General features: G+C 47.5%; 3 protein-coding genes and 1 long non-coding RNA gene across 7 annotated transcripts; 3 read left to right on the top strand and 1 right to left on the bottom strand.

The window, feature by feature from the left end:
* The first annotated feature begins 38,484 nt into the window (after positions 1 to 38,484).
* OASL (2'-5'-oligoadenylate synthetase like) lies at positions 38,485 to 57,327 on the top strand. 2 transcript variants are annotated; one of them, XM_054445170.2, is made up of 6 exons: positions 38,488 to 38,961; positions 44,018 to 44,300; positions 46,159 to 46,334; positions 49,911 to 50,152; positions 53,544 to 53,691; positions 56,562 to 57,327. In XM_054445170.2, the coding sequence occupies exons 1-6, from the start codon at positions 38,764 to 38,766 to the stop codon at positions 57,057 to 57,059; spliced, it is 1,545 nt and encodes a 514-aa protein (XP_054301145.1). In that variant the 5' UTR covers positions 38,488 to 38,763; the 3' UTR covers positions 57,060 to 57,327. The 2 variants fall into 2 exon arrangements, with proteins under 2 accessions (XP_054301146.1, XP_054301145.1); XM_054445171.2 differs by lacking the exons at positions 49,911 to 50,152; positions 56,562 to 57,327 and having other exon boundaries at positions 38,485 to 38,961; positions 53,544 to 53,685.
* Positions 57,328 to 61,577: 4,250 nt separating this feature from the next.
* On the top strand, positions 61,578 to 75,514 carry C10H12orf43 (chromosome 10 C12orf43 homolog). Of its 2 annotated transcripts, none has more exons than XM_054442725.2 (6): positions 61,578 to 61,755; positions 66,830 to 66,872; positions 67,054 to 67,152; positions 71,577 to 71,650; positions 72,858 to 72,948; positions 73,462 to 75,514. In XM_054442725.2, the coding sequence occupies exons 1-6, from the start codon at positions 61,611 to 61,613 to the stop codon at positions 73,805 to 73,807; spliced, it is 798 nt and encodes a 265-aa protein (XP_054298700.1). In that variant the 5' UTR covers positions 61,578 to 61,610; the 3' UTR covers positions 73,808 to 75,514. The 2 variants fall into 2 exon arrangements, with proteins under 2 accessions (XP_054298700.1, XP_054298699.1); XM_054442724.2 differs by having other exon boundaries at positions 61,587 to 61,755; positions 73,459 to 75,514.
* A 751-nt stretch (positions 75,515 to 76,265) lies between these two features.
* On the bottom strand, positions 76,266 to 100,016 carry HNF1A (HNF1 homeobox A). Of its 2 annotated transcripts, XM_054442722.2 has the most exons (10): positions 99,465 to 100,016; positions 89,899 to 90,098; positions 84,961 to 85,147; positions 84,262 to 84,503; positions 81,607 to 81,758; positions 81,278 to 81,479; positions 80,330 to 80,521; positions 78,622 to 78,743; positions 78,384 to 78,528; positions 76,266 to 76,915 (listed from the first exon to the last, which is right to left on the bottom strand). In XM_054442722.2, the coding sequence occupies exons 1-10, from the start codon at positions 99,788 to 99,790 to the stop codon at positions 76,788 to 76,790; spliced, it is 1,896 nt and encodes a 631-aa protein (XP_054298697.1). In that variant the 5' UTR covers positions 99,791 to 100,016; the 3' UTR covers positions 76,266 to 76,787. The 2 variants fall into 2 exon arrangements, with proteins under 2 accessions (XP_054298697.1, XP_054298696.1); XM_054442721.2 differs by having other exon boundaries at positions 76,753 to 76,915; positions 78,384 to 78,743; positions 99,465 to 99,934.
* LOC129009568 (uncharacterized) lies at positions 97,648 to 114,495 on the top strand. Its single transcript, XR_008492804.2, has 3 exons — positions 97,648 to 97,925; positions 103,935 to 104,065; positions 108,180 to 114,495. It is a non-coding gene; the product is annotated as an uncharacterized LOC129009568 (long non-coding RNA).
* The last annotated feature ends 9,199 nt before the right edge of the window (positions 114,496 to 123,694 follow it).

Genomic DNA, 123,694 nt, shown 5'->3' with positions numbered 1-123,694 from the left:
ATTTTTTGTTTTGTTTTGTATTGTTTTGTTTTGTTGTTGTTGTTGTTTTTTTTTTGAGACAGAGTCTCGCTCTGTCGCCCAGACTGGAGTGCAGGGGCGCAATCTCGGCTCACTGCAAGCTCCGCCTCCCGGGTTCACGCCATTCTCCTGCCTCAGCCTCCTGAGTAGCTGGGACTACAGGTGCCGGCCACCACGTCCGGCTAATTTTTTGTAGAGACAGGGTTTCACCGTGTTCGCCAGGATGGTCTCCATCTCCTGACCTCGTGATCCGCCGGCCTCGGCCTCCCAAAGTGCTGGGATTACAGGCGTGAGCCACCGCGCCCGGCTGTTGAGGATTTTTTGCATCTGTATTCATTAAAGATATTGGTCTGTTGTTTTCTTTTCTTGCAATGTCTTTGTCTGGTTTTGATATCAAGGTATTAACCTTATAGAATGGCTTGTTGGGAAATGACCCCTCCTCTTACATGTTTTAGAAGTTTGTGAAAGACGTAATTAAAAACTTTTGGTAGAATTCACCAGTGAATCAATCTTGCCCTGAGCTTTTCTTTATGGGGATTTTGTCCTTTTTTAAAAAAAAAAAATTAATAACTCAATCTATACCTTGCTATAGGTATATTCAGATTTCCTTTCTCTTTTTCAGTTTTGTTGGTTTGTTCCTTTCTAGATATTTCTTCATTTCATCTAGGTTATATCATTCTTTGCCATACAGTTGTTCATGGTATTATAACCTTTTTATGTTTTCGTAGGGTTGGTATTATTTGAGTCTTCTTTTTTTTCTAGGTCAGTCTAGCTAAAAGTTTGTTAATTTTTTTGATATTTTCAAAGAAATTTTGGTCGTTGATTTTCTCTATTATGTTTCTTTTCTCCACTTTATTTATTTTCATTATAATCTCTATTTATTCCTTCATTCTGCTTTCTTTGGTTTAGCTTGTGCTTCTTTTTTCAGTTTCTTAGGTGGAAGATTAAGTTACTGATTTGAGTTATTTCAAGTTTTCTAATATAGGCATTTCCTATATTAAATGTATTTAATATAGACATTTAATATAGGATATAAATTTCCCTCGATGCACAGCTTTTGTTGTATCCCTTAAGTTTTGATATTTTGTGTTATTGTATCCATCCATCTAAAATATTTTATTAATTCCTATTATGGTGCCTTTGACCCATAAGCTACATAGAAGTGGTGTTGTTTGATTAACCTATATTTGTGAATTTCCTAAATTTCTGCCTATTATTGATTTTATTACATTGTGGCCCGAGATCATAACTTGTATGATTTTAATCACTTTAAATTTATTGAGATTTGTTTTCTTGCCTATCATATGGTCTATTTTGGGGAGTATTTGATGTGTGCTTGAGAAAAATGTGTGTCTTGCTATTGCCAGATGTTGCAATCTATAGATGCCCATTAGGTTTCTTAGCTAGTATTGTTCAAGTCTTCTACTTCGTTGTTGAACTTGTCTGCCTCATTTTTTATCCACTGTTTAAGGTTAGGTATTGAATTCTCCAAATATTGTTGTTGAAGTGTCTATTTCAACTTTCAATTCTGTCAGTTTTCCTTCATGTATTTTGAAGCTCTGTTGTTAAGTGCAAAATGCAATTTTATAATTTATACATTTATAATTTTATAACAATTTTGTAATTATTATACCCTTGAAGAATGGACCCTTTGATCCTTATAAAATGTTCTTTTTTATCTCTAGGAATAATTTTGTCCTAAGTCTATTTGATCTAATATTAATAAGGCCATTCTGGCTCTCTTTTGGTTAATACTTGCTTGATGCATTTCTTCCTGTTCTATTACTTTGATCATCTTTGTGTCTTGAATTTAAAGTTTGACTGTTGTAGACAGCATATAGGTAGATCACATTTTTTATCTGTTCTACCAATCTCTGCCAGTTAACTGAAGTGTGTAATGAAACTCCATTTGATTTAATTACCAATTAGGATTTAGTAAAATACTAACAGGATTGAAATATTCTATTTTGCTATTTTTCTATATGTGGGATGTCTTTTGCTCTTGATATTCCTCCATTACCATCTTATTTTGTGTTAGGTATTTCCTATTGTGCTGATTTAATCCCTCTGCCACTTCTTTTGTCATATATATTTTTGGAATTTTTTTGTTTTAGTAGTTGCCCTGGAGACTACAATTAACATCTTAACTTATAACATTTAAGTATGATTAATTAATTTTAATAGCATATAAACATTTTTCTCGTATGTTCCATGCCCCATTCTGTATGTTGGTATTGTCATACAAAACACGCCTTTATTCATTGTGTGCTCAAGAACATAGATTTATATTTGCTTTACATAGTTGTCCTTCAAAACAGATACAGGAAAAATACATTATTTATACATGTTTACTACATACATTTTATTTATTTATTTATTTATTTATTTATTGAGACAGAGTCTCACTATGTTGCCCAGGATGGAGTGCAGTGCTGCGATCTCGATTCACTGCAACCTCTGCCTCCCAGGCTTAAGCCATCCTTCCACCTCAGCCTCTCAACATGGTAAAACCATGTTGCCAAGGCTGGTCACGAACCCCTGAGCTCAAGCAATCCACCCACCTTGGCCTCCCAAAGTGCTGGGATTACAGGCATGAGCCACCATGTCCATCCCATACATTTTATTTATTTAGACATACTATCTCATTTTTACTTAAATAACTTTACCTGTGCTCTTTATTTCTTCATGTGGTTTTGAATTACTCTCTTGTCTTCATTTCAGCTGGAAGGACTCTGTTTAGTGTTTCTGATGGGGCTAGTCTGACAGCAATGAATTCTCTCAAATGTTGTCTATCTGGGAATGCTTTAATGTCTCCATTTTTTGAAGGACACCACTGCTAGATATAAAATTCTTGGCTGACATTTATTTTTCCTTTTAGAACTTTGAATATGTCATCCCACTGCCTTTTGGCCTCCATGGATTCTTCCTTTCAGCTTTATTGTGGTATAACTAACAAACGGCATTGTTTATATTTTAAATGTACAGTTTGTTGATTTGATACACATATGCATTGTGAAATGATTACCACAATCAAGTCCGTTAAGACATTCATCACATTATAGTTACTTTTTTGAAATGAGAATTCTTAAGATCCACTCTCTTAGCAAATTTCAAGTATACAATACAGTACAATTAACTACAATCACCATGCTATACATTAGATGCTTAGAACTTATCTTAAACTGAAAGTTTGTAGTTGTTAATCTTACCAATGATCCTTTATACATGATGATTTATTTCTTGCTTATCGCTCTCATGATTCTTCTTTGCCTTTGGCTTTTGATTAATTTATTAAGATGTGAGTTTATGCTACTTGGAGTTTATTGAACTTCTTGTATATTTTGATTAATGTTTTTCATAAAATTGGAGAAGTTTTTGGCTATTATGACTTCACATATTCTTGTGTCTCCTTTCTCTCACTCATCTCCTTCTGGGACTCTCTTTATGCATATGTTGGTATTGCCTGATAGGGTTCCATAGTTCTCTGAGGCTCTTTCGTTTTATTTTTTTTAACTTACTGTTCATCAGGCTAGATAATCTCAGTTGACCAATCTACAAATTCACTGAATTTTTTGCCTGCTGAAATCTGCTGTTCAGCACTGTTGTGGGTTGAGTCATGTTCTCCAAAATGATATGTTCAAGGCTCTCTTACTTAGTCCCTGTAAATGTGGCTTTATTTGGAAATATGGTATTTGCAGATGTAATCAATTAAGATGAGGTCATCTTGTATTAGGGTGGGCCCTAATCCAGTTACTGTTTCTCTTATAAGAGCAGGGAAATTTGAACACAGGCACAGAGGAAAGAAGGTCATGTGATGACACAGGCAGAGATTGGAGTGGTGCAGCTACAAGCCAAGGAAAGCCAAGGATTTCCAGCAACCACCAGAAGCTAGAAAGAAGCAAAGAAGGATAATTCCCTAGAGCCTTTGAATAGAGCACAGCCCAACCGACACTTTAACTTTGGACTTCTATCCTCCAGCAATGTAAGCAAATAACTTTATGCTGTTTTAAGCCACTGAGATGATTTGTTTTGGCAACCCTGGGAAACAAATACAAACCCCTCCAGTAAATTTTTAGTTGTAGTTTTAGTTTTCAATTCCAGAAATTCTATTTAGTTCTCTTTTATGATTTATAACTTTATTACTATTTTCTATTTGATGAAACATAATTGTCATACTATATTTTAATTCTTTATATATAGTTTTATTTAATTCTTTGAATACATTTAAAACAGCTAATATAATCTTTGTCTAGTAAATCCAATGCCTGGACTTCCTCATGGATGGTATCTATTGGTTGCTTTTTTTCTCTAGTGTATCAATCAGCCTGTGTTGGAGAGGCCCAAGAGCACCGCAGGTTCAGTGATTCTCTAGGATAAACCACTGGATTCAGTATATAGTCATACACCTGGCTGTGATTTCTTACAGTGAAAGCACACCTAGCAAAATCAACAAGATAAAAGGTGCATGGGGCAAAATCCAGAGGAAACCAGGCACAAGCTTTCAAGAATCCTGTCCAAACAAATCACACAGGCACAGAAAATTTCTCCAACGAGTTGTGACAACATGTATGAAACATTGTCCACCAGGGAGGCTCACTAGGGAATAAGTGCCCACAGTTTTTAATGGGGACTGGTTATTTGGTGTCCTCTTCCTAGCCCATACCTAAATTCCAGTATCCCAGATAGAAAAATATCTTTGGCACGAACCATAGTGTTTGTGAAAGCATTTTAGGCACAGTGAGCTCCTCTTATCGGAGAATGGGACCCCTGAGCATTTTCTAGATACCCAGGAATGTGTCAGAACTTTTCAGAAGCCATATGGTCATCTCACTTTCCAGCTTTTCTTTTAAGCTTTTTAGTTAGTCTATTGTTTGCCCCAACTGTAATCCACCACTTCAAGCAGCCACAAAGTTAAACAATTGCCTCTCATTGTTTTTGATAGTTGTACCACAGAAAAGGCTTTTTTTGCCTTGGACAAACTTCAAGTCAGGTCAAATACAGTCTAACAAGGTGGAATCTTATAGAGACTTCAAATATGACTTCAAATAGTGATAATTCTCTGGGAACAAGGCTTTGAGGGAGCTCCAGTCCTATTCTGCTCTCTGCAATGGCTGGCAGGTTGCTGGTCATGGCAAATGTGGGCCTTAATTTTCTGGGTTACCATGGAACTGCAGAGTAGGAAATAGGACTAGAGAAAATTAAACTGCCACAAAACTCACTGCTCTTATTGAGATTCTGCTTGGTTTTTAATCAACACCCTCTGGATTACTGCAAGCTTTTGGCTAATTTCTAGAGGTCTAAAAATGTTAATGGTGATAATTTTTGCCAGTTTTCTCATTGTTTTTTTGGAGGAGAGAATTCTTGGAGGTCTTTCATCTGCTGTTTTCTCTAAAGTTATCTACTAAATCACATTTTTAAAAAGATCCTAGCACCATAATGTATGACTAGTTGTCCTTGGAAGTTTGTAATCATCACAATTCAGTGTAAATTGTATCTCAGAACTCCTCTTGTCTGGGCATGGTGACTCACACCTGTAATCCCAGCACTTTGGGAGGCCGAGGCGGGTGGATCACCTGAGGTCAGGAGTTCGAAACCAGCCTGACCAAAATGGAGAAATACCGTTTCTACTAAAAATGCAAAATTAGCCAGGTGTGGTAGTGCATGCCTGTAATTCCAGCTACTCTGGAGGCTGAGGCAGGAGAACCGCTTGAACCCAGGAGGTGGAGGATGCAGTGAGCCAAGATAACTCCATTGCACTCCAGCCTAGGCAACAAGAGCAAAACTCCATCTCAAAAACAAAAAACAAACAAAAAAAAAACACCTCTTGCAGTGGTGTTCACATGATTGAGTCAAATATATGAAATTAAACCTAAAAATAGAAGAGGTTCTCAATTTAGGGATCATTTCCCTAAAATATTATATTGAATAATATGATCTGGTTAGTCTGGTTCCTCTAGGCAGCATCCTACAATTCAGTTGAGGTTGTTAGGTGGCCTTTTGCTTAGTTGTGTTCTCTCTCTCTTTTTTTTTTTGAGATGGAGTCTCGCTGTGTTGCCCAGGCTGGAGTGCAGTGGCGTGATCTCAGCTCACTGCAAGCTCCGCCTCCCGGGTTCATGCTATTCTCCCGCCTCAGCCTCCCAAGTAGCTGGGACTACAGGTATGCGCCACCACGCCAGGCTAATTTTTTGTATTTTTAGTAGAGACGGGGTTTCACCATGTTAGCCAGGATGGTCTTGATCTCCTTACCTCATGATCCACCCACCTCGGCCTCCCAAAGTGCTGGGATTACAGGCATGAGCCACCACACCCAGCCTTTTCTTTTTCTTTTTGAGACAGGATCACGTTCTGTTGCCCATGCTGGAGTACAGTGGTGCAGTCATGGCTCACTGCAGCTTCAAACTCCCAGGCTCAAGTAATCCTACCCCCTCAGCCTCCTGAGTAGCTGGGACTACAGGTGTGCACCACCAGGCCCAGCTACTCTTTGTATTTTTTGTAGAGATGAGGTTTCACCCTATTGCCCAAGCTGGTCTCGAACTCCTGGACTCAAGCAGTCCACCTGCCTTGGCCTCCCAAAGTGCTGGGATTACAAGTGTGAGCCACCACTCCTGGCACTTGCCTATTACATCCCAGCTACATGAGAGGCTGAGGTGGGAGGATCACCTGAGCCTGGGAGGTCAAGGCGGCAGCGAGCCGTGATCGCACAACCACACTCAAGCCTGGGTGACAGAGCAAGGCCCTGTCTCAAAAAAAGAAAAATACATGTATTCCCCCAAACTGTTCACCCCCTCAGGAGATGCACTGGTGAAAACATAGTGATTTTTTTCCCCTAAAGACTCAGTGAATAGCCAGCCATTTACATACACAATGATAGATAAATTCCTCTGTGAATTCACACAGATTGGGAGATAACTAAATGCACAGTAATATATAGAGATAAGTGGAAAAATTAACTTTGATAATTATATCGTTAGAGAAATATTATTTTTATTTAATTAAAATATTAAATATTTTTTATTTTTAATAAAAAATATATTTTAAAAAGAAAAAAATACGATTTTTATTTAATATCAACTAATGCTATCTTTTATCTAATTCCAAACAGTTTGTTTATAGGTTCTAGAAATATTAGATCTCTCAGGAATGGTAGAAATATGACTTTTTAGGGAAATACGACTTTTAGAAATATAACTTTTAGAGAAATATGACTTTTATAACTGAATATCTATTTATGCTGTCTTTTATCTAATTCTGAACAGTTTGCTTATTGCTTCTAGAAGTATTAGATCACTTAGGAATGGTAGAAATATCTGGTGACGGAATTTCAAGAATGGAACCTCTGGCCGGGCATGTTGGAGACAGAGTCTCACTCTGCACCACGCCGGCCAGATTTTGGTCTTTCTTACGGGGAACGTGAGTTCCTGCATTAGAGGTATGTTCACACTGGCCTGTTGAAAGCTGTCCTCTTAAATGTATTTAAAAATTATCCTCTGTATTTTTCGTATGCAGTTATAAATGTGTTTTCGGGTTCTATTTTATTCCTTAATTTGTGTATTTGATTCTAGTATCAAGCAGGTTCCCTTTGAATTTTTCCTTTAAAGAACGTGTGTTATTTCCTATTACATCCTGCACCCCTCAAACCGCCCAATTAGGTATACTCCTGGGGAAAATATGGCAAAGTTTGTTGTAATGCAGTTTTTTACCTAATGAAATAGCTACTAAAATAATTAATTTCAAAAATTTGGAGCAAACCTAAAAAGATGCAGATGTCTTTGTGGCTTTTCACACAACAAAGTTTACCTATCTTTGCTTTTAATATGTCTTTCCTCTTGATGAAATGTTTATTTAGTTTAGTAAACTTGGGATACGTCATTTATATTCATAAATTAACTTTTTAAAAAAGAAATAATAAGAATGTGTATTGTCTATGTGTTAGTGTGTAAAACAAGACCCACTTTTATTTTTTATTATTTATTTTATGATTTGAGTTTATTTTATAAATGAGTTTATGCAGAATCATAGAGGTATCAACTACAGTCAATCACCCAACCTACTTACCTTTCCAAAGGTAAATATACTCAAGTACAATCATTTTTTTCTCATCCAAAGAGTAGCCCATATTTAATAAAGATAGTGAAATGAAATGAATCCGTAGATACTATTAACCAAGAATATACAGATTTATTCACACAAAGAAACAAGTAAGTCATACGGATATATATATATAAAGATAAATTTAAAAATAATAAAGTGATAATTGTACAAGTTTGCATATAGAGCTGCAGCTCTGAAAAACTGTTAATATTGTTTTGATATATTGTGTGACTTGTTCCCCTAACCCATCGTCCAGAGTTCTTCCCAAGAGCTAAGATATTGTTGGTTCCGTGACTCGGAAGCAATCTAAGGTTAGAGGCACTTACATTTGTTAGGAATAAATAAGGCAAGATGATATTTTTCACTGGCTTTAGCACAGCAGACTTGTTAGTAGATAAGCGGCTCCACCCAGGGCACTGGTATTCATCTCATTCGCTCATCTTATCTGTTGACCATGACTCAAGCAACTAGACCACTCTGGAGGACCATAGTGCCCTTTTTTTGTTTTGTTTTGTTTTTGAGACAGGGTCTCGCTCTGTTGCCCAGGCTGGAGTGCAGTGGTGTGGTCTCGGCTCACTGCAACCTGCACCTCCCAGGTTCAAGTGATCCTCCTGCCTCAGCCTCCCTAGTAGCTGGGACTACAGGCACGTGCCACCATACCCAGCTAATATTTTTTTGTATTTTTAGTAGAGACGGGGTTTCCCCATGTTAACGAGGCTGGTCTCGAACTCCTGATCTCAGGTGATCCACCTGCCTTGGCATCCCAAAGTGCTGGGATTACAGGCATGAGCCACCGTGCCTGGCCTCCCGATGTGCCCTTTTATGTGGAGTGGCCATTGAGTGTGCACTCAGCCAGACACAGACAGCACTTTTGAAAGCTTTATCTGAGTATTTCAAAATTGAGTATGAATTGGGATAAAGTGGTTGGTTGTAGACCAAGCAGGAAGATGTCATAGGAAGAACAATGGCTTGGGAGTTCGGAATCCCGGGCTTGCATGAATCTTTGAGCTTGTTAAGTTGTGCAATCTAAAGCAAGGCATTTCACTGATAATTAAGCTTCATGAGCATTTGCACTGATAACATTATACACATTGAACCATTCAGAAGTCACCCACATACATATGGCATGGTTAACTTACTCTCACCTTTCACCATATGGAGAAAAAGAGACAGAGATGAATGTGATCAAGTTTATGAGCTCCTAAGTAAAAGAGCCAAGATGGGAACCTAAGCATGTGGCCCCAGCGCCGAGGCTCTGAGCAACTGATACACCATCATCACTCAGCTGTGGGCCACTAGTCACTGTGCAAAAGAGTTCCATCATCTGTATGTACTGACATGTCTGGAATTATCTGAGCCTATAGAGTTCCTACACACTATCCACAATATATGCTACTGTCAGTGGTCACGTAGTCCAGCACAGGTATTAGTGCATAAATACCGCAGGTTTATCACAGTCATTATGTGAAACCCACTTAGAAAGCCCAAATGCTTTCGGACAGCTTGTAGATTTTGAGAGCTCGGGGACACCACTTGGGACAGCCAGTAAAATTCTTTCAGTGCTTGGCCACTCCTCAGCACCTGTCCCAAACTGATAAATAATGAGAAGACTATTTTTCCTAAACGGAATTTGGCTCTTGTTGCCCAGGCTGGAGTGCAATGGCACCATCTCAGCTTACTGCAACCTCTGCCTCCCGGGTTCAAGCCATTCTCCTGCCTCAGCCTCCCAAGTAGCTCAGATTACAGGTGCATGCCACCATGCTCAGCTAATTTTTTGTATTTTTAGTAGAGAAGGGGTTTCACTGTGTTGGCCAGGCTGTTCTCAAACTCCTGACCTCAGGTGATCCGCCTGCCTCGGCCTCCCAAATCCTGGGATTACAGGCATGAGCCACCGCACCCAGCCAGCAATTCTTTGTTTCACAAATTTTTCCTATTATTTTCCTATTTTGAATTTCATTGATTTCTGTTATTCTGTTTAATATGTCCATCCTTATGCTTGCTTTTTTGTTTATTTTGCTCTTTAACTTCTAGGATCTTGAGATAAGACCTTATATTACTGATTTGAATTTTTTTTTCATCATTACCGTATGCATTTGGGGCGATCAGATTTATTCTCAGCACTGTTTTAGTTGTGTCATACCATTTTTAATTGGATAATTATACAGCATGGACAGTGGGACAGTCATTTATCTCAGGACTCTACCTGTGTGTTCTCATTCATTCTTCATTTACTGTGGTGAGTCGGGTGGTAGCTGGAGGGAAAGTGCTCAGCATCATTACCAATGTTCCCCAAATGGGAACTTTGAACTGCTCTTCATCATTGCCTTTCAAGTGCTGCTCTTCTAAAAGGATGAGGACATTTTCTCACTATCTTTCCTACTTCTTTTTAAATTTTCCCCTCCAATTGGGCATTCAAACCTGTGAATCTGTTTTTTTTTTAAATTTTGCTGCATTTCTGAGTATACACACCCACACACACATATAACTATATTATCAGTGTGCATGTATATGTATAAATATAAAATTTGTATATCCATATATTTGTTGAATCTGGAAGCCATTGAAATTTTCTGTTTATAACAATTCAGAATGACCTGTTCTTTCAGCAACTACCCCGTTACACCCTCTGTTGTGTAATCAATGGACAAAATATGGCATCCTCTATATTAATGCAGGTTGTATACATCATTCATGACCTGTTTATTTGTACTTAGCAATGATGGACATTTGTACTGTGATATTTATATCATGAAAGGTACCTATTCTCTTTGGGGTTTGTGTGTGTGTGTGTTTCTGTGTTGTTGGAGTGTAGTGGTGTGATCTTGGCTCAGTACAACCTCCACCTCCCGGGTTCAAGCAATTCTCCTGCCTCAGCCTCCCGAGTAGCTGGAATTACAGGCACGTGCCACCATGCCTGGCTAATTTTTGTATTTTTAGTAGAGATGGTGTTTCGCCATGTTGGCCAGGCTAGTCTCGAATTCCTGACCTCAGGTGATCTGCCTACCTCGGCCTTCCAAAGTGCTGGGATTATAGGCATCAGCCACCGCTGCCAGCCAGTACCTATTTTCTTTGAAACATAACAACTCTCTCATCTTCATCCTAAAATGTTCAAAGCATACTTAAGGGCAAAAACCACAGTTTGAAGAGACAGAGCATGCATCAGAGCCAGACTGCAATATACAGAGATTTGATGATTATCAGACTGATAACTATGATTAATATGCTAAAGGCTCTAATGGAAAAATGAATGAGATGCGAGAACCAATGGGATGTAAATAGAGAAGTGAAAACTCTGAGAAAGAATCAAAAGGGAATGCTAGAGATAAAAAATGCCGTAAAAGAAACGGAGAAGGCCTTTGATGGGCCCATCAATGGACTGCACGTGGTTGAGGAAGGAATCAGTGAGCCTCAGGAAATGTCAATAGAACTTCCCAAACTGAAAAGCAAGAGAAAAAAAGACTGAGGAAAACAGAAAAAAATATGAAAAAATGGCAGGACAATTACAAAAGGCATAACATCTTTGTAAAGGGAATTCTAAAAGGAGAAAAATGAAAGGAGCAGAAGAAATATTTTAACTAATAATGGCTGAGAACTCGCCAAAATTATTGAGACACCAGGCCACAGATCCAGGAATTTCAGAACACCAAACAGGATAGATACAAAGAAGTCAATATTTCATCATATCACATTCAAATTTTGTAAAATCAAAGATAAAAACTTTGAAAGAAGCAGGGCACGGTGGCTCAGGCCTGTAATCTCAGCACTTTGGGAGGCCGAGGTGGGCTGATCACTTGAGGTCAGGAGTTCGAGACCAACCTGGCCAACATGGTGAAACAGAGTCTCTACTAAAAATACAAAAATTAGCTGGGCGAGATGATGGGTGCCTGTAATCCCAGCTACTCAGGAGGCTGAAGCAGGAGAATTGCTTAAACCTAGGAGACGGAGGTTGCAATGAGCCGAGATCATGCCACTGCACTCCAGCCTGGGCAACAGAGCAAGACTCCATCTCAAAAAAAAAAAAGAAAAAGAAGAAAAGAAAAAAAACTTTGAAAGAAGCCAAAGAATAATATACATATTACTCACAGAAGAACTAATATAAGAATTACACTGGGCAGGGTGCAGCGGTTCATACTTATAATCCTAGCACTTTGGAGGCCAAGGCAGTAGGACTGCTTGAGCTCAGGAGTTTGAGACTAGCCTGGGCAACATAGAGAAACCCCATCTCTACAAAAAATACAAAATATTAGCCAGGCTTGACAGTGTTTGCCTGTGGTTCCAGCTACTCGGGAGGCTGAGGCAGAAGGATCACTTGAGCCTGGGAGGTTGAGGCTACAGTAAGTCAAGATTATGGCACTGTACTCCAGCTTGGGCACCAGAGTGAAACCCTGTCTCAGGAAAAAAAAAAAGAATTACATTGAACTTCTTCTCAGGAACCACATAAGAAGGAAGAGAGTGGAGTAAAATACCTCGTGTTGAAAGAAAAAGCCCCCACACCTAGAATTCTGTACCTATCAAAATTATCCTTCAAAAGTGAAAGAGAAATAAAGAACTTTCAGGTAAGCAAAAAAATGGTGGGGCATTTTGGAAGAATATAGATTTCCATTTCATAAATGCAGAAAGAATGAGGGAAATGGAGAATCGCATTTAGGCAAAATTCATCAGTAATTTATTGCCAGTAGATCTGTCTTGTAAGAAATGTTAAAACAAACAAACAAACAAACAAACAAAAAACAACCTTGTTCAGAGACAAGGAAAATAGGTCAGAAATTTTTATTCACTATTTTATGTGATTTTTCTTTAAAGGGATGTAGAAAATTTTAGAAGCTCCACAAATCCTGGATAGGCTTTTGCAGCCAGCCATGAGCTTATCCCGCCCCTCTCACTCCACCTTAACCACCTACATTTCCAAAAACCCAGTCTTATTTTGTGACCCAGAGTCACAAGTTCCCCAAATGTGCTCAATACGTATGATCCCAACAAATGGCAAAATCTTATTTTTACCATTAATGAAAAGAAGAAAATCATTCTGGCGTTTTGTTGATGATTGTTGGGATGAGGGCAACTTCGAACTTAGAACCCTGAGTAGAACTGCTTTTTGTACTTCCTGGGAATACCTGAGAATACAAGAATTAAAGAATGTGGTTACAGCCAGGTGCGGTGGCTCACACCTGCAATCCCACTACTTTGGGAGTCCAAGGCAGGCGGATCACCTGAGGTCAGGAGTTCAAGACCAGCCTGGTCAACATGGCGAAACCCTGTCTCTACAAAAAATACAAAAATTAGCCAAGGGTGGTGGCTTGTGCCTGTAATCCCAGCTTCTCAGGAGTCTGGGGCAGGAGAATCATTTGAACCTGGGAGGCAGAGGTTGCAGTGAGCCAAGATCCCACCACTGCACTCCAGCCTGGGCAATGAGAGCGAGACTCTGTCTCAAAAAATAAAAAAAATAAAAAAATAAAAAGAATGTGGTTATTAGAGGCAATTCAGGATTATCCAGCCTTCCCTTGGAGAAACATGCAAGGCTCTAAAATGGGAGCCAGATGGAAGAAAAAGTTGCAGGCTTACTGGGGAGGTGGGAAACACCCGGATCCCAGGCCCACATGTGACTTGAGAGCTGAGAGGCTGATGACTAGATGCCCTGCTGCCCCAGGGCTCCCTTCTGACTGATATGAAGGCTGCAGATTTTCCCTACACTATCCCTTAGCACCCAGCATGATGCACAAAAAACAGGAATTCAATAAAAAGGTTTGAGATGTGACTCTTGTTTAGGATGTCTTTTGGTCCTCAAGAATCTTCCACAGAAGAAGCCAAGCATGGTGGCATGCACTGTAATCCCAGCTATTCAGGAGGCTGAATGAAGCAGGAAGATCCTTTGAGCCCAGGAATTTGACTCCAGCCTGGGTAACATAGCAAGACGCCCCTCCATCTCTAATAAAAATTTTGAAAAATAAAAAAATAAGCATCTTCCACAGCAGAGATTCTTTTTTTATTTTTTTATTTTTTTGAGACAGAGTCTGACGCCCAGGCTGAAGAGCAGTGGCGCAATCTTGGCTCACCGCAACCTCTGCCTCCCCAGTTCAAGTGATTCTCCTGCCTCAGCCTCCTGAGCAGCTTGGATTGCAGGCGCCCACCACCACACCTGGCTAATTCTTTTGTATTTTTAGTAGAGATGGGGTTTCACCATATTGGCCAGGCTGGTCTCAAACTCCTGACCTCAAGTGATCCACCCGCCTCAACCTCCCAAAGTGCTGGGATTACAGACATGAGCCACCGTGTCCGGCCCCACAGCAGAGACTCTTAACTTGGGGTCCAGGAAGCCCCTGAAATTGCATGCAAAATATAAGCATAAACATGTTTTTTTAGACGGAGGGCCCCTTGCATTCATCATTTTCTCTGGTGCGCACAAGACTCCAAAATGTTAAGAAACACTGGGGTAAATGAAGAAGCAAGCACCTCCAGGAAAGAGGTCCCGCACCACCATGCACAGAGTGCCTGCGATGCAGAACCAGAGGGGACCTTTGGGATGGTCCACTGTGGTTGAGCCACCATACTCAAAGATGGGGACCCTTGATAGACGCTTTGATGGAGCAAGCAGAAGGTCACCAGGAAATTCTCTGTCCTCCACCATCTATCCCTTTTATGGACTAAAAAAGATAGTCACAAGATTGAAGTGCTTTTGCTTCCTAGGAAACATGGTGTCATTCATTCATTTATTCAGCCAACATTAACTGAGGCCCCACTGTGTGCCAAGATCTGTGCTAGACCCTGGGACCACGTGCCTCTCACCCTGAAGATTCCCAGTAGAAAAGACACATAACAAACTGCCCGTAGAATGGGGCTGCCTTATCCATTTATGTATCCTCCAAGCCTCGCCCAGTGCCCAGCACGTAGTAGGAGCTCAATAAATAAGAAGCGCCTTGGGCAGTAAGATAATGTCGTGGGTAAACCTCTGGCATTTAGAATCAGAGAACCTAGGTTTGAATCACAGCTTGTCCACTTCTTTGGTGTGTGACTCTGGGCAGGTCACATCATCTTTCTGAGACTCCATTTCTTCATAATGTAACATGGTGTGAACTTGCATCACAGAGTCTTGTGGGGATTATGGGAACTAAACTGTGAAAAGAGGCTGGGTGTGGAGGCTCACGACTCTAATCCCAGCACTTTGGGAGGTCAAGGCAGGCGGATCACTGGAGCCCAGGAGTTTGAGACCAGCCTGGGCAGCATAGCAAAACCCCATCTCTACAAAAAAAAAAAAAAAAAAAATTAGCCAGGCGTAGTGGTGCATACTTGTAGTCTCAGCTACTCAGGAGGCTGAGGTGGGAGAATCACTTGAGCCTGGGAGGCGAGGTTGCAGTGAGCCCAGATCGTGCCACGCACTCCAGCCTGGGTGACAGAGCCAGACCCCATCTCAAAAAAATAAAAGAATAAAATAAACTGTGTAGAGAGCCTGGTATACACAAAGTGCTTGATAAGTATAGCTATTGGAGTTAATATCAATACCATAATGTCAAAGAGCCCTGGTAAACACTCTGGGCTCCTGTCTGCCTTCTGAAAAACAAGGATTCAGCAGATCCCCTCTGTCTCTTCTGTACTAGGATCCTAGGAACTAGAAATGGTGATTGTTTTAGGTGGGTGTGGAGCATCATCTGGTGGAAGAGAGGAAAATTGACAAAAATGTCGCAGTTTCCTATTAAGAATATATATTGGAATCCACAGTTTTTAAAATATAAGTACATATACCAAAAATGTCCTAATGCAAGGTGATCCCCAAATCCAATCAATTTTTCCAATGGACTAATAACAAATATTTACCAGGGAGAAAATAAAAACGTGTTTCAGAATCACATGGACCAATGGGGAAAAACATAAAAATAAATAAATGAAAAATAAAAATATATTGGCGTAGCCCTAATTACATAAGCTTAAAGGAAATCAAATATGCACTTCCAATATTTTGTTAATTTATTTGGATACAACTATACATTTGTATATGTTATGGGGTAATATATAAATATTATTTTCCACTTTCAGTTTTCAAAAAGATTTAACTCAAGCTCTTCACAGGCATCTCCCACTCGGTGGTTTTCCCTCTCCAAGGCAATTTTTGAATCTTCTAAGCCCGTGTTTCAGGGCTCATATTTTTTACTTCATTAAGCAGAATGAGAGACAGGCTGTCATGAATCTGGACATTTTTATTTTTAATTTTTTTTAGACAGGGTCTCATTCTGTTGGCCAGGCTGGAGTGCAGTGATTTGATCACAGCTTACTGCAGCCTCGACTTCCCAGGCTCAGGTGATCCTCCCACCTCAGCCTCCCTAGTAGCTGGGACTACAGGCACAAGCCACCATGCCCTTAATTTTTTTGTATATTTTGTAGAGATGGAGTTTTACTATGCTGCCCAGGCTGGAAATCTGGACATTCTTAACAAACCTCAGTGATATATTTATGCGTTGTTAGGGCATTTTTAAAATGCATCCTATAGGTTCATACTTATGGCCTCCACAGTATCAATGTGGGATTTATTGTCTTTCCTTTTTTTTTTTTTGAGACAGAGTCTGGCTGGAGTGCAGTGGTGCCATCTTGGCTTACTGCAACCTCCGCCTCTGGGGTCAAGTGATTCTCCTGCCTAAGCCTCCCAAGTAGCTGGGATTACAGGTGCCTGCCACCACGCCTGGCTAATTTTTTTGTATTTTTAGTAGAGACGGGGTTTCACCATGTTAGCCAGGCTGGTCTCAAACTCCTGGCCTCAAGCGATCCTCCCGCCTCGGCCTCCCAAAGTGCTGGATTACAGGGGTGAGCCACCGCGCCTGGTCGCTAGTTGAGATCTTTAAAGGCCAATGTGTCTACCACAAACTGTCAGTTTGCTCTTCAAAATGAAGTTCTTGAGAGAACAGCGCCCCCTAAAGACAATTTTTTAAAAGATTACCTCCTTCCTGTGGATTATTGGTGGGGGGATAAGGGAGACCTAAATATACGCAACAAAACAAGTAGTATAGGGGTGAGTATGTCTTTGCTTTTAGAAAATAAAGAGTCAATCCCAGGCCCCAGGACTCCCCGGGCTCAGCCCAAGCCCCCATCCCCTCACCCCAAGGAGCCAGCACCTCCTGATCCCGGGGCAGACGCTACTGAGTTCCTATAGGGAGACAAGGTCTCCTCCTGCAGCAGGAAATAGGGGATGGAGAGGTGGGGGCAGTCCAGCTCCAGGACACCCTGGGAAATTCCCAGCCTGAGAACCTTCCTCTCAAGGAAGCCCAAGGGGCACTTGGCTCCATCTCCAGCCTTTTTTCCTGGCAACCTCAAATGGAAAGAGAAAATTCCTCTTTCAAAGCTCAGCAAAGTTTCTGTTTCCAATTAAAACAAAACAAAACAAACAAACAAAAAAACCCCAAACAAACAAAACAAAGCTCAGTTTCAGTTTCCATTCTCAGCCGGCAGGAGAGATGGCTGCTGAACTAAGGCAGTTTAGCAGAGGGAGGCTCAGCTGATGCCTGGAGGGCCCCCTAGCCCTCTCTGCACCCTAAAAAGAGGAAAATAAGCTTAGTGATTCTTCCATCGGTGGCTCACGCCTGTAATCCCAGTACTTTGGGAGCCCAAGGCGGGCAGATCACCTGAGGTCAGGAGTTTGAGACCAGCCTGGCCAACATGGTGAAACCCCGTTTCTACTAAAAATACCAAAAATACCAAAAATTAGCCAGGCGTGGTGGCAGGTGCCTGTAATCCCAGCTACACAGGAGGCTGAGGTGGGAGAATTGCTTGAACCCAGGAGGCGGAGGTTGCGGTGAGCTGAGATCACGCCATGGGTGACGGAGCAAGACTCTGTATCAAAAAAAAGAAAAAAAAAGGGCAGCTAACTCTCTCTCTAACCCACACCATCTCCCTGCCCTTCTGCAGTTCTGTGGCCTGCTGGACAAAGGCTGGGAGTTGCCCCTTACAGGGCTGGGCAGAGGCAGAGACGATTCATTCCTGGTCCCACAGAGATGGCAGGCTTCCAGGAGCTGTATGACACCCCCAGGGACAGGCTGGATGTCTTCGTAAAACATCCTTCCAGTCTGCCTTCATAAAACAGCCTCCAGCCCCAGGGAGACTGGAAGGATGAAGTGAAGGATGCCAGGCATAGAATTGAGCAGTTCTTGAGGGATCAGTGCTTCTATAATGAGCTGATTCTGGACCAAGAAGTCAGGGTGCTGAAGATGGCAAAGGTGAGCACTAAGGAACCCCCGGGGTTCAAATCCCAGCTCTGCCCTGTGGGACTGTGGGGCTGTGGGATAGGTAAGGGATGAGTTATTTTGTCTCTCTGAGCATCAGTCTCTTCCTCTCTATAACTGGTTTCTAATGAACAATAAATGGGATAAAGCATAGAAAAGTGCTCTTAAGCAGTAAACTATTCTACAAATCTGGATGATGATGATGATGATGATTTGGGATCCAGCTGTCTAAGTGCCAGGGAATCAAGTGGACTATGGATAGCAGGTTTGTATAAAATGTATGCCTTTTGGCCAGGTACAGTGGCTCACACCTGTAATCCCAGCACTTTGGGAGGCTGAGTGGGGAGGATCACTTGAGCCCAGGAGTTCAAGGCCAGGCTGGGCAACATAGCAAGACCTCATCTCAATTATTTAAAATTTTAAAATATTTTATATATTATTTTTTAAAAATTTTTAAAGAAATTAAAATAAAATTTACGTCTTTTGTTTCCTCTTTAACAAGCCCCACTTTACCCCTAAAGTCGTAAAGATCATCTATATTTTCCTTCTAAAATGGCACTGACTGGCCGGGCGCGGTGGCTCATGCCTGTAATCCCGGCACTTTGGGAGGCTGAGGCAGGTGGAACACGAGGTCAGGAGATCGAGACCATCCTGGCTAACATGGTGAAACCCCGTCTCTACTAAAAAAAATACAAAAAAAAAAATTAGCCAGGCGTGGTGGCGGGCGCCTGTAGTCCCAGCTACTCGGGAGGCTGAGGGAGGAGAATGGTGTGAACCCAGGAGGCAGAGCTTGCAGTGAGCTGAGATCACACTACTCCACTCCAGCCTGGGTGACAGAGTGAGACTCGATCTCAAAAAAAAAAAAAAAAAAAAAAAATTAAAGTGAAAAAATAAAATGGCACTGACTGATTTTGTTAGAAACTACCCAGCAATTAGGTAATATCAGAGGGTACTCTCTGGGTTCAGAGGATTTGTTAGAGGCTGACCATGGACTCAAATACGTATTTATAGCATGGTTTCCCCTGGGAAAGTACTAAACTATAGTTCAACTTTTAACATATCACCCTAAATCAAAAATGCCTTAACCATAAATCTAGATTTGGTTTATTTTGCTAGAATGAAAGACATCTAACATTATCTTAAGCAAATCAGACTTCACCTGGGAGTGGCAATGGCTGCCGAGAATAAGACTGAAAAGGAAGGAAATGCAGCTTTAATGAATCTCAGGCCAGGCACAGTGGTTCTTGCCTGTAATCCCGGCACTTTGAGAAGCCAATGTAGGCAGATTGCTTGAGCCCAGGAGCTCAAGACCAGCCTGGGCAACATAACAAAAACTTGTCTCTACAAAAAATACAAAAAAATTAGCCAGGTATGGTAGCATCCACCTGTGGTCCCAGCTACTCGGGAGGCTGAGGTGGGAGGATCACTTGAGGCCAGGAGGTCAAGGCTGCAGTGAGCTGTGATCATGCCACTGCACTGTTGCCTGGGTGATAGTGTCTCAAAAAAAAGAATCTTTAAATACGGAGTTGAAGGCAAATAATCAGGAGTGTTACTAGCAAATCCTGAGCTTCAAAACAGAAATTCAAGCTTCCATGGTTGCTTAAAAAGATACAACTTTGCTCTTCTGGCTTTTGACTCGTCCACACATCTGAAGGTGCCCTAAGGTCCCTCTGCTGTAGAGCTCTGGCAGCATCTTTGCTTTCCAGATCCAAAACAAAAACACAAAGAAAAGGGGAATCCCGATCAGAACCAGAAATGGAATGCATATTCTCTTAAGAATGGGTTTGAGGGTGTTCAAGTATTTTAACATATGTTATAATAAAGTTCTTCTACTGATTGAAATGCACTGTCTTGATGGGAGGTGCGCCATTCATATGACCTCAAATACTCACATCGTGAAGTTCCTCTTCCCACCTCTGCAGGGATGTGTTTCAAATGGAGACTATTTGTCTGTATAAGAAAAAAAATGTATTTTACCTTTCCTCTTGCTGTCTCAACCATCTCTATTTCCAGAGGTGGAAACGCCCCTAGAATACCTATTTCCACCGGTTCTGACCAGCACAGAAAATGCCTACAACAAAGTTATCTATAGAGCTAGAGATCCTATTTGAATAAACATCAGAAAACAAGCAACAAGAAGGACTTTGTTTCTGTATTAGGAAGATGGAAGCACATTGCACATAATTCAACATTTGCTTGAGCTGTTTAAGCACTAAGTTTTCTTCCTTTCAGTTTTTTTTTTTTTCTATTTTTTTTTAATACAGTCTTGCTCTGTTGCCCAGGCTGGAATTCAGTGGTGGCACAATTTTGGCTTACTGCAACTTCCACCTCCCAGGTTCAAGCAATTCTCGTGCCTCAGCCTCAGCCTCCCAAGTAGCTGGGATTACAAGCACGTGACACCATGCTTAGTTAATTTTTTTTCCTTTTTGTATTTTAGTAGAGATGGGGTTTCACCATGTTGCCCAGGCTGATCTTGAACTCCTGAGCTCAGGCAATCTGCTCGCCTTGGCCTCCCAAAGGGCTGGGATTATAGGTGTCAGCTACCATGTTCGGCCTTTAAGTTTTCTTTTCTTTCTTTTTTTTTTTCCTTGAGACAGAGTCTCACTCTGTCGCCCAGGCTGGAGGGCACTGGTACAATCTCGGCTCACTGCAACCTCCTTCTCCCATGTTCAAGCAGTTCTCCTACCTCAGCCTCCTGAGTAGCTGGGATTACAGGCATGCGCCACCACGCCTGGGTAATTTTTTGTATTTTTAGTAGAGACGGGGTTTCACCATGTCGGCCAGGCTGGTCTCAAACTCCTGACCTCAGGTGATCCGCCTGCCTCGGCCTCCCAAAGTGCTGGGATTACAGGCGTGAGCCACCGTGCCCGGCCCTAAGTTTTCTTAATTGCATTTTAGTCTTCTGGCTTTCATTCATCCTTATTAAGACAAGAGTGCTGTATTTTTCTAGAGTCAAATATAGTGGTTCCATTTGATTTCCTACTATGAGTATCTTGGAGAGTCTTCTGGGACCAGGGACAACGTTTGCAAGGACATCTCTTGCAGTACTTAGTCACTAACTCCACCTGACACCGATATTCTTCCTTTTCTACTATTCTGTGTCCTCTGGTCAAGGAATCCAATGTCTAAATTAAGGTTACAGAGGAATCTGAAGTCAAAATTGCTTCATAATGTTTTTAATTACAAAAATAATACATTGAGTCACAAAAATATGGGAAAATACCAAAAAACACTCAAATGAATGCCCTTACTATTCATAGATAAGCACTATTTATATTTTAGTGCACTATGATCACATTTTCAATGTTTATAAAGAACTAGAAAATATTTTATTTCATGTGTAACTATAAATATACTTATTTCAAAAGTGATTATAAACTTCCGGTGCCAGCCAAGATGTAGTAAACATCTCATGAATTACAACTAAAACTCTGGACAGACAGTAGAAAGCAAGTACTTGAGGACTCCAAAAACTAAACAATAGCAGGCAGGCAGATTAGGGACTGAAGTCAAATCTTGAATAATCTGTAACAAGAGTGATGGCTGGGCGCGGTGGCTCACGCCTGTAATCCCAGTACTTTGGGAGGCCGAGCCAGGTGGATCACTTGAGGACAGGAGTTGGAGACCAGCCTGGCCAACACACTGAAACCCCATCTCTACCAAAAATTACAAAAATTAGCCAGGTGTGGTGGCCCATGCCTGTAGTCCCAGCTACTCGGGAGGCTGAGGCATGGGAATTGCTTGAACCCAGGAGGTGGAGGTTGCAGTGAGCCAAGATCGTGCCACTGCACTCCAGCCTGGGCAGCAGAGTGAGACCCTGCCTCAAAAAAATAAATAAACAAAAGAAAACACACACACAAAAAACATGCAACACCAGTGGATATCAAAAGCATTTTGCTTAGTTGGGGGGGAAAAGCCAATTTCAAAAGGTCACATACCATATAGTTCCACTTATATAATATTCTCAAAATGGTAAGACAACAGAGATGGAAAAGAGGTTAATAGTTTCCCTGATTTCAGGATGGAGGAGGGGAGGGAGGTGGGTGTGACTATGAAGAAGCTGCATGAGGCCCATCTTGACAGTAATGGAATAGTTCTCTATCTTGATTGCAGTGGTGGTTACAGGAATCCCTGCATGTGATGAAATGTCACAAAACGAATACAAACATTGTGTTGATGTCAATTTGCTCGGTTTGACATTCCACTATAGTTGTGTAAGATGTGACCAATGAGGGGGACTGAGTAAAGGACACACCAGACCCTTCTGTCCTATCTTTACAACTTCCTGTGAATCTGTAATTACTTCCAAATTAAAAGTCTCAAAAATGATTATACATACACACGCCTCTACAATACAAAATAGATGTATACAAAATATATGCCCAACAATATGCTTCAGTCAGAAGTGTTCATAGAATTTTCTATGATGATAGGAAGGTTCTTTTTTGTAGACAGGGTCTTGCTCTGTTGCCCAGGCTGGAGTACCATGACACAGTCTCGGCTCACTGCAGCCTCAACCTCCCTGGCTCAAGCGATCCTCCCACCTGAGCTTCCCGAGAAGCTGGGACTACAGGCATGCAACGCTACCCCTGGCTGATTTTTTGTTGACACAGGGTTTCGCCCTGTTGCCCAGGCTGATCTCGAACTCCTTGGCACAAAGCAACCTTCCCGCTTTGGCCTCCCAAAGTGCTGGGATTACAGGTGTGAGCCACCACACCCTGTGGGAAGGTTCTACGTATTCACCGTCGAATACAATAGCCACTATTTCTAGGCAGCTCTTGAGCACTTCAAATGAGGTCAGTAGGACAAAAGTACTGAATGTTTTATTTCATTTCATTTTAATTCATTTAAATTTATTTATTTATCTATTAGAGACAGTGTCTCTGTCACCCAGGCTGCAGTACCAGTGGGGTGATCATGGCTCACTGCAGCCTCAAACTCCTGGCCTCAAGCAATCCTCCCACCTCAGCCTCCCAAAGTGCTGGCAATACAGGCGTGAGCCACGGCTCCCAGCATCATTAATTTAAATTTAAATAGCCACGTGTGTTTCTTGGCTGCCATGTTGGGTGATACAGGTCTTGCTGTACATTTATGGAGCGATATACAAGAAGCTTGTAACTGTGGTTGTCTCTGGAAAACAAGTTTAGGGCTTTAAGAGGAGTGGAGTTTTACATTTTACTTACATCCTTTGAAGTGTTTACCAGGTATTTAACTTTTTTGAATCAATGAAAAAAGTAGTAAAGTAGTACTCAGCAAAGACCATAATGCATGATGGAGACCAAGGGCTCCTTTAGGACCTGGGTGAACAGCCTAACCCGGGTGCCTCTGGCTTCACTCCTAACCCCAAAGCATCAGATCTCAGCAGGGGTGACACTCACCCATGTCATCCTCCACAGAGCGTCTCCACAGGGAAGGGGACGACGCTGAACTACAGCTCCGACCTGGACCTGATTCTCTTCTTGAGCTGCTTCTCCAGCATCCAAGACCAGGCACAGCTGCAAGACCGTATCATCAGCTTCACTGAAGAGAATTGGTTCACTGCAGCAAGAGCCTGGCCTACAACATCACTGTGGTCCGGCACAGGGAGGGGACCAGGGCCCCTGACTTCCTGTCCCTCCAGGTCCAGTCCAGGAAGAGCAGCGGAGTCATTTGGATGGATAAGGTCCCGGCTTTCTATGCTCTGGGTAAAGACGACAGGTCGGGTCCAGAGAAACTAGTCAGGGCCCCTTAGCCAACCTGGCCTCAGGAGGCTTGAGAAAATGGAATCCAGTGGGAGAGACTGGAGGTTGCCCTTTTACGGGGAGACAGGACTGGAGCGATACCTTGGAGATTAAGTCCTCCCATAAATGTGTGTGTTACCATATTCCATCATGGCCTGGGGAAATAAATGGGACTTCCAAATGATGGATTCCCACCCAACCCAAGCAGGTGATTTCTGTCTAATCCTTTGGGATTAGAAAGGTTGCTTGCAGGGTGTTGGGCACTGTTTAATTTTTGTTTTTATTTATTTTTTATTTTTTGAGGCAAGATCTCGCTCTGTTGCCCAGGCTGGAGTGCAGTGGCACAGTCCCTGCTCATTGCAACCTTCGTCTCCCAGGTTCAAGTGATTCATCTGCCTCAGCCTCCCGAGTAGCTGGGACTACAGGCGTGCGCCACCACGCCTGGCGAATTTTTGTATTTTTAGTAGAGACGAAGTTTCACCACGTTGGTCAGGTTGGTCTCAAACTCCTGACCTCAGGTGATCTGCCCACCTCGGCCTCCCAGAGTGCTGGGATTACAAGTGTGAGCCACCGCGCTCAGCCTCCAGCATTTTTTAAGAGAAAAAAATGGAAATAACCTCATTGTCTAAGGATACCTTACAATGTTAAAGATAGCCATTTTGTTTGTTTGTTGTTGCCATACTGTGCTATACTATCATCTTTTTTGTTTTTTTGAGACAGGATCTCCCTCTGTCCCCCAGGCTGGAGTGGTGCAGTGGTGCCATCACGGCTCATTGCAGCCTTGACCTGGGCTCAAGTAATCCTCCTGCCTCAGCTTTCTGTGTGGCTGGAACCACAGGCATGTGCCACCACATCGAGCTAATTTTTTTATGGTTTGTAGAGATGGGATGCAGGAGGTATCACTCTGTTGCTCAGGCTGGTCTTGAACTCCTGGGCTCAAGCAATCCTACCAACTCGGTCTCCCAAAGTGCTGGGATTACAGGCGTGAGCCACTGCGCCTAGCCTCTCCTGCCTCTCTTGAAATCTATATGCGTACGGTGCACACAGAGCTTACATAAGTGGAGTCATATCACGCATACTGGTTTTGTAGTCTACCTTTCAAAAAAAATGCATTTGTTTATTGACTTTTCAACTTGAACTTTTGGGAGCTATCTATTAATGTAATTTGCACATTTTCCCATTGAACTGTCTGTCTTCCTTATCAGTTTTAAGAACTCGTTGTAACTTGTAGATATTTATTATTTTTTTTCTTTTTTCTTTTTCTTTTTTTTTTTGAGACGGAGTCTCGCTCTGTCGCCCAGGCTAGAGTGCAGTGGCTGGAGTGCAGTGGCACAATCTCAGCTCACTGAAACCTCTGTCTCCCGGTTTCAAGCAACCCTCCCTCTGTGGCCTCCCAAAGTGCTGGAATAACAGGCACACCTGGCCTGAAGACATGATCTTGAGTGAAGCAACCTCCCATTGTCTGAGGGCAATGCTCTGGCAGGGACTCAACTAGGAGCTGTTAGCAGCAACACTCCCAACAGCTGGGAAATGAGTGCCCCAGTCCTGAAGGGGCATCTGGTGGCAAGTGCCATCATCCTCATCCACTGCACTTCAAACCTGTGTGCTCTATTGTGTGTGAGTTATATCTCAACTGAATAATCTGGGAAAAAGAATGACTCAGCCAGGCTCGGTGGCTCACGCCTGTAATCCCAGCACTTTGGGAGGCTGAGGCGGGTGGATCACTTGAGGTCAGGAGTTTGAGACCAGCCTAGCCAATGTGGCAAAAACCCACACCTACTAAAAGTATGAAAAAAAAAATAGGCCGTGGTGGCATGCACCTCTAGTCCTAGCTACTAGGGAAACTGAGGCAGGAGAATCGCTTGAACCGGGGAGGCAGAGGTTGCAGTGAGCTGAGATCGTACCACTGCACTCCAGCCTGGGCAACAGAGCAAGACTCCATCTCAAAAAAAAAAAAAAAAAAAGAATGACTCCCAGATTTCTAGCCACTGCTAACAGTGAACCCTGCTCTTCTTTCTGTTCACACTCATCTCATTAAAATTCCAATTTGAGATTTGTCTTCTCATTAGAATAATAGCTCACATTTATTGAGCACCAACTATGTGTCAGGTACTGGGCTGAGTACTTTTCATCCATCACTTCTTTGGAGCACTACAGTAGCCTTAGGATGTAGGTACTATTATCATCCTCATTTTCCAGGTGGGGAAATTGAGACACAAATAGTTTAGATGACTTCCACATTCACACAATGAATACACTTGGATTTGAATCCAGACACTTTGGCTCCAAAGCTCATGCTGCGACTACTTTGCTTTGCTGTAAACTCACCAGGAATGGAGGACCGTCTTATTCACCACTGTCTCCCAGTGCCTGGCACAGTGGCTAACACATAATAGGAGCTCAGTAAATACATGTTGAATGAATGGATGAATTTAAGGAGGACTGAATGAAGTATTGGATGAGGTCTGGAACAACACGACACAGGTGAAATTCTTCACCCAGTGCCTAACACACAAGTGCTCACTAAATGCAACAGCTACCAGCTGTTATTAGCTCCTGCCACTGCCCCCTCCAAATTCTCCCTTCACATCCTCGTGTTGGAGTAGAGGGAATTCTAAAGAGCTGTATTCTTTCCAGTCCTGGAAGTTCCCTAACTCTTAGTTCTATACCAGGGCCAAGATGGCAAAAACAGAATGCATGTTGTGGCAGAAATTGCTTTTTTCCCTCAATATCCTTTCTCCCTTCCTTCCATAGCAATAGAATTTTTAGTTAGGCATATTGCTAAAGGCTAAAGACTACCTTTCCCAGCCTCCCTTGCAGCTGAGTGTGACCATGTGATTAAGTTCTGACCGTTGGCGTTTTTCATATTTTATGCATAAATTTGCATGTTTATCCCTGACAACATTTGCCATTTGCCATTTGCCTGTTGGTTTCAGAATCCCCAGGAGCTATCTCCCTCCTGCTTTGGAGTTAGGAAGGAGGATGGAGAAAACGTTGTGATATTAGGCATTGAGACAATTTTTGTGCAAGTTTCTGTCCTTTGGGTAGGTTGAAAACTGGATGCAGCTTTATTCCGTGGTGCTCCAGATATCACAATGAGAAAATCCCTAAGACCCAGAAGTCCAACTGAGCTGTTTTGCCAGAATACAAGGAGATAAATTATGGTAATGATCAGGAACGGGGCTCCACAGTTTTCCTACCTTTAAACAGGGAGGCGGTCACAATTCTGTGGAATTCCAGGGGCCTATAGAAAGCAGGCTGATATGAATTAGCAAGAGCCCAGTATCACTGGGGAGACCAGGAGGCTCCCAGTGAATTTCATTCAGCTCCAAGAAGAGATTCAGAGAAGGAAGTCTTAAGGTTTCAAGGAGGAAGGACCTTGGGCTACTGACCCATTTCTTCTACACCCTGGTTTACTTGCCTTTCTATCCAGCCCAGACCCCATGGTCAAGCCTGCCAGTCACTCCCTAGTGGATGCCTTCAATTTTCTGCCCATTTATCCTTCCAGTCCATTCATTCCTGGAACATAAGGACATTTTGGGTTGCAAGTGACAGACACCCAATTCAAAATAGTTTAAGCAAAAATAAGTTGAATGGGCTGGGTGCGGTGGCTCACACATACAATCCCAGCAATTCGGGAGGCCAAGGCAGGAAAATCACTTGAGGCCAGGAGTTTGAGACCAGCCTGGGCAACACAGAGATCTCATATCTACAAAAAATATAAAAGTAAGGTAGGTGTGGTAAGCGCACATCTATAGTCCTAGCCACTCGGGAGGCTGAGGTAGGAGGATCACATAAGCCCAGGTATTTGAGGTTACAGTGAGCTATGATTGTGCCACTACACCCCAGCCTGGGTGAAAGAGTGAGACCCTGACTCTAAAAATACAAATACAAATACAAATACAAAATAAATAGCATATAATGGCCCGTAAGAGTCCAGGGGAAGCTAACATTAGGTAAAACTGGACCGTATTAGTTAGGATTCTCCATGGAAACAGAACCAATAGGGTATACGTGTAGATAAAGAAGAGGGGATTTATTAGGGGAATTGGCTGCATTAGTCTGGTCTCACACTGTTATAAAGAAATACCTGAGACTGGGTAATTTACAAAGAAAAGAAGTTTAATTGGCTCACACTTTTGCAGCCTGTACAGGAAGCATTGCAACTTCTGCTTCTGGGGAATCCTCAGGAAACTTACAATTATGGCTGGAGCAGGAGCAAGAGAGAGAAGGGGGAGGTCCTTCATACTTTTTTTTTTTTTTTTTTGATACAGATCCTTGCTCTGTCACCCAGGCTGGAGTGCAGTGGCGTGATCTTTGCTCACTGCAACCTCCACCACCTGGGTTCAAGCAATTCTGCCTCAGCCTCCCTAGTAGCTGGGATTACAGGTGCCCACCACCAAGCCCAGCTAACTTTTGTATTTTAGTGGAGACAAGGTTTCACCATGTTGGCCAGGCTGGTCTTGAACTTCTGACCTCAAGCAATTCACCTGCCAGTCCCCTGCACACTTTTTAAACAACCAGATCTCACAAGAACTCACTATACAGTATCAAGGGGGTACGGTGCTAAACCATTCATGAGAACTCCACCCCCATAATCCAATCACCTCCCACCAGGTCCCACCTCTAACACTGGGGATTACAATTTAACATCAGATTTGGGCAGAGACACAGGTCCAAACCAAATCATTGGCTCATATGATTACGGAGGCTTAAAAGTTCCAAAATATGCCGTCAACAAGCTGGAGACCCAGAGGAGCCAGTGGTGTAAGTTTCAGAGTCCGAAGATCTGAGAACCTGGAGCTCTGATGTCTGAGGGTGGGAGAAGATGAATGTCCCAGCTCCCAAGAAGGATGGCAAATTCACCACCCTTCCTTCACATTTTGTTCTGTCCAGGCTCTCAGTGGATTGGACGGTGCCCACCTACATTAGTGAGGGCAGATCTTCATCCCTCAGTGTACTCATTCAAATGCTAATCTCCTCTGGAAATAGCCTTACAGACACACCCAGTGATAATGTTTTACTCTCTGGGCATCCTGATACCTAAAATTAACTGTCATGTGGATCCAGGAGTCCAGATGATGCCAGAGGGGGTGCCAGCTGGTTTATGTGGCAGGCCAACTCTTCCCTGACAGTCACACACACAGACCTGCATAGCACTTCAGTTACACCGACCCATTTCCACAGAGCAGCACAAAGACTACAGGGAAGCTAGAAGCGGACGTGGCGGGGATGCCTGCAGCTGCAAGAAGATGCCTGGGAACAGACACAGAAACTCTCGCTCCCAGATAAGCAAAACACAGCAGCACAAAGGCAGCTGTTTGAATAAATTCATTGGAGAGTCTAAGGCAGCAATCTGGACCAAGCTGTAAAGGAGATTAAGACAGAAATAATCACACAACAGACAGGCCTTAAAGGTACTGGGGTTCTCTGCCGGGCCTGGTGGCTCACACCTGTAATCCCAGCACTTTGGGAGCCTGAGGTGGGTGGATCACCTGAAGTCAGGAGTTCAAGACCAGCCTGACCAATATGGTGAAACCCTATCTCTACTAAAAATACAAAAATTAGCCAGGCATGGTGGTATGCACCTGTGGTCCCGGCAACTCAAGAGGCTGAGACAAGAGAATTTCTTGAACCTGGGAGGCGGAGGTTGCAGTGAGGCGAAATCATGCCACTGCACTCCAGCCTGGGCAAGAGAGCAAGACTCCATCTCAAAAAATAAAAGGTACCGGGGTTCTCACAGCTTAATCGAACCTAGCAAGTCTTTTTTTTTTTTTTTTTGGCCTCTGACCTTCTAGTTGAAACAAAATTAGTTACCAATAGACTTAGGCAAATGCCATACGGCACATAACCCCAACCTATATAAGCACTAAGAAAATGGTAACACTTTGAGTTGGTCTGGTGGAATTATCTCCCTGTATCTGGTTACAGCAATAAATTTCCTTCTTTTCTAGTTTCTCTGCTTCTCGTTATTGGGCCTCGAGAAAACGCAGCCGGACCCGGCTTGGTTCTGGGCATAGTGAATCACTCCACAACACCCATTTTTCTGTTCAATGATTCTATGACTTGGCTGAGCAGTTTTCCTGGTCTGATCTGGCTCACCTGCCACAGGAGATCTACACCAGCTCCACCCACATGTCTGGCAGTTGGTTCAATATCAGCTGGGAAGGCTGGGCGCAGTGGCTCACGCCTGTAATCTCAGCACTTTGGGAGGTTGAGGCGGGTGGATCACCTGAGGTCAGGAGTTTGAGACCAGCCTGGCCAACAGGGTGGAACCCCGCCTCTACTAAAAACACAAAAAATTAGCTGGATGTAGTGGCAGGCGCCTGTACTCCCAGCTACTCGGGAGGCTGAGGCAGGAGAATCACTTGAACCAAGGAGGCGGAGGTTGCTATGAGCTGAGATCGTGCCACTACACTCCAGCCTGGGCAACAAGAGCGAAACTCCGTCTAAAGAAAAAACAAACAAACTATATATGTGTGTGTGTGTGTATATATATATGTATGTATATATATATCAGCTGGGAAAATAGGGCTGCCTTCACCGTAGGTTTCTCCTTACCCAACAGGCCGACCTGAGCTTGTGCATGTGGTCACTGGGCTCTGACAGGAGCAAGAGAAAGGGCAAGTCCCCCTAGGCCGGCACTTTTTAAGCATCTGCTTGCATCGCATTTGCTAATGTCCCACTGGCCAAAACGAGGCACGTGGCCAAGCCTTGATTTGAAGGAAATAGATAAATAAACTCCACCTCTTGTGGGGAGGAGCTGCAAAGCCATCCTTGCAAAGCAGTGTGTATACAGGGAGGAGAGGAAATTGGCAACATTATTCTATGCATTGTTAGCCTTTTTTTTTTTTTTTTTTTTGAGAAGGAGTCTCACTCTGTTGCCCATGCTGGAGTGCAGTGGTGCGATCTCAGTTCACTGCAACCTCCGCCTCCCGGTTCAAGCAATTCTCCCATCTCAGCCTCCCTAGTTGCTGGGATTACAGGCACCTGCCACTGTGCTCTGTTAATTTTTTGTATTTTTAGTAGAGACGGGGTTTCACCATTTGGCCAGGCTGATCTCGAACTCCTGACCTCTCAGGTGATCTGCCCGTCTCAGCCTCCCAAAGTGCTGGGATTACAGGCATGAGCCACCAAGCCCGGCCTGTGAGCCATTTTCTTCTATAATCTCTCTCCATGAATAGGAAACATGGCCCTGCTTTCTATCAAGGCATTCTCCACCACCTCATAAGACACATCTGTGGGTGCCTACTCACCCATTAGGATGCATGAGCAAAACTGCAAGTTCAAGGGAGTTAACACACCATGGAGCAACCCATAACCAAGGGGAAGGCCAGAACCAGTGGCCCCTCTTCTACCTCTCAGATGGACAATTTTTTTTTTTTTAAACAGGGTCTCACTCCCTTGCCCAGGCTGGAGTGCAGTGGAGCGATCAGGGCTCACTGCAGCCTTGACTTCCCACATTCAGGAGATCCTCCTACTTCAGCCCTGCCCTCCACCCTGCTGAAGTAGCTGGAACAACAAGCACACGCCACCACACCCAGCTAATTTTTAAATATTTTGTAGGGAAGGGATCTCCTTATGTTGCCCAGGCTGGTCTTGAACTCCTGGGCTCAAGCAATCCTCCTGCCTCAGCTTCCCAAAGTGCTAGGAATTACAGGCATGAGCCACTGCACGTGGCCTAGATGGACAATTTATTATTATTATTATTATTATTATTATTATTTTGAGATGGAGTCTCGCTCTGTCACCCAGGCTGGAGTGCAGTGGCACAATCTTGGCTTACTGCAGCCTCTGCCTCCCGGATTCAAGCTATTCTCCTGCCTCAGCCTCCCAAGTAGCTGGGATTACAGGTGTTCACCACCATGCCTGTAACATTTTTGGTAAAGACAGGGTTTCACCGTGTTGGCCAGGCTGGTCTTAAACTCCTGGCCTCAAGTGATCTGCCTGCCTCGGCCTCCCAAAGTGCTGGGATTTCAGGCATGAGCCACTGTGCCTGCCCTAGATGGACAATTTTAAGGCACATTCTACACAGTTCCTAGGAGGGTCCCGAGTGGGATCAAGCCCCAGATGCCCACAGTGTAATCAATTTAATGTTCCTTGAGACCAAGTGCAGTGGCTCATTCCTGTAATCCAGCACTTTGGAAGACCAAGGTGAGAGGATCACTTGGCCCCAGGAGTTCGACACCAGCCTGGGCAACATAGCAAGACCCTATCTCTACAAACAATTTTCTGAAAATTAACCAGGCATGGTGACTGTAATTCTACCTATTCAGGAGGCTGAGGTGGGAGGATCACTTGAGCCTAGGAGTTCCACACCAGCTTGCGCAACATAGTGAGACCCTATCTCAACAACAACAACAACAACAAAATTTAAAAGTAGCCGGGTATGGTGGCTTGTGCCTGTAGTCCCAGCTACTCAGGAGGCTGAGGTGGGAGGATCACTTAAGCCCAAGAGGTCAAGGCTACAGTGAGTTGTGATCATGTCACGGCACTCCAGCCTGGGTGAATGAGCAAGACAACGTCAAAAAGAAAAGAAAAGAAGGAGAGAGAGAGAGAAAGAAAGAGAGAGAGAAAGAAAGAAAGAAAGAAAGAAAAAGAAAGAAAAAGAAAGAAAGAAAGAAAGAAAGAAAGAAAGAAAGTTAGTTACTCAGATTGGCTTTCTCTGCTTCCTAATCCCCCACACTTACCCCTTGAGATTATTTCCCAGAACAAACCACCTTCATGCAACCCCTTGTCTCATGCTCTGCATTGAGGGGAATCCAAGCTAAGACAATACTCATCTTTGTGTCTCTTTCTCCTGCTCAAAACCTAGCTCAGCCCCTTCCTATCCACTGGCTCTTCTCCCTCCCTGCAGATGCCTCCTCAACTGGGTGGTATTTTAACAAACCATAAAACCAACACATTACTGATTTCATGTTCCCTTTTGAAATCCTCAAATGTCATCCAACATATTAATGATCAAATAATTGAAAGCTATGTAACCCTCAGAGATTTCACGAAGTCGAATAAAAAACGAATAGGTTAAGGTCTGAATGTTTATTGTTTGAATAACTTCTATATTGCCTTGAAATTTATTGTCAGTCATCATAACCATATGGTAAATGTTTGGAGTCTTAACTGATTGTTACGTTAGCTTTGTGAAATTGTCACTGCTCTTTAAATCCTCATAATATGGTATTGCTCAAGGATCTGGTACTACCAAACATTATACAATTTATGTAGTTAAAATACGTGATGCTTTCCACTTGGGGTTAGCCAGTTTGAAAAGTTAAACTGGAATATGTCATGATGGACAAACTCCTTGAAAGAATTATCCGCGCTTCTGGTCTCCATGCACCCCACCCCACTCAGCCTAATCTGGCTTCAGCTCCCTCCTCTCCCCTAAAACTGCACCCACCTTGATCACCAGTGGTTTTCTTGGGTACTTCTCAGATCTGTATTTCTTAGCTTTTCAGAAGCATTCAGCAATGTGGGTGACTTTTTTTTAACTCTGGTTTTGTGCCCACCTCTTTGGCCACCCCAGCAGGTACCGCCTAAATTTCTCTTCCTCTGCTCATCACTTAAATTTGGGGCTTGGCCAGGCATAGCAGTTCATGCCCGCAATTCCAGCACTTTGGGATGCTGAGGTTGGAGGATTGCTCGAGCCCAGGAGTTCGAGGCTGCAGTGAGCTATGATTGCACCACTGCACTCCAGCCTGGGAGACAGAACGAGACTCTGTCTCTACATTAGTTCATTTTGGTGTGATTCATTCTTCCCCAAGGTACCAGTGACCATGTGTATACTGAGGGAAATCAAATATGTCTTCACAGTCTTCACATGGAGCAGGTCACTCGCTTCTCATCCTTGGGTACTACCAAATCATCATCCAAAATGCACCCCTCGAACTCCCCACAGCCCATACCCACTCCTCCTTCTCTCCTTGGGAATGGTGGCCCCAATAGTTACTCAAGGACGAAAGCCAGAGAGCTGGGAGTCATCCCTGTCTTCTCCCTGCCCCTCACCTGTAGTCAACAAGAAGTCCTGCCCACCCTTCTTCCAAAATAGACCTAGAATCCAGCCCCTCTTCTCCACCTGCACTGCTTCCAGCCTTGTCTTGGGCCTCACTGCTTATCACCTGCACCCCTGTGAAGTGTCCTGATGCATTTCCCTGCATCTGCCCTTGCCCTGTGCAGTCCGTCCTCACCACAGAAGCAGCCAGACCAATCTTTCTAGATCTTAACTCCACTACATGCCACTCCCCTAAATTTGCCACTGCCCTCAGGACAAAAAGCAGATTCACCTGGCATTCATTTAACCCAGTGGATCATTTCCATTTCTTCTTTTTTTTTTTTGAGACAGGATCTCACTCTGTCACCCAGGCTGGAGTGCAGTGGCATGATCATGGCTCACTGCAGCCTCGACCTCCCTGGACTGAGGCGATCCTCCTACCTCAGCCTCCTGAGTAGCTGGGACTATGGGCACTCACCATCATACCTGGCTAATTTTTGTATTTTTTGTAGAGATGGGGTTTTGCCATGTTGCCCAGGCTGATCTTGAGTTCCTGGGCTCAAGCAATCCTCCCACCTTGACTTTCGAAGTGCTGGGATTTCAGGTGTGAGCCACCATGCCCATCCCATTTCCTCTTTCTTAAAACAGTATCTTCATTTGGCCATCAAACCATCACTCCCGATTTCTCTTCCATCTCACTAGCTACTTCTTTTCCTTCTTCTTTGCTGGACTCGTGCAACTCCCTAAACTCCGAATAATATTAAGTGCTCTGGGGCTCAGTCCTGGGTCTTTTTCTCTTCCTGCTGTGTCATCACTCCCTTGGAGATCTCATTCAGTGTCATGGCTTTAAACATCCCTATACCGGTGACCCCCACATTTGTATCTCAAGTCCAGACCTCCTCCCTGTAATCCAGGCTCGCATATCCAACTCCCCACCACACATCTCCACCTGGGTCTCTGACGGACACCCCAAACTTCAGTTCCCAAACTGAGTTCCTTCCTCATCTCCATGCCCAGCCTATCCCACCTCAGTTAAGGGCAATTAAACCTTTCTGTTGCTAAGGCCAAAAGCCCCGGACTTAGACCTTGACTCTGATCTTTCTCTTTCATCATACTCTACCCATTAGCAAGACCTGTCAGCCTTAGAGTCAAAATATATCCAGCGGAATGACATGATGTCCAGATTCACTTCCAAATAACACAGTAGGGAATCTAGGGATGGGGGCAGAATTGAAACCAGATTGTCTATAAGTTGATCATTGTTGAAACTGGTGACGGTACATGGAGGTTCATTGTATTATTCGACTTTGTTTGTTTGAAGTTTTCCAAAATCAGAAAAATTAAAACATACTATTTCACTGCTACCGCTCTGATCCAAGTCAACTGACCTCTTGCCTGGACTGTTGCAGTAGCCTCCTAACCATACTCCTGCCTCCACTTTTACCTCCACTCCACCCTCTGCTTCTAATTTAGTTTCCTCCCAGCAGCCAATGTGATTAATCCCATTAAAATGAAAGACCGTGTCACTCCTCCACTCAAAACTCTCCAATGTATGGTGTCAGACTCCTACAGAACAACAAAAAATGCTCCCCAGTAGTTCCCCATTTCATTCAGAGTAAAGCCAACTCCTAACAGTTGTCTTCAAGATCCTATCCACTCCTGCTCCTTATTTATGGAATAAATCTTTTTAAAAAGATCTTATATCCTGGCTAGGTGCGGTGGCTCACGCCTGTAATCCCAGCACTTTGGGAGGCTGAGGCGGGTGGATCGCCTGAGGTCAGGAGTTAGAGACCATGCGGCTCACTCTTCACCTTCTTTTTTTTTTTTTTTTTTGAGACGGAGTCTCGCTGGAGTACAGTGGTGCGATCTTGGCTCACTGCAAGCTCCGCCTCCCAGGTTCATGCCATTCTCCTGCCTCAGCCTCCTGAGTAGCTGGGACTACAGGTGCCCGCCACCATGCCCGGCTAATTTTTTGTATTTTTAGTAGAGAAGGGGTTTCACCATATTAGCCAGGATGGTCTTGATCTCCTGACCTTGTGATCCACCTGTCTCGGCCTCCCAAACTCTTCACCTTCTTATGTCTTTGCTCAGATGTCTCCTTTTCAGGGAGGCCTTCCCTAATCACCTTATGTAAGACTGAACACCTAAATACACGCCCCCAACACACACACACACACACACACGACCTCTTAATCCCTTCGCTTGCTTTGTTTTTCTGCTTAGCACTTATCACCATCTTCTTTACTATAATTTTACCTATTTATCCTATTTGTTGTTTGTCTCCACTACCAGAAAGAAAACTATCTGCAGATAGGGATTTTTCACTACTGTTTGTTCACTGTTGTATCCACAGCACTCGCCTGGCACAGAGTAGGTGCCCAATAAGTATCTGCTGAATGAGTGAATGAATGAGTGAATGAATGAGTGAATGAATGAATGAGTGAATGGCACTCCAAGATTGAATCCTGCCCACCTGTCCAGGTACATTTCTAACCTCTCCCCTGCTCACCCTTTCACGCCAAGGCACACAGGACACTTGAGTCCCTGGCATATCCTAGCATTATTTACACTTCTCAGCCTCTATGCTGTACCCTCATCCTCCTGGCTTGAGTGCCAGTCTTTTTTATTTTTTATTTGGAGACAGAGTCTCATGCTGTCACCCAGGCTGGAGTGTAGTGGCGCCATGATAGTTCACTGCAGCTTGAAATTCCTAGACTCAAGTGGTCCTCCCACCTCAGCCTCCCAAGTAGCTGGGGCTACAGGTGCACACCACCACACCTAGCTATTTTTTAAAAAACTTTTTGTAGCGACTGCTCCAGGCCACCACTGCCTCTCACCTGCACCACTGCGCAGTGTCCTGACCATCTCCCTACATCTGTTCTTGCCCTTGCAATCATCCATACCACAGAAGCAGAGAAGTTACAAGTGTGGCAAAGGGCAGACCGGAATTCAAAGCCAATGTGGAGTGGGGAGTTGGATACATGAGCCTGGATTTCAGGGAAGAGGTATGGATTTAAGATACAAATGTGGGAGTCACTGGGTGTGGTGGCTCATGCCTGTAATCCCAGCACTTTGGGAGGCCGAGGAAGGCAGATCAGGAGTCCAAGACCAGCCTGGGCAACATGGTGAAACCCTGTCTCTACTAAAAATACAAAAAAATTAGCCAGGTGCGGTGGCGGGCTCCTGTAATCCCAGCTCCTTGGGAGGCTGAGGCACAAGAATCACCTGAACCCAGGAGGCAGTGGTTGCAGTGAGCCGAGATTGCGCCACTGCACTCCAGCCTGGGCGACAGAGTGAGACTCCATCTCAAAAATAAACAAATAAAAAAAAAATTAAAATGTGGAAGTTGCCAGAGTAAAAACATTTAAACACTGGTTGAAATCACCAAGGGAGTAAGTCTAGAACAAGAAGAGAAAAGGACCCAGGACTAAGCCCTGCAGCACTTAATATTATTCAGAGTTTGGGAAGTTGCAGGCGTCCAGCTGCAGTTCAAGACCAGGCTGGTTTTGAACTCCTGGCCTCAAGTGATCCTCTCACCTTGGCCTCCCAAAGTTCTGGGACTACAAGCATGAGCCACCATGCCCAGCCCGGATCCCTGGTCTTTAAGATTCCTCTCAAGCAGGTGTCTGCTAACACCAAACGAAACTCATCTGCTGGCTTCATGTTTTCATGCTTTTTCCCTACTTAACTCATTGCACTGGACTTTTGGAGTCTCCTTTTTCTGTGTCTCCTCCGCCATTCTGGGAGTCCCCTTGGAACAGGAATCTCATCTTATTTTGTCTTCTTGGCTCAATGCATGAACTTCTTCGTTCAGTGTGTGAATCATAATACCTGTTAAACCCACTCTATGGGCCGGGTGCGGTGCCTCACGCTGTAATCCCAGCACTGTGGGAGGCCAAGGTGGGTGGATCATTTGAGGTCAGGAGTTTGAGACCAGCCTTACCAAAATGGTGAGACCCCGCCTCTACTAAAAATACAAAAAAAAAAAAAAAAAATAGCCGAGAGTGGTGGCGCATGTCCGTAGTCTCAGCTACTAGGGAGGCTGAGGCAGGAGAATCGCTTGAACCCGTGAGGCAGAGGTTGCAGTGAGTGAGATTGCACCACTGCACTCCAGCCTGGGCAACAGAGCAAGACCCGGCCAAAAAAAAAAAAAACAAAAAAACAAAAAACCCACTCTATGAATATGAATAGTGAGGGTCAGAGAGGCTAGAGTCTGGCACAGGTAGAATTCCCAGTCTGTTCTCTTGGGCTCCAGATTCTCACTCCACCACCTGAACGTGAGTGAGTCCCTTCCGTTCCCAAGCCTCAATTTCCTTAGGCAGATTTAAGCAGTTGAATTGACTAACAACTATCCAACCCCAACCTACTGGGTAAGTTGCCTCCTCTGGGGTCAAACACTATCCAATTTCAGTTTCCCAACGTCATAAAAGGGAACTCTAAAAGTTGAGAATCGAAACTGATGGCAGAGAGATTGACTAGACGGCCGACCTGTTAAGGTGGCCCCAGATATTCCAGCCTCAGCCCAGAGTCCTCCTGTGCCCCTACTGCAGCAAGGGGGTCTCCAAGAAGGGGGACCCGGAGTCAGCCCATCACACCTGGTTTCCTCTCTGCTAGAGTCCTTCATCCCACAGAGCGCTAGAGGGCAGCTGAGGAGGAGCTACCTTAAAAAAGGAGGTGTGTGCCAGGGAGCTGGGTAGGAGCCTGGCTATATCTGCCCAGCAGCGGTACTCTCAGGACAGAGATGGCACTGATGCAGGAACTGTATAGCACACCAGCCTCCAGGCTGGACTCCTTCGTGGCTCAGTGGCTGCAGCCCCACCGGGAGTGGAAGGAAGAGGTGCTAGACGCTGTGCGGACAGTGGAGGAGTTTCTGAGGCAGGAGCATTTCCAGGGGAAGCGTGGGCTGGACCAGCATGTGCAGGTGCTGAAGGTAATCAAGGTAAGACTGGGCTCCTCCAGCCCCCACGCAAGACAAAACCCAGTATCAGAGTCCACGTCCCTGAGGATGCTGGGGACCCCTGTCCTCCTTATCCGTAGCCCATGCTGATGACATCTCAGAATACCCCATCCCACCTAGCTGTCTACACCCCACTGCACCACTGCCTTGAGTAGAATCAGTCTAGTAGTAATAGCTCACATTTGGGGGCTCACTGGCCTAACCTCTTAACATACACTATCTCTAATTCTTGCACTCTGTGAGATAGGTGCTATTCTTTTCCCAGTTTACAGATTAGCAGATGGAGGCTCAGAACCAACACAATGCGAGGTCCTTGGTTGGATCCTGGTGTGAATGAACCATCTGTAAAATACAGTTTAGGGACAACTGGCCTAGATATCAGATAGTATATATATCTGATATAGGAAATCACTGTTGATTTTGTTAGGTGTAACAGTAGTTTTGTGGTTATCAGAATGTTCTCTTTTGTTTGGACACGAACACTGAAGTATTTTAGGGACAAAGTTCCTTGGTGCCTATAATTTACTTTAACGTGGCTTAGATTAAGCAAATGTAGCCAGGAATTTAGACTTGTTGAATCAACTAGTTGGGTATATGAGTGTTAGTTGTATCATCTATTTTTCTATATGTTTTAACTTTTTGATAATAAAATGACTTTTTTTTTTTTTTTTTTTTTGAGACAGGGTCTCGCTCTGTCACCCAGGCTGGAGTGCAGTGGCACAATCACCACTCACTGTAGCCTCAGTCTAACTGGACTCAGGTGATCCTCAGCCTCCTAAATAGCTTGGGATTACACGCATGCATCACCATGCTCAGCTAATTTTTGTATTTTTTGCAGAGATAGGGTTTCACCAATGTTGCCCATGTTGGTCTCGAACTCCTGGGATCAAGAATATGCCCACCTTGGCCTCCCAAAGTGCTGGGATTACAGGTGTGAGCCACCATGTCTTGCCGGCCAATAAAATGATTTTTTTTTTTTTTTTTTTGAGACGGAGTCTTGCTCTGTTGCCAGGCTGGAGTGCAGTGGCACAATCTCAGCTCACTGCAACCTCCACCTCCCTGGTTCAAGCAATTCCCCTGCCTCAGTCTCCCAAGTAGCTGGGACAACAAGCGCCCACCACCACACCTGGATAATTTTTTTTGTATTTTAGTAGAGACAGCGTTTCACCATGTTGGCTAGGATGGTCTCGATCTCCTGACCTCATGATCTGCCCTCCTCGGCCTCCCAAAGCGCTGGGATTACAGTGAGCCACTGCACCCAGCCTAAAATGACTTTTTAATGGAGGCTCAGAGAGGTGAGGTGACTTGCCCAAGGTCACACAATGCTGAAGTTGGGATTTGAACTTGACTCAAGGGACCCAAGTCCCCCTCACTGAGATTTTTCCCCAAGCCCTTCCTCCAGCTGTTTCATGCCACCTCCTGTGCTAGCTAAGATCAAAATTCAAGAGGGTCAGAGCTAGAAAGACTTTGGAGAATCAGACAGTCTCACCAATGACTCACTTAAATAATTAAGTAAACTGAGGCACAGAGAGGGTGAGAGATACCCCAAGGTCACACAGTGAGTTGGTGGCAAAGGCAAGACTAGAATTAGGACCCCTGACTCCCGGCCCAGTGCTCAAGTTCTCTCTCTAGGGGCAACCAACTCACAGAGGGATCTAGAAGCCCTGGGCCCCTATCCGTTCTTCGCACCTATCCCCAGCATACGAAGCCTGAGGCCATACAATTTACAAGTGAGAAACCACAAATTTTGATATTAGACAGACTCTTTGCTTCTTCCTTTACCAGCTGTGTGGTTTTGACCTTCCCACTCTTATTTCTCAAACCCACAATCTTCTCATCTGTGATTAGGGCATCATCATCATCTCTCCCTCACCAAGCCAGTGGTGCAATGCAGGCTGAATGATTCATGCATGATAAATGCTCAGAAACAGAAGCATCATTATAATTCTTGCCAAGCTTTCTTCTGGGCCTGGGACTCAAGTCTGACTCTGGTAGACCCTCCCAGACCACCCCCTCCCCAACAACCTTGAGAATAAAGTGGAGGGAATAAGGAATGTCTGGTAAGAGGAGGATGCTACAAGAATAAGTTTATTGTGTGTGTGTGTGTGTGTGTGTATGTGTGTGTGTGTTCCACGATGCCCGGCTAATCTTTGCATTTTTAGTAGAGACTGGGTTTCACCATGTTGGCCAGGCTGGTCTCAAACTCCTGACCTCAAGTGATCCACCCACCTCGGCCTCCCCAGATGCTGGGATTACAGGTGTGAACCACCACGCCCGGCCAAGAATGAGTTTTTACAGCAGGAAATGCTATTCACCCAAGCCTCAAATTCTTCCTGCACATCATAGCCACTTTTCCTCTTGAAACTACTAAATGGTAGCAATCCCCAGTGAGCCATGACTAACGAGGAATCATATATCTTATTTAGAGTCTAAACCCTCACTTTCCCCACCCTCTGAAAATCTAGTGAGCGGAGCTGGTCCACACAAGGGAACACTTGTCTTCAAATGAATTGTGCTTAAATAGGTTTAAAACCGAAGCAAATTAGGAAGCCTGTTCTGGATGTGTTCTTTTCTCTCTGCCTGGATCTTACCAGTGGGAAAGGCAGAAAGGGAAGTCTACGCCAGGCGCAGTGACTCACGCCTGTAATCCCAGCACTTTGGGAGGCCGAGGTGGGAGGATTGCTTGAGCCCAGGAATTCGAGACCAGCCTGGGCAAAATGGTGAGACCCCCGACTCTACAAAAAATATATAAAAAATTAGCTGAGCATGGTGGTGCATGCCTGTAGTTCCAGCTACTCAGGAGGCTGAGGTGGGAGGATTGCTTAAGCCCAGGAGGTCGAGGCTTCAGTGAGTGAAAATCGTGCCATTGCACTCCAGCCTGAGCAACAGAGCAAGACTCTGTCTCAAAAAGAAAGGGAAGTCTAGACTGGCCTTTGGGGGAAATGGGTCCTTCATTCACACACAGGGTGCCATCTCCAACCCTCTCCCAGGGGGTGGAGGTGCTGGGTCTGAATGCCCATGGTCCCTGGGAAGCAGGGCCTGGCTCACAGCCTTGGGTCACGAGGAAGAAAGAGGCAGAAGAACCACCCACTACTTGAGTTCTGGCCTTTCTCTGACTCCGCTGCCTCCTGGCTGGGAGACCATGGCAAGCTCCTCATTGCCTCAGTCTTCTCATCTGTACATTGGAGATAATTCTCCTAGTACCCACCTCAATACAGGAAGTGAAGGGTTTTTTGTTTTGTTTTGTTTTGTTTTGTTTTTTTAGATGGAGTCTCGCTGTGTAGCCCAGGCTGGAGTGTAGTGGCGAGATCTCAGCTCACCACAACCTCTGCCTCCTGGGTTCAAGCGATTCTCCTGCCTCAGCCTCCCCAGTAGCTTGGATTACAGGCGCACACAACCACACCTGGCTAATTTTTGTATTTTTAGTAGAGATGGGGTTTCACCATGTTGGCCAGGCTGGTCTCGAACTCCTGACCTCATGATCCACGCACCTTGGCCTCCCAAAGTGCCGAGATTACAGGCATGAGCCATCATGCCTGGCTGGGAAGTAAAGATTAAAAGGAATAATATGTATACAGGGCTCTCAGTGGTGCCAGACACAGGGCATGCTCATGTCATCCAGCATCCATGCTCATGTCACACAGGGCGTGTTATATCATCTGGCAACAGCTGGAATCTGACTCCATCCACCAGGAAAAGTAGCCTACTGGGAGTCTGATGCCTCCCTGGCAATTCCACCTCCCGACACAGAATGAGAAGGAGAGGAGGCCAGAGAGTTGTGGGGCTTTGCATACCAGAGGCAACAGGCCCTGGAGAGCTCATCTAGAATCTGGAAACATCAAAACATCCCTTCTCCACCTCTTTCCATTACTAATGGGAAAACTGACCCCCCTGGCAGCAGAAGGGATTGTCTAAGTCAGCTGGATAATGAGGAGAAAGAGAAATGTGTTGCTGACTTCCTGTGTGCCAGGCACCCCACCAAACGCTTGGCATACATTATTTCATCTGATCCTCCCAGTAGCCCAGTGACTCATGTTTCGCCATTACTTTCATTTTACAGATGAGGGTCTTAGGAGTCAGAATGTTTACCCAGCTAAGAAACAGGGAAGAGTCAAGATCTTTTTCAGACTGCTCCATTTCACAGCCTATGGCTCTTAAATCTACCAGGCAAACTTGCTCCTTGCTTTATAATGTCATGAAATTATTCAGCCCCACCACCACCCCCAGAATCCTCAAACAACCCTACGGAGTAGATGCTACCATTCCTCTGGAGTTGGCCTTACTCTGTGGATAAGAAGACTGGGTCTCAGAAGCAATGCAGTGTAGTAGATAAGAAGCTGGGCATTTGGGGAGGCCAAGGGGGCAAATCGCTTGAGTCCAGGAGTTCGAGACCAGCCTGGGCGACATGCCAAAACCCTGTCACTACAAACAATACAAAAATTAGCCAGGCATGGTGGTGCAGGCCTGTAGTCCTAGCTACTTGGGAGGCTGAGGTGGGAGGATCGCTTGAGCCAAGATCACGTCACTGCAGTCCAGCCTGGGCAACAGGAGTGAAACCCTGTCTCAAAAAAAAAAAAAAAAAAAAAGAGGCTGGGCTCTGAGGGGTGCAAACTGCGAGACCTGGGACAAGTGACTAATGAGGAGAAAGACAAATGTGTTGCTGACTTCCTGTGTGCCAGGCACCCCACCAAACCCTTGGCATACATTATTTCATCTGATCCTCCCAGTAGCCCAGTGACTCATGTTCTGCCATTGCTTTCATTTTAGAGATGAAGGTCTTAGGAGTCAGAATGTTTACCCAGCTAAGAAACAGGGAAGAGTCAAGATCTTTTTCGGGCTGCCCCATTTCTCGATCCCATGTCTCGAGATCCTCCAGACATCTCAGTTGTCTCACCTGTAAAGTGTGGGTATTAGTACTACCCACAACCCATCCCTCAGTGGTGGTGAGCTTTCAGTGAGACAGTGCATGTGAAGTGCCGCAGGGGTTGCCTGGCACATGGCAGTGGGCCTCAGGGTGATGGGGCTCTGTGTTCTGCAGGTGGGCTCCTTCGGGAATGGCACGATTCTCAGGAGCACCAGAGAGGTGGAGCTGGTGGCGTTTCTGAGCTGTTTCCACAGCTTCCAGGAGGCAGCCAAGCATCACCAAGATGTTCTGAGGCTGATATGGAAAACCATGTGCCAAAGCCAGGACCTGCTGGACCTCGGACTCGAGGACCTGAGGGTGGAGCAGAGGGTCCCCGATGCTCTCGTCTTCACCATCCAGACCAGGGGGACTGCGGAGCCCATCACGGTCACCATTGTGCCTGCCTACAGAGCCCTGGGTAAGGGGAGGGGAAGCTCACCTGACTCACACACTTGCCCGCCCCAGGAAACTTCCCAGTGTCTCACCTTTACTCATGGGCACGTGCACACACCCACATTTATTCATTCCATCTGTGTCCTATGCTTGGGGCTGGGTTATTGCAGTGCACAGGATTAACCCAACTCTGGCTATCATATCACTCAACTTGGAATACAGAAATTGACCAAAGAATTGCAGAGATAAATACAAGATTGCAGCCTGGGCATGGTGGCTCACGCCTGTAATCCCAGCACTTTGGGAGGCCGAGGCAGGTGGATCATGAGGTCAGGAGTTTAAGACCAGCCTGGCCAAGATGGTGAAACACCGTCTTTACTAAAAATACAAAAAATTAGCTGGGTGTGGTGGTGGGTGCCTGTAATCCCAGCTACTCAGGAGGCTGAGGCAGAGAATCACTTGAACCCAGGAGGTGGAGGTTGCAGTGAGCCAAGATCGTGCCATTGCACTCCAGCCTGGGCAACAGAGCAAGACTCCGTCTCAAAAAAAAACACACACACACACACAAAAACAAAACAAAACCATGATTGCAAATGGTGTAAGTGCTCAGAGAAAAAGAATGGGTTGGCCTGGGTAAACACAGAAAGGGTGCTCAGGAAGTGACTTTCTGGGGAAAGAACATTCAGGAGGCTCTGACACCCAGTGAGGGGAAGGAGCTAAAAGTGGGAGTGGGGGTCTGTCACTGCGTTTTATAGAAGCAGATCCTAAGACATGGATGTGAGGACAAGCAGTTTATTTGGGTATTCATCCCAGGAAACACCGGTAGGGAAGTATGGAATTGAGATGGGAAAGGCAAGAATTCAATACAACGTGTGCATCCGTGGGCAAGTCACCACCCTGAGCTTCATGTCCTGGGAGAATTCGCAGTCCCATTATGGAGCGAGCCTCTTCGGGATCCCAAGTGGGACACTGGCGTGCTTACTCACCAGCTTCCCAGCCGTCACTGGTTGGGGGCTGCTTTGGGAGCACTAACTCACTGGCCCCTGTTGTTTGTCCTCGGGCAGACTCCTAGGTGTTTGAAGTAAAACCTACATGCTGCAAGCCCAGATCCTAGAGGTTTCATCTCATGTGCTAACTCCTATCAGCTGTAGTGGCTGGCGGCATGGAGTTGCTCTTTGGAAAAGGTATAAGAGACAGGATCTGATTTTAGCAAGGAAGAGAGTGCTGGGATGTCTCAGTGATGTGTACCATGGAACTGGTTCTCCATATATATATATATATATATACACATACATATATATATATTTTGAGACAGACTCTCGCTCTGTCGCCCAGGCTGGAGTGCAGTGGCGTGATCTCAGCTCATTGCAACCTCCACCTCCAGGGTTCAAGTGATTCTCCAACCTCAGCCTCCTGAGTAGCTGGGATTACAGCCCACCACCATGCCATGCCTGGCTAATTTTTCTATTTTTAGTAGAGATAGGGTTTCACCATGTTGGCCAGGCTGATTTCAAACTCCTAACCTCAGGTAATCCACCCGCCTCGGCCTCCCAAAGTGCTGGGATTACAGGCTTGAGCCACCGCACCCGGCCTCCCTATGAGTATTGAAAGAGATCCAAAACAGACATTAAAGAAAATGAGGGACATTGAGGACATCCAGGGAGGGGCCTGATGCATGGAAGGCCCAAGGTTGGTTCTCCAGAGTAAGAATTTCACAAAAAGGACAATTAGACAAGGCAAACCTTTGGTTTCTGAAGATATGAGGTCTCAAGTGTCCCTGGAGGGATAATTCCAATGTAAAGGCAAGCTCTCCCCGAAATACTATTTACCACCCTCCGGCTTCCTCAATCCCCAAACTCTCCCTTTGCTCCCTCACTCCTCAGGGCCTTCTCTTCCCAACTCCCAGCCACCCCCTGAGGTCTATGTGAGCCTGATCGAGGCCTGCGGTGGCCCTGGAAATTTCTCCCCTTCCTTCAGCGAGCTGCAGAGAAATTTCGTGAAACATCGGCCAACTAAGCTGAAGAGCCTCCTGCGCCTGGTGAAACACTGGTACCAGCAGGTGAGGGGGCTGCCAGGATGGCGGGGGCAAGGAGAGGGAAGAGGGTGGGGAGGAAAGGCAGGGCCTGATTTTCATCTCAGGAAACTGCACCCAGGGGAAATGGAAGCAGGTAGAGAGCGAGAGAATGCTAGTCTTTTGAAATGTAAAATGAAACCGTCAGTGAAGAAGGTGGAAAAGGAGAACAGGAGGAGGAAGAGGAGAAAGAAACAGAGAAGGAAGGAGAAAAATAGGTACTTTACAGTATTTCAGTAAATTAGTTATTTTTATTTTATTTTATTATTATTTTTTTGAGACAGGATCTTGCTTTGTTGCCCAGGCTGTAGTGCGGTGGTGTGATCACCACTCACTGTAGCCTCCACCTCCCTGGATCAAGACCTCCCTGGCTCAAGCGATCTTCCCACCTTAGCTTCCTAAGTAACCGGGACTACAGGCATGCACAACCATGCCCAGCTAATTTTTTTATTTTTCTTTTGTAAAGACAGGGTCTCACTATGTTGACCAGCCTGGTTTCGAAGTGGTCTCAAGTGATCCTCCCACCTTGGCCTCCCAAAGTGCTGGGATTACAGGCACGAGCCACCACACCCACCCCACAAGTTCTTGTTACCCTTCAGTTACAGTCTAGGCCTGGCAGATGTCAACTTCGCCGGGTACTGTGGCCATTCGTCACAGCAGGTTAAGGACTAACAAGAGGAAGGATTTCTTTAAACAGCCCTCAGGGACATTTCTCAAGTAGCAGCTCAGTCAATTTTGGAAACAAAATCTTCCCCCGAGATAATGGAAACTCCAACTGCAAAACAGAACTCAGAGACAAAAATCATTTATTATATAAAACTTGCAGAGAAGTTACAAGGGAATCAGACAGCAGAAGGAAAGATTCGATCCAATAAAAATAAAATAGGCTGGGCACGACGGCGCACGCCTGTAATCCCAGCACTTTGGGAGGCTGAGGCGGGAGGATCGCTTGAGGTCAGGAGTTCAAGACTAGCCTGGCTAACACAGTGAAACCCCATCTCTACTAAAAATACAAAAAAATAGCCAGGCGTGATGGCGGGTGCCTGTAGTCCCAGCTGCTTGGGAGGCTGAGGCAGGAGAATGGTTTGAACCCGGGAGGCGGAGCTTGCAGTGAGCCGAGATGGCACCACTGCACTCCAGCCTGGGCAAGAGAGCGAGACTCTGTCTCAAAAAATAAGATAAAAATAAAATAAAATGTAACAGGGATTTAAAGAAAAAACAATTACTGGCCAAATGTGGTAGCTCACACCTGTAATTTCAGCACTTTAGGAGGCTGAGCTAGGAGGATCACTTGAGCCCAAGGGATAAGACCAGCCTGAGCAACATAGTGAAACCCTGTCTCTACAAAAAATACAAAAATACAAAAATTAGCTGGGGGTGGTGGTGGGTTCCTGTAGTCTCAGCTGCTCGGGAGGCTGATGAGGAAGGATCACTTGAGCCCAGGAGGTGAAGTAAGTTGAGCTGGGTTTTTTTTAATCCATTCACTAAGGCTTACATCTTACTGATTACAGGCATCCTACATTTTATATATCATCTAAGTTTTAAGAATGTAACATTTCACTAATATTGAAGAAAATAAGTTATATTACCATGAGTTTAAATTTCTAACAAAATTATAATGTTATTAGTTATGGTTTACAAAATTGAGTGTTAAGGATGAATTCGCAAAAAGTTACAAAACAAATTAATTAACTTATAATTTTTTTTTTTTTGAGACGGAGTCTTGCTCTGTCGCCCAGGCTGGAGTGCAGTGGCGCAATCTCAGCTCACTGCAAGCTCCGCCTCCTGGGTTCACGCCATTCTCCTGCCTTAGCCTCCCGAGTAGCTGGGACTACAGGTGCCCGCCACCATGCCCAGCTAATTTTTTATATTTTTAGTAGAGACGGGGTTTCACCGTGTTAGCCAGGATGGTCTCGATCTCCTGACCTTGTGATCCGCCGGCCTTGGCCTCCCAACATGCTGGGATTACAGGCGTGAGCCACTGAGCCCAGCCTTATAAATAAATTTTAATTCAAAATTGAATTTCTAAAGTCAGGGATAAAGTTTTTTTGTTAGTAAGTCAGTGACCTGTAGGAAAGGCCCAAGGTTTCATTTATTTGGGAGATGAGAATTATACAAGATGATTCTGTGTTTGTTTCAAGGCCAAAGTGTTATAGCTTTTTTTTTTTCCTCTGACTTTGGGATGTGAGCTAATATTCATATATGATGGCCATAGGAAAACACGTCAGTTTTACTTCCACAAATCAAACTACTGAATATTTGACCAAAATTTTCACTTTCTGGCTAAATATCAATGTATCAGTGAATTTTTTTTTTTTTTTTTTTTTTGAGACTAGTTCTCACTCTTGCCCAGGCTGGAGTGCAGTGGCATGATCTTGGTTCACTGCAACCTCCTCCTCCTGGGTTCAAGTGATTCTCCCGCCTCAGCCTCCCAAGTAGCTGGGATTACAGGCACCTGCCACCACTCCTGGCTAATTTTTGTATTTTTAGTAGAGACAGGGTTTCACCATGTTGGCCAGGCTGGTCTCGAACTCCTGGCCTCAAGTGATCCACCCGCCTCGGCCTCCCAAGGTGCTGGGATTACAGGCAGGAGCCACTGCGCCCGACCTCAGTGAGATTCTTAACACAGGAAGTGACCCGTGTCAGTTAAGATGCTTCCTTTTGCAAGTAAGAGAAAAACACAAAAACCAACTCAAACTGGCTTAAACAATAAAGGGAATTATCAGCTCATGTATGAAAACCCCTAAACAGTACGGGGGACGGGGGAGCTTCAGGCACTGGTGAGGGCACTGGCTCTGTTTCTCTGGAATTCTCTCAGCTTCTCATTCCTCTATATGTCAGCTTGGTCCTTTGGCTTGTTTCCCTCTTGGTGGCAAAATGGCCACAACTGTTCCTGCCCTCATATTCACACATGGGAGGACTTCTCTTCTTTCAACCACTGAACAAAAGAACTAGGCTTTACTCTAGTTGAGCCAACTTAGATCGCATGCCTTCTCTTGAAGCAATCACTTGCAAGCGGGAAAGGTTTATGCTGATAGGCCTGTGCCAGTCAGGGCTCATCCTGGAGCTGCGGGTGGGGGTCAACCCCTTCCAAACATCATGGCTACTATGCAATGGGGAAGGAAAGAACGTCTGCTAGAGAGGTAACCCCAATCTTCACTACAGAATCTCACCTATTACCATTTTTTCCCTCTATCTAAGGAAACCTTTCCTTTCTTTAAAGAAATATTTCTCAGAAGCTCAATACACTAAAATAGATTTAAATGGGACTGCTTAGGCTTGGATGTTTGTGACCGAGCACAATCTGCTCACACCTGTTCATAACTTCATTCCAGGAGTTACATCTGTCAAGCACATATTGAAGCCCAATGGACTAACTCAGCCCTTTAGTTCTAAAATGGTGAAACCTATGTCTAGAGATGGAATGTGACATGGCCAAGGTCACACAGCCAGTAGGCAGCAGAGCCAGGACTAGAACTTGGATTTCTCAGCTTCTGGTCCAACGCCATCCTTACACAGAATCTTAGGGTCTCTCCCTCTCTGTCTTCCCATCTCTTTCAACAGTATGTGAAAGCCAGGTCCCCCAGGGCCAATCTGCCCCCTCTCTACGCTCTTGAACTTCTAACCATCTATGCCTGGGAAATGGGTACTGAAGAAGACGAGAATTTCATGTTGGACGAAGGCTTCACCACTGTGATGGACCTGCTCTTGGAGTATGAAGTCATCTGTATCTACTGGACCAAGTACTACACACTCCACAATGCAATCATTGAGGATTGTGTCAGAAAACAGCTCAAAAAAGAGAGGTACTGGACCACTGTTTGCCCACCAAATCTTACAGAAAAAAAGAGCGATGGGCTAGCGTAGCGTGGCATAGAGTTTTATGGATTCGCTGTATTAAGCAGTAAGGCTGCCACCGTAGTTGAGCATTGACCTCCCACACCAACACAGCTGGCATCTCAAGTTGGTGGCTTATCAAAGTCATTGGGGGGCCATGGGGCGGGTATAAGCCTGTTCCTTGTTTCCTAAGCCACCCTCCACCTTAGCTTGGCCCTCTTGCTCTCTGAAGACCATTTCAGTTCTTTGTAGGAGCTAGGATGGGAAAATGGAAAGAATCTTGGAGACTCAAGTTTAAATCCCAGCTCAGCCATTTTCCTACTGCTATGAGCCTCAGTCCCTTATCCATAAGACAGGAGTAAACTGGAACCTACGATACAGGATTGATGTAAGGATTGGAGAAAATCTGTGTTAAGGATCCACAATATCTAGCATCTGGCAGATGCTGAGTAAATGCTTATATTGGAGCATGCGCTGTCAGCGTCCCATTCATATCCTCTCGGCCTTTACTGTTCTAGGGAAGGTTGGTTCCACTTCCAACTGTCAGCACCTGCATCCCTTTGCCAGCAGACCCACTCTGAGAAGAGCCCTCTACCAGATCTGGTGGGAGTTGGTGGATAAATACCACAGCTCCCTCACCCAAAAGATGGAAGGAATCTGGGTCTCATTCCATACCTTTTTTTCTTTTTTTTTTTTTTTTTGAGACAGAGTTTTGCTCTGTCACCCAGGGTGGAGTGCAGTGGCGCAATTTCCACTCACTGCAACCTCCACCTCCTGGGTTCGAGTGATTCCCCTCCCTTAGGCTTCTGAGTGGTGCCAACCACCCACACCCAGCTAATTTTTGTATTTTTGTAGAGACAGTGCTTTGCCATGTTGGCCAGGCTGGTCTCAAACTCCCGACCTCAGGTGATGCTCCTGCCTTGGCCATCCAAAGTACTGGGCTTACAGGTGTGAGCCACCGCACTGGGCCCCATTCCATACTCTTTCCCAAAGATCACCTCCAGTTGACCACAGTAGTAATTACTTCAATACCCACTCTTTGTTGTCTGCCTTCCCTTATCTGTCTCACTGTCTCACTCCCTTATTCGTGCTTCCTGGGATCACTTTCCAAATAAGCCAAATCCTTATCTGGGGATGTGCTTCAGGGGAAGCCCAACCCAGACAACTCCCTGTGTTAGAAGCTCTGGGCCTGTGTAAGCAACATCACAGTATTTAGTGTTCTGTTATGTAGTATTGGGTCTCTTTTGTAAGGAAGAAAAGCCAGGTCTGCTCATGAAAAGAGGATTTATTATAACCATGCCCAGAAAAATCGAGAAAGCATCAGGACCTGAGACTCCCTCTCTGTCACTCTCTCTCATGAGCCACAGCACTTTTCCCCTCAGCCTCTGCTTCTCTCTCCACACCTGTCCTGCTCCCCTCTGCCTCCCAGGTATAAGGGACCTCCATCATCCCCATGTCCAAACCCCAGAGAGAACCAGTCTGATTACTGGTCACAGAACACAGGCCCCGTGTGTTGGGTCACCTGCCAGCCAACAGAATGAGCCACTTTAGATCAGCGACCCCACCCCATAGGACAGCCTGGCAATTTCAGGCAGGACTGTTTTAGGGAGCAGTCAGTGTTGGGAGGAGCCAGCCTGGAGCCCAAAGTCCAGTTCATTCCAGGAGCCTGTGTCACATTCTATTACACAGATAAAGTCGCAGCTCCCTCCCAAGCCCTGGGGTACGAAGGGCTATTTTTTCTTTGTTTGTTTGTTTGTTTTTGTTTTTTTTATATATATGGAATCTTGATCTGTCACCTAGGCTGGAGTTCAGTGGCACGATGTTGGCTCACTGCAACCACCACCACCTGGGTTCAAGCTATCCTCCCACCTCAGCCAACCAAGTAACTGGGACTACAGGCACCCACCACCATGCCCTAATTTTTGTATTTTTAGTAGAGACGCGGTTTCACCATGTTGGCCAGCCTGGTCTTGAACTCCTGACCTCAAGTGATCTGCCTACCTCGGCCCCCCAAAGTGCTGGGATCACAGGCGTGAGCCACTGTGCCCCGCTCAAAGAGCTGGTCTTAATCATGGACTTGCAGTCACCCCAAGTTAATAAGCAAGCCCAAGATCCCCTTCAAGCCAATATTCTTTAAAATATTTATTCAATATTTATAGAAAGCCCAACCTCTGCTCTGTTGAGGAGGTAGATGGGTAAGAGCCCCATCTACTGGCTGTAAGAATGTAGGGTGATCTAGGCTGGGCATGATGGCTCATGCCTGTAATCCCAGCACTTTGGAAAGTGGGGGCAGGTGGATCACGAGGTCAGGAGTTCAAGACCAGCCTGGCCAAGATGGTGAAACCCCATCTCTACTAAAAATACAAAAATTAGCTGGGCGTGGTGGTGGGTACCTGTAATCCCAGCTACTTGGGAGGCTGAGGCAGAGAACTGGCTGAACCCGGGAGGGGGAGGTTGCAGTGAGCCAAGGTTGCACCACTGCACTTCAGCCTGGGCGACAAAGCGAGACACTGTCTCAAAAAAAAAAAAAAAAAAAAGAACTTAGGGAGATTTGTAAATCAGGGACAGCCACAACAATAAAAATAACAGTCCCTACCTTATAGAATTGCTGTAAGGATTAAAATAGGTTAATCTGCATAGGATTTGGCCTTGTGCTTCAATAAATGTCAGTAGTTGGTGGCGGTGGTGTTTCTATTATCCAAAGCAATTCAGCAGCTCTAAACTTGCAAAGCCTGCTCCGAAGGTACAGGGCCCCCCTGCCTGAAAGGGCATCTGTTATTCCTCCAGCATGCCTCTTGGGGCCTCATTCTCCCCCTAAATTCCTTGCAAATACCTAAGGCACTCTCCCAAAGAGGAATTCTTTTTTTTTTTTTTTTTTTTTTGAGACAGTCTCACTCGGTCACCCAGGCTGGAAGGTGGTGGCGTGATCTTGGCTCACTGCAACCTCCACCTCCTAGGTTCAAGCAATTCTCCTGCCTCAGCCTCCTGAGTAACTGGGATGACAGGTGCGTGCCACCACACCTGGCTAATTTTTTGTATTTTTAGTAGAGACAGGGTTTCACCATGTTGGCCAGGCTGGTCTTGAACTCCTGACCTCAAGCAATCCTCCCGCCTCAGCCTCCCAAAGTGCTGGGATTACAGGCGTGAGCCACCGTGCCCGGCCCAGATAGGAATTCTTAGAAATAGCATTGTCTCCATCCTGTTACTCCCCTGCGGTGTTTTGAGGCCCTCCTGAACATCCCCGGGATGTGGACATCACGATGCTCAGTGGCTGGACTAAATAATTGCTGAGAAGTTTTTTTCCTGGCTTGAAGGCCTCCAAACCATTAGGAGCCTGGGCAACCTTTTCCTGTGTTACAGGCCCATCATCCTGGATCCGGCCGACCCCACCCACAACGTAGCGGAAGGGTACAGATGGGACATCGTCGCTCAGAGGGCCTGCCAGTGCCTGAAACAGGACTGTTGCTATGACAACAGGGAGAACCCCATCTCCAGCTGGAACGTGAAGGTAATGGCTCCTCTCTGGGCTGTCAAGGGCTTGAAGCTCAGAATGATAGATGAACTACTCAGGATTTACTCATTCAGTTCCGTGCCGACAGAGAACAGAACTTTAGAGTCGCCGTTTAAGGGCCAGATGCACCACCCATGGGCTCTGTGAACTAGGACAAATTCTTTGGCTCTCAGAGCCTCAGGTTTCTTACCTTCAAATTCTTGTTCTCCTTTCCTTTCTTTTTCCAGTAACCTACTGGAGAATCAATTCCGTGTTCCTGATCATTCTTTGCGTGAGTTGGGTCCAGCCAAGTCAGCTCAATCGCTGTTCTCTGCCAGTGCTGTGCTCAGGGATGGGGTAGGGGATGTGGGCTGGGGGACAACACAGGCACAAAAATAAGACACGACCCTGATGCTCGGCCAGGCGCGGTGGTTCACGCCTGTAATCCCAGCACTTTGGGAGGCCAAGGCAGGTGGATCACCTGAGGTCAGGAGTTCAAGACCAGCCTGGCCAACATGGAAAAAACCCATCTCTACTAAAAAAATACAAAATTAGCCGTGCGTGGTGGCGGGTGCCTGTAATCCCTGCTACTCCGGAGGCTAAGGCAGGTGAATTGCTTGAACCTGGGAGCCGGGGGTTGCAGTCAGCTGAGATCGTGCCATTGCACTCCAGCCTGGACAACAAGAGGAAAACTCCGCCTCAAAAAAAAAAAAAAAAAAAAAAGACAAGACCCTCACTCTCAAAGAACTCACCCTATATTGTTAGGAAGCAAGTCCATGAAACAAACTTACACAAAACTGCTAGAATTACCAGAGAAGACAAGATACTCTGAAAACAAACAAACAAACAAAAAATATTATGTGATGCCAAACCTATAGTATAGGCAGAGATCACAAAAATCTATTTTATTAACATTACACTTTCTAGTTTGCAAGGCTCTTGTCCAAGGTCCGTCTCAGTTGATCCTCACAGGCAATTCTGTAAAGTAAGAAGGTCGAGTATTATCACTATCTTTATTATTATTATCATCATTACTATTATTGCCATTTTACAGAAGAGAAAACTGAGGCTCAGAGAGGTTAATTAACTAAGGTCACTCTGCTAAGAGGCAGCAGAACCAGGGGCTCTGGGGGTCTGGAAGCAGAATAAATGTTAACTGAAGTCACCAGAGAAGATTCCTTAAAAAAGTTAGGAGTTGAAATGAGTCCTAAAGGCCAGGGGGAGATATAGACACTCAGAACAGAGGACAAAGGATGATGAGGGGTAAAGGATGGGAGGCTGGGATGAGCAAGATGTCTACAGGAACAGGAGACTGACCTGCTTGGAGCAGAAGGCAGAAGCAGAATCAGAAGCTCCAGTAAGGTACAGAGAGTATAAATAGGGACCCACCGGCCAAATGAGGAGGCCCACACATGGGCTGGAAAATATACACCTCTGGATTTTTCTTGAATATAAAAGCCATTGTAGGCTGGGGGTGGTGGCTCACACCTGTAATCACAGCACTTTGGGAGGCTGAGGCAGGTGGATCCCTTGAGCCCAAGGGTCCAAGACCAGCCTAGGCAACATGGTGAAACCCCATCTCTACTAAAAATACAGGCCAGGCACGGTGGCTCACACCTGTAATCCCAGCACTTTGGGAGGCCAAGGCGGGCAGATCACAAGGTCAAGAGATCGAAACCATCCTGGCCAACATGGTAAAACCTCATCTCTACTAAAAATACAAAAATTAGCTGGGTGTGGTGGCATGTGCCTGTAGTCCCAGCTACTCGGGAGGCTGAGGCAGAAGAATCGCTTGAATCTGGGAGGCGGAGGTTGCAGTGAGCCCAGATCGTGCCACTGCACTCCAGCCTGGCAACAGAGTGAGACTCTGTCTCAAAAAAAACAAAAACAAAACTTAGCCAGATGTGGTGGAAGCACCTGTGGTCCCAGCTACTCAGGAGACCGAGGTGGGAGGATTGCTTCAGCTTGGGAGGTCAAGATTGCGCCACTGCACTGCAGCCTGAGGTGACAGAGCAAGGCCCTGTCTCAAAAAACAAAACAAACACACGAAACATTGTGCAAATATTTGTTATCTTGACAAATCAGAAAACTTGGCAATGCCAGGCTTATATTTCTTTTTTTTTTTTTCTTTTGAGACAGAGTCTCCCTCTGTTGCCCAGGCTGGAGTGCAGTGGTGCGATCTCAGCTCACTGCAACCTCCACCTCCTGTGTTCAAGAGATTCTCCCACTTCAGCCTTCCAAGTAGCTGGGACTACAGGCATACGCCACCACACCCAGCTAATTTTTGCATTTTTTAGTAGAGATGGGTTTTGCCATGTTGGCCAGGCTGGTCTCAAACTCCCGACCTCAAGTGATCTGCCCGCCTTGGCCTCCCAAAGTGCTGGGAATACAGGCGTGAGCCACTGCACCCAGCCGAGGCTTATATTTCTTCTGGAAAGAATCAGCTAGAGGCCTGACCTTCTCCAGCATTTTCCAGGTGCTCTCCAGCCACCTGGGGCTCTCAGGCCCTGGAGTGTAGCCTCTGGAGGTGGTGAGAACACAGAGTCTGGAGTCTGACCAACCTCACTTCACATATCTGCCCTGCTCCTTACTACCTATGTGATTGGTGTTCAGTAAATTACCTAATCCTGCTCCAACAGTTTCCTCATCAATAACATGGGGATAACAGTAGAACCAACCAACTAATAGAGATGCTCTGAGAATAAAATGCATTAAGGGTATGGAAGGTGCTCAGTATACAGCCTGGAAAGTGCTTACCACTCCCTAAACATTTGCTGCTGCCGCTGCTGCTGCTACTATTGTAAAGATAAGGACAGATGAAGGGAACGTTTGCACATCAGACAGAGAAACGTGGACTTAACACCTCTCCTTCTCCCTCTCCCTTCCAGAGGGCACGAGACATCCATTTGACAGTGGAGCAGAGGGGTTACCCAGATTTCAACCTCATCGTGAACCCTTATGAGCCCATAAGGAAGGTTAAAGAGAAAATCCGGAGGACCAGGGGCTACTCTGGCCTGCAGCGTCTGTCCTTCCAGGTTCCTGGCAGTGAGAGGCAGCTTCTCAGCAGCAGGTGCTCCTTAGCCAAATATGGGATCTTCTCCCACACTCACATCTATCTGCTGGAGACCACCCCCCCCGAGATCCAGGTCTTCGTGAAGAATCCTGATGGTAGGAGCTACGCCTATGCCATCGACCCCAACAGCTTCATCCTGGGTCTGAAGCAGCAGATTGAAGACCAGCAGGGGCTTCCTAAAAAGCAGCAGCAGCTGGAATTCCAAGGCCAAGTCCTGCAGGACTGGTTGGGTCTGGGGATTTATGGCATCCAAGACAGTGACACTCTCATCCTCTCTAAGAAGAAAGGAGAGGCTCTGTTTCCAGCCAGTTAGTTTTCTCTGGGAAACTTCTCTGTACATTTCTGCCATCTACTCCAGAATTCATCCTGTCAATCACTCTGTCCCATTGTCTACTGGGAAGGTCCCAGGTCTTCACCAGTTTTACAATGAGTTATCCCAGGCCGGATGTGGTAGCTCACACCTGTAATCCCAGAACTTTGGGAGGCCGAGGTGGGAGGAGCGCTTGAGCCAAGGAGTTCAAGACCAGCCTGGGTATCATAGGGAGACCCCGTCCCTATGAAATAAAAAATAATTCATTGGGTGTGGTTGTGCACGTTTGTAGTCTCAGGCACTCGAGAAGCTGAGGCAGAAGAATCACTTGAGCCCAGGAGGTTGAAGCTGCAGTGAGCTATGATCACGCCACTACACTCCTGCCCAGGCAACAGAGCAAGACCCTGTGTCTAAAAACTAAAACATAAAAATAAGTAAATCTGTTTAAAATAAGAATTATCCCAGCCCTGCCAGGAGGAGGATGAGGAGGGGTGTGAGAGACTAAATACACAAATAGACAGTGGTCACATGACATACAACAATAGAATTCTGACCCACAACCTTCTGCAGCAATCAACCCCAAACCATCAGGACTTGGGCAATAACTGGCAGCGTCTCTAACTCCCCACCCCACTCCCATCCTGCTTCCTATTTATGACCAACCCAAAAAACCCAAATAAGCTCCCTAGACCAATCACATGGTTAGCCCCGCTTCTGGTGAGTGCAGTTCCAGCCTCCCCCTACCAACAGCCTCAATCAGGGCATCCCTGAAGCCTTCCCGTTTTCCTGCCTGTCTTTAAATCTCTGTCAAAAGCAGGAGATGGGTGGCTGGTTCCTTTGCTATAGTAAGTTGGGAATAAATTGCCTTTGTTAGTTCTCATTTAGGCGCTCTTTATTCCACAGGGCCTAATGCTGTCCTAATGGTTATTGCTTGATCATTTGAGCTTCTCAACTCTAAGAAATGAGGACTGGGAAAACTGAGGCAAAAAGAGACAAAGAATGGGAGATTGAGGATGATGCAGTGTAAAAAAAAATCACCTCAACTCCTAAAACCCATACACAAACAGTGCATAATAGTCAGGAAACTGTAGGAAAATAATATCATCTTTATTATCAAAGGACGTCATGTGATCAGGTTTACTCCAAGCAATAAAAAGTTTCCTTTTGCCCCCACCGTTTTGCCTAGTTTTCTGGTGGGCTACTCTCCTACCATAGCATAGAAAATGCACACTGCAATTGGTTATCAACAGCCTCTGGTCAATTTAGCAATCATAATCTGTGTATTTCCCACCTGTTTGCCTTCAGGGACAGAAAAAGTGCCTCCTTTCCAGGAGGTAGACAGGCTGTTCCAGTCCCCATCTTTGTGTCCTTCATAATGCCCAGCACAGCCCACATTGTAGGTGGTGGGAAAATTATTGTTTAAAATAAAAAAAAGAATGAAAAATTCAATGTCTTAGTCCATCTGGGCTGCTAAAACAAAATACCATACACTGGATGGCTCATAAACAATAACCATTTATTTCTTACAGCTCTGGAGGCTGGGAAGTCCAAGTCAAGACACTGGCAGATTTGGTGTCTGCAGCTTCTCACTGAGTCTTCACATGGTAGAAGAGGCAAATGTGTCTCTGGGGTCGCTTCTTTTTTTTTTTTGAGATGGATTCTTGCTCTGTCACCCGGGCTAGAGTGCAGTGGCATGATCTCAGCTCACTGCAACCTCCGCCTCCCAGGTTCAAGTGATTCTCCTGCCTCAGCCTCCCGAGTAGCTGGGACTACAGGCACCTACCACTGTGCCTGGCTAATTTTTTTTTATTTTTAGTAGAGACGGGCTTTCACCATCTTGGCCAGGCTAGTCTCGAACTCCTGACCTTGTGATCCACCCATCTTGGCCTCCCACAGTGCTGGGATTACAGGTGTGAGCCACCACCCCTGGCCTCTGGGGTCTCTTTTATGAGGGCATTGATCCAGTTCATGAGGGCTCAGGACCCATTATGTAGTTGAAAGATTCTCCGTGGGGCCTGAAAGCTTAAGAGAATGAATGACCCCTCCCTCCTCGGGCCCAGTCCCAAGGCGCAAGGCCACTTGCGCCAGCAGCATGCGTCAGCAAGATAGCAGAAGCAGGAAGAGAGCTGGCCACATACCCCCCGAAGACTGAGAGAGAGGTCGTCTGGGTACAACGTAGCAGTTACATCAGACTGAGACACTTCCTGTTTACAGGAGACTATAAAATCCCTGCCCTGTCATCATTTGGTGCGGACGCCATTTTAAGCCTCAGCCCACCTGCACACATACTGCCTCGTGTTGTCTGTTGGCGGCGCTGTTGGGGTTCGAACTAATACAAGACCCTTTCACTAATTACTTCCCAGAGGTCCCACCTCCTAATACCATCACCTTGGGAGTGAGGACTTTTTGGAAATTATCAGTATCAAAATGGAGTCACTTATGTCAAACCCTAACAGATGCCTGTCACAAAAATTATCTCAAGAAGTTCCTAAAATCTGCAGTATTATAGATAAGCCACTTGCACAAGAATATTTGCCTAACAGTGGGTGTCTCCACAATAAGCTAATGCCAACTCCTGCAACAGGCTCCTGTAATCAACGGTACTTGTTTCAAAGAAGCTTATGTGGACTTTGTCTTTTCTCCTTGCCACAACCTCTTTTAATGTGCCTGCAGTCCACTATAGCATGCATATCTCAAATTGCAACTCCTTGCAATTCTTGAATAAATGCTTTATTTTGGAGAGTCAGTCTCTCTGTTATTTATTTTACGGTGTCAATTTTAACATATGAATTTTGGAGGAACACAAACATTCAGACCATATCAGTCACCTTCCTCTTCTTTGAAATAGAAAAGCTCAAGGCCAGAGAGTTTATTTTAGTAAAGTTTTGACATACCTGTCTTCAAAGATAAAACATGAAACAGCATTCCACAGACAAAAGTAAAGTGATTTTGTTCATCCTTCACTGTGAGGTATTTTAACCACAGAGATTCTAATTTTTTGGTCTTGGATGGATCCTGGAAGTCAGTATTGTTTTTAAGTTCCCTAGAACTTAAAAACCTAGAAAACTAGGTGTTTTTCAGACCAAACCATGCATCTGAATCACCCAGGACAGTGCCTCTGAAACTTTAATAAGCACACAAATCACCAAGAGATCTTGTTAAAATGCAAATTCTGATTCAGTGGGTTTGTGGTGGAGCCCAGGATTCTGCATTTCTTTTTTTCTTTCTTTTTTTAGAGACAAGGTCTGGCTATGTAGCCCAGGCAGGGTGCAGTGGCACCATCAGAGGTCACTGCAACCTTGAACTCCTGGACTCAGGCCATCCTCCTGCCTTAGTCTCCAGAGAAACTAGGACTACAAGGTGCACACCACCAAGGATTCTGCATTTCTTTTTTTCTTTTCTTTTTTTTTTTGAGATGGAGTCTTGCTTTGTCACCCAGGCTGGAGTGCAATGGTGCTATCTTGGCTCACTGCAACCTCCGCCTTCCAGGTTCAAGCGATTCTCCTGCCTCAGCCTCCAGAGTAGCTGGGATTACAGGTGCCCGCCACGACGCCTGGCTAATTTTTGTATTTTTAGTAGAGATGGGGTTTCACCATGTTGGTCAGGCTAGTCTCGAACTCCTGACCTCATGATCTGCCCGCCTCGGCCTCCCAAAGTGTTGGGATTACAGATGTGAGCCACCGTGCCTGGACAGGATTCTGCATTTCTTTTCTTTCTTTTTTTTTTTTTTTGAGACAGAGTCTCACTTTGTTGCCCAGGCTGGAGTGCAGTGGCACGATCTCGGCTCACCTCAACCTCCACCTCCCAGGTTCAAGTGATTTTCCTGCCTCAGCCTCCCGAGTAGCTGGGACTACAGGTGCGTGCCACCATGCCCAGCTAATTTTTGTATTTTTAGTAGAGATGGGGTTTCACTATGTTGGCCAGGCTGGTCTCGAACTCCCGACCTTGTGATCTGCCCCCCTCAGCCTCCCAAAGTGTTGGGATTACACGCGTGAGCCACCGCACCCGGCCTGGATTCTGCATTAGCTCCCAGGTGTTACCAATGCTTCTGGCTCATGGACTATATTCTAAGTAGTAAGGCCCTAGGCTATTAAAGGAAATACAGATTCCTGGATTCCACTTATCAGAGATTCTGATTCTGTTAGTATTTTTTGTGAGACCCAAAAGTCTGCAGTTTAACCAGCTCTCTAAGGTGTTTCTTAGGCCCAGCTGGACTGGGAAATTACTAGAATAAATGACATTGAATCAAAACCTGGGCACTAATCCTGGGTCTGTCATTAACTCCTTAGGAGATTCCCTTCCCCTCTGGAGATCTCGTCATCAAGAAATGATTGGAGAAGTTAATCTCTTAGGCCCTTCTAGCTCTTGCCTTTGAGAACCGCCCACCTCCCCATTCCCACCTGGTATCCCCAACCCAGTACAGTTCATGGCCAATGGCGGTCCAAGCCTTGGAACTACAATCCCCACAATGCCTCGCGCCTCTCCTCTCACGTGAGGTCGTGCAGGAGGCTTGATAACGGCGGTGTTCTCCACAATCCTTTGCGGTGGTTCAAGATGGAGGCGCCCAGTGGCACTGTGAGCGATTTGGAAAGTAGTAACAGCAGTAGCGATGCGGAGGAGCTGGAGCGGTGCCGCGAGGCGGCAATGCCGGCCTGGGGGTTGGAGCGTCGCCCGCATGTGGCAGTGAAGCCAAGAGCCGGTAGGATACTATGTCTGGGGAGACCGGCTGAGGGGCGTGGGATCTTCCCCCGGAGCCTGAGAGGATGGATGGTGAGGAGAGAGTCACTGGGACTGGACTTCCTTCCCCGAGAGAGCTCCAGGGACTGGGTGTAGTGCAGATTGAAAGCATGGGCAGGTGCAGTAGGGAGGGTATTTCATTATCCCAGTCGGGGAAACTGAGGTACCCAAATGTCTTTTGATTCTCCTTCCTTGGGTCTATCCTCACTGCCCCACACTGGGAAGGCCGCCGTCTCTTCGAGATAACTGCAACAGCCCCCTCCCGGTATTCTCGCAGCCAGCCTTTCCCCACCTCCAACACGTTCTCCCACCCTGGAGGTTGTTGTCAAGAGCAGTGCCCAGCACATCACTCTGACCGTGACTCCCTAGTGCCCTGGGAATAAATACAGAACCCCGCAACATCAAGGGGCCTAATCATGGATAGAACCCAAGGGTTCTTTCTATTCATCTCTGACTGAATTTTAGCATCTCTTTCAGTCATGCAAGCACTAAGCCACAATAGTTCTGGCAATACCGTTACTTTATCCCAACAGAAGTCATAGATTTTCATATCTCATTACAATCTTTGCAGATACAGATATCAATATATCATTTTATTGATAATAAGACATTGGGAAAAAAGTCATTTACACTCATCCCTGATTTAAAATGTGCCACTCTAATTTTTAGACCCATCTCTATATCTAAGATGTAAGAAGCACATACATCACAAGTTTGGTTGTTTACTATCATGATAATTAAATTTCGGTATCATTGATTTTGTTTGTAATCCTATATGTTGCATTTCATGCATTTAAAACATTACTCTGAGAAGAGAACCAGGCTTCACCAGGCTGTTAGAGAAGGCTATGGCAAAGCAAGGTTAAGAACCGCTGGATTTGTTTAAAAGGACTTACAAGCACTTTGGTGATCCATTGCCTTCCTCTCCCTTCCTTCCCTCCTGCCATACTGCGCTTCCTGTAGGTAGCTTCCAGACCATAGTCTGCCGCCCTCGCCCCCTAGTACCATAACCACAGTTTTCTCTGCAAGTTCTATTTACAGATCTGCCTTTCCATCTCACTCATTAGCAGTGGGAACTTGAGCAAAGTACTTAAATCTCACTGTACCTAAATGTCCTCATCTGTACAGTGCAGGTAGTGATAGTACCCACCCCATAAGGTTGAGAAGTAACTGAGATAATGCAATCTACAGTGCTTGGCACATCTTAAAGGCCCAATACATGGTGGCAAATATGTGATTGGTCTTTCCACATGGACTGCTTTCCTCCTCCTGCCTAATTCTTGCTCTTTTTTTTTTTCAAGACTAGGTCTCATTCCGTTACCGAGGCTGACACAATCATGGCTCATTGCAACCTCGACCTCCCCCTGCTCAGATGATCCTCCCACCTCAGCCTCCCAAGTAGCTGAGACTACAGATGTATAGTCCCAGCTACTTTTTGTATTTTTTGTAGAGATGGGGTTTTGCCACGTTGCCCAGGCTGGTCTCGAACTCCTGGGCTCAAGTGATCCTCCCTTCTCAACCTTCAAAGTGCTGAGATTACAGGTGTGAGCCACCATGCCCGGCTTCTAGTTTTGTTTGTTTGTTTTTGCATTTTTTTTTTGACATGGAATTTCACTCTTGTTGCCCAGACTGCAGTGCAATAGCACGATCTCAGCTTACTGCAACCTCTGCCTCCTGGGTTCAAGTGATTCTCCTGCCTCAGCCTCCCTAGTAGCTGGGATTACAGGCACCTGCCACCACGCCCAGCTAATTTTTTGTATTTTTAGTACAGACAGGGTTTCACCGTGTTGGCCAGGCTGGTCTCGAACTCCAGACCTCAGGCAATCCACCTGCCTCGGCCTTCCAAAGTGCTGGGATTACAGGTGTGAGCCACTGCGCCTGGTCTTTTTTTTCTTTTCGAGACGGAGTCTCGCTCTGTTACCAAGGCTGGAGTGCAATGGCGCGATCTTGGCTCCCTGCAACCTCCGCCTCCCAGGCTCAAGCAATTCTCCTGCCTCAGCCTCCTAAGTAGCTGGGATTACAGGCACCCGCCACCAGGCCCAGCTAATTTTTTTTTTTGTATTTTTATTAGAGACAGGGTTTCACCGTGTTGGCCAGGCTGGTCTCGAACTTATGACCTCAGGTGATCTGCCCACCGTGGCCTCCCAAAGTGCTGGGATTACAGGCATAAGCCACCACACCCAGCCTAGATTACATTCTTGAGTGCGTCTAGTAATAGCCACCAGGAGTTGAGAATTTACTTTTTGCCCCTGTTCTAAACACTTTGTATTTGTTGTCTGTTTTCATCTTCCCAGCAATGCCACAAAAGGGTGTATTAGCCCCATTTTACAGAAAACTGATGCTCATAATGGTGAAATAACTTGGCCAAGGTTGTCCAATTTGTGAGTGGCAGAACCGCATAAATCCAGGCCTACCTGACTCCAAGTCCATGCTCTTCATTGCTGCTGTGCCACTCTGCCATGGACAAGTGTCTATTGTGGTCAAAACTCCCACCCTTTGGTCCATGACTATGTGGAAATATAGGTCACTATTTTATTTATGTAACCTCTAGAGACAGCTCTTAAATCCAGTGATGAACTGGTCACTCAAACCACTTTAATTTTAGGGTAGCATATACTTTGATTTATTTTTCTGACAATCAATTCAAACCAAGATATTATGGCAGGATCTGGGGATATAAAGATAAAAAGAGGCAGACCACGTATTCAAGTAGCTTACAAATCCAGGAAGGGGATGGGTATGGAAACAGTGTCCACAAAACTGACTCCAGAAGGTTGGTAATCGTATTCCCATTTTATAGAAAAACAAAGGCTCAGGGAGATAAAGTGACTTGCCTAGCATCACACAGCTTGGTGGCAGAGCCAGGACTCAACTGAACCGTCTCCCTCTGTAATACTGTTTCTGTTCCCTGACGGTACCTCACCTTCATCACACTGTAGTCATGATGGAAGAGATGCTCTTCTTCCGAGTGATTATGTGCTGAAGACGAAAGACCAGGTCTTTAAAGACTGTCCATCCAGGCCCCCACATTACCCACCTCCAGGAGCATGGGGCATGTTTAGCATCTTGTGTTGTGCTCTGGAGTACAGTGACATCGACCACAACGTACTAGGACACAGATGCAATGTGTATGGGTGATGACATAAACACAGCAGTGCCCCCATGGAGCTGTTTCATTCACCATGGCCCTCCACTGGGCCTGGAGCTACCAAGTGTCCACTTTGTTCAGTTGGCCCCTTAAATATACAAGCACGTTTTGTCTTGTTAGTTAAGTCAGAAACCTCATAGCTAACTTTCACTCATTTCTCACGCCCTGTAGTCAGTCCATCAGTGAATCCTATTGACTCCATCTTTTTTTTTTTTTTTTTTTTAGACGGAGTCTCGCTCTGTCACCAGGCTGGAGTGCAGTAGCATGATCTTGGCTCACTGCAACCTCCGCCTCCTGGGTTCAAGCGATTCTCCTGCCTCAGCTTCTCAAGTAGCTGGGACTACAGGTGTGTGCCACCACACCCAGCTAATTTTTGTATTTTTTAGTAGAGACGGGGTTTCACCATGTTGACCAGGATGATCTCGATCTCTTGACCTCGTGATCTGCCTGCCTCGGCCTCCCAAAGTGCTGGGATTACAGGCATGAGCCACCGCGCCCGGCCTTGACTCCATCTTAAAAGTGCATCTATCTGGAGTCTAGCCAATTCTCACCACATCAATTACTGCAGCAGACTCCGTGTTCCTGCCTTTGCCCCAACAGTCTCACGCTGCACAGCAGCCAAAGATGTTCTGTCAAAACCCAGGTCAGTTTATGTCCTTCCTCTGCTCAGTTCCAGAGCTCCTCCTCCTCAAAGTCCAGGTCCTCCCGTTGGCCCATGTCAGGGCCCTTCATGATTTGGCCCCTCTGAGTTCTCCATCTCTGCTGCTCCCGGTTTACTGGGCGGGCTCTGGTCACACTGACCTCTTTGCTGGTTCTAAACACACAAAGCAGGCTCCAGTCTCAGGGCCTTTGCAGATGCTTTCCCTCTGCCTGGAAGGCTGTGTCCCACATGTCCACTTGGTTCACTCCCTCTCCTCTCTCAAATATCTGTTCAAATGTTGCCTTATCAATGAAGCCCTCTCTGCCCACCTTTATATAACAATCCCCAGCCTAACACTCCCCGCCTCTCTCGCCTACTTTGTTTCTGTTTTTTTCCATACGCTTACCATTATCCAACTTTACATTTTGTTTATGTATGTGTGTTTATCATCTCTCTCCACCAACTAGAATGTAAGCTCCTGCAGACAGTGGTAGTCGAGTAAGTTGCTCAGCAATGACAACACCTGGTTAATAAAAGGCATTCAGTATCTGGTTTGAGGGAATGACCAAAAGGCCAGGCATCCCCACTGTTTTGGCTTGAAAAATGTGATCCACAAAAGAGCCACTTTCTCTCTCTGTCTTCCATGGCACTTAGCACACAGCCAGGCAGGCATTAAACTGTGCATTCAAATCACACTTAGACCTGCCTGTTCAGCACAGCGTGGTGGTTAAGAGGGGGCTCAGGAGTCAGATGGCCTGGGCCCTCAGCCCACCCCTGTCACTTATTAGGTATTTGACTCTGGCCAAGTTATTTTACATCTCTTTGACATTTCTTCTGCAAAATGGGATAATTGTAACCCCTCCAATTGGGTTGTTGGGAAGATTCACTGAGTTATATGTGTTATATATATTTTAAGTTACATATATAACTATTTTAAGTTTTATGTATATATAAGTTATATATATAACTATTTTAAGTTATATAACTAAGTTATATATATAAAAAATGTACTTACATAAAATATGTAACTATATTATAGACATATATAACTAAATTATATATGTAACTATTTGAAGTTATGGATATATAACTATTTGAAGTTATATATAAATATAATATATATGAGTTACATATGTATGTATATATATGAGTTATATGTATTTTAAGCTGCTGAAAATAGTGCCTGGCACGCATTTGTTGTTGGTCATTGTTGCCTCTATAAATGCCCTAATTTTCATTTTTCCACAGGTGCTGCAAATAATCAGTTGTCAACCTCCCAACCGAGCCTCAGGTATTATGCACTTTGGGTTCAAGTTTCACTTATTCATTCAACAAATACTGATCCCCTGCGTGTGCCAGATGCTAGGCTACATGCCTGGCATTTCCAGGTGAACAAGACACACATGGTCCCTGCGCTCATGGGGACAGCTTCTGAGCAGGCAGGAAGTGAGGTCTCTTTGTGTGTGTTGTAGGCATAAGGTCGATGAGCATGAACAAGATGGCAACGAGCTTCAGACCACCCCTGAATTCCGAGCCCACGTAGCCAAGAAGCTGGGAGCCCTGCTGGACAGGTAAACAAAGGTGCAGTTTCTCCTCTCCTGCCCTTGTTAATATGAACAGCAATGGCTCACATTGGCTGAGTGTTCACGGTGTCCAGGCTGGCACGGTAGCAGGCACCTGGCATATGTCATCTCCCTGCATTCATAAACAACATTATCATGTGGGTCCTGTTGTTACCTTTATTCTCCAGGTGAGGAAACAGGCTGTCAGCAAGGAGACATGTTTGCTTGAAGTCACATCATCGTCGTAGCTACCATTTACTGAGCCAACTGTTTGTGGCCAGGCTCTGTGCTAAGTGCTTGATGTCCATTTTCTCATTTAATCCTTCTGATGACTCTGAGAGGTAGGGACTGTTATCATTCCCACTGTACAGGTGGGTAACTGAGGCTCAGAGAGGCAAAGTCATTTGCCCGGGGGACGGTGCTACTAAGTGACAAAGCCAGGATTCAGAACCCAGGAGGGAACAGAATTGGGCCTCCAACCCAAGTGCGTCTGACTCCAAGCCCACATTTTTTTGTTTTGTTTTGTTTTTTGAGACAGAGTCTTGCTCTGCTGGCGTGCAGTGGCACAATCTTGGCTCACTGCAGCCTCCACCTTCTGGGTTCAAGCGATTCTCATGCCTCAGCCTCCCAAGTAGCTGGGATTACAGGCACCCGCCACCACACCAGGCTAATTTTTGTGTTTAGTAGAGACGGGGTTTCACCATGTTGACCAGGCTGATCTCGAACTCCTGACCTCAAGTGATCTGCCTGCCTTGGCCTCCCAAAGTGCTGGGATTACAAGCGTGAGCCACTGTGCCGGGCCAAGCCCATGTTCTTAACCCCTGCATTATCCTGCAACCTTGAGAGTAAGAGAGGAACATCGAGAAGCTCATTCCCGCCACGAGGGCAAGGAAGGACCGTGTTCCTATTTCTTGGGTGCCTTCTGTGTGCTAGACGCTGTGCCAGGTCTCTATCTTACATTCTCAGCACAGGTTGATAACCCAGTCGGTAAGGATTCAGGTTGGCATTCCTGAAGTAGGTGTCAAGGAAGACAACCTGTTTCAGTCCGTATGGGCTGCTATAACGAGATAACATAAACTGGGTAGCTTATAAACAAAATCAATGGATTTCTCACATTTTGGAGGCTGAGAAGTCCAAGATCAAGGCACCAGCAGATTCAGTGTCTGGGGAGAGCCCTCTTGCCAGTACAGATGGCGCCTTCCTACTGTGTCCTCACATAGTGGAATGGGTGAGGGGTGTCTCTCAGACCTTTTTTATAGGAGCACCAATTTCATTCATGAAGGCTCCACCCTCACGACCTAATCACCTCTCAAAGGCCCCCATCTCCTAATCCTAATACCTTGGGTTGAGGATTTCTCTTTTTCTTTTCTTTTTTTGGAGACAGAGTCTCCCTCTGGAGCACAGTGGCGCAATCTCGGCTCACAGCAACCTCCACTTCCTGGGTTCAAGCGATTTTCATGCCTCAGCCTCCTGAGTAGCTGGGGTTACAGGTGCGCACCCACCATGCTTGGCTAATTTTTTGTACTTTTTGCATTTTTAGTAGAAATGGGTTTTCATTATGTTGGCCAGGCTGGTCTCGAACTCCTGACTTCAAGTGATCCACCTGGCTCGGCCTCCCAGAGTGCTGAGATTGCAGGTGTAAGCCACCATGCCCAGCTGGGGTGAGGATTTCACCGTAAGAATTTGGGGAGGACGCAAACATTTGGATTCTAGCACTAGCCCAAAGCGTGGCTCTAGAAAAAAGGAGGTCCAACAGCAAAGAAGTGTGAGAAACACTGCAATCTACATACCTCCACATGTCCTTGCAGACTGCAAGCCATAGTAGTATATTCAAGGCTCTGAGAATTCCTGTAGTGAAGAGACCTGTGTAACTGTTTAGCCTAGCATTTTCCAAACTTGTTTGACCACAGTGCCTTTGTTCCATGGAAGACCAGTCAACAACCTGTGGAACAGGTCTTGGGATACACTGGTCTAGACCTGTTCCTGACTGGCAGAGCCCTGGCAGGGTTTTGAAAGGGAGATGAGGCAGGATTTGGGGCCATTGTCATTCCAATCGAAGTAGATATCAAAAAGGACAAATGAGCCTTCCCAAAGTGTGAACCAGCTATTCTCCCGAGACAGAATGATGGGCCAGAGCCCCGCAGCCTGAACCCCACAGGGTTCCCCTCAATTGGAGAATGTAGAGGAGGTGTTTAGGAAGGCAGCTGCATTTCAGCCTGTGGGAGCAGTTTTCCTTTGTGACTCTCTGGCTTCAGGCTGAACAGGGCCTGCTTGGCATTGCACTGAGTCACAGAGATGTTTCTGCAGTAGAAATGCCAGTCAGCCATGGTTAGAATATTCCCTGCAGCGTTTTCATGTTTCTCCAAAGAAATCTAAATGATACCTTAGGCCAGGCATGGCAGCTCATGCCTCTGATCCCAGCACTTTGGGAGGCTGAAGCGGGTGGATCATTTGAGGACAGGAGTTCGAGACCAGCCTGGCCAACATGGTGAGACCCCATCTCTACTAAAAATGCAAAAATTAGCTGGGCATGGTGGCGTGCACCTGTTATCCCAGCTACTTGGGAGGCTGTGGTAGGAGAATCGTTTGAACCCAGGATGCAGAGGTTGCAGTGAGCTGAGATCATGCCACTGCACTCCAGCCTGGGTGACAGAGTGAGACCCCATCTCAAAAAAAAAAAAGAAATGTAAATGATACTGCATTTGGTCCCTAGTGTTAGGTCAGTGTCTCTCAACCTTGGCGCTACTGACATCTTTGAGTAGCATTTGTCGTGGGGGTCTATCCTTCTTCCCATTATAGGATGTTTACCAACATCCCTGTCCTCTACCTACTAGATGATAGTAGCATTCACCCCACCAGTTGTGACATCCAAAAATGTCTCCAGACATTGCCAAATGCCCCTAGTGGCCACCATTGAACCACTGTGTGGGGTCAAGAACAGGTGCCTGGGTGGCATCATCTCTATTACCCTCTCCCCAGGTTGCTTTTCCTGAACAGGGCTTGGGGGGGCGCCTTTGGCATACAGGAAGGGAGGTTAGGGAAAGCACCCAGGGCATTGCTGCGTCTGCCTCGAGGGCATTGCTGAGAGCCTTGTTCTCTGCCATGCACAGTGGCATCTCCATCCGCACTCACCAGACACATGCTTCCTGGCCTTGTGCCTCTAGAGAAATGTGGTTTATTTTTATGTTAGAGATCCTGTGAAGGCCGAAGCTTTTCTTGAAGACAGTCATCATCTGCATCATCATCATAGCTACCATTTACTGAGCAGCTACTTGTGGCCAGGCCGTGTGCCACAAGTGCTTGATATCCATTTTCCCCTTCAATCCTTGTGACAACCTTAAGAGGTAGGGACCTTCATCGTTCCCACTGCACAGGTGGATAACAGAGGCTCAGAGAGATAAAGTCGTTTGCTTAAGGGACATAGCTAATAAGTGACAAAACCAGGATTCAAAACCCAGGTCTCTGAAGTCTGAATGAGGTCTATGAACTGGATCAATTTGCATTTCCTAGTTGTGATATTGTACTATAGTGAGGCACAGTGTTACCATTGTGAGAAAATGGATGGAGGGTCTATGGAACCTCTGCATTATTTGTTGCTACTGCATGTCTACAATTATCTCCAATTTCTTTTAATTAAAAAAAAAATTTAAAAATAGGTCTGCCCTGCTCCAGAAGCTGTCCTCTGAACCAGTTTTCTAGATTGGTCATATTTCCCTTTTCATGCTTGCTGCTAGGAAGCTCAGAGCAAAATGTATGCCCTCTCTCTAACAAGTGTATAGGACTTCCTGACTACATTTCTAGGTCTTTCTGTTCCTCTTGCCCTTATATCTCTTTGTCCTATTTGAAATTGCATTCATTTTGTTAAATTCTTTTTTTTTTTTTTGGAGATGGAGTCTTGCTCTGTCGCCCAGGCTGGAGTGCAGTGGCACAATCTCAGTTCACTGCAAGCTCCGCCTCCCAGGTTCACGCCATTCTCCTGCCTCAGCCTCCCGAGTAGCTGGGACTACAGGCGCCCGCCACCACGCCCGGCTAATTTTTTGTATTTTTAGTAGAGATGGGGTTTCACTGTGTTAGCCAGAATGGTCTCGATCTCCTGGCCTCATGATCTGCCCGCCTCAGCCTCCCAAAATGCTAGGATTACAGGCATGAGCCACCATGCCTGGCCTCATTTTGTTTTACTATGTCTTTAAAACTTCTTCAACACTTACTGGAATAAAGTGGGCTTTAAAGAAATGAAGCACCGCAGTTCGCATGGCAGAGGCTGGTCAGCATGTTGTAACCAGACCATCAGCCCTCTTACTAGGCCTGCACGCTTTTGCTTTTGCATTTACAATCACATGCCCCATCCCCTCCACTTGAAAAAGAATTTTTTAAATTATTTTTGTTGTTATCCAAAAATCTCATCTTAAATCAACCATCTCCTCTCCCTGTAGCTTCATTACCATCTCAGAAGCAACAAAGGAGCCAACAAAAGCTAAGGTACAGAAAGTTGCTTCAGAGGATGATGGTGAGTGGTTATACTTAATAGAAGCTATCATTTATTAAGCACCTAATGTGTGTCTGGAGCTGGGCAAAACAGTTTTGGTATATTCTTTTTTTTAGATAGGAACTCGCTCTGCCACCTAGGCTGGAGTGCAGTGGAGCGATTATAGCTCAATGCAGCCTCAACCTCCCGGACCCAAGCAGTCCTCCCACCTCAACTTCCTGAGTAGCTGGGACCACAGACACACACCACCACCCCTGGCTAATTATTTATTTTCTTTAGAGACAGGATCTCGCTATGTTGCCCAGGCTGGTCTTGAACTCCTGGCCTCAAGCCATCTGCCCACCTTAGCCTTCCAAAGTTCTGGGACTACAGGTGTGCACCACCACACCTGGCTAATTTTTGTATTTTTTTTAGAGACAGGGTTCTGTCATGTTGCCCAGGCTGGTCCTGGCCTCAAGCTGTCCTCCCGCCTCAGACTCCCAAAGTGCTGGGGTTACAGGCATGAGCCACCACACCATTCTTTCATCTGCTCAGCCCCTGTGGTGAGGCAGGTATTATGATTGAACCCCATGTACAGACAAGGAGACTGAGGCCCTGAGAAACGAAGTCATTTGCCTGAGGTGGCCTTGTCTGTGTCACCCTGAGCAGGAGCACTTTACTGCTGCCCTCCACAGCCTCGCCCATCTGCGTCTGTCCTGTACCAACACATTGCCACTTTGAAGGCTGCCTTAGGTCAGGAGCTCAAGTGCTGACTTCCAGAAGCCTCTGAGGGCTTGCTGAGCTGATGTGGCTGCTGGCTCCTGCTCCAGCGCGCCCTCCACTGGCTCCATCAGGCATCAGCACGACTCTTGGCAGATGCAGAATCACTTTGTAGTTAGACGACCGATTCCTAGGTCTTTGCCTCTGGACCAGGAGCTCCTGAGGGCAGAGGCGGGCACCTTCAGCACCTGGCACCTGGGAGGAGGGGCTGGCATCTGGGGGTGCTGACTCTGCCCGTTTTTTTTTGTTTGGTTGGTTGGGGTTTTTTGTTATTGTTTCTTTTTAAAATTTTTTTAATTTGTGTCTTTTTAAAATTTTTTTCTTTTTTGTTTCTCTATTTTTTCTTTCTTTGTTTCTTTTGTTTTCCTTTTTAAAATTTTTTCTTTTTTGTTTCTTTTTTGTTTTGTTTTGTTTATGTTTCTTTTTGTTTTGTTTTGTTTTTGTTTGACTCTGCCCCTTTGAATCTTAGGTTTCCGCCTTTTCTTCACATCTGTCCCTGGAGACCGTGAGAAGGAAGAGTCTCCCCAACCCCGCCGAAAGCGACAGCCCTCCAGCTCCAGGTGAGAACTCACACCTCTCCTCACGTCCCCTCCTTTTTTCTCCTCTTCTGTCTCGGTGGGTTCCCCGGAATAGCCAAGCAGACTCCAGTCAGGACCAGGCCAAGGCAGCGACCCTGTCAGGCAGCTAGAGAAATCGTGAGCTCAGCGGGAGAGAAAGCCCTCTTGGCGGCGGCTTTGGATGTTTACTGCTTTTGAGCACCTGTCTTGGGCCAGACACCTCACTTGATCATAGTTGCTTCCTGGGACATCCCTGGGAGGCCTGGACTCTGTTAAGATCCCCATTTTATAGATGATACAGTCAGAGAGGTTAAGTCACTTAAGGAGGTCACAAGGCTGCTACGCCCAGAAGCCAGTATTGGAAGCCAGGTTGGCCTCACTCCCAAGCCTGAACTCACTACCTGCCTCCCTCTGCGGCCACCTTCTGGTGACCTGGACCGAGGGAGGACAGCGAGAGGCAGCTCTGGGGCTGTGTCCTGACTCCAGCTAACCCAGGGTACCCTCTTGTTGCAGCAGTGAGGACAGTGACGAGGAGTGGCGGCGGTGCCGGGAGGCAGCTGTGTCGGCGTCCGACATTCTGCAGGAGTCAGCCATCCACAGCCCTGGCACAGTGGAGAAGGAGGCAAAGAAGAAAAGGAAGTTGAAAAAGAAAGCCAAGAAGGTGGCCAGTGTCGACTCGGCTGTCGCTGCCACCACTCCCACCAGCATGGCCACAGTCCAGAAGCAGAAGTCAGGTGAGCTCAACGGGGACCAGGTGTCACTTGGGACCAAAAGGAAGAAAAAGAAGAAAAAGGCAAAGAAGGCCAGCGAGGCCTCTCCATTCCCACCAGCAAAGAGTGCCACAGCTGTACCTGCAAACTGAACCCAGCCGTGGGCACAGGGCTCAGCCAGCTCCAAGGACAAGGTGCCCCCCCCCCCCGCCCCGGGGACAAGGAATTTCCAAGCTCCACCTCCCTCTCCAAGTTCAAGGACTGGGCTGGCAAACCCAGACTGCCCATGAGACCCTGATGGTGATGAGGGCTTGCTCGAGAGTTGGGCCAAAAAAGTGGCTGTAGGGTGAGAAGCCCAATCAAGGCCTGCCCCTCTGTGCTCCCACAGAGGGCTGGCGGGGGGCGCTGTGGTTCCAGAACATTTCATGACCTCAGGAAAAAAGGAACCTTCCGGTTATTTGAGACTAATGGCCAAGTGGTGAAACCTCCATCTCCCTAGAACCGTCTGCGGTGGGCAGGGGAAGGGAGACCTTCCTCACCACCTCCTTAGCCTGGTGTGAGAAACAGTTTTTAGAAAATGAGAGAAGGGATCCCCAAGAGGCCAAGGCCCAGAGAAGCTTTTGTTCTTCTCTCCTTAGCCCACATAGACTCCACAGGATTGTCTGAGAAAGGAGAGCTTTTTCACCCCTGGCTTTCTAGAATTTTCTTTGTCTGCATTTGTGAATATACCACACATGATGGTGTCTCTGAGCCGACCAGATTATGGAAACTCAATTGTCAGAGGACCCAAAACAAAACTTAAGAGTGATTTGGATATTGCCTCTCTGTCAATGCTGAACCTTAAGACATTTTAAGTAAACATCCTCCTCCTCTCTACACCCCCAGGATTTGTGCATTCACCCCACCCAAGACTTCAGGAAGTGTCATAGCACTCGTGGACTAGGTTTCATGGGAGAAAGGCATTCTGCACGAAGTAGAAGCTTGCGGCTGGGTGCAGTGGCTCACGCCTGTAATCCAAGCATTTTGGGAGGCCAAGGAGGGTGGATCAATTGAGGCCAGGAGTTTGAGACCAGCCTGGCCAACATGGCGAGACCCCAACTCTACTGAAAATACAAAAATTAGCTGAGCGTGTTGACACACGCCCATAATCCCAGCTACTCAGGAGGCTGAGGTAGGAGAATCGCTTGAACCCAGGAGGTAGAGGTTGCAGTGAGCCGAGATTGCGCCACTGCACTCTAGCCTAGGCAATGGAGCAAGACCCTATCTCAAAAAAAAAAAAGAAAAGAAGTAGAAGCTCATGGCCAGGCATGGTGGCTCACACCTGTAATCCCAGCACTTTGGGAGGCCGAGGCAGGTGGATCACCTGAGCCGAGTTCCAGACCAGCCTGGGCAACATGGCGAAACCTCGTCTCTAGAAAAAAAAATACAAAAATTAGTTGGGCATGGTAGTGAGCGCCTGTGGTCCCAGCTGCTTGTGAGGCTGAGGTGGGAGGATCCCTTTAGTCCAGGAGGTCAAGGCTGCAGTGAGCTGTATAATCCCACTGCAGTCCAGCCTGGGTGACAGTGAGACCCTGTCTCCAAAACAAAATTTTTTTTAAAAAGTAGAAGCTTGAGGTTAAGATGAAATCTGGCTTTGTCATTAGAGTCTTAGCAGAGCAAGAAAAGCAGAGACGTGGGGTGTGAGAGCGTGGGTGCTGGAGCCCGTCTCCTCTTCGCAGGCTCCTGGCCTGCCCCAGCCTCCCTCTACCTGCCCAAACCCCATCTGAATGATTTGTGGACAAGCAAGAAATTTCCACCGCATTTCTCCTTGACTTTACTAAAAGTTAAATAAACGTGCCACTCGCCCCGGCTGGCTACAAGCTGCAGGGGGTGCCGGGTCACCCCAGGCATTTTCCTGAATCCCAGGGTGGACGCGGTGCACTGAGGGCCAGGTTCTCAGCAGCAGGCCCAGGGATGTGGGACCATGCTTGCCTTGGGTTCACAGGCTCCTTTGTCCCTCCTGACGGTGCTCAGGACCTCAGACTCCTCAGGGTGGCTGCGAACTGCTTTCAGCTAGCCAGGCCCCCAGGCTTCTGAGTGTTAGTCCTGTCCACACAGGTAGCTCCTGTGCCCTGGGGTCACCTCTTTCTTCTCCTGGGTACCTTAGCTTGGCCAGCTGCTCAGGCCTTGCTCAGCTGCTCGGGCCTTGCTCAGCTGCTCAGGCCTTGCTGCCTTCTGAGCTCAGCTACTCCTGCCCCAAACAAGGGCAGGGTCTGCAGCGCCCTCGAGACAGAGGAGCTGCCCCACCAGGACCTGGACTTGGGACGGGTCGCGAGGCTCCCACAGGAGTAAGGACGACTTCCCAGCCCTGAAGTAGCCTTCCCAGTAGAGGCAGGAGGCCAGGCTGGCCTCAGAGGCGTGATGCTCTTGGGAACAAATACAGGAAAGCTGGAGGTCATGGGGCCTGGGAGAGGGAATCGCTGGGGACAGCGGAAGCCGGGAGAGCCCTGCCTGCCTTCCCTGTTAGCTTCGGCCTCCCTGGGCTCAGGCATTGGAGCCCCAGGCTGTGGCACAGAGTAGCCACCCAGGAAATGCCTGTGTGAGTAGGTGATGGGGTCAGTACAAATGGCATGTGGGTCACTAGCTAGAAGGAGTTGGGGCAGGATGGAGTGGCCCGGTGGGTGCATTGGTGACAGAACAAGGCCACGCTGATCCAGGGCCTCTCAGAGCTCAGCAGGTCACAGCTACACAGGCCTGTGTCCTGAGAAGTGTGGCTGCCAGAGTGGTGTAGCGGTCCCAGGGCTCTCCGTAGGCCCAGGCTGGGGGTGCCCAAGTCATAGGCCGCCCCCTTCAGTTCCAAGTAAGAAGACTGTATCCCACACAGCAACGACAGTCCCTTCTACATCTGCCATGAACAGGCTTTGCCCCTAGCTCTCCACGACCCCCTCCTGTGCAACCCGAGCAGCCCTCCGCGGGTTGGGGTGCCTCAGAGCCCTCCCTTTCTGATGCATCAGAGCAGAGTGGGGAGCGAGGCACAGCTGTCCAGGAAGGGCCACAGGAGCTCGGCAGGCTCAGGTCCTCCAGGCAGGGCTGGCTGCTGCCCTCATCACCCCCCAAGCAGGCAGTACAGGCCCCAGGGCCCAGGTGCCGTGGTTACTGGGAGGAAGAGGCCATCTGTGTGGAGATGAAGGTCTCAATGACGCTGTGGTTGGATGGCAGCAGGTGGCTATGGCCGTTGCTGGAGTCTGAGCTCTGGTACAGCACCAGGCTGCTGGAGGACACTGCGGAGGCAAACAAGGCTGCTGGCCACCCACCAGCCACCCACACCCACCCCACCTGCCTGTCCCTAGGGGTATTCGGGATGGGGAGGCAGGGCCACACCTCCTGGATCACAGCAGATAACAGGAACCCCAAAGTCACACCTCTATCCTGGGTTCTTAACAAAGGGAGCCTCCCAGCCAGGGTCCGGGGCCGCCCAGGGAGTGGCCTCAATACATCTTAGTGGGAACACTGGAGAAGTCCCGGTGAGATGCCGTGGTAGGTAGTTGTACGTGTTGGCTTGGCTAGGCTGAGCCAAATGCTAATCTAGGTGCTGCTGTGAATGCAGATGCTTTGTAGATGTGGTTAACGCCACAATCAGTTGGCTTTGAGTGAAGGAGATTACCCTGAAAATATGGGTGGGCCTCCTGCATCAGTGGAAGGCCGTAAGAGCAAAAACCGGTTCCCCAGAGAAGAAGGAATTCTGCCTCAAGTCTGCAGAATTCACTCCCTGGAGCTGCCAGCAACAGATTTCAGGCCTGCCAGCCCCCGCAGACATGAGCCAAGTCCTTCAAATAAATCTATTGGTTCTGTGTTCCTGGAGAACCCTGACTGATGGCAATGGTTAAGAGAATGGGCTTTGAGGTTGGACCTGGGTTCGAGTCCTGGCCCTGCCATCTGGTAGCTGTGGGAGATGAGGCAAGTCCCTCCCCTCCTTGAGTGTCCACTTTCTCATCTGTAAAATGGGGGTGATCATGGACACGCCTCATGGGGTGAATGCCAGGACACAGAATGGTCTCAGTGGCTGTCATGACAGCTGCCAGGGCCGGGTCCAGGAACCTTATAGAAAGGGGGCAGCTTGCAAAAAGGCAGGCTGCAAAGCCCACCCACCTGACTCGAAAGTGCCCACTCCTGGCAATGACATCATAGATTACAAACTCAGGTGACCGCCCCACCGCCAGGGGTCATTGGCGCCAATGTGAGTGGATGCAGTGAGGCCTGGTGCACTGTTATATGGGAATATGAATTTTTCCAATTTTCCAAAAGATGCCAGAAATCCAGATTTCTATGTGAAAATTCCTGATTTTGAAATGTTGGCAACAAATTCAAAGAATGTTCAACCCTGAGCCAAGCCAAACCAAACACATGCAAGAGTCGCTTCTGGCTCACAGACCTGGTCCTTATCGTTACCCTCCACTGCCTCTAATGATTACTTCATCTTTTTCCTCAATCCAGTCCCTGAGATGTTCTTGTAAGGTGGGCCCCGTCTTCCTGGGGTCGCCTGTGCCTCTTGGGCTTCATGGGCACACAGGCCGTGTCTGGGAGGCGGGGAACCCCACCCCACCCCCCATGCCTGCCAGTGCTTCTTCGAGGCAGCCCTAGGCCTGCTGCATGCACAGCCCCACAGTGACGGACAGCAACAAAAGGGGTGGGACCAACATGGAAGGGGGCAGGGACAGTAAGGGAGGGGGTGGAGCCAGGGCCTCTCACCCGTGGGGCTGGCGCTGAGCCGGTGGGCCGGCTGCAGGTGCTGGATGCCGGCAGGGTCCTGGCTGGGGACGTGAAGGGTGGTGGCCTGAGATGCCGGCGTGTGAAGCCCGGACTCACTGGAGGCCTCAGTGTCTGAGGTGAAGACCTGGGGGAGCAGAGCAGCCTCCTGAGCCCGGGGGATGTGGGGGTGAGGGGCTCTGTCACAGGCCGAGGGAGGGCCAGCAGGCCTGGACCTTACCTGCTTGGTGGGCGTGAGGCTGGCCAGGGCGCTCAGGTTGGTGGTGTCGGTGATGAGCATAGTCTGCGGGAGCAGGCCCGTGTGGGTGTACTGGGCCACCTCGGGCTTGTGGCTGTAGAGGGCTGGCCGCAGGGGAGAGAGGGGCAGACGTGGCAGACGTGCCTGACAGCCCTAGTCCCAGGCCTCAAGACTGGGGAAAGGGGGGCACGGGGCCTGCTGAACAGCCAGACTGGGCAGCAGCTGGAGATCCAGGGCTGATTTTCAAAACTGGGGGCTCCAGATAGAGGGACAGACCCTCTCCCCATTACAGGGAACTGCTCAGCTGCGATTGATGCAGGGGAGCCTGGAGGCGGCCAGAAACCAACCCCAGCTCCTCTTGTCACCTGGAGATAGCAGGTATGAAAGGGAACGGGAGGTGCGGGTGCAGGGCTACTGTACTAAGCACAGGTGCTACGTACTAAGCGCAGGTGCTACTGTACTAAATGCAGGCGCTATGTACTAAGCACAGGTGCTATGTACTGAGCACAGGTGCTACTGTACTAAACTCAGGTGCTGTGTAGTAAGTTCAGGTGGCCCCTGTCAACGAGCAAGGCAGAGGACAGCAGTACTTCCATCTCCAGGCCACCTTTCCAAATATAACCCCATGTTTTGCCTACAGCACCTCCACCCACCCCTCAGGAGACACATAGACCCTACAAGAGACACACACACGCTAGGAAAACGCACATAAACCACACATTCTCACAGTGACTCAGATAAAAACGTAACACATACACTCTCAACCATGTACACACAGACATATACAGGCCCCAAATCTCTTCACCCAGTCCCAAATTCCAAAAAGGTCTGAAACCAAAAGATTTCCTTAAGATTGGCACTAGAGCTCATTTGGTGGCAAAACCCAGCCTGAACCTGACATGAGGTTATGAGTGTTTAAACTGCCTTGTGGAAATCCTATCTTTGGCTGCAGAAATAGCAGTGCTTTGATCACAGGGGGCTGTCTTAAACCCTGCTGGGAGTGTTATGTGATAGCTGGCATATCCACCAAATTACTTTTCTTTCTTTTTTCTTTTTTTTTTTTTTTTTTTTTGGCAGAGTCTCACTCTGTTGCCCAGGCTGGAGTGCAGTGGCACAATCTCAGCTCACTGCAACCTCCGCCTCCCAGGTTCAAGCGATTCTTCTGCCTCAGCCTCCCAAGTAGCTGGGACTACAGGCACGTGCCTCCACACCAGGCCAATTTTTGTACTTTTAGTAGAGACGGGGTTTCACCGCGTTGGCCAGGCGGGTCTCGAACTCCTGACCTCAAGTGATCCACCCACCTCGGCCTCCCAAAGTGCTGGGATTACAGGCATGAGCCACCACGCCTGGCCCCAGATTACTTCTCTAAAATCTGAATAGATTTTAGAAATTCATATGGTCCTAAGAGTTTCAGAGAAACACGGGCACGCACACACAAACGCATGCACAACCGATACACACCCAGACACGCACTAGGGATCTGCTCACACAAACAGTCATGTGCGCAGACACGGATACGTGCATTCACATGGGAACACACTGTGGCCTGCGGACACCCTCAGTCACGGAAACACGCTTGTTCCAGAGACACACTCAGACTGCAGTGCCTGCCAGGCACCCCTTTCCCGTGCATCCACCGACAGCCAACCTCTATCATCATCTTCCCCTGTGTGGGGCACAGGGCGCTCACCGTGGGGGCTCTGCAGCTGAGCCATGGTGGCCATGAAGGGGCTCTGGGTCACGTGGCTCTGCACAGGTGGCATGAGCGGCTGCTGGTAGGAGGGGTGCAGCGGCTGGGAGAACTGGACGGGCTGCAGGGTGGTCAGGCTGCTGCCCATGCTGTTGATGACCGGCACACTCTGTGCCTGCGTGGAGGCCAGGCCTGGAGTGGAAGGGGCGGGAATCAGCTGGGCCCCCCAGTTACATCCCACCCCTGCCCAAGACCTCCCAAGGGCACCACCTCTCCTTCCCAGAGCCCGTGGTTTGGAGGAGGGGGCAGGGTGGTCAGGAAACAGCCCTCCACTGGGATCTGCCACTAATTTAAGTGGCTCTAGCAAGTCATTCCCCCTCTCTGAGCCTTTAGCTCTTTATCTAGGCTAGTGGGAGAGGCAGGCAGTGACTTGTTCAAAAGTTGTCAAACTGAGGTTCCCTGGAGCTCTGGGGTTCCACAGCAGTGCAAAGGCCCTGGGGTTAGCTCTCTGCTCCCCTCTCCTAGCAGCTCCCTATCTATCTTATGTACTGGGCTTCTGCATAATTTTACCTGCAAATAAAGGCTTTCTGGGCTTAATTTTTCTTCATAAAACAAAAACTTAGAAAACATCAGTCCCCCTTACCCTGCTATAATTTGCCCATAGACCCTTCACCTTCTGAGGTACCACAGAATTGATGTATTATGCTTAGTGCCTGCCTCCCTGCTTGAGTTGCTGAGATTTTGGTCTGTTTGGTTCACCCAGGTATCACTGATGTAGCACAGTGACTGATCCAGAGTAGGCACTGGATAAATACATGTTGAATGAATGAATGAATGAATGAATGAATGAATGAATGAATGGAGTCCCAGTGGCTCTTCCAGCTCCTGGATTCTGTGGTTGCCCCATGAGCCTCCCACCCAGGTGCCCACCCGTCCCCACCAGCTTACCGATGACCAGGGTGGAGGCACCTGTGTTGGTGAACGTAGGACCCAGGGAGGCAGGCTCACCAGGCCCGATGGTCATGACCCCAGGAAGTGAGGCCATGATGAGGTTCTGGGGCTGCTGGTTGAGGCCTGGGGATGTCTGCTCCAAGCTGTGCAGGGCTGTCAGGGTGCTGACAGGGGGGAGGGGGCCCCCAGCTGCTGAGACCTACGAGGGGAAGCCAAGCTGAGTCCGGGGGGCCGGGGTCCCCACAGGGCCTCCCTAGGGACTGCTCCAGAATCTCCCTGCCGAGGAAAGATGAGGTTGGGTTTTTCTTACAAGCAGGGACGCTCACCAGCTTGGCTTCCGTACTCAGCAGGCTGTGGCTGGGCTCCAGGCCCGTGGAGGACACTTGGTGCAGGGGTGTAGACACTGTCACTAAGGGACCGCCGCTGCTTGAGGGCACTTCTGCAGTCTCACTGGTTGCAGGCTGTCCATAGCGCACACCTGGAGAGGAAAGTAGTGTCCTGCCTCGGCACCCCACTTCCCTGCCCTCCCCTGCCTCCATAGCCCTCATCACTTCAAACTCCATTGGTTTGCTTAGGCCAGCTGCCTGTCTGCCTTTATGCAGCCAGCAAATCTGCCTGTGTTTCTACCTTTTGCCAAGCCCTGGGTCAGCTGCTCCCAGTTCCTTGAAGGCTGGGACTGCATTTATTAGCTCCATTCCCCCCACTGCCTAGTGCTATACCTGACATGCAGTAGGTGCTCAGTAGAAGACAACTGAACTGAATTTAACTGAATTTAGTTGAATTGAAATGAATTGAATTGATACAATCTGAAATGAATGAATTGAATTGAATTAACCCAAATCAACTTAGGTTGAGTTGAGTGGAATGATATGAAGTGGAGTGGATGGTGTGGAGTAGAATAGATGGAATTGAGTGGAATGAGTGTGATCAAGTGGAATAGATACAGTCAAGTGGAGTGGTAAAGGGTGGAGAGGATGGGTGGGGAGGAATAGAGTGGAGTGGAATGGTGTAGGGTGGAGTGGAGTGGAATGGTGTAGGATGGAGTGGATGGAATGGTGAGGAATAGTGTGGAGTGGAGTGGAATGAATGGAGTGGCTAGAGTGGAATGGATGGAGTCGTGTGAACAGAGTGGAGTGGAATGGTATGGAGTGGAGTGAGTGGGTTGGAGTGGAGTGGATGGAGTAGGGTGGAATGGATGGAGTATGTGAATAGAGTGGAGTGGAGTGGAATGGTATAGAGTGGAGTGAGTGGATGAAGTAGAGTGGAATGGATGAAATGTGGAGTCATGTGGAGTGAATGGAGTTGAGTGGATGGGACAGATAGAATAAAATGGTATGGAATGGAGAGAAGAGTGGGTAGAGTGGATGGAATCACATGGGTGGAGAGGATGGAGTGGAGTCTGATGGAACTGGTTGGAGTGCAGTGGATGGAATGGGTGGAGTGCAGTGGATGGAGCAGAGTTGAATGAAGTAGAGGGAGTGGAGTAGATGGAGTTGAGTGAGTGGAGTGGATTGAGTAGAGCTGAATGGAGTGGATGGAGTAAGTGGATGGAATAGAGTATGGAGTGGATGGAGTAGAGTTGAATGTAGTAGATGGAGTGGAGTGGATGGAGCCAGGTATGGAGTGGATGGAGTGGAGTTGAATGTAGTGGATGGGATGAAGTTGGATGAAATGGATGGAGTGGAGTGGATGGAGTGGAGTTGAATGTAGTGGATGGGATGAAGTTGGATGGAATGGATGGAGGGGAGTGGATGGAGTGGAGTTGAATGTAGTAGATGGGATGAAGTTGGATGGAATGGATGGAGGGGAGTGGATGGAGTAGAGTTGAATGTAGTAGACGGAGTAGAGTGGATGGAGTGGAGTTGAATGTAGTGGATGGGATGAAGTTGGATGAAATGGATGGAGTGGAGTGGATGGAGTAGAGTTGCATGTAGTAGATGGGATGAAGTTGGATGGAATGGATGGTGTGGAGTGGATGGAGTGGAGCTGCATGTAGTAGATGGGATGAAGTTGGATGGAATGGATGGAGTGGAGTGGATGGGGTAGAGTTGAAGGTAGTAGATGGAGTAGAGTGGATGGAGTGGAGTTGAATGTAGTGGATGGGATGAAGTTGGATGGAAGGATGGAGTGGAGTGGATGGAGTGGAGTTGCATGTAGTAGACGGGATGAAGTTGGATGGAGTGGATGGAGTGGAGTGGATGGAGTGGAGCTGCATGTAGTAGATGGGATGAAGTTGGATGGAATGGATGGAGTGGAGTGGATGGGGTAGAGTTGAAGGTAGTAGATGGAGTAGAGTGGATGGAGTGGAGTTGAATGTAGTGGATGGGATGAAGTTGGATGGAAGGATGGAGTGGAGTGGATGGAGTGGAGTTGCATGTAGTAGACGGGATGAAGTTGGATGGAGTGGATGGAGTGGAGTGGATGGGGTAGAGTTGAAGGTAGTAGATGGAGTAGAGTGGATGGAGTGGAGTTGAATGTAGTGGATGGGATGAAGTTGGATGGAAGGATGGAGTGGAGTGGATGGAGTGGAGTTGCATGTAGTAGATGGGATGAAGTTGGATGGAATGGATGGAGTGGAGTGGATGGGGTAGAGTTGAAGGTAGTAGATGGAGTAGAGTGGATGGAGTGGAGTTGAATGTAGTGGATGGGATGAAGTTGGATGGAAGGATGGAGTGGAGTTGACTGGAGTGAATGGAGTAGAGTGGATAGAGTGGAGGTGAATGGAGTGAATGGAATGGGTTTAATTGTAGTGGATGGAGTGGAGTGGATGGATTGAATAGAGTGGAAAGGAGTAGAGTGAATGGAATGGAGATAGAGTGGAATGGATGAATGAACAGAGTGAAGTAGAGTGATAAGGAGTGGCGTGAATGGAATGGAACCAAACCGAAGTGCTAAGAGGTTTAGGTGACTGCTGTCACTGGGACAGTCCTCCCCAACCCTCCCACCTTCCCACGTGTCCCTTGTCCCCACATACCACTCACCGTGGACCTTACTGGGGGAGAGGGCAGATGGGGGCAGGCCAGGGGAGCTGTGAGCGGGCAGCGCAGGTCCCGGGCCTGGCCCTGGGGGGGGCCCGCTGTACGTGTCCATGGCCAGCTTGTGCCGGAAGGCTTCTTCTTTGCGCCGGTTGGCAAACCAGTTGTAGACACGCACCTCTGTGACGAGGTTGGAGCCCAGCCCCTGTGCCTGTGATGGGGACACCCCCCTCTGGATGCATTCCGCCCTGCAGAAATAGCCACCCGTGAGCCTCTAGGCCAGGCTCAGAGGAACCTTGTCCTGGGCATGAGGGGGAAGGTTCTGAGAAGTTGAGCTCTGCGGGAGGGTTTGAGGCTGGCAGATCTGGGTTCCAATGCCAGGTCTGCCGTGTGACCTTGGGCAAGTGACAGTCTCTCTGACCTCAGTATCTCCATTAATAAAGTGGGCAAAAGAGCCATAGGATTGTAGAGGGAATCAAATTAGGTGAGCATCCATGGAAGGGGTTGCTTGGTGTCCAGGGTGCAGGGGGGCTGCGAGGAATGGGTTTAGGTTCAAGTATTCTCAATTTTCTGGGCCAGGCTAAGCCAACATCAGGAGTTCTCGGTGACTGGACAGCCTTTTACAGGACCTAGAGTCACCTTCCCCTTCTCTGGCCTTGCCGCAGACCAGACCAAACCAGCATTGTTTCCCGCCCGCCGCTGTACCGATTGCACTCCTCCACCAGCGTCTCTCGCTCCTCCTTGCTAGGGTTCTTCTGCCTCTCATAGGCCTGGAACAGGATCTGCTGGGATGCTGGGCCCCACTTGAAACGGTTCCTCCGCCCCTTCTTGGTTGGTAGCTCATCACCTGTGGGCTCTTCAATCAGCCCTCCCTGCCCTGCATGGGTGAACTCTGCAGGCATAGAAAGCCGTGAATGGGGTACTGGCCACTCTCACCTTCCCAGGTGCATTCCCCTGACCTTGCCCTTGATTCTTTCTCATTGCCAGGGTGCTGAACCAGAGGAGCTTACAGCTAGAACTTAGAAATCATCTAATCCAGTGATGACAAACACACAGCACACATGCCATCACTTTCTTAACCTGTGTTCAAGGCAAACATCACTAATCAATCCCTGAATGCTTTCCTACCAACCCAAGATATGATCTCACCATCTTTCTCAATACAAGACTGCAGGTAAGCATTAGCATTTGTTCTGATTTGGCACACTTACTATCCCCATTTTACAGATGAGGAGGCTGAGGCTCAGAGAGCTTACATATTTTTCCAGGGTCACGCAGTAGAGCAAAAACTTTAGCCATATGTCCTCAGTAGATTCAGAATTATATTCAGCTTTCCAGACTTGAAAATCAGGCTTAAAATGCAAATATTAGCTAGAGGAAGAGACCCAGCCAGCCTTCATCAGCTGGTATCACTTTACTGGAAACTAGTCTACCGGATTATCCCTGAGCAGGCCACCAAAGGATTGGGACACACAAGTGTTAGGTCAGCACTTTATGAGAAGAGAGGAAGGTAGATTCTGTTTTCTTGTTTTTTTGTTTTTTTGTTTTTTTTTTCAGACGGAGTCTCGCTCTGTCGCCCAGTCTGGAGCGCGATCTCCGCCCACTGCAAGCTCCACCTCCCGGGTTCATGCCATGCCATTCTCCTGCCTCAGCCTCCCAAGTAGGTGGCGCCTGCCACCACGCCTGGCTAATTTTTTGTAATTTTAGTAGAGATGGGGTTTCACCATGTTAGCCAGGATGGTCTCGATCTCCTGACCTCGTGATCCGCCCGCCTCAGCTTCCCAAAGTGCTAGGATTACAGGCGTGAGCCACTGCACCCGGCCGAGAGGAAGGTAGATTCTGAATCAGGGGCACAGCAGCAGCAGCAGGGCGCTCACCATCTCAGTGCCAAGAAGCAGCAGCGGGCATAAGTGGCTAGGACTACACACCTGGTGCACCACACCTGGCTCATTTATTTTTATTTTTATTTTTTGTAGAGATGGGGTCTCCTTCTGTTGTTGCCCAGGCTGGTCTTGAACTCTTAGGCTCAAGTGATCCTCCCACCTTTGCCTCCCAAATGTGCTGGGATTGCAGGTGGGTACAACCACACCAGGCTGGAAGCTGGTAATATTCTGTTTTTTATCTGTATTGGTGTGTTCACTTTGTGAAAATTCATTGAACTGTATGCTTTGGATTTGGGCACTTTTTATGTTAGACTTCATTTAAAAGTTTCTTTTATAGCAGACACAGTGATGCGTGCCTGCCATTCCAGCTACTTAAGAGGCTGAGGCAGGGATCGCTTGAGCCCAGAAGTTCAAAACTAGCCTGGGCAACATGGCAAGACCTCATCTCAAAAAATAAAATAAATAAAAGTTTACATTATTAAGTATAAAAAGAGTCATTCAACTGCAAGTAGCTGAAAAGAAGAGCTCTTTTCCTTCCGAGGTTGCTAAGCTGGTAGGATGGCAGCCCAGGGCTTCCAGAACCCATCTTTGCCTATATGAGGTGATCCTGTCTGAGAATGAAGCCAACAAAAAAAAAAAGAGTCAAGAAATGCTGTGTGAATCTCATTTGACCCCCTTGATCTAGCCATGCCTGAAGCAGCCCTGGACTCCTCACATTGCTTCAGTCGATACATTCCCTTTTCTGTTTAAATCCATTTGAGTTGGGGTTCTGTCCCCTGTTACTGAAAGAGTCCTAATACTTCAGACATATACTGACTCTGCATCTCAAATTCTCCAATTTCTCCTTAAAAGTTAAAAATCCCCCAGGGAAAGCTATTTGGGCCACAGTTTACATCTCTGTTCTCAGCTCTGGGCTGAAGTCCTTGATGACATTTCTGTTAGAAATTTTTTAATGCATTTTATCGAATATTGTAAAATTTCTTCTAGTGATGGTTTTAGGAGAACACTATTTCTTTCAGAAACTAAATCTAGTTCTAACAGATTTTCAAAATAAATCTTTATTGTTTCTTCTCATACAAATTAAAATAGTATTAAAATGTACTGTTTTTCCAAGTGTGTATTACAGCACAGTAGAGTGTAAGCACCCCAATAATTGGGATGAGGGGTAGCTATAGAGTAAGGACTAGAGCTGTCTATTGCATGCATGCATACATACATGCATACATACATACATAATACATACATACGTACATACATTTATCTGACAGAGTCTCCCTCTGTCACCCAGGCTGGAGTGCAGTGGCGTGATCTTGGCTCACTGCAACCTCTGCCTCCTGGGTTCGAGCGATTCCCTTGCCTTGGCCTCCCAAGTAGCTGGGATTACAGGCATGCGCCACTATGTCCAGCTAATTTTTGTATTTTTAGTTAAGACGGGTTTTCACCATGTTGGTCAGGCTGGTCTCAAACTCCTGCCCTCAAGTGAGCCACCTGCCTTGGCCTCCCAAAGTGCTGGGAATACAGGCATGAGCCACCGCGCCCGGCCTGCATACTTTTTTTTTTTTTTTTTCTCAACAGTGATTTTTACTGCTGGTGGAAGTGTAAATTGATATAACTTCTTTGGAAGGAACTATGCCAATATGTACCCAAGATTTTAAAGCAGCTACTCTGTTCCAGCACTCCACTTCTAGGAATGTATCCTACAGACACAGTCACATGTGAACACGCACTTCTATAAAGAAGGATGTTTTTTGCTGCAGTTGGTTGTATTCGCAGATTGCAAAAACCCTAAAAGTCCTTCAATAGGTGGCCAGTTAAACAAATAACAGCCAGCAGCCCTTATAAAGAATGAGATCCATCAATCTCTCAGTGCCAATATGAAAAGATGTACAGGATTTATTGCCAAGAGACAAAACATGAGGTGCAAAATAGTGTGTCTAGTATGTTCCCATTAATCAGAAAAAGAGCAAGAAAATAACATATCTATTGCTACTATATGCAGAAAATCTCTCTGGAAGGATACACAAGAGTCTGGGAATTCCAGTGGCTGCTTTAGGGGAAAGGCATCTAATTTTTCTTATAAACTCTGTTTTTCTTCTTTTTTTTAACCAAATGTGTATTGCCTTTCTTTCTTTCTTTCTTTCGTTCTTTTTCTTTCTTTTCCCTTCCTTCCGTCCTTCCTTCCTTCCTTTCCTATCTTTCCTCCCTTTCCTATCTTTCCTTTCTTTCTTTTTTAGAGGAGGAACCTTGCCATGTTGTCCAGGTTGGACCCGAACCCCTGGGCTCAAACAGTCCTCCCACCTCAGCCTCCCCAGTAGCTGAGATTATGGCATACCACCATGCCTGGCTATTTCCTTTTTTAAAAACCTGGATAATTAAGGCCAGGCGCAGTGGCTCACGCCTGTAATCCCAGCACTTTGGGAGGCCGAGGTGGGCGGATCACGAGGTCAGGAGATCGAGACCACGGTGAAACCCCGACTCTACTAAAAATACAAAAAATTAGCTGGGCGTGGTGGCAGGCGCCTGTAGTCCCAGCTACTCGGGAGGCTGAGGCAGGAGAATGGCATGAACCCGGAAGGCGGAGCTTGCAGTGAGCCGAGATCACGCCACTGCACTCCGGCCTGGGTTACAGAGCGAGACTCTGTCCCAAAAAAATAAAAATAAAAAATAAATAAATAAAAAACCTGGATAATTAATAAAAGAAATGTCAAAAAATGTCACACATAGATGGAGGTTGGAAGGTGACAGTGCCCTTGGGATTTGGTGGGGTATGAAGCCTGGAGAAGAAAACCCGCCATTCCCTGAGTAATAGGGCTCCCAGAGCTTCCTGAGTTTGCAGTGGAGGATTTCCTGAGCGTAGACCTTGCCTCTGAGCCTTTACTGATGCTGTTCCTTCTGCCTGAAACACCCTTCCCTGTGTTTCCATGGGTCAAAATTCAACTCCCACTTTAAGACCTAGTCTAAAGGTCATATTTGCAATGTGAGCCTTCCTGATACCTCTGCCTTCCTGAGGAAGAACAGGTTACTCCCCAGTCGACAGTCAGCTCAGCACCCTGAAATGCTTTGTGTAATACACTGCACTGGACCAGGCACCCCAAAAACACATGATAAATAGTAGCCATTATTGTTGTTGTTGTGGCTGCTGTTGTCCCATTCTAATACATGACTCGCTGGATCATAATGAGCTTTTCTCCCACTTTCCCACTTAACCATGGGCTCTGAGAAAGCAGGGACCCAGGCTGGGTATGGTGGCTCACGCCTGTAATCCCAGCACTTTCGGAGGCTGAGGCGGGTGGATCACCTGAGGTCAGGAGTTCAAGACCAGCCTGGCCAACATGGTGAAACCCCCGTCTCTACTAAAACTACAAAAAATTAGCCAGGCATGGTGGTGGGCACCTGTGATCCCAGCTACTCCGGAGGCTGAGGGAGGAGAATTGCTTGAACCTGGGAGGAGGAGGTCACAGTGAGCTGAGGTCGTACCACTGAACTCCAGCCCGGGCAATAAGAGCAAAACTCTATCTAAAAAAAGAAAAAGAAAGCAGGGACCCAGTTCATTCATCTTTGGATGTTCAGGACCAAGCCTACTCCCGTCCCACAGAGTGCCTGGCGCAGAATAGGCAATAAACGCAGGTTGAATCCCACTGACTTCCTTTCCATCTACCTGTCTGTGTAATGGGGATGGTGAAGCTTCCAGCCCCACCTATGAGTTAGGGGAGAGTCCTGGGCCCTCCCAGGGAAGACGCGGGGTGGGGTCATTACTTACGCTGTGCCACCTCTCGCTGCTTGCGGACGTACCAGGTGTACAGGGCAGCCCGCTTCTGCGTCTTCATGGGAGTGCCCTTGTTGAGGTGTTGGGACAGATGGGACTGGTTGAGGCCAGTGGTGTCGACCACCTCCCGCTGTGGGATGTTGTGCTGCTGCAGGTAGGACTTGACCATCTTCGCCACACGCCACGGGTCCTCCCTGGGAGGAGGGCAAGGACAGGGTCTGCTCAGCCAGGGGTGTCTCTCCCCATAGGTGGGGCTGGGGTCCTGGGTGCTGGAACCTTGTCAGCCCTGAGGGTGGGGACTGTGCATGAAAGCAGTTATGGAGCCCAGGGGCCTACACATGGACTCAGGGACAGTGAGGTATGGTCATTTATGCCAGGACACAGGGACACAGACACATGGTCATGAGGACAGAGACTTGTAGACGCACACACATGACAAACGTGGACACAGGCCTATGGACACAGACACTGGAACAGATAAAGGTTTAGAAACATGGATACACAGACACACAACACAGATGAAGATATGTAGATGGATGGATGGGTGAATGGATGAATGGATGGATGGGTGAATGGATGGATGGGTGGATGGGTGGATGAATTGGTGGATAGATGGATGGACTGGTGGATGGATGGTAGGGTAGAGTAGATGGACAGATAGATGGGTGGATGGATGATGGATGGATGGATGGTTGGATGAATGGATGGATGGATTGGTGGGTGGGTGGGTAGATGGATGATGGATGGATGGACGAAAGAGACCTGCTGGAAAAAGGAAAGCATTAAATCTGAAAACAAGGAAAGAAATATGGATTCTCCAATTTTACACCCACTCCAGCCTGGGTGACAGAACAAGACCCTGTCTCAAAAAAAGAAAAGAAAAAAAGTGCATTTACTGCCAGTGATTAGGGCACAAACAGGTATATATATCTATATATATCTATAGATCTATAGATATATATAGATATATAGATATAGATATATAGATACCAACTTTGTGATTTTTTGCCCTAAAGGCTGTCTTAGAACTGAATCCTTTCAGGTGGATGGGACTCTGCTTATCCTGTGACCTTGGGCAAGGGATAAAATGATGCAAATTCTGTGGGCCTCAGTGGCTTCTCTCTCTCTCTGTCTGTGTATATATATATTTTTAAAAAACGCTTCTTGAAAATCTGCACCCTTGGCTGTGGTTAGGCCAGTTTCCCCGCAGCACCAGAACAGGCGGCTGGTTTTTCTTTTCTTCTTCTTTTTTTTTTTTTTTTTTTTTTTGAGACGGAGTCTCGCTCTGTCGCCCAGACTCTAGTGCAGTGGCGCGATCTCGGCTCACTGCAAGCTCCGCCTCCTGGGTTCATGCCATTCTCTTGCCTCAGCCTCCCGAGTAGCTGGGACTACAGGCACCCGCCACCAAGCCCGGCTAATTTTTTTGTATTTTTAGTAGAGACGGGGTTTCACCGTGTTAGCCAGGATGGTCTCGATCTCCTGATCTTGTGATCTGCCTGCCTTGGCCTCCCAAAGTGCTAGGATTACAGGAGTGAGCCACCGCGCCCGGCCACGGCTGGTATTTCAACAGAGTCCCAGGTGACAGGGTTGACATTCAGAGGCCTCATAGTACCAAAAATGCATGTGAACACTGGAATCCTACTCTGTGGGTTGAGATTCTCCCACCAGAGAGACTCAAGGGACCCGATGCCACCTGTGAGTCATGTCTCTGCTCACTGTGGGTCTCCCTGTGGGGGAACAGAAGGGATCAGATGCCTGAGCCATATAAATTTTCTGTCCTCCTCTCTTGCTCTGTCTCAATCCCCACCTCTTTCTCCCTCTCCTGAACTTATATTACCAATATGTCACAGATAGGCTGGGTGCAGTGACTCACACCTGTAATCCCAGCACTTTGGGAGGCCAAGGTGGGTGGGTCTTTTGAGGTTAGGAGTTCGAGACCAGCCTGGCCAACATGGAGAAAACCATCTCTACAAAAATAAAAAATAAGTCAGGTATTGTGGCAGGTGCCTGTAATCCCGGCTACTCGGGAGGCTGAGGCAGGGGAATTGCTTGAACCTGGGAGGCAGAGGTTGCAGTGAGCCAAGATCACGCCACTGCATTCCAGCCTGGGCAACAGAGCAAGACTCCATCTCAAAAAACAAACAAAAAAAGTTACAGATAAATACAGCTCAATACAGCAGCACTGAAACAGGCAGACTGGGATTTGAACTTGGGTCTGCGTGATTCCAAAGCCTGTGCTCTCCCCTGCCTCACTGAGCAATTCACTTCTAGAATTTGTGGCTTCTAATATTGGCACAGGTGACAAATGGCACAAGTAGAAGGCAATTCCTTGCCACGCTGCTTGCCATAGCAAAAGATTGGAAGCCACCAAGGAGCCCAGCAAAAGGCTACTGATTAACTAAATGGAGATGCATCTGTTCAATGCAACCACTGAAAAAACCCCGCTGAGGAAGCTCTGTGTGCCCAGATGGAGCGGAGTTTATCTGGTGTGTCTGCTGTGCTGCTATTTATGAATAATTTGAAGTGAGGTAAAAGAGGATTTCTACATATTTATGCACATGTAAAATACCGGAGGGCACGCAAGGAACTGGGGACTCTGGTTCCTTCCAGAGGAGAATGGGGTGCTGGGGATGGGAGTGAGAAGGACAGTTTTCTCTGTTGTCCTTGTGTACTTTGTAAATTACGTAATATATAATATACTATATATGCATACATGATATTTATTTTTATTTTTATTTAGTTTTTTTTTTGAGACAAAGCCTTGCTCCGATTCCCAGGTTCAAGCGATTCTCCTGCCTCAGCCTCCCGAGTAGCTGGGATTACAGGTGCGCGCTACCACACCCAGCTAATTTTTACATTTTTAGTACAGACAGGGTTTCACCATGTTGGCCAGGCTGGTCTCAAACTCCTGACTTCAGGTGATCCATCCGCCTTGGCCTCCCAAAGTGCTGAGATTACAGGTGTGAGCCACCGTGCCCAGCCAATATTTATTTTTATTTATTTATTTTTCTTTTTAGAGGCTACTTGCTCTGTCTCCCAGGCTAGAGCACAGTGGCGTGATCATAGCTCACTGTAGCCTCAAACTCCTGGGCTCAATTGGTCCTCCCACCTCAGACTCCCAAGTACTTGGGACCACAGGCACATGCCAACATGCCCAGCTAATTTTTGTACTTTTTTTTCTTTTTTTCTTTTTCTTTTTTTTTCTTTTGGTAGAGACAGGGTCTTGGTATGTTGGCCATGCTGGTCTCAAACTCCTGGGCTCAAGCGATCCTCCCACTTTGGCATATATAATATTTAAAACTGAATTGTAAACCGGGTATGGTGGCTCATGCTGGTAATCCCAGCTCTTTGAAAGGCCGAGGTGGGAGGATCACTTGAGCCCTGCAGTTCAAGACCAGCCTGGACAACATAGTGAGACTCTGTCTGTATTAAAAAAATAATAAATTAGCCAGGCATGGTGGTGCACACCTGTAGTCCCAGCTTCTCAGGAGGCTAAGGTGGGAGGATTCCTTGAGCCCAGGAGTTTGAGACCAGCCTGGACAACATAGTGGGACTCTGTTTCTACAAAAAATAGAAAAATTAGCCAGGTGTGGTAGCACAAGCCTGTCGTCCCAGCTACTGAGAAGGCTGAGACAAGAGGATCTCTTGAGCCTGAGAGGTTGGGGCTGCAATGAGCTGTGATGGCACCACTGCACTCCAGCCTTGGCGACAGAGTAAAATGCTGTCTCAAAAAAAAAAAAAAAAAATCTGAGAACTCATGTTTCTTGAGGATTTACTGTGAGCCAGGGCACTATGCTGAGGGCTGGCCACTTACATCTTATAACCCTAGGAAGTAGACGCTGTGCCCATTTCACAGAGGAGAAAACTGAGGCTCAGAAAGGCACAGTCACTTGTGTAAGGTGATCTAGTTGGGACTCAAAAATATTTCATGTTGCCAGGACGCCCACCCTCCCCAGGCCTCTCCCCAGCTTCTCTCTCTCCCTTCTTTCCGGGGCTCCTAGGATCCTCTCTCCTTCACCTCCCTGCTTCGCTGAGTGCCAGTCAGAGCTCAGAGGGAAGGGCAGTACAAAGTCCAGCCTGGTGCTTCGGGGCAAACATGTTTATCTGATCCTAGAGCCAGGCTGCCCGATGCCTCCCCTCCCCCATCTGCAGCCATCACCCTCCTGTGCGGTGTCCTCCTGTGTCCTTCCTCCCTCCTTCCCTTCTCTCTCCCACAAAGAGAACAGGGTCAGTCTCCTCTCACCTCTTCACAGCCTCTCCTGGGTTCAAACCAAAGATTTGCCATGTGCCCCTGTCCATCTGATTCCATGTCTGTCTGTTTCTTTCTCTCTCTCTGTCTCGCTCTCTCTCTCTCATTCTCATTCTCCCATGCCAGGTCAAATTTAAGCTGAACTTGAAAATAAAACAAAGGCCAGCTACCCTGCACAAATACATGTGCAACTCTTAGAAACAGAAGACAGGCTTTTGAATGTGAAAATGGAAAGCAAACTGTTAAAGTGAGCTGATACGAATGTTCCACTTTTAAACAATTCCTAGTAGAGTTGGGCAAAAAATCCACAACAAAAAAGTGACTTTTAAATGCTAATTAGGAGACAGAGAACCAAGAGGGCATGTCTTTCCCTTTTCTGGGAGAAGCCACCTGAGCCACTTTTTTCTAGAACCTACTGAATCAATGTCTCTCTCTCTCTCCCCACCCCCTACTCACTCTCTTCTGTCTCTCTGTGTGTCTCTTACACACACACACACACACACACACACACACAGAGTCTCCAAGGGCCTGACTGTTTTTGAGGGCAGATTCTCCAACTGTCCTAGCTCAGAACTAAGAGGCCAAGGCTGGGCGTGGTGGCTCATGCTTGTAATCCCAGCACTTTGGGAGGCCAAGGCGGGTGGATCACATGAGGTCAGGAGTTAGAGACCACCCTGGCCAACATAGCGAAACCCTGTCTCTACTAAAAATACAAAAATTAGCTGGGTGTGGTGTCGTATGCCTGTGGTCCCAGTTACTCAGGAGGCTGAGGCAGGAGGATCACTTGAACCTGGGAGGCAGAGGTTGCAATGAGCCAAGATTGCACCACTGCACTCCACCCCCAGCAACAGAGTGAGACTCCATCTCAAAAAAAAAAAAAAGAAAGAAAAGAAAAGAAAAGAAAAAAGAACTAAGGGGCCAAGTCTCCAGGCATCTCCTGCTTTGACTCTAATGGGTTTGAGAGTCAAACCAACGTGGGTTCAAATCCCACCACTGCAACCTAGCCGCGCGTGCTCTTGCATGACCCACACCTGCCCTGTAACGTAGGGGAAATCCACCCCTACCTCACACTGCTACTGGGAAAATTAAATGAGCTTCAAATAGGGAGGATGAACTTAGGGTAGTGCCTGGCGCACAGTAAGTGCTGAATTTGTGGAATAATATTGTCATCATCATCATCTTAACAATGCAGCCCTGGAGACCCTTGGCCCCACACAGCAGAGCCCAGGAGAAGTGAAGACCCGCCCACATCTTCCTCCTCTCTCTCCTACCGTTTCCGGGGTCAATCGGACGTCCAAGGCTTTGAGCCTCTTGCCCTCTGGCCCCTGGGGTTTCAGGCCATGCAAGGTTGTGGTGTTCATCTCCACATCTGGAGGGGGAGCTGACTTCTCAGTGTGGGGGCTTTAGACCTGGCCTTGATTCTTTCCTTAACCTCCGTGTGCCTCAGTTTCCTCATCTGTGCAATGGGGCTAATGATATTTCAGACTTCAGAGATGGGGAGGAGGAAAAAATGAGCTTAGCGCATTTTGTAAGCCCTTTGTGAACTCCGAAGCACTGTATGGAAGTGAGTTGATGGTCAACTTGAACAGCAGCAATGACTGGGGAGGGGAAAGTGCGACCTCGAGGTTGCTGTATGGAGCGTGAGGTAGGAGGACCCAGGTCCAAGTCCTGGCCTGCCTTCAGTCGTTTGAAAGAGTTTCGTTTGGTAAGGCACTGCCTCTCTCAGCCTTAATTTGCTCATCTGTAAAATGGGATCACTAATAATAACTGCTGTATATTGCACTTACTACATGTTTACTCTACAAGTGCCATGCCATTTAACCCTGTGGACAAGGGTTATTGTCATCTGTACCCTGCAGACGAAACTGAGGCTCAGAAAAATAAAATCACCTGCTCAAGCTAGAAAGGGGCAGAACTGGGATTAGGATGCAGGCAGTCTGGCTTTTGTTGGGGACGTCAGATCCTCTATCCCCCCGTGGCTACTGTTTTCCTGAGTCTCAGTGCTCTGATGCTGCCTGATGGGCAGGATCAGAATACTTCAAGATTGGGGTTTGAAGGCCAGGGGCAGTGGCTCTGAGTGCCTGTAATCCCAGCACTTTGGGAGGCCGAGGCGGGTGGGTCACCTGAGGTCAGGAGTTTGAGACCAGCCTGGCCAACATAGTGAAACCCTATCTCTACTAAAATACAAAAAATCAGCCAGGCGTGGTGGTGCATGCCTGTAATCCCAGCTACTCGGGAGGCTGAGGCAGGAGAATGGCGTGAACCCAGGAGGCAGAGCTTGCAGTGAGCCGAGATCGCGCCATGTACTCCAGCCTGGCCAACAGAGCGAGACTCCGTCTCAAAAATAACAACAACAACAACAAAAAAGAAACAGGTTGGGGTTTGAGCTGATCAGGGAAAGAAAGGACCCGGGAGGACACCCAGGAAGGAACCCTGGGTCCCAGTTTCTCCCTTGGCCATGTCTCAGGCTGCTGGGCCCTGACCAACAGGGCAGCAGATGTCTTCAGGGCCTCAGAGAATCCCAGTCACTCATTCATTCCTGCTGTGCATCAGCCATTGGGCAGGATGTGGGTACAAGTGATAAATAAGGCAACACAGGCCTTGTCCTTGAAGAGCTTCTATTTTCATGGCAGGAGATAGAAAACAAACAAATCAGATGATCACAAGTCTTGACAGGGACCCAGAGAAAGTAAACGACAGCAGTGGAAGAGAATGACGGGGTGGGGCCCCCTTTTGGATGGAGCAATCAGGGAGCTGAAGGAGAAGGAATCGGCCATGGGAAGATCTGGAAAGAGGTTCTGAGCAGCAGGAAGAGCACGTGCAAAGGCCCTGGGTTGGGAATTGGCTTGGGGTGCTGAAGAACAGCAAAGCCAAAATCACTGCAGCAAAGGCAGCGAGGAAGAGAAAGACCTGGGAAGAGATCCAGGAATTTGGTGGGGTGGAGGGAGGGAAACGAAACCATGGCAGGGAGTTTGGATTTTATTCCTTGGCCAAGGAGGGAAACTGAGGCAGAAGGAGAGGAACAGACTTTCCCAAGGTCGCTCAGGGAGCTAAGGGGGAGATCTGAAGAAAGAGTTCAGGTTCCTGCTGTGGCCACCAACACGAGGCACCCCAGGGAGGCCTGGGACCCAGGACCCACCCCGGCTTCTTCCCAGACAATGACTTCTCCCAGGAAACAGCTTCTACTAGACATTCTGCCTCTGTAACGTCTTCCCAGCCTCAACCTCCCCGATGGCCCAGCCCTTCAATAGGGGTCCCCCGCCCCTCTCTCCCTGGCTCCTTCCCCGACCCTGACGCTGGAGGCCCCAATTTTTTCACTCAGGGCGTTTTCCGATCCCTTTTGTTACCTGAACAATAAGTAACCCAGGTAGTTAGTTATAAACTCTGCAGGAACAAGGAGCTGGTTGATAATTTATAGCAACATCTCAAATTTAAATGGAAAGTAAATAGCATGCTGTTAGCATTAAAGAAAACCCAATCGGGGCAGGCGGGAAGCACTCCAGCCTCCTTGCAAGCTTGGGGCGCCTCATTCTCTCCCGTGCCCCTTCTCCCAGCTGGGTCTGAGCCCCCACCCCCCGGCTTCTCCATTCTGCTTCTCCCAGCTTCTCTCTCCATCTCCCCCGATGGCCTCTCTGCCTCAGCTTCCAGGTCTCTGCTGGTCCCTAGGAAGCACTTTGACCTCTGCTTCCCCTTCAAATGCTGTGGATCAAGCCTCCCCAACCCCACCATCCCACCAAAGGGGGCTGCTGACCGAGAGAGCTCACTCAGCCAGGTAAGAAAGCATCCCCTGCCCCCACCCTCACCCCAAAGCCCCCAATCCCATCTGGGGCCCCGGGCAGGTCAGGCCCAGCCCCACCCCGTCGGGTTGCCTTTGCCCTGGGTCTGGGATGCCTGACTCTTTGCCCCTCCCCTGCAGCTCTGGAGTCCTTTGCCCTCCTCTTCCTGCCAAGTCAGGGGGCCCTGACTGCTCCCCTGCCCCCTGTCCAGGCCTTCGGGAGGCTCCCTGAGGCCTCTGGGAAAGCAGGAATCCCCAGCCCTCCCCCACCCCAACTGGGATCAGGACCTTGGACAGAAAAGAGATGGGCCCCTTTGGAGCATCTCTGGGGCTTGGTCTCTCTGTGACTCCCTGGTCACCCCTTGCAGGCCTCTGGTCCCCGGTCATAGCAATTGAGAACACTAAACAGAGTAGGTTTGGGGCCTCAGTTTGGTGAACTTAGTCCAGCTCCTTCCCGGCTCTAAGCCCCAGTTTCCCCATTTGTGAAGCAGAGTCACCAATAGCTTCTGCCCAGGACTCCTCACCATGAAGGGAAATTATTCCTGTGAAACCTCAGCACAGCGCCCAGGAAGTAGTGAACCTCCTCAAGCAGGCGCTGTAGGGTGGAAGTCAGGGAGCCGCTGGGGAGGGGTGGCCCCTGCAGCCCCCAGGCCATCCTTCCTTCTCCCCCACACCCCCATCCCCCACCCCCACTAGGTGGGAGGTGGGTTGGCCCAGATCTTTCCAGGCCACCATTCCTACAAGTTAATGATCACAGACCTTATCAGAGCCTTTTGCCGTTTATAAATTTATAAAACAAAAGAGAAATAATAAAGCACGTGGGTAATTAGTAACTAGGTCAGCTCTGCTGAGGAGAGGGGAGGCATCGAGCTCAGGACCCACCCAGTTCTCCAGGAGACGGGGAGTCCGCCAGCGGATGGGGATGTAGAACGGGCAGCCTCTAATGGCGCCTGCTGGTGAGGTGGGGTGCCTGTGGCCATACAGGAAAGGGGAGCAGCTCCCACCTCGAGGCTCTGCTTGCCTCAGGTAAGAAAGACCTGGGCTTCCCTGGCTAAATGCATGAGTCCCTAGGAGGCCAGGAAAGCCCCCAAACCCCAGCTTCGGGCCTTCCTCCCTGGCAGTGCTTCCTGGACCCCGGAGCCTACCCACTGAGGACTCAGTGCAGGAGTTAGGGTCTGGAGAGTATAAATGATCACAGTGGCTAAAAATTTCCACCACTCCCCAGTTCTCCAGGCATTTGAGTTGTGAACTCACCTGCTTTTTCTCCCATCTTGGACTCCCCTGGGAAATGTCCCCCCTGCCCAAGGACTGGGCTGAAGGCCTCAGTTCATGGGATTTGGGACTCTGCAGAGGAGCAGTTCAGGGGCTGGAGGCTTAAACCTCCAAGCAAGGACCCCTGGGCTCTCATGGGCCCTGTCCCCCTTCCCAGCAACTAGGCTAAAGGCTGAAGGTCATGGGGACTCAACTCAGAAGGGGGGCTCGTTAGGGGCCCCTCTAGGCTGTTCCTGGGAGTGGGGACGGGGCAGGGCTCCTTACTGCAGAAGGGTCTCCACCACGGCTTTCTGGTGGGCCGCCTCCTCAGGGCTGAGGTTCTCCAGCTCTTTGAGTATGGGTGGCGTGAAGTCTTCCCCATCGTCGTCCGTCTCGTCCTCGGAGCCCCGAGTCTCCCCCAACCCATTGGGCAGCTCAGCCAGCTCCCCTCGACCGCCGCCGCAGGACTCCCCCTTGTCCAGGGGGCCTTCTCCAGCCAGGAGGTAGGGCCCCGGCTCACCCAGTGCCTGGATCAGTGCCTCTTTGCTCAGCCCTGACTCGAGCAGGGCCGCCAGGAGCTCCGTCTGCAGCTGGCTCAGTTTAGAAACCATGGCTCGGCTGCCACAGGGCCACGCGGCCTGGGTCCACCACGCTAGCCGCCTCCCCCACCGCGTGGGTTGCGTTTGCCTGCCGGCCAGCAGACACAAACCAAACTCCTTGCACCCACTGCCCCCCCAAAACCCCACTAGCCAAGCCCTGTGGGCACCCCCAACCCCCAACCCTGGCCCCAGCGGCCCGTGAATCAGGGCCCCTGCCTGCTCTGTTTACATTGGAGCTGGGGAAATTCTCCAAGGTTCATATTTATCCGTGTGCTTAGTGAAGGGACTGAACTTTGGACTTCAGCCCTGCAAAGTGCAGGCCTCATGGCAGCGGAGAGGGACAGGGAGCTATGGCCTGCGATGGGAGTGGGCAGAGGGGAGGGTGGGGGAGGCACAGGTGAGGGGCCCTGAGCAGCTGGGATGGAAGGTGCTGGGAGCCAGGGAGGCCGTCAGGAGTGCAGCATTGGGTCCCACCCCCGAAAGAACTTGTAGGGGCATCATGCTGAGACAGGAGAGCCAAAAACGCTTGCTGCTTACGAGAGCGGCAGCAGCGGGGAGCTCTAGACAGCCGGGCTAGCTCTTCTCAAGGGCAGAGGACGCTCACGGCCATTTTGGGACCCTTCCATCCATTTTGGGACCTTTCCACCCCACTCCTGGCCTGACACCAGGCCTCCCTGTAGGAAAAAATATGTTAAGATTACCATGTGCCAAGAACAGTGCTGGCTCTGTGAGGGTGAACTCACTTCATTGCATTCTGCTACCAACTGTGAGTAGGTACAGAGATTATCCCCATTTTATAGAGGAGGAAATCGAGGCTCTGAGCGGTTAAGTAACTTGTCCAGGGTCATACAGCCAGCAAGGCACAAAACATGCAAGGTGAGACTGAGTTGAGATGAGTGTGGTAGTTGCCCCGGGTGCAAATTTATTTTTTTATTTTTTGAGCTAGGTTCTCACTTTGTCACCCAGGCTGGAGTGCTGTGGTGTGATCATGGCTTACTGCAGCCTTGACTTCCTGGGTTCAGGTGATCCTCCCGCCTCAGCCACCCAAGTACCCAAGTAGCTGGCACTACAGGCACGCACCACGACACCCAGCTGATTTTGTGTGTGTGTGTGTGTTGTGTGTGTTTTGGGTTGTGTGTGTGTGTTTTTGAGACAGAGTCTCACTCTGTCACTCAGGCTTGGAGTGCAGTGGAGCGATCTTGGCTCACTGCAACCTCCGCCTCCCAGGTTCAAGTGATTCCCCTGCCTCAGCCTCCGGAGTAGCTGGGATTACAAGCACACGCCACTATGCCTGGCTAATTTTTTTGTATTCTTCGTTGAGTTGGGGTTTCACCATGTTGGCCAGGCTGGTCTTGAACTCTTGACCTCAAGTGATTCGTCTGCCTTGGCCTCCCAAAGTGCTGGGATTACAGGTGTGAGCCACTGTGCCCGGCCTTGTGTGTGTATTTTTTGTGTAGACAGGGTTTTGCCATGCTGCCCAGGTTGGTCTCAAACTCCTGGACTCAAGCCATCCGCCCACCTCAGCCTCCCAAAGTGTTAGAATTACAGGAGTGAGCCACCATGCCTGGCAGCCCAGCTGCAAATTTTAAGGGAGTGCCAAACCCAGTCATCAAGGTAAATAATATTTTTATGCAATATATTTTAAAAATTAAAATTAATGCAAAACCCCAAAGAATTAAAAACAGATGTCTATACAAAAACTTGTGCATGAATGCTCATAGCAGCATTATTCACAAGAGCCAAAAAGTGGAAAAAACATAAATATTCATCACCTGATGAATATATAAACAAAATATGGCTTGACCATGTGATGGTATAGACATATATTTTTTTCTTTTTTTTTTTTTTGAGATGGGGTCTCGCTCTGTTGCCCAGGCTGTAGTGCAGTGGCACAATCTTGGCTCACTGCAACCTCCGCCTCCCGGGTTCAAGCAATTCTCCTGCCTGAGCCTCCCAAGTATCTGGAACTACAGGTATACACCACCACACCCAGCTAATTTTTGTATTTTTGGTAGAGATGGGGTTTTACCATGTTGGCCAGACTAGTCTCGAACTCCTGACCTTAGGTGATGCCCTCGCCTTGGCCCCCCAAAGTGCTGGGATTACAGGCATCCAGCCAATACAATGGTATATTATTTGGTCATGTAAAGGAATGGACTTCCAGTACATGCTGCAACATGCATGAGCCTTGAAAACATGACGCTAAGTGAAAAAGTGGTCACTAAAGACTACATAGTGTGTGAGTCCATTTATATGAAATGTCCAAAACAGGCAAATCCATAGAGAGAAAGTGGATTCGTGGTTGTCAGGGCCTGGGTGGGAGAAGGGAATGGGGAGTGGCTGCTCCATGGTGCCGGGTTTCTTTAGGATGATAAAAATGTTCTACAATTGATTGTGGTGATATCGGACAACTCGGTGACTGTACTAAAACCCAATGAATCGCACATTTTAAAAGGGCGAGTTTGATGGTATGTAAATCAATAAAAATATTGTTTTAGCTTTTTTGAGATATACTTACCGTACAATTCACCCATTTCATGTGTGCAATTCTGATTTTTTTTTTCATTTTTATTTATTTTTATTTTTTGAGACAGAGTTTAGCTCTGTTGCCCAAGCTAGAGTGCAATGGAATGATCTTGGCTCACTGCAACCTCTGCCTCCTGAGCTCAAATCATCCTTCTACCTCAGCCTCCCGAGTAGCTGGGACTACAGGTGTGCACCACCACACCCAGCTAATTTTTGTGTGTGTGTATGTGTGTATTTTTGGTAGAGACGGAGTTTCACCATGTTGCCCAGGCTGGTCTCAAACTCCTGGACTCAAGAGATCCTCCCACCTCAGCCCCACAAAGTGCTGGAATTACAGGTGTGAGCCACCATGCCCAGCCTCAAAAAATATTTATTAACTAATATAAAATAATCTGTGCTGAACAAAATAGCAAACTTCTAAATAAAGACAGGCCCTGTGGCCAGGCACAGTGGTTGACTCCTGTAATCCCAGTACTTTGGGAGGCTGAGGTGGGCAGATCACCTGAGGTCAGGAATTTGAGACCAGCCTGGCCAACATGATGAAACCCCATTTCTACTAAAAATTTAAAAAGTTAGCTGGGCTTGGTGATGCACGCAGGAGGCTGAGACAGGAGAATCGCTTGAACCCGGGATGTGGAGGTTGCAGTGAGCCGAGATCACACCATTGCACTCCAGCTTGGGCAATAAGAGCAAAACTCCGTCTCAAGAAAAAAAAAAAAACAAAAAAAACGAACAGGCCCTGCCCTCACCCACCAGCCACATGTGGCTACCAAGCACTTCAAAGATGGCTAATGTCACTTCTTGAAGTGATAATTTTAAAAAAATATATTGACTTAAATTTTTAAATTAAGAAAACTTAGTCCGGTGTGGTGGCTCACACCTGTAATCCCAGCACTTTTGGGAGGCCGAGGTGGGTGGATCACCTGAGGTCAGGAGTTTGAGACCAGCCTGACCAACATGGTGAAACCCCATCTCTAATAAAAATACAAAAGTTAGCCTCAGGAGGCTGAGGCCAGAGGATCGCTTGAACCTGGGAGGCGGAGGTGGCAGTGAACCAAGATCATGCCACTGCACTTCATCCTGGGTGATACAGCAAGACACCGTCTCAAAAAAAAAAAAAAAAAAAAGGACAATTTAAAAGTTAATATTTAGGCCAGGCGCGGTGGCTCACGCCTGTAATCCCAGCACTGTGGGAGGCTGAGGCAGGCGGATCACGAGGTCAGGAGATCAAGACCATCCTGGCCAACATGGTGAAACTCCGGCTCTACTAAAAATACAAAAAATTAGCCAGGCGTGGTGGCGGGCGCCTGTAGTCCCATCTGCTTGGGAGGCTGAGGCAGGAGAATGGCGTGAACCCGGGAGGCGGAGCTTGCAGTGAGCCGAGATCACGCCATTGCACTCCAGCCTGGGCGACAGAGCGAGACTCCGTCTCCAAAAAAAAAAAAAAAAAAGTTAACATTTAGAATAATTTTAAATTAGATTTAATTAAAAATTTATATATTATATATTAATATAATGTTTAGTTTAAAATAATTTGGTTTAAATTAAAATTTTATTTATAAAAATAACTTTTTATTTTAAAAATTAAAATAACTTCACCTGTTCCATTTTACTTTTTTTTTTTTTTAAGAGCCAGATTCTTATTCTGTCACCCAGGCTGGAGTGCGGTGGCATGATCATAACTCACTTCAGCCTAGAACTCCTGACTCCTGGCTTCAAGCGATCCTCCCACCTCAGCATCCCAAGTAACTGGGACTACAGGTACGCACCATCATGCCCAGCTTCATTTATATATTTGTCTTTTTTGTTTGTTTTTGGGACAGGGTCTCCTCCTGTCGTCCGGGCTGGAGTGCAGTGGCACAATCTTGGCAAACTGCAACCTATACTTCTGGGGTTCCCGTGATCCTCCCACCTCAGCCTCTCCAGTAGCTGGGACTACAAGCGCATGCCACCATGCCTGGCTAATATTTTTGTATTTTTTTGTAGAGACAAGATTTTGCCACATTGCCCAGGCTGGTCTCAAACTCCTGAGCCCAAGCCATCTGCCCACCTAGTCCTCCCAAAGTGCTGGGATTACAGGGGTGGGCCACTGCACCCTGCCTATTTATTTACTTTTCATAGAGATGGGGGTCTTGCTTTGTTGCCCAGGCTGGTCTTGAACTCCTGGGCTCAAGCAGTCCTCTCACCTCAGCCTCCCAAAATGTTGGGATTATAGGCATGAGCCATCTCACCTGGCCAGTAATGTATTTCACTCTAAGAACAACTCATGAATTAGGAACTGTTACAATCCCTCTTCTGCAGGGGAGGAAAGAGAGGCTCAGAGAGGTTAAATGACTGCTCAGAGTCCCTCAGAGCTGGGCTTTAAGTCCCCCTGAGCCAGGTGGACTGGCTGTGCAGGACAAGTTGGCAGCCCCCGCCTTAAGGAGAGTGGTACCCTCTTTCCTCCAGTGCATTTGTTTTGTTTTCATTTTTGAGACAGAGCCTCACTTTGTCATCCAGGTTGGAGTACAGTCGTGCGATCTCAGCTCACTGTAACCTCTGCCTCCTGGGTTCGAGCAATCCTCCTACCTTAGCCTCCTGAGTAGCTGGGACTACAGGCACACACCACCGTGCCCGGCTAATTTTTGTATTTTTGGTAGAGACGGGGTTTCACCACGTTGGCCAGGCTGGTCTGAAACTCCTGGCCTCAAGTGATCCGCCCACCTCGGCCTCCCAAACTGTTGGGATTATAGGTGTGAGCCACCGTGCCTGGCCAAGTGCATTTTTTTGTAAACCCCCGTGCAAGTTGCTTTGAGGTTGGGCAGCTTACTGCTGGGGACAGCATTCTCAAGTCCAGGCTAAACAGGGAAGATGCTGTGTGCTGTCCCTTTGTGGCTTCGAGGTTCTCCTGCTTACTTTCTTTGCTGCCTGCAGCCGCCTCTTGGTGACTTTCCCTTTCCAGGGAGCCAGAGGAACCAAGGATGGTGGGCCCTGACTCCTGCCCTCCGCATGTAAACTCATTAACTGCTGGGTCCTCAGGCAGATAGGTGGCTGAGCATTTGAGTCTGGGACGGCAGGTGGATTTGGTTGGAGAGGGAGTGACAGAGACTGGGGAGCAGCCTCCAGAGAGTCTACAGAGATAGGTACACAAGCAGAAATTTCCAGCCCCCAGCCTGCCTTTCCCCCACGCTCAGGGGACAAAGCTGAATTAACTCAAGGTCAGGAATGGCATTTGCATTTGCATTCTTGAGAGTCACTGTAAATAAGAGCTGTAGTCATGGTGAGTGGTTAAGGCAATGGACTAGAGAATCACTGAGAAAAAAAAGCGAACAGTGGCCGGGTGCGGTGGCTCATGCCTGTAATCCCAGCACTTTGGGAGACCGAAGTGGGTGGATCACTTGAGGTCAGGAGTTCGAGACCAGCCTGGCCAACATGGTGAAAACCCGTCTCTACTAAAAATACAAAAATTAGCCAGGCTTGTCAGTGGGCACCTATAATCCCAGCTACTCGGAAGGCTGAGGCAGGAGAATCACTTGAACCCGGGAGACAGAGGTTGCAGTGAGCTGAGATCATGACACTGTACTCCAGCCTGGGTGACAGAGAGAAACTCTGTCTCAAAAAAAAAGAAAAAAGAAAAAGAAAAAAAAAAAAAGAAACGGCCGGATACGGTAGCTCACACCTGTAATCCCAGCGCTTTGGGAAACGGAGGCAGGTGGATCACCTAAGGTCAGGAGTTCCAGATCAGCCTGGCCAACATGGTAAAACCCCATCTCTACTAAAAATACAAAAATTAGCTGGGTGTGGTGGCGCACACCTGTAGTCCCAGCTACTCAGGAGGCTGAGGCAGAAGAATAGCTTGAACCCGGGAGGCGGAGGTTGCAGTGAGCAGAGATCACACCACTGCACTCCAACCTGGGCAACAGAGTAAGAATCTGTCTCAAAAAAATCTGAAAATTAAAAATTAAAAAATGAACAGTTATGTTTAGTAAGTGCAGTAGGTAGACCAAGATAACTACTAAGTATGTCCTAACAACTTAGTAGCTGCTTGAAAAAAATAATGCACATAAATTAAACAAAAAGAAAACAATATTTTCACTCATTCTTAACTTCCTGTAAGGATGTACTAACGGGAGGTGTGTGCCTGTTGGGCTGTCCACAGCTACTCAAACCTTGAGATTAGATTGGACGCTATCACCTTCATTTCCTGTTACACAGTAAGTTTTGCATGGCACTTGCTTTTAATCATGACAACTGCCGTACACTCAGCTTCACAAAATCATGTCATTGTGGAAAGGAAGGTCCCTCCATCTAACATTCAAACTTAACTATCCTGAGCTGGCAGTTTGCAAGGTGTCCAACAGATGTCACTGTGTTTCCTTCGCAGATTCTCTAAAACAGTCTGCTGTGTCCCAGGGCATAGTAGATATTCAATAAATGGTGGCTGTGAGTTTTATGGGTGAGCAGCTGTTTGCAAGGCTAAAATTCGGGCGAGGCACAGGATTCCCCTTGGTCTTAGCAGCCAGCACAAGATGAGTGTCCCTTCAGCCAGTCTCAGAGCTCTTTGGCAATTCAACTGACCCTTGTCCTTCAGTCCATACAACGCCCCAGGGCCCACCTGCATTCAAACTCGGACTGTTCTCCTTCCCACCCCTATTATCTTTTCAACTTTATGGACAGTACATGCAATTTTCTCATTCATTTTCTCATTTAACATCTAACAGCTTCATGATATCCCCATTTTACAGCTAAGGAAACCAAGGCTTTAAGAGGATAGGGAACCTAATCGGCTAAGGCAGAGTTAGGATTTGAACCCAGATCCCCATGATGCCAGAATCTAAGCCTTGACTAAATATGTGTTACTATTACTTTTGTTGTTGTTGTTGTTGTTCTGGGTAACTCCAACCCTCTGCTCATTGGCCTTGTCACCTCAGTGCTGATTTTGCAGATGAAGAGACTAAGGTTCCAAGGTGCTAGAGCACAGTGGTTAGGAACACAGACTCTAGAGCCAGAGTGCCTGGGTTTGAGCCTTGTTCTGCCATTTACTAGCCGTATGACCTTGGGCAACTTGCTTAACTTCTCTTTGCCTCAGTCCCTCTTCTCTTGGGTTGTTAGGAGAATGAATGAGGTGATATCCACAGTGTCCAACACCCTGCAAGCGGCCAGTTGTGGTGGATCACACCTGCAATCCCAGCACTTTGGGAGGCCAAGGCAGGTGGATCATTTGAGGTCAGGAATTCGAGACCAGCCTGTCCAACATGGCGAAAACTCATTTCTACTAAAAATACAAAAATTAGCCGGGCATGGTGGCAAACAACTGTAATCCAAGCTACTAGGGAGGCTGAGGCAGAAGAATTGCTTGAACCCGGGAGACAGAGGTTGCAGTGAGCCAAGGTTGCGCCACTGCACTCCAGCCTGGGCAACAGAGTGAGACCCTGCCTCAAAAACTAAAAATAAAAAATGAACAGTGTCCAATACCTTGAAAGCATTCCGCATGACTGAACAATCACTGTTACGTGATTACCAGCATGACGACCCCACTCCTCTTGGCCAAACTGAGTTCTCTTCTTTGTAAAAACTTCTGCATATGAAGTCACCCATTCCATTTGACCCTTTAGCCCTCATCCTGGCATTCAAGGGCATGGACGACTCAACCCCACTCTCTAGCCAGCCTGACCTCTCCATTCCCTTCTCTGTCGTAGAGGCCACTCCCACCACCTGCCCTTACTCCCTGCCCGCTTTTGTCAGCCTGTACTGTGTTGAAGCTCCCAGGAGAGACAACTGCAGTCATCGCTTTCCACTGTGTTCAGTGATGTCAGTTCGGCCCAGCTGGGGGTATTCACATCATGGAAACAGACCATCAGATTTGGCGTGTGTGTGTTTTATTTTGCTTTTTCAGAGAGCCAGTTGTTAAACACTAGCCAACACCCCATTGATGCTGTTCCTTCTACCTGAAACACCTCACATTGCCGGTGAGCTCTAGAGACAAAAGGACCTGGGTCTGCATTTCCCAAAGGCAAGAATCTGGTATCACCTGCATATTATTTTCCCATATTTGAGCACCACTGCTTGTTGCATTATTTACTTAGCAGTTTTGCTCCTGTCAACTCACTTTTTTAAAACTAAACTTATTTTAAAAAGAAAAGTTTTGGCCAGGCGCGGTGACTCACGCCTGTAATCCCAGCACTTTGGGAGGCCGAGCTGGGCAGATCACCTGAGGTCGGGAGTTCGAGACCAGCCTGACCAACATGGAGAAACTCTGTCTCTACTAAAAATACAAAATTAGCTGGGCGTGGTGGCGCATGCCTGTAATCCTAGCTACTTGGGAGGCTGTGGCAGGAGAATTGCTTGAACCCAGGAGGCGGAGGTTGCGGTGAGTCGAGATGGCACCATTGTACTCCAGCCTGGGGAACAGATGTGAAACTCTGTCTCAAAAAAAAGAAAGAAAAAGAAAAGAAAAGCTTTATATAATTTTAATACACAAAAAAACAGTATCCCGGCCAGGCACAGTGGCTCATGCCTGTAATCCCAGCAATTTGGGAGGCCAGGCAGGAGGATCACTTGAGGCTAGGGGTTCAAGACCAGCCTGGCCAACATGGTGAGACCCCCGTCTCTACTAAAAATACAAAAATTAGCCAGGCATAGTGGCACGTGCCTGTAATCCCAACTACTCGGGTGGCTGAGGAACGAAAATCACCTGAATCCAGGAGGTGGAGGTTGCTGTGAGCCGAGATCGTGCCAATGCACTTCAGCCTGGGTGACGGAGTGAGACTCTGTCTCAAAAAAAGAAAAAGAAAACGAGTATCCCTTGCCATAAGTAGCAAGCAATCATTCAAACATGGAAATGAGGCATTCACACTTGTTCTTGTTTCACACTAAGGCCCTAAGCCTAAGGAGGGTTTCTCTATGTTGAAAGGAAATTAGGCAGTGTTCAGAGGGGTGTTAAAGATAGACTAGCAACTAACCGAAACTTTCTCCTCAATGTAAGTGCTTTAGAAGGGACTAAAAAGAGAATGTTCTCCCTACGTGTACCGTATCACCTACAATTACCTCGTGTACCACTATTTTCCAAATAAATGCCAGAGGCAAGAGTAAATTTCGATGCTTTAGCCTAGCACTCAAAGCCCTCCTCGATTTGAATCTTTCCAGCCTCATCTTGCACAGGCCCTCCATATCCAGGCCTCACCCACTCTATTTGCCATCTCCAGAACATACCCCTAACTGTGTCTCGCCTCTGTGCCTTTGTGCAAGCTGCTCCCTCTACCTGGAAACCTCCATTTGTCAAGCTGCTGCTGTCTTCAAGATCTTCCTGATCAGAATCTCCTGCTGTCCTCTTCTGCCACCCACAGCAACGTGAGCCTTCACTGGCTGGCCTTCCCTACTCACTGGAGCAGAGCTACCAGCGTCAGAATGCCCTGGACCAGCGGTTAGAAACACAGATTCCTGAGTCTACACTTGAAGATTTTTTTCTTTCTTTTTTTTTTTCCAATTTTTTTAATTTTAGAGATGGGGTCTCACCATGTTGCCCAGGCTGGTCTCAAGTTCCTGGGCTCAGGTCATCCTCCCACCTAGGCCTTCTAAAGTGTTAGGATTACAGGCGTGAGCCCTGAACCTTGTAACATGAACATTTATTAGTTATATCTGGAAAAAAATATAAAGTTATTTTTATTTGGGTGATACCGCCTTCAAAAAAAAACAAAACAAAAAAAGAGGCTGAGCACAGTGGTTCATGTCTGTAATCCCAGCGTTTTGGGAGGCTGAGGCAGGCGGATCACTTGAGGCCAGGAGTTCAAGATCAGCCTGGCCAACATAGTGAAACCCCACTTCTATTAAAAATACAAAAATGGGCCAGGTGCGGTGGCTCATACCTGTAATCCCAGCACTTTGGGAGGCCGAGGTGAGTGACTCACGAGGTCAAGAGATCAAGACCATCCTGGTAAACATGGAGAAACCCCATCTCTACTAAAAATACAAAAATTAGCTGGGCATGGTGGCACGTGCCTGTAGTCCCAGCTACTAGAGAAGCTGAGGCAGTGGAATCGCTTGAACCCAGGAGGCAGAGGTTGCAGTGAGCTGAGATTGTACCACTGCACTCCAGCCTGGGCGACAGAGTGAGACTCTGTCTCAAAAAAAAAAAAAAAAATTAGCCGAGCGTGGTGGCACATGCCTGTAATCCCAACTACTCGGGAGGCTGAGGCAGAAGAATTGCTTGAACCTGGGAGGCGGAGGTTTCAGTGAGCCAAGATCGCACCACTGCACTCCAGCCTGGGCAACAGAGCAAGACTCCATCTCACAAAATAAAAAGCCAAAAAAAGCTCTCGACAGTTCTGTTCCCTGCCTGAGGTGTTTGTCTCAGGATCCCGGCCTGGCTGTGGGCCACAGATGGCAAAAACCAAGGTCTGTCTATTACTGGGCATCCAGGGTTTCATAATCTCTACAACCTACATGCCTGGAACTCCACACATTGCGCATGCCCCAGAAATGCTTGCCCAACGGACCCCAATCCACAATTTCTGAATGCATTTCTCATGACTTGCTGAAGGTGTCTTGTCAGTCCAATTAGATTGTAAACTCCAGGAGTGCAGGGACAACGTTGACCTTCCTATTACTCCCCTCACTCCTGCCCAGCTCTGGTCTGGGCACACAGTGACCCTCAAGGGTAGCACAAAGACTTGAGGCAAGAAAAACACCTGTAGAAGGAAAAGGCTGGATCCCGGGAGCGCCTCTGTCTGCTTTGCTGCCACCCTCTTCTTCAACAGCAAAGGACACGCTAGTTCTATGCAGCAAAAGTTTCCAAACACGTTAGCCTAAGAATTTTGAGTCGTGCAAAAAATAAATAAATTCCCAGAGTCACAGGGTTAAAAAAAAAAAATCAGATTCCAGGGCCCCACCCTTGTTGTTCCTGAGTCAGACTCCCCAATCAAACTGCCAGAGAATCTCTTCTTTGAACAAACACTTCAGGCAACTTTCCCAGGATAAAGCAAGTTTCAGAAACTCTCACACAGCGTCTTGGGTATCTCAGATATGGCTCTCGCCCTCCAGATATTTACAAATGAAAACAAGAAATCTGGTTCCAACAAGCAAAAGCCCAGAGAGACCTCAAATACAAAGATGCAAATCAAAATTAGTAGAGAAATAAATGAGCCGAGACGTTGTACTTCGGTCGCGGGGCTGACTGAGGTCACTGCCTGCACAGCCGACTGTTGGAAGTTCTGCGGTATACCAGCTGAGTGGCCTTTAACAAGTCCCATCTCCACTCTGAGCCTCTGTTTCCACATCTGTAGAGTGAGGATATGTGGGCCTAACTCACAGGGTTGTTGTGAGAATTCAACAAGAACACATCAAGCAGCTGTGAATATAGCAAGCCGGCATTTGATTAAATGTTAATTTTCATCCTAAGAAAAATAGCTAATATTTCTGAGCACTTACTGCTGAGCCCTGGGCTAACATTTACTTGTTCCTTTAACTCCCACAACAACCCAATGAGGTAGAATCTATTATTATCCCCATTTCACAGATGAGGAAATTAAGGCACAGAAAGGTTAAAAAAAAAAAACATGCTCAGGCCAGGCGTGGTGGATCACCCCTGTAATCTCAGCACTTTGGGAGGTGGAGGCTGGAGGATCGCTTGAGGCCAGGAGTTTGAGACCAGCCTGGGCAACATAGCAAGACCCTGTCTCTATAAAAAAAAAATTTAAAGCTGAGTGCAGTGGCTCACGCCTGTAACCCCAACACTTTGAGAGGCTGAGGCAGGTGAACTCTTGAGCCCAGGAATTCAAGACCAAACTGGGCAACACAGTGAGACCCTGTCTCTTAATAAAAAAAAAATCAGCTGGGTGTGGTGGTGCGTGCCTGTGATCCCAACTACTCGGGAGGCTGAGGTGGGAGGATCACTTGAGCCCAGGAGTTTGAGGTTGCAGTGAGCTATGATTGTACCATTGCACTCCAGCCTGCACAATAGAGAAAGGTCTGTCTTTAAAAAAAAAAAAGAAAGAAAAGAAAAAAGTACCCAACATCTCCCAACCAGGAAATGGCAGAGCTGGGATTAGAGCCTAGAAAACCTATCCTGTAGCCCCAGGAGGAAATAGCCTCATGGGAGCAAAACCACCAGGTGTTTAGGACTCATGAAAATTATACATTGGCTTCTTTGGGAAAAGTGGCCTATTCAGCTGAGCAGGACCCAAAATAGCAAAAGGGCCAAGGACAGCCCGCCTGCCCTAGGTGTGGCCCCAGCTGGGATTCCTAGCCCTGCGAGTTTTCCCAGATTGGCCAACACACATCTGAACCCCTGGGATCAGGAAGTGCCAATGCCTGGGTCTTGCTAAAGCCATTTACTGTTGACAGATATCCCACCGATGGCCAAGTGCCAGCTAGTCACGGCCTCAGTGCAGGACCTCATCCCTCCCAGAAAGCCATGGCTCTGGACTCCACCCACTGAAAACAGGGCTTTTGTGGGAATACAATGGGACAACAAGAAAAACATGCTGAACCTGGTCTCCATGGGACCTGATGTGCGAGTCACGTTCATTCACATCCCTGGCTTGCAGCCTCTCCACTCACAAGTTATTGATAATTGAAAAAATAAAACAACATGCGATCGTATTTCTGGGCAGATAGAATACAAGAGCCTGGGGCACTGGTTGTTTCTGGGGAGGGGAAGGGAACCGAGAGACCCAAGAAGAGGGTGGACAAGCTAGGCACGGTGGCTCATCCCTGTAATCCCAGCACTTTGGGAGGCCAAGGCAGGCAGACACTTGAGGTCAGGAGTTCGAGATCAGCCTGGCCAACATGGTGAAACTCTCTCTCTACCAAAAACATAAAAATTAGCCAGGCATGGTGGCAGGTGCCTATAATCGCAGCCACTCAGGAGTCTGAGGCAGGAGAATCACTTGAACCTGGAGGCAGAGACTGCGGTAACCGGAGATCGTGCCATTGCGCTCCAACCTGGGCAACAGAGCGAAACTCCGTCTCAAAGAAAAAAATAAAAAGGACTATGAGTGGGAGCAGATGTAGGGAGATGCAAGGGACAGAGTGTCAGAGAGTGGGAGAAGCGTTGGGCTGGTAACTGTGAGGCGGCAATGCCTTCCCGCACGTCCACCTGTTCTGGGCTCTCTGCTAATCAAACCCAACCACCAGGCAGAGGCATGGGAGACCCCCGCGCATAGAGAGGGTGGAGACCGGAGAAGCGATGGCAGAAGAGGCCAGACCACCACCCAATAGATGTGGGTAACTATTCAAAACTCAGATCATCTGAACAGAAAAAGGTAAATGCTGTGAGCTAAAAACTTCAAGGTTCTTTGCATCAGTGCCTTTTTTTTTTTTTCCTGAAGTTATTTCAAGTTGGATTTCTACCACTTGCAACCCAAAAGAGTCTTGCCGAACAGAGACGGAAACATGTAAGATTTCATTGAAGTGGAAACCTGGCATTATAATTGCCCACTGCTTGTAAAATTCAGGCCAGCGCGGTGGCTCACGCCTGTAATCCCAACACTTCGGGAGGCCGAGGCGGGCAGATCGCCTGAGCCCAGAAGTTTAAGACCAGCGTGGCAACATTGCAAGTCCCTGTCTCCGTAAAAAATTTTGGTTTAAAGCTAAGTGCAGTGGGTCACACCTGTAATGCCAACTCTTCGGGAGTCTGAAGCAGGTTAATTGCTTGAGCCCAGGAGGTCAAGACCAAACTGGGCAACATAGTGAGAACCCATCTCTAAAAAAAGAGAAGAAAAGAAAATCAGCAGGGAGTGTTGGCACATGCCAGTGGTGCCAGCTATTCAGGAGGCCGAGGTGGAAGAATCACTTGAACCCAGGAAGGTCAAGGCTGCAGCGAGCTGTGATAGTACCACTGCACTCCAGCCTGGACAACAGAGCAAGACCCTGTCTCAAAATAAGTAAATAGGCTGGGCGAGGTGGCTCACGCCTGTAATCCTAGCACTTTGGGAGGTCGAGGCGGGCAGATCATTTGGGGTAAGGAGTTCGAGACCAGTTTGGCCAACACAGTGAAACTCCGTCTCTATTAAAAATACAAAAAAAATTAGCTGGGTGTGGTGGCACATGCCTGTAATCCCAGCTACTTGGGGAGGCTGAGGCAGGAGAATCACTTGAACCCGGGAGACAGAGATCGCGTCACTGCACTCCAGCCTGGTTGACAGTGCGAGACTCTCAAAAAAAAAAAAAATTGGCCAGGCACAGTGGCTTACGCCTGTAATCCTAGTACTTTGGGAGGCCGAGGTGGGTGGATCACCTGAGGTCAGGAGTTCGAGACCAGCCTGGCCAACATGGCGAAACCCCGTCTCTACTAAAAAATACAAAAATTAGCTGGGTGTGGTGGCACATGCCTGTAATCCCAGCTACTCGGGAGGCTGAGGCTGGAGAATCACTTGAACCTGGGAGGCAGAGGTTGCAGTGAGCTGAGATCGCGCCACTGCACTACAGCCTGGGTGACAGAGTGAGACTCCGTCTCAAAAAAAAAAAAAATTAATTAATTTAGCTTAATTCAGCTGCTTCACCTTGGCCTACAAGGGGCTGGGCCATCCTGTCCACTCCATGATCACCTTTTTCCACTGTCCCCCTGCAGTGCACAGCAAGTCGCCTACAGCTCCTCCCATACCCACAGCCCCTTCCTGCCTGGGACCTTCGCCCATGCTGTTCCTCCTGCCTGAACCCCTCTCCTAGCTCTTCCTCCCATCAGCACCTCATTTTCATCCCTTCCCTATCCTGTAGTCTGAATGTTTGTTGCCTCCCAAAGTTCATATGTGGAATCCTAGCCCCCCAGGTGGTGGCATTAAGAGGTGGGGACTTTGGGGGCAGGATTAGTTCTCTTATCCAAGAGGCCCAAGGGAGCTTGTTTGTCCCTTCCACCAGGTGAGGGCCCCGCCAGAAGGTGCCCTTGCCGGAGATCCCAGACTCTATAACTATGAGAAATAAATATTGTTTATAAGTAACCCAGTTTATGTTTTTTTGATTTTTTTTTTTTTCAAGATGGAGTCTCGCTCTGTGGCCCAGGCAATCTCGGCTCACTACAACCTCCGCCTCCCAGGGTCAAGCGATTCTCCTGCCTCAGCCTTCTGAGTAGCTGGAATTACAGGCACCCGCCACCACACCCATCTAATTTTTGTATTTTTAGTAGAGACGAGGTTTCACCATGTTGGCCAGGCTGGTCTCGAACTCCTGGCCTCAAGCAATCCTCCCGCCTCAGCCTCCCAAAGTGTTGGGATTACAAGCATGAGTCACCGTGCCTGGCCTATGGTATCTTTTTTATAGCAGCAGGAACAGACTAAGACATCCTACTTCTCAGCTTAAACGTCACCTCTGCACAGAGCCCTTTGTGATACATCTGAACAGATTCTTTTCTGTGACTCTCCATCCCTGCACTGTGTTTGCTCTTTCAGGGTGCTTTTTCACATTTGTGAGGGTGTATGCATCTCCTCTTCCAGGCTGTAAGCTTCATAAAGTCTCTGTTTTGTTCATAACTAGAACAAGCCCTAGCACCTAGCAGTGAGTGTTCATTAAACATATGAAGAATGAATCAGCGAGTGATTTCATGTCTCATCATCTCTAAAAAGCCTGTTTGAGCACTTCCAGGACCAGGAAACTCCTGACATTATCAAGGATGCCACTGCAAAGTGAAATGTCATAAACATGTAGGAGTTGATTCTTTCCAGAAGCCGGCAGTCCAGGACTGGTGTGGGGGCTCCACAGTGTCACCAGAGCTTTGACCTTCCTGCTCTACCATCTTCAGTGGGTGGCTTCTGTACTCAGAGTTACCTCATGGTCCAAGATGGCTGCTGGACTCTCGCCATTATATCCAAATACCAGGTAGAATAGAGGACAAAAGCAGTGAACCTCAAGGCTGAGGCTCCTGGAAGCCTCATACACTTTTACCTACTACAGTCCATGGAACATAGCGTAGTCACAGGGCCACGCCAAAATGCAAGAGAGACTGGGAAATGTCTTCATTCCAGGCAGCATGATCGGAATCTGTTATTAAGGAAAAAAATAGGAAGAATGGATATTAGGTATGTAACTAGCTACAAATGATCATGGCATCTCCATTTATTGAGCACTTATTATGTGCTAGACACAGTCCTAAGTACTTAATAAATGTGGCCTGGTCAAACAAGATTGCCCTCTGCCCCTTCTGTAGCCAGGGACACATACACACACACACGCACGCATGCACAGGAGCCAGTTGGGCCTGGCCCCCTTCACTGTGGGCACTGACATGTGAAGTCTTTGTCATGTGACTCTGAGCAGGGAGCGGGTAGTGTCCTCTTAGCATAATAAGATCAGGATTCATAAGATTAAGTCAAAGTGCTGTAACTCACAGGAATATCAATTTCCTATTCAGAAGACAGAGGAGAATGTTTTCAGAAGGAAATTGAACTTTATGGTTTGAAACATGTTTAATTTTAAATATGTTGAGACAAAACCAGCTACAGCCTGGCATGGAAACTCCTGTTGTTCCAGCCAGTGCCTTGGAGAACCAGAGACCACGCCCTCTTCCTCCCTGCTGAGGAGTCAACGAACGAAACCAAAGTCCCCTGTTCCTCTCTGCAGTCAGCAGAAATCAGAGAAGAACATCTTTAGACAGTCAGCAGACTCCGGAACTGTGTACTTTGCAATTTACAAAAAGGGGCTCTAAGACTTTAAAAAAATTTTTTTACTTTTATTTTTTTTGAGACGGAGTCTCGCTCTGTTGCCCTGGCTGGAGTGTAGTGGCGTGATCTCAGCTCACTGCAACCTCCACCTCCCAGGTTCAAGCTATTCTCCTGCCTCAGCCTCCCGAGTAGTTAGGAGTACAGGCGCCTGCCACCACACCCGGCTAATTTTTGTATTTTTAATAAAGACAAGGTTTTGCCATGTTGGCTAAGCTGTTCTCCAACTCCTGACCTCAGGTGATCCACCTGCCTCAGCCTCCCAAAGTGCTGGGATTACAGGCATGAGCCACCGCACCCAGCCTGGGACTTTTTTATTTTTACAGAGATGGGTGATGATTCATGGGACGTTGGAGATGCCCCAAGACTGGAGATATGATTTGGGGGATCCTGAGGATTCGTGACCTAGGCAAAACTTGGGGAGGCTGGATCCTGGGTATGGAGTAGCCAATCTGAATAAAGACCCCTGCGCCAAAGGTTGGCACAGAAATAGTGGTCTTGCCAGCATTCAGGGGAGGCCCACACCAGTCCTAGACTGCCTGCTTCTGGAGGGAATCAACTCTTATTTGTTTATGCCATTTCACTTTGGGTTTTCTGTTCTATACAGCTAAACCTAATACTGGACTGATACATTATTATTATTTTCAGAACCAACCAAAGCTGGAATAACATTCTTGATAATGCCAGTTTCCTGGTCCTAGAAGTGAGCAAACAGGCTTTTCAGTGACGACGAGATGTGAAATCCCTCACTGATTCATGCTTCATGTGTTTAATGAGCACCCACTAGGTGCTAAGCCTTGTTCTAGTCAGGAACAAAACAGAGACTTCACGAGGTTTACAGCCTGGTGGAGGAGACGTGTATCAGGCTAGTGCGTGTAGACCAAAGGCCAGAGGCGCCCACTCAAACATTTCCACCTACGTGAGAATCCCATAACCTTTTTAGAAGAATAGAAATAGTAAGCCCTGAGTGATGACTGCGTTTGAATGCCACCTTACCTGAAGTCTGAGTCAGGGATAATTTGATTTCAGAAGAATAAAATGAGGCTCCTAACACCTGTCCCAAATTGCAAGGAAATGAGGGTATTCTCTAAGAGGCAGATGACAGAACCTACTGCAATGAATTTGTCAAGCTCAAGGCTAAGGACACAGTCCCTCCACAAGGCAGCCTTCACTTCAAATGCCAGGTGCAACTGGGGATTCCCAGGCCACCCTCACTTCTGACCAGTTGGCTGCTGCATTGAGGGTTCCCACTACCCTCTCTGGTTCAATAATTCACTAGAATGACTCACGGAACTCAGGAAAATGCCCCACCTCATAACGACAGTTTTTATGACAGCAAACAGACACAGATCAGAACCAGCCACAAGAAAGGACATAGAGGGTGAGGTGTGGAAGGGGTTCAAGTGCAAAGCTCCTAGTTACCTTCTCTCCAGACAGTCACCTCCTCCCAGCTATGACGCGTGATGACACTCAGAGAATACTGCTAACCAGAGAAGCTCCTGAGGTTTTGGTGTCCAGCGTTTTTTGGGGTTTTGTTTTTGTTGTTTTTGTTTCTGAGATGGAGTCTCGCTCTCATCGCCCAGGCTGGAGTGCTGTTGCATGATCTCAGTTCACTGCAACCTCCAACTCCTGGGTTCAAGCGATTCTCCTGCCTCAGCCTCCAGAGTACGAGTAGCTGGGATTACAGGCATGCACCATGCCCGGCTGACTTCGTATTTTTAGTAGAGACAGGGTTTCACCATGTTGGCCAGGCTGATCTCAAACTCCTGACATCTGGTGACCCGCCCGCCTCAGCCTCCTGAAGTGCTGGGATTATAGGCGTGAGCCACTGTCGGCCAGTCTCCAGCGTTTTTTAGTGGGGCTTGATCCCTTACTGCCAGTGTGGCTGACCTTTCATCTCCAGTCCCTCCTGAGCTAACTCTTGTGTATCCAGCTCATCTGGAGGTTGGAACTGATACAGGGTGTTCCAAAGCCTTCATTACAGATCACAACGTTAGACTATCTGGTGGCCAAAGGCCCCAGGCAAACACAGACACTTCTATCAGACAGGACGTTAAGGGGCCTAGAGATCACCTCCCAGTCAGACCTCTCTCTGAGTAAAGATAATCCTCCTACTGTACATCCTTGTTTTTTTGTTTTTTGTTTTTTTTTAAGAGACAGGGTTTCATTCTGTCACTCAGGCTGGAGTACAGTGACACACTCATGGCTTGCTGCAGCCTCAACCTCCTGGGCTCAAGCAATCCTCCTGTAGCTCGGACTACAGGTGTGCACCACCACACCCCGCCAACTATACATCCACCACCACCCTGTCCTCTCAGCCCCCAAAGTCATGAGGCTTTGGCTAGGTATCAGGATGTTTTCAAAGAAAATTAATGAAAACAGCGGGCCCGGTGGCTCACGCCTGTAATCCCAGCACTTTGGGAGGCCGAGACAGGCGGATCACCTGAGATCGAGAGTTCAAGAACAGGCTGATCAACATGGAGAAACCTGTCTCTACTAAAAATACAAAAAAAGTAGCTGGGCATGGTGGCACATGCCTGTAATCCCAGCTACTTGGGAGGCTGAGGCAGGAGAATTGCTTGAACCCGGGAGGTGGAGGTTGTGGTGAGCTGAGATCATGCCATTGTACTCCAGCCTGGGCAACAAGAGCGAAACTTCGTCAAAAAAAAAAAAAAAAGAAAGAAAGAAAATTAATGAAAACAAACAACAAAAAAATCCAAAGTTGGACACACACAGAGAGAACACCTTAGGACAATAGAGGTAGACCATGGAGTGCTGCAGCAGCAAGCCAAAGGTTGCCAAGGATTGCCAGAGACGTGAGACATTGGAAAGAGCAAGGGTGGAATCTCCCCTCTCCCCCAGGTTTCAGAGGGGGCCAGGCCCTACCGACACCTTAATTTGAGGCTTTTAGTCTCTAGAAATGCAATGTGCAAGGCCGGGCGTGGTGGTTCATGCCTGTAATCCCAGCCCTTTGGGAGGCTGAGGCAGGCCTTAAGGTCAGGAGTTCGAGACCAGCCTGGCTAACATGGTGAAACCCTGTCTCAAAATGCAAAAATTAGCCAGGCGTGGTGGCACGTGCCTGTAATCCCAGCTACTCAGGAGGCTGAGGCAGGAGAATCATTTGAACCCGGGAGGCAGAGGTTGCAGTGAGCCGAGATCACACCAGTGCACTCCAGCCTGGGCAACAGCGTGAGACTCCATCTCCAAAAAAAAAAAAAAAGGGCTGGGCACAGTGCTCACACCTGTAATCCCAGCACGCTGGGAGGCTGAGGTGGGAGGATCACCTGACGCCAGGAGTTCAAGACCAGCCTGGCCAATATGGTGAAACCCTGTCTCTACTAAAAATTCCAAAAAAATTTAGCAGGGTGTGGTGGCGCATGCCTGTAATCCCAGCTACTTGGGAGACTGAGGCAGGAGAATTGCTTGAACCTGGGAGGCGGAGGTTGCAGTGAGCTGAGATCGCGCCACTGCACTCTAGCCTGGGCAACAGAGTGAGACTCCGCCTCAAAACAAAACAAAACAAAAATGCGACGTGCAGCGATGTGCTCCAGCTGGTGTGATCCCCTTGGGGATGTGGCAATGGATGGGCACCCCCAGACTTGATGATCACCCCTTTGTCTCTTACCAGCAATCCCCAAACCAATTCACAAGTTTTGTTTTGTTTTGGTTTGGTTTTTTGTTTGTTTTTTGAGACAGAGTCTCACTCTGTCACCCAGGCAGGAGTGCAGTGACTTGATCATAGCTCACTGCAGCCTCAAACTCCCAGGCTCAAGTGATCCTCCCACCTCAGCCTCTCTAGTAGCTGGGACTACAGGTGTGCACCACCATGCCTGGCTAACTTTTTTCATTTTTTGTAGAGATGGGGGTCTCCCTATGTTGCCCAGGCTGGTTTCGAACTCCTGGGGTCAAATGATCCTCCCATCTCGGCCTTCCGAAGTGCTGGCATTACAGGCGTGAGCCACCGTGCCTGGCCATAAGATATTTTTTAAGCATGGAGGTTTCTGTGCATTGGATTCCCCTCTTTGAGCTTCACCATATATATTTGTCCAAGGGCAGGGAGATCTGGTGTAATCTGCTTATACAATATTCCTGGAGAAGTTCTTCTTTCACTAAATACCCGTACATCTCTGCAGAGTGACAGCAGGTTCTCCAGCAAACACCTTGGGGAGCCCAATCCTTTCCTGGGCATGCCCCTGTGTTAATGGGAATCAAAGCTGAGAGCAGGTGGGGAGAGTACATTCTTGGCTTATCAGCTTCCGACAGAAAGAGGGAATAAAAACAGATGCAATCTTTTATTGCAAAGGGATGGGTGCCTCTAAGATCAGATAAAGCCCATATAGGATTATGCAGAAACTGGTGTAAATTTGCAGGTCATCAAGACTCAATGTCCCCTCCCTCCCCACACTGTCCACCTCTGGGCCATTTTGCACTTTGTATTTTCTGAGAAAGGAGGTAGAGGGGAAGAAGGGGTTCAAAGGTGTCAGCCTGGCTCCTAGTGACCAGCTCTGTTTAGCAGGAAGTTAGCCGAAACAGCTGATTGAGCCCTGGGATAATCTATGCTGTCACTGTGGACACAGCGGAGCAGAGGACACACACAGTGGAGGACACACACAGTGGAGGACACACACAGCGGAGGACACACACAGCGGAGGACACACACAGTGGAGGACACACAGAGGAGGACACACACAGCGGAGGATACACACAGCGGAGGACACACACAGTGGAGGACACACAGCGGAGGGCACACACAGTGGAGGGCACACACAGTAGAGGACACACAACAGTGGAGGGCACACACAGTGGAGGGCACACACAGTAGAGGACACACAACAGTGGAGGGCACACACAGCGGAGGGCACACACAGCGGAGGACACACAGCGGAGGGCACACACAGCGGAGGGCACACAGCAGAGGACACACACAGTGGAGGACACACAACAGTGGAGGGCACACACAGCTGAGGGCACACAACAGTGGAGGGCACACACAGCTGAGGGCACACACAGCTGAGGGCACACAACAGTGGAGGGCACACACAGCTGAGGGCACACAACAGTGGAGGGCACACACAGCGGAGGACACACAGTGGAGGACACACACAGTGGAGGGCACACAGTGGAGGACACACACAGTGGAGGGCACACACAGCGGAGGACACACAACAGTGGAGAGCACACACAGTGGAGGGCACACACAGTGGAGGACACACAACAGTGGAGGGCACACACAGTGGAGGACACACACAGTGGAGGGCACACACAGCGGAGGACACACAACAGTGGAGAGCACACACAGTGGAGGGCACACACAGTGGAGGACACAACAGTGGAGAGCACACACAGCGGAGGACACACAGCGGAGGACACACGCAGTGGAGGGCACACACAGTAGAGGGCACACACAGCGGAGGACACACAACAGTGGAGGGCACACACAGCGGAGGACACACACAGTGGAGGGCACACACAGTGGAGGACACACACAGACGAGTGCACACACAGTGGAGGACACACACAGAGGAGTGCACACACAGCGGAGGACACACACAGTGGAGTTACCTCTGATCCCTATGCCCTACGGGGCAGCCACCTTCCTGCCAGGGTTTGGATCATCACAGTCATTTGCACCTTCCTCCACTCCACAGCGAGAGTGCACATACACATCTGTTTGATTGCATTTGGCCCTTATAGGAATGAGTGGGATATGGGAAAATGAAAAGGCTAAGACTGTGATCAAAAATGTAGCTCTCAGGCCAGGTGCGGTGGCACATGCCTGTAATCCTAGCACTTTGGGAGGCCAAGGTGGACAGATCACCTGCGTTCAGGAGTTCGAGACCAGTCTGGCGAACATGGTGAAACCCCATCTCTACTAAAAATACAAAAATTAGCTAGGCGTGGTGGCGGGCGCCTGTAGTTCCCGCTACTCAGGAGGCTGAGGCAGGAGAATCCCTTGAACTCGGGGGTCAGAGGTTGCAGTGGGATTGCACCACTGCACTCCAGCCTGGGCGACAGAGTGAGACTGCATCTCAAAACAAAAGGAATCAAATCAAATGTAGCTCTTGAAACAACCAAAACAAAGTTAAAGTTGTAAAGAATGGAAAGTCCTTAGCATTGATCAGAATTAATCTTTGGCCAGGTGCGGTGGCTCACGCCTATAATCCCAGCACTTTGGGAGGGTAACGTGGGAGGATCATTTGAGCCCATTTTGAGACCAGCCCAAGCAACACAGTGAGATCTCATTTCTACTGGAAATCAAAAAATTAGCCAGGCACGGTGGCACCTGCCTATAATCCTGGCTACTCAGGAGGCTGAAGTGGTAGGATTGTTTGAGTTTGGGAGGTTGCAGTGAGCTAGGCTGCAGTGAGCTAGGATGGCACCACTGCACTCCAGCCTGGGCAACAGAGTGAGACCCTGTCTCAAAAAAAAAAAAATTCTCAATCTTCTCCCCCCACCCACCCCTGACAGCCTTCCTCAAGTAAGCTAAAAACAAACATCCTCTACATTGTTTGGGTCAACTATTGGCTTTATCCTTGACACCTCACTTTCTTTCCTATCCCATAGTCAATTGGTCTGAAAATAAAAATAAAAGTTTCCCTAGAATTTAAAAAAACAAAATCCCAAAGTTGGGTGGGCTTGATGGTATATGTTATGAGGAGTCTAGGTTTTCTCAGTCTACAGCATCAGCTTCAGTGAAGGCTGATTCCCCTCATGGTCACAAAGTAGCTGCCACCACTCACTCAGGCACTTTTGTCTCCTCTGG

The sequence above is a fragment of the Pongo pygmaeus genome, chromosome 10 (genome assembly GCF_028885625.2).
Source record: "Pongo pygmaeus isolate AG05252 chromosome 10, NHGRI_mPonPyg2-v2.0_pri, whole genome shotgun sequence".
Taxonomy (NCBI): domain Eukaryota; kingdom Metazoa; phylum Chordata; class Mammalia; order Primates; family Hominidae; genus Pongo; species Pongo pygmaeus.
Note: the sequence above shows the minus strand (reverse complement) of the source record. Positions and strands in the feature narration are given on the sequence as shown.

Bases quoted from the DNA above. Each gene is read 5' to 3' on its own strand.
- OASL (XM_054445170.2), top strand. From the start codon at position 38,764: ATGGCACTGATGCAGGAACTGTATAGCACACCAGCCTCCAGGCTGGAC. The intron at 46,335-49,910 runs GTGAGGGGGCTG...CTCTTTCAACAG, and splicing joins TGAAACACTGGTACCAGCAG to TATGTGAAAGCCAGGTCCCC. The intron at 50,153-53,543 runs GTACTGGACCAC...CCTGTGTTACAG, and splicing joins AAACAGCTCAAAAAAGAGAG to GCCCATCATCCTGGATCCGG.
- C10H12orf43 (XM_054442724.2), top strand. From the start codon at position 61,611: ATGGAGGCGCCCAGTGGCACTGTGAGCGATTTGGAAAGTAGTAACAGC. The intron at 61,756-66,829 runs GTAGGATACTAT...ATTTTTCCACAG, and splicing joins GGCAGTGAAGCCAAGAGCCG to GTGCTGCAAATAATCAGTTG. The intron at 71,651-72,857 runs GTGAGTGGTTAT...TTTGAATCTTAG, and splicing joins AGTTGCTTCAGAGGATGATG to GTTTCCGCCTTTTCTTCACA.
- HNF1A (XM_054442721.2), bottom strand. From the start codon at position 99,790: ATGGTTTCTAAACTGAGCCAGCTGCAGACGGAGCTCCTGGCGGCCCTG. The intron at 85,148-89,898 runs GTAAGTAATGAC...CTATGCCTGCAG, and splicing joins GCAGCGAGAGGTGGCACAGC to AGTTCACCCATGCAGGGCAG. The intron at 78,744-80,329 runs GTGAGCGCCCTG...CCCTGCGGCCAG, and splicing joins TCAGCTGCAGAGCCCCCACG to CCCTCTACAGCCACAAGCCC.